Here is a 139693-nt window from a genome sequence, read left to right as displayed (position 1 = left end):
CACTGCCTGGAGCCTGAATTCGGCCTTCATGTCCCCAGATGCCCACTTCTTTGTACTTTGTTTATTCCCCCTCGACCCTACCTTCTTCCCCTCGCTGTATGCTTAAAAAACCTGGAGTTTCAGACTAATAAACTGAGACCTTGATAGGACCCCATTCTTGGTCTCTGCTTCTCCTTTCTCTCTATCCCATTTTCTCCCAGGTTTGCAGTCCCCCTCGAACCCACGAATAACTAGGTCCTCCTGGGCAGGACAAGTGGTGCCCAATTGTGCAGCTGAGGTTCAGATCGTATTGCCTTCAGTGGAGGTCCCAAAGAAGTTTCTCGTGACTCCAAGAAAAAATAAGTATTGAAGGACCACTTCTGCCGCTCACGGGAGAAAGAAGTCCTTGGTGAGTGATTCATCTCCACTCAGAAAATGGGAAATAAGCTTTCTTAAGAGGCAGCCTTCCTTAAAGGCTTAAAGATGGCTCTCAGGGAGGAGGAGTTAGAGTTAAAAAGAAAGATTTGATAAACTTTTTTATTTTCATAGACCAGGCATGTCCATGGTTTATTATAAATGGAGCAGAGATACACTGTAAAAAATGGTGAAAGGTAGGTAGAGATTTAAATGATAAACTAGCTAATGAGGGACCTGATGAGGTCCCTGCAACCATATTTTCTTATTAGAGAATAACTAACAGAAGCTACCACTGTGCCTCCTCTCCCTTCGCTGGCAGAATTCCCAGAAGAAGGAGATAAAGAATTAGAGTTTGAACATGAGAGAGAGAGAGGGGAGGGAGGGAGGGAGGGAGGGAGGGAGGGAGGGAGGGAGAGAGAGAGAGAGAGAGAGAGAGAGAGAGAGAGAGAGAGAGAGAGAGAGAGAGAGAGAGAGAGAGAGAGAGAATAAGTTTCAGAAAAGCAGTTATCCCTTGTTTGGGGACCTTTTAGCAAAAAAGAGGGAAAATGAAAATAAGTGATTTCAGAGCTTTCCTAGGGACAGAAGGAAAACGGGAGATGTCCTGCTTCTTCTCTGGCTCCCATGGAGACATTCTTAGTTCTGGTTAGGATATCTGGGTCCCTTTGAGACATTAAGTTCTATTCCCTCTCTGTCTATTGTCTGTCCTTTGTGCACCATTTGTCCATATGTCTGTCTATTCATGTTTGCTTTTTTTTGTTGTTGTTTGAATGATTGTTGTTCTGTGTTTCATGTGAAAAAATGGTTAAAACTTTATCTGCTGGCTGTCCAACCTTTGATTTAGTTTAACTTGTTTAAAAGGCAATCTCAATTTGCACAGCAGAAACTGATAAGTTACACTGCACTGTGGCTGGGAGTCAAGTACAGCTGGAAAAGCCCTGCTGGGTGCCTATTGCAAAAGGAGCTCTTAAAGGGGCAGGCAGCCTTTTCTTGTAACAGAAAGGTAGCTTAAAATTGGTAACTCAGGTTTGGAGTCATGAACCCAAGAAAACAGATCTTTAAAGATACTTCAAAATAGGGTTAATCTTTGGGCCAGGACTCTGGCAGAGTGCTCAGATTGAGAAATGTTTGCGTTTGGGTTGACACTGAGCTTGGAGGGGAACAGCCTCAGTGAGGCTTGTGTGGCACTTCTTTTGTTTCACAAACCATGACTAGGGAAATTCCTGGGACTTCAGCTCTCCCTCCCTTCCTTTTAGCTAAAAGAGCCTTGTTGCAGACCTAGCCAGATGTTGTTCTAAATAAAGTTTAAATTCAAAGTTTGTAAAAGGTCAATCAGGCTGTGGAATTTATCAAGACATTGCGATTTGACTTGCCTACCTTATATAAAGTTATAGTGTACAGAGATTGCTTATATGTATATGTATATTGTTTCCTAAGTGAAAAGTATTTTAGTTACTAATGCTTTTTAAGGGGAAATTTACTTTAAATCCTTGCTCTCACACAATGAGCTTTTAAGTTCTGGGGAGTAGCTGCAACTCCAGATAAGATTCAGAGGCAATAACTTTTAATGCTTAGGTTTTTTTTTTCATATTAGAAAATTGTGGTACAGAAAATCTAAGAAGGAAAAAATGATTTGCTTCAAAATTTTATTTTCAAAAGCTTCCAGGAGATGTTAATTGGCTAAGACCTCACTTTGAGGCCTTAAAGCTTCTTCTTCTTTTTTTTTTTTATAATGCTACTATGAATATTAATGCTAGATCTTTAAGCAGATTTATGTTTTTATTTCTTTTTTTTTAATTAGGTATTTTTCTCAATTACATTTCCAATGCTATCCAAAAAGTCCCCAATACACTCCCCCCCCCAGTTCCCCACCCACCCACCCCCACCCCTTGGCCCTGGCATTCCCCTGTACTGGGGCATATAAAGTTGGCAAGTCCAATGGGCCACTCTTTCCAGTGATGGCCGACTAGGCCATCTTTTGATACAAATGCAGCCAGAGTCAAGAGCTCTGGGGTACTGGTTAGTTAATAATAATATTCCACCTATGGGGTTGCAGTTCCCTTTAGCTCCTTGGTACTTTCTCTAGCTCCTCCATTGGGGGCCCTGTGATCCATCCAATAGCTGACTGTGAGCATCCACTTCTGTGTTTGCTAGGCCCTGGCATAGTCTCACAAGAGACAGCTATATCTGGGTCCTTTCAGCAAAATCTTGCTAGTGTATGCAATGGTGTCAGCGTTTGGAAGCTGATTATGGGATGGATCCCTGGATATGGCAGTCTTTAGATGGTCCATCCTTTCTTCACAGCTCCAAACTTTATCTCTGTAACTCTTTCCATGGGTGTTTTGTTCCCAATTCCAAGAAGGGGCACAGTGTCCACACTTTGGTCTTCGTTCTTCTTGAAATTTCATGCGTTTAACAAATTGTATCTTATATCTTGGGTATCCTAAGTTTTTGGGCTAATATCCACTTATCAGTGAGTACATATTGTGTGAGTTCCTTTGTGAATATGTTACCTCACTCAGGATGATGCCCTCCAGATCCATCCAATTGCCTAGGAATTTCATAAATTCATTAATAGCTGAGTAGTATTCCATTGTGTAAATGTACCACATTTTCTGTATCCATTCCTCTGTTGAGGGGCATCTGGGTTTTTTTCCAGCTTCTGGCTATTATAAATAAGGCTGCTATGAACATAGTGGAGCATGTGTCCTTCTTACCGGTTGGAACATCTTCTGGATATATGCCCAGGAGAGGTATTGCTGGATCCTCTGGTAGTATTATGTCCAATTTTCTGAGGAACCGCCAAACTGATTTCCAGAGTGGTTGTACCAGCTTGCAATCCCACCAACAATAAAGGAGTGTTCCTCTTTCTCCACATCCTCGCCAGCATCTGCTGTCACCTGAATTTTTGATCTTAGCCATTCTGACTGGTGTGAGGTGGAATCTCAGGGTTGTTTTGAGTTGCATTTCCCTGATGATTAAGGATGTTGAACATTTTTTCAGGTGCTTCTCTGCCATTCGGTATTCCTCAGGTGAGAATTCTTTGTTCAGTTCTGAGCCCCATTTTTTAACGGGGTTATTTTATTTTCTGGAGTCCACCTTCTTGAGTTCTTTATATATATTGGATATTAGTCCCCTATCTGATTTAGGATAGGTAAAGATCCTTTCCCAATCTGTTGGTGGTCTTTTTGTCTTATTGACGGTGTCTTTTGCCTTGCAGAAGCTTTGCAACTTTATGAGGCCACATTTATCGATTCTCAATCTTACAGCACAAGCCTTTGCTGTTCTATTCAGAAAATTTTCCCCTATACCCATATCTTCGAGGCTTTTCCCTACTTTCTCCTCTATAAGTTTCATTGTCTCTGGTTTTATGTGGAGTTCCTTAATCCACTTAGATTTGACCTTGGTACAAGGAGATAGGAATGGATCAATTCGCATTCTTCTATATGATAACCGCCAGTTGTGCCAGCACCATTTGTTGAAAATGCTGTCTTTTTTCCACTGGATGGTTTTTGCTCCCTTGTCAAAGATCAAGTGACCATAGGTATGTGGGTTGATCTCAGGGTCTTCAATTCTGTTCCATTGGTCTACTTGTCTGTTGTTATACCAGTACCATGCAGTTTTTATCACAATTGCTCTGTAGTACAGCTTTAGGTCAGGTATGGTGATTCCACCAGACATTCTTTTATCCTTGAGAAGATTTTTTGCTAGGTTTTTTGTTGTTCCAGATGAATTTGCAGATTGCCCTTTCTAATTCGTTGAAGAATTGAGTTGGAATTTTGATGGGGATTGCATTGAATCTGTAGATTGCTTTTGGTAAGATAGCCATTTTTACAATGTTGATCCTGCCAATCCATGAGCATGGGAGGTCTTTCCATCTTCTGAGATCATCTTTAATTTCTTTCTTCAGGGACTTGAAGTTCTTGTCATACAGATCTTTCACTTCCTTAGTTAGAGTCACGCTGAAGTATTTTATATTGTTTGTGACTATTGAGAAGGGTGTTGTTTCCCTAATTTCCTTCTCAGCCTGTTTATCCTTTGTGTACAGAAAGGCCATTGACTTGCTTGAGTTAATTTTATATCCAGCTACTTCACCGAAGCTGTTTATCAGGCTTAGGAGTTCTCTGGTGGAATTTTTAGGGTCACTTATGTATACTATCATATCATCTGCAAAAAGCGATATTTTGACTTCTTCTTTTCCGATTTGTATCCCCTTGATCTCCTTTTGTTGTCTAATTGCTCTGGCTAGGACTTCAAGTACAATGTTGAATAGGTAGGGAGAGAGTGGGCAGCCTTGTCTAGTCCCTGATTTTAGTGGGATTGCTTCCAGCTTCTCACCATTTACTTTGATATTGGCTTCTGGTTTGCTGTAGATTGTTTTTATCATGTTTAGGTATGGGCCTTGAATTCCTGATCTTTCCAAGACTTTTATCATGAATGGGTGTTGGATCTTGTCAAATGCTTTTTCAGCATCTAATGAGATGATCATGTGGTTTTTGTCTTTGAGCTTGTTTATATAATGGATTACATTGATGGATTTTCGTATATTGAACCATCCTTGCATCCCTGGGATGAGACCTACTTGGTCAGGATGGATGATTGTTTTGATGTGTTCTTGAATTCGGTTAAGGAGAACTTTATTGAGGATTGTTGCATCAATATTCATAAGGGAAATTGGTCTGAAGTTCTCTATCTTTGTTGGGTCTTTATGTGGTTTAGGTATCAGAGTAATTGTGGCTTCATAGAATGAGTTGGGTAGAGTACCTTCTGATTCTATTTTGTGGAATAGTTTGTGAAGAACTGGGATTAGATCTTCTTTGAAGGTTTGATAGAACTCTGCACTAAACCCATCTGGTCCTGGGCTTTTCTTGATTGGGACACTATTAATGACTGCTTCTATTTCTTTAGGGGATATTGGACTGTTTAGATCATTAACCTGATCTTGATTTAACTTTGGTACCTGGTATATGTCTAGAATCATGTCCATTTTATCCAGGTTCTCCAGTTTTGTTGAGTATAGCCTTTTGTAGAAGGATCTAATGGTGTTTTGGATTTCTTCAGGGTCTGTTGTTATGTCTCCCTTTTCATTTCTGATTTTGTTAATTAGAATACTTTCCCTATGCCCTCTAGTGGGTCTGGCTAAGGGTTTATCTATCTTGTTGATTTTCTCAAAGAACCAGCTCCTCGATTGGTTGATTCTTTGAATTGTTCTTCTTGTTTCCACTTGGTTGATTTCACCCCTGAGTTTGATTATTTCTTGCCGTCTACTCCTCTTGGGTGAATTTGCTTCCTTTCGTTCTAGAGCTTTTAGGTGTGTTGTCAAGCTGCTAATGTGTGCTCTCTCTAGTTTCTTTTTGGAGGCACTCAGAGCTATGAGTTTTCCTCTTAGAAATGCTTTCAATGTGTCCCATAAGTTTGGGTATGTTGTGGCTTCATTTTCATTAAACTCCAGAAAGTCCTTAATTTCTTTCTTTATTCCTTCCTTGACCAAGGTATCATTGAGAAGAGTGTTGCTTAGTTTCCACGTGTGTGTTGGCTTTCTATTATTTATTTTGTTATTGAAGATCAGTTTTAGTCCATGGTGATCTGATAGGATGCATGGGAATATTTCAATATTTTTGTATATGTTGAGGCTTGTTTTGTGACCAATTATGTGGTCAATTTTGGAGAAGGTACTGTGAGGTGCTGAGAAGAAGGTATATCCTTTTGTTTTAGGATAAAATGTTCTGTAGATATCTGTCAGATCCATTTGTTTCATAACCTCTGTTAGTTTCACTGTGTCCCTGTTTAGTTTCTGCTTCCATGATCTGTCCATTGGTGAAAGTGGTGTGTTGAAGTCTCCCACTATTATTGTGTGACGTGCAATGTGTGCTTTGAGGTTTACTAAAGTATCTTTAATGAATGTGGCTGCCCTTGTATTTGGAACCTAGATATTCAGAATTGATAGTTCCTCTTGGAGGATTTTACCTTTGATGAGAATGAAGTGCCCTTCCTTGTCTTTTTTGATGACTTTGGGTTGGAAGTCAATCTTATCAGATATTATAATGGCTACTCCAGCTTGTTTCTTCCTACCATTTGCTTGGAATATTGTTTTCTAGCCTTTCATTCTGAGGTAGTGTCTATCTTTTTCTCTGAGATGAGTTTCCTGTAAGCAGCAAAATGTTGGGTCCTGTTTCTGTAGCCAGCCTGTTAGTCTATGTCTTTTTATTGGGGTGTTGAGTCCATTGATATTAAGAGATATTAGGGAGAAGTAATTGTTGCTTCCTTTTATTTTTGTTGTTAGAGTTTGTGTTCTGTTCTTGTGGCTGTCTTCTTTTAGGTTTGTTGAGGGATTACATTCTTGCTTTTTCTAGGACGTGGTTTCCGTCCTTGTATTGGTTTTTTTTTTCTGTTATTATCCTTTGAAAGGCTGGATTCGTGGAAAGATAATGTGTGAATTTGGTTTTGTCGTGGAATACTTTGGTTTCTCCATCTATGGTAATTGAGAGTTTGGCTGGGTATAGTAGCCTGGGCTGGAAATTGTGTTCTCTTAGTTTCTGTATAACATCTTTCCAGGCCCTTCTGGCTTTCATAGTCTCCTGTGAAAAATCCGGTGTAATTCTGATAGGTTTGCCTTTATATGTTACTTGACCTTTTTCCCTTACTGCTTTTATTATTCTATCTTTATTTAGTGCATTTGTTGTTCTGATTATTATGTGTTGGAAGGAATTTCTTTTCTGGTCCAGTCTATTTGGTCTTCTGTAAGCTTCTTGTATGTTCATGGGCATCTCTTTCCTTAGGTTTGGGAAGTTTTCTTCTATAATTTTGTTGAAGATATTTGCTGGTCCTTTGAGTTGAAAATCTTCATTCTCATCTACTCCTATTATCCGTAGGTTTGATCTTCTCATTTTGTCCTGGATTTCCTGGATGTTTTGAGTTAGGATCTTTTTGGATTTTTTATTTTCTCTGATTGTCGTGCCGATGTTCTCTATGGAGTCTTCTGCACCTGAGATTCTCTCTTCCATCTCGTGTATTCTGTTGCTGATGCTCGCATCTATGGTTCCAGATTTCTTTCCTAGGGTTTCTATCTCCAGTGTTGCCTCAATTTGGGTTTTCTTCATTGTCTCTACTTCCCCTTTTAGGTCTTGGATGGTTTTATTCAATTCCATCACCTGTTTGGTCTAGTTTTCCTGCAATTCTTTAAGGGATTTTTGTGCTTCCTCTTTAATGTCTTCTACCTGTTTAGCAGTGTTCTCCTGCAATTCTTTAAGGGATTTTTGTGCTTCCTCTTTAATGTCTTCTACCTGTTTAGCAGTGTTCTCCTGTATTTCTTTAAGTGTGTTATTAAAGTCCTTCTTGATGTCCTCTACCATCATCATGAGATATGCTTTTAGATCCAGGTCTAGCTTCTCCGGTGTGTTGGGGTGCCCTGGACTGGGCGAAGTGGGAGTGCTGGGTTCTGATGATGGTGAGTGGTCTTGGTTTCTGTTAGTAAGATTATTACGTTTATCTTTCGCCATCTGGTAATCTCTGGAGTTAGTTGTTATCGTTGTCACTGTTTAAAGATTGGAGCAGACGCTGTGTTCCACTCACCAGAAGTCTTAAGATCCTGTGGCGGGTGTTTTGGGTAGCTGGCGAGTGTCAGCCGACCCTGAGCCCTAGCTACCTCGGTGCTGGTCTGACCGGAAGAGGCTTGTGGCCCTACTCAGGCCGGTTTTCTGCCTCCCCAACCAAAGCAGTCTCAGGTCCCGCGCGATTGGACTGGAGCAGAAGCTGTGTTCCACTCACCAGAAGTCTCAAAATCCTGTGGCGGGTGTCATGGGTAGCTGGCGGGTGTCAGCCGACCCTGGGCCCTAGCTACCCCGGGGCTGGTCAGACTGGAAGAGCGCCTTAAAGCTTCTTAAACCTTTGTTAGGTGCTATCTAGTGAGATTCAAAATTACTGGTGAGAAACAAAAAGGTTTCACAAAAAGCAGAGGAAACTTCTCTGATCAATTGTTATCAATTATAATCAATGGTAATTAAATATTACCTGCTCCTTTTATTTATGTGCCCACAACAAATCTTTGGCAAGATAAAATATTGTAAAATCATCCTTCTTCACCTCAAAGTAAAGTTTTAACACCCTATAAAGCCACTGTGGTGCTAATAAAGAATTGTAAGATAAATTCATATATTTTAGAAAAACTATAACAAAAATTGTGTCTTAAGAACTTAAGTGTCTGTTCCTTGTTTGGAACAGCCATTAATTTGGTTATTATAGAATACTGATGTTTGATCTATTGCATACCATAATTTTAAATAAAGTTGATAATCCTTATCCTAAGATAGGTAAAAGATTGTTTTTATGCATGCTTCTATATCTTCTATAAATTCATGCATGCATGCATCCCACTTACTGTGTTTAAAAATATCCCTTCTATGGGAGAAAAGTATATGTGAATTGGATCACACACTTATTCTTTTGAGTTTTCTCCTGTTTTAGCAAAGATAATTAAATTGTGTGCTGTAGATGGTGTTTTAAAATGTTGAACAATCAAACTTTAAGTTGTATATTAATAGTCAATATTATATCCTAGAGCTTACAATGCTTAAAATTATTCATCCCTCAGATGCTATTAATTCTCAAGCTTGCAATTGCTTATGCAACTTATAAGAAAAAATACTGTTCCTTTAAGAAGTCTGTTTTTGGTTAGTTAAGAAATTGTCCTGGGTTGCCTGGAAAAGACTCCCAGGATTTGCTTTTTTGTTATAGAGGTTTACATAAAGCTTTAACTGATAAGGATTACAGATATCTCCTGAAAAGATACAAACTCAGGATCCTTATAACTATTTGGGTTTTAGACTAACTAATCAAGTTGCTTTTCCCTAGAAGATAGTTATTCGCAGAGACAACTTAAGGACTTTGAATGATTTTCAAAAATTGTTAGGTGATATCAATTGGTTTTGCCCCTATTTAAAACGTACTACAAGGGAGTTAAAACCCTTGTTTGATAGTCTTAAAGGGAGTTCTGATCCAACCTCCCCTAGATCTTTAACCTCAGAAGGATTTCTGGCCTTAGAACAAGTGGAAAAAAGCTATTGAAGAACAAATTTTCACTTATATAGATTACTCTATGCCTTTACACTTGTTAATTTTTAATATGAGTCATATGCCTACAGGGTTGTTATGGCAAAAGTCTCCTCTAATGTGGATACATTTGAGGATTTCTCCTAAACATAATATCTTGCCATATTATGAATCAGTAGCTCAGACGGTTATCCTTGGAAAGAAGCAGGCACTAACTTATTTTGGCAAAGAGCCAGATATTGTAAAACAATGACCTAAATGTATTACATTATCTCCAGTGCCACATTTAGGAGGTAATCCACAAGGTCTCATGCCTAATCATATTTGGCAAATGGATGTAACTCTATGCAGAATCTGGAAAATTGGAGTATATACATGTTTGTATTGACACTTGTTCAGGTTTTCCTTTTGATTCTCTGCATACTGAAGTGGCCTCTAAAAATGTAATTGATCATTGCCTACAAGCCTTTAATGCCATGGGATTTCCTAAACTTATTAAAACAGATAACGGGGCATCCTATTCTAGCAAGAATTTTACTTCATTTTGTAAAGAATTTGGCATCAAACATAAAACTGGAATTCCTTATAACCCCATGAGACAAGGAATAGTTGAACATGCTCATTGTACTTAAAAATTGGCTATATAATCTCGTTCTTTATATATTCAAAATAGTAATGGTTCAAGATAATATTTTGGTAATTTTAGAGAATGTACATGTCAAATTGTAAAAAAACATTGCTCTGGTGTCCTCAGTTCCTACCTGTTTCCGCATAATGGTATTAATTATTGAGAACCTATACTTAATTGCTGCAAATCAATGCTTTTATTTCTGCTTAATAAATAAATAAATAACACAAATGTGACTATAATAGCTTTTCAAGCATTCTAGTTATAACTGCTCTTCAAGAGAAACAATTGAAAGTGTAATTAGTCACTGCCCATGTTATATTAAAACTGACTATAACAGTCAAGTATTTGAGATGTTTTGTCAACAATTTAATAATTCTCAAAGATAAGGTATTGTGGAACTTTAAAAACTCTATCTTCTTAAAAACAAAAAAAGGAGAGAAATTACACCCCTGTGCACATTATTTAAATCATACTTTTATTTTTAAGAATTTGAAATTTGGATGTCTAAGAACTTAATAAATGCCTTATAGTATCTTAAAACTAGACATAACCATGTCTAGGTGAGATGAAAAGGATCCACTTATAGGCACATGGCACTATCCTGAACAGAAAGTTAATATGGGGAAAACGGGGTGGTGTTTCTGTTTTTTTCCACAGAATGCTACAGAAGCATGCTAGCTTCCAGAATGACTCGTGTGACAGACTACCTGTGAGTTCATGAGTGCCCTGGCAGTGATGACAAGAAAACTGTGTTGAGTGCACAGAGAAAGAGGAATCAGGGAGAGCAGCCACTTGCAAACAATATGAAGAAACTTCCTATCTCTGCCATGGGCAAGGAGAGCCGACCTGGTGTCAATTTGAGGACAACTATAAATGATGACCCGTGAGGCAGAGGGACTGCTATAGTGTATTTAACAAGATTTCATCAGAGACACTGTTTTTGGCCATTCAGGCCAATTCCCCTATATCTGTGAAAGCTTTTGTACCTTACCTATAGGCTATATTGTTAGATAATTTTAAGAGTTAAGATCACCAATCTTGACAAGTCTTTTCATATTCATTGTAGTTGTCAATTAACTAATTGTGTAGATCCTAATTTAGATAAGGAATCTGCTGTTATGATTTTATTAAAGAGACCTGCTTATGTTTTGCTGCCTGTTAGAGTTAGGAAATGATCCTTGGTTTAAACATCTGGGAATACAAACTTGGAAAAGGCAAATGAGCAATTTTAAGATTTACTGCTTTAATTGCAATTTTAACTTCAATATCTGCCACTGCTTTAGATCAACAGCTACATACTTCTTGTTTTGTTAATGATATGCATAAGAATATTAGCAACTTATGGTAGATAAAACATTGGAGGCAAAGGTTAATGTCCTAGAAGTAATGGTCTCAACAATAAGTCAGGATATAACAAATATTAAGGCTACAAAGATAGAAATTTCAGATATTAGAAGTTGAAGATAGCATAGACAACGTTAGAACTATTTAGAAGAGAGAAAGTGTAACAGAGAGAAATAAGAATATTGGTATCAAAATTGGTGTTCTACATCTCCTTGGCTCACTACTTTACTTCCCAGCCTTTTGGGACCTTTCGTGGGTATTTTACTGTTTTTGTCTTTAGTCATTGGGTCCTTAATAAATTAACCAGTTTTGTTAAGTCACAGATTGAAGCTGCTTTAAGCAAGCCGGTTGCAGTTCACTACCATCAACTGGATATCCGAGACTCAGACAAAGAAGATCTCACTTCCACCGATGCAGAAAGAGCAGCTGCTGGTCTCCAGGTTTCCACCCTTGCTGCAAATGCAGGGTCCCCTTGGTTCCTCAGGCCGTGGAGAAAATAGGGATGAGGAAGGATGACCTTCAGCTCCTAATATAGTCTAGAGCCACAAATTGTGGTGTTATGATTGGCATAATTCCTGTAGAGGCCTTGCTGAATCTGAGGTTGACAATTCTCCTCTAGGAGCCACACAGGACTCAGATCTGTGCATACTGGTTCATGATAATAAAAATCCAGTATGGGCACCAGTGTGGGTACAAGGCTAAGCACTGCAGGGGAAGGTCCAACTAGACCGTTTCTGAGTTCCCTGAGAGACACACCCAGTTTGCACGGAGGTTGGTTTATCTAGTTCCAGTTACAACCAAAGAATCTTTCTAAGGCTCTGCCTCCCCTCCCCAAAAGATATGAAGAGCCACGAGTGTGGGTCGTGACATCACCCACAGGAGGAATTGGGTCAATCCTCCCCCAGTCATGGTTAATGCCCACTCATCCAAGGATGAGAAGATCATTTGATCACCTCAGTCAAGTGTGGCCTTATTAAATTTAATTCAAAAGGGGAGATGTTGGAGACCATGAGAAAGCAAGCCTTTCACAGTTTCCCAACCTAACAAGCCAAATGGTTTTGTGCTAAGGAGCCGGTCATCACCCCTTCCTCCCTGTTCCCTTCCTGGCACCTGAGGCTGTAAAAGCTGAATTATAGTCCCCCCTTCCTTATCTCTTCCTGACTCCCAAGACTTCCAAGGACATGAGTTACGTGCTGAGCCCAGCCTGACACCCAAAGCTGTTAAGAAGTATCTACATTCTGGAGATAAGGTGCAGAGTGCCTGCCACCTGGAGCCTGAATTCGACCTTCATGTCCCCAGATGCCCACTTCTTTGTTCTTTGTTAATTCCCCTTCAACCCCTCCCTCTTCCCCTTGCTGTATGCTTAAAAACCTGGCATTTCAGCCTAATAAACTGAGACTTTGATAGGACCCCCTTCTTGGCCTCTGCTTCTCCTTTCTCTCCGTCCCCTTTTTCCCCCAGGTTTGTAGTCCCCCTCGCACCCACGAATAACTAGTTCCTGGTGGACAGGACAGTGAGGGTTCCAGGAAAGGGAAGCAAGTGCAGGCAGGAAGATGAAATCTCTGCCGTCCCTTCCAGGTTCCTCGGTAACTTTGAGCCACTCTGAACTGAGTCAAGTCGGGCTGGACCGACAAAAAGCCGACAATCCTTGTGTACTTTCTCTAGCTCTTCCATTGGGGCTCTGTGTTCCATCCAATAGATGACTGTGAGCATTCACTTCTGTCTCTAGCAGTACATGTAGTAGAAGATGGCCTAGTCGGCCATCATTGGGAAGAGAGGCCCCTTGGTCTTGCAAGTTTTATATGCCCCAGTACAGGGGAACGCCAGGGCCAAGAAATGGGAGTGGGTGGATAGGGGAGCAGGATGGGGGGGATGGTACAGGGAACTTTCAGGATAGCATTTGAAATGTAAATAAAGAAAATATCTAATAAAAAGCAGACAATCTAGTGAGGACCTCGGGTGGCTCTTTGGGAAAGAAGATCTTTTCCCAAGTGTTACATACATACAAAAAAAAAAGTGTTACATACAAAAGAATAAGATGAAGGAATAGTTCTCATATCCCGTTAATTCCCTGGATGGATTTATATACAGTTATGGGGGTGATTCAGGTTTTGACAGCAGGTACCTCTCATTGGATTGGACTGAGAGTTTTGGGGAAACATTAATTGCATGGGGGAAGGCTTGGTGCTGTTGTTACATGGTGGATAGCCACACACATCTCCTGTGGGGACTTTGGGGGTCAGTAACTTCGACAGGAGCCAGGGGTCCAGGAGACAGGATCAAATGCCTTCTGTCCCATGTAGGTGGAAATTACAACCAATGGGGTCCCACTGGGGTTCAAGTCCTCAGCTTGACTGGAGACCAGGCTGTCTGTACATAGCCCATTGCCCCATAGTGGGCAGCAGGTAGGCAGGCATGGTGCGGGATCAGTGACTGAAAGCTTACATCTGATCTATAAGCAGACATCAGAGAGGGAGAGAGGATGTTGAGTCTAGCATGGGCCTCTGAGACCTCAAAGTTTACTCCAATTGACACCCTTGCTCCAACAAGGACACACCTCTTAATCCTTCCCAAAACCATTTCACCAACTGGGGACCAAGTCATTCAACTATATGAGCCTATGGGGGCCATCATCACTCAAACTCAGCTAACTGAACTCTACAAAAATAGCTGTATAGTGGGGTAGAGCTGCTCTCCATGCTGGAGGAGCAGGAGGTCATAGAGCTAAAAATTGAGGATAGTGAGGAGGTCTGGGGTGGGCTGCCTGGCAAGGTAGGAAGGGGTTTCAGTGATGGGTTCCAGCAGGGTATTCTCCAGAGCTTTGGCCTGAAACCAGGGCTGGACTGCAGTCAGGTAAGATATCCCACTGAGAGGAGAGGACCAGGGGTCTTCTGGCATGAAAAGGCCTTTTGTGAGCATCAAGGCCATCTTGAGGAAGCCCACCCGATCCTAGGCTGTCTCCACTAAAAGTCTGTCTCCTTCTGCCTTCAGATTGCGCAACACCAGAGCCCCCAGAGCACAGTGCCTCTGGGAGGCAGGAGACTTTGGCTCTGAGGCAGAGCCACAGGGAGACGAGCAACTCCAAGAGGACACTGAACTAGTGAAAAGAGAAGTTCTGGATCCCTTTGAGCCAAAAGCCGCAATAGAGCGCTTTCCAACTTTAGATCAAGCTCTGCCCACATCAGCTGATACACACTCACCTGTAGATGTGGCTGCAGATGTTACTGCAGATGTTTCACCTGCCAGGCAGTATTTGTATCTTACACTGTGCAGTTAGTTACACCTGATTTCGTTTACCCTCTGCTTGAGGTTGACATATAGTTAGGAGAATGATCTGCAGAGTTCTACCCAGATGAGGTTCCCTACCTAAGCTTATCTCATGTCTTTATAGCACATATCTAATTGTTTTGTTGGATTCTTTGTTTTTTTCATATTGTTGTTTTCATTGTTGGGTTTTTATTTATGTTTGGATATTAATAAAATTGAATTATTTACTCTTCTTAAAAGATATCGTTCTTTTCCCCAGTGGTACAATCTACTTATGTTTTACCCGTGGACTGCATCTTTGAGCCAAACAGATTGATCACAGAAATGGGACCCTCAAGTCTACCCTGGAAGCAGGGAAAGCAGCAGCTGGTGTGGCAGAAAGTGGGCAAATACCAGCAGCGGTGAACAATATAAACTATGTGACTAAACTGTGTGACTGTGGCGTGGCTGTCCTGGGCTCAGCAGTGCCCCTAACAATTAGGGACACAGAGCCCCATATTGGGGCTCATGGACAGAGTTCTCTACTTTCTGGGCTTCTTCTCTGTCAAACTGGACAGGGGAAGCATGCATACAAGGGTAAATTCAGCTATTTGTAATGGTGCTCACCATTCTTGCCATCCCCGAATCCAAAGCTGTTCATACCCACTGCACCATGGTTAAATGGGTGGTCATCATAAAGAATTGCCAGGCTTCCCCACAATTCTAGGCGTGATCAACAAATTACAAGGCTGAGCCCATTGGAATTTTACACATTCCCTATGTGGAGAATGGGTGTATGTATTCTTACTGTTCAGTAGGTATAGAGAAACCTCTATAGGACAAAAAAGCCAGGAATCATAACCAAAAATGGCTCACTCAGTCCTCATCCTGGACACGTGCGGTGCCAGAGACTGTTTAGAGGACACTGAGTGGTATATGTGGCCCTTCCGTGGAGTAGGGCTGCTCACGTGGGCTCTGATGATGGAAGGACCTACACACACCACATCATTGGCCCCCTCGGCATTTGGCTTGGGTAAAGTTTATATACACCAGGCTAGTCCCTGCCTCAGCAAGAATCTAGTTGTACACTTCATCTAGTCCCTGAACTGGTATTTCTAGTGGCACTGAGAACTGGAGACCCAGGGCTGCAAGTTGGAGACAGGCTTCCTGGGTGAACAATGGATGCCTGTCTAGAACACAGAGCAGAGAAGGAGCTGTAGCTAGAAGTGATGGTGGCAGGTGGTCTATCTGTCATTGTCCCATGAGGAAAGTTGACTTAGTCCATTAACAATGTGTGTAGAGAATCTAGAGGAACATTATTAGAACTAGTAAGCAAATCCAACAACACCACAAAGGAAACACTCTTGTATGTGAACTGAAATGAACTTGTCACACAGCTGCACAGTGGCCATTTGCAGGGAGGATGGAAGAGGAGAGTCTTGACTGGAAGGGGCATGGATACCACTCAGTGTCTATCTGGTGTTTAGAAAGTGTGTTGTACCACAACACCCAGAGGAAGCTCCACTCCCTGGTGCTCTAACACACCCAGGATCATAGGATCATAGGTGAGGAAGACAAAACATCTGCCCCACCACCAGAAGTAACTGGTACCAGCAGGACCCAGGCACACAAGAACTCCCCCTGACTATTGGCACAGGTTCCTTTTGGTCTGTGCTGGTGCCCTGAGCAGACCTTGGATGCGAACTCAGCAACCAGTACCACAACACCCAGAGGAAGCTCCACTCCCAGGTGCTGTAACACAGCCAGGACCACAGGATCCCAGGATCCCAGGAGCTTGGTCACACCAGGATCTCAGGGACCCCGAGGCAGCTTGACTCCCAGGAACCCTGACACACCCAGAATCTCAGGATCACAGGATCCCAGAATCATGGGATCACAAAAACAACTGAACTCTGAGAAGTTCTGACATAACCAGGATCACAGGAAGGGTAGGCTTCTATCAATTATATTGAGGGCAGGTAGCACTAGAGATAATCAGATTGTGGGAGGTAAGCATAAGAACATAAGCAAAAGAAACCAAAGTTACTTGGCATCATTAGAACCCAATTCTCCCACCATAGCAAGCCCTGGATATACTATCACAACGGAAAAGCAAGATTCAGATCTAAAAATCACTTATGATGGTGATAGAGGACTTTAAGAAGGACATAAATAAGTCCCTTAAAGAATTACAGGAAAACACAACTAAACAGGTGAAGGAAAGGAACAAAACCATCCAAGACCTAAAAATGGAAATGGAAACAATAAAGAAATCACAAAGATAGCTGGGAGTGGTGGTGCATGCCTTTAATCCCAGCACATGGGAGGCAGAGGCAGGTGGATTTCTGAGTTTGAGGCCAGCCTGGTCCACAAAGTGAGTTCCAGGACAGCCAGGGCTATACAGAGAAACCCTGTCTTGAAAAAAAAATCACAAAGGAAGACAATCCAGGAGTTAGAAAACCTAGGAAAGAGATAAGAAACCATAGATACAAGCATCAGCAACAGAATACAAGAGATAGAAGAGAGAATCTCATGGGCAGAAGATACCATATAAAACATTGACACAAAAGTACACAGATATATAATGCATTTTAAATACTCTTTCACTATGTCAGGTGGTATCATATAAGGACTTTTAAATGTATTTCTCAATGATTCATTTTTAATATTTTATGCCCTTTTTACTATGCTTAATTTCCAAAGAATATTTTGTATGTTTTGAAACAATTTAGTATTCAACATTAGATAGGATCCTCTGTTATGGGTAGTATTAAATATTCATTAATGATATTTTTAAGGTATGAAAGGATATGAATATAAACATTAAACACATTTTTATGTATTATTTGATTCTCAAAATGCTCAATATTTTTAACATGTTTGATGTTTAAAATGCATTTAAATAATTTAAAAAATTAAGAAAAAGAGAAAGAAAGAAAGTGTGATATTGTGGCCATCACTCACACTCATGATAGTAAAAGATCTCTCCAACATAATCAAAGGACATGTTAGCTGTGTTTGACCATATTGGCTACTCTTTTTTATAACTAACATTTTAAATTATGTATATGTGGATGTTGTGGGTTCTGATACGTGCATGTTTGTGCAGTTTCCTGAGGAATCCAGAGGTGTCAGATCCCCTAGTTCCAAAATTACAGACAGTTATGAGCCTCTCCAATGTGGGTGCTGGAAACCAACCTCAAATGTTCTGCAAGGGCAGGATATGCTTTTAGCCACTGAGCCATCTCCCCAACCTCTACGAAAGTTATTTCTAATCCTTTCTGCCTCTCAGCTATTTGTTAGAGAATTCCAGACTGGACTTCACATAGGGCTGTTTATTCAAGAACTTTCACAACCTCAGCAGTTGGCCATCAACTTTGAACTCCCTTGCTTTGACTTGTTTGGGTTCATAAAGTCAATGAAAGATCAGTCAGTGTTATCAGAACATCCAAAGGTTACTGACTGTGGTCTCCCTTCCCCCAGCCTGGAACCTGCTTGCTCAAGGGTGGAGTTTCCTGCTCATTCGTTCTGCCACGCCCACTGCTGGACCCTGTCGCTTTGCTGCTTGGAGCCACACACGTGTTCATCCTGCTACTGGACCCCGAGTTACTTGGTGGGAAATCGGGTTCCCTCCCCCCTTCCTTTATAACTGAATGTCGAAACTAGTAAAGGGGGGCTTTGAACATGAAATCGTCTTAGCCTCATTCTTTCTCCCACCCCGTCTAGCTTCCTCTCTTTCCAGCTCGAGCTGCCATCTTCAGTTGAACCGTTCACGTTGCGGACTGCTGGTCGGGCCGCAACAACTGATCACCACTCAGGTCTCCAGCCTTTCTGCATCTAAGACTCTAGGGTTACTGGTTACTAGCCTGAGTTGGTCAGTATCTCGACAGTAAAATCAACTCATTCATAGTGTGCTCACTTGTCTCCTTTCCTCAATTGGGAGAGATCATAAACATCTACTGTCATGATTTGCTCCTGTCATCGTGTAAAGTAGTCTCTGGGAAACACCAGGTAGATTGAAAGCTGTGCCTTTCATATCTAATAAGATGTGCATATGCTCATCCCTGCATTGATACAGGGCCAAGGAATCAAAGGTTTTCTCTGTGACTCTATCAGACACTTCCTCCTTGTATATGGTTCTCCTTCCCAAGAGTTGACTTGAGTCACATTTGAAACACATAACTAGGCTCAGAATGAGGTTTACCTGTGGAATATCAGAAATAATGGAACACTGTTGAGATTTAACTCAGGGAACAAACAATACATGATAATGTCTACAAAAGAAAAACATAGGAATTGAAGGAACCCAAGAAATGAAGGATTGGAAACCCAGGAAATTTTAAACAAATTTCTGACCCCTTTCCTTGACATTTACAGTTCAAGAGATCAATGATAGCATCCATGACTTATAGAGAAAGAAACATGACTTGTGACAGCAATTAACTCCCCAAACCACTGTCTCACAACATAATATGGAGTATTGACCCTGCTAGCTTCAACTGTCAACCTGTCACAGCTACAGTCATCTGATGGAATAGCTTAGACTAAAGAATTGGTCTCGATCAGATTGGCCTGTGGGCATGTCTTTGGGGGACTCTCTCAGTTAACTGATATAGGAGGGCTCAACCCACTGTGGGAAGTCCCACCCCTAGGCAGGTGGTCCTGAACTATAAAAGAAAACTAGTTGGGTATAAGTCAGCTTGCAAGCCAGCTGGCAAGCAGCATTCTCTACAACCCTAGCAGTAATGATGTGAAATGAGTTTCTCTGATGGAATTAATGTTCGGTTGAGCAGTGACCAGAGGCACCTTCAGACTCCTGCCTTGACTTCCGTTAGTGATGAACTGTGACCAGTAATCCTAAGATGTATACACCCTTGCCTCCCTTAGGATTGTTTGGTCAGAGGTTTTGCTTTTTCTTTTTACTCACAACAACAAAAGTGTAAGTAGAAAATGTACAAAGCCAATATAAAAGCAGATGAAATCCCTCTGATGCTCTAGTACACCAGGATTTGGCACCTGCTATTCAAAAGCAAGTGTCACACAGAGCAACATTCAGACCCAAAGCAGTTTTTGTTGAGACTCTGGCTGTCACCATAGTTACTCTCTCAGCAGATACCTAACAGGACTTACAGAACCAAGTATCCCTCAAATCTCAGGAGAGATAAACAGATTCAAGCCATAAAGATGCTAAGGTATCAGAGAGAGTTCCCAACCAGAGCCACACACAGCATGCACTCAAACAAGGAAACAGGAGAGGAGGCTCCTTGCCTGACTCTGTTCTTCAGTTTGAAACATATCATCATCATTACCACCACCACCACCACCACCACCACCACCACCACCACCACCATCAATGCATATGGGTGCTTTGCCTACATGTGTATCTGTGCACCACATGTATGATTTGTGCCCCAGCAAGCCAGAAGGCACCACTACATCCCCTAGGACTGTAGTTACAGATAGTTGTGAGCCACCATGTGGATGCTGGGAATGAAACCCAAGTCCTCTGTTAGAACAGTCAATACTTTTGACTGCTGAGCCATCTCTCTATCTTCTCCCCTAATGTTTTGTTTGTTGGATTTGTTTTTTCAGAGACAGGATTTCTCTGCATATCAGGCTGGTCTCAAGCCCAGTGATTTGCTTGTCTCTGCCTCCTGGGTGCTAGAGTTGAAATCATGCACCACCACACCCAGCTTCTTCTCTACTAACTTTTGGTAGCATGCTTCATTTACCTGAAATTTGAAACCAACCCAGTTCCATTTGGACATCAAGCTCTATAGATTTCTTAGGGATCAGGAGACACAGGTCCTATTCAAAATAGCTTTAAAAAAGCAACACCTAGCTAAAGAGGCACAAGATCTCTATAGTGGAAAAAGAATAAGATACTAGAAAATGAGAAAATCTCTCATGCTTATGGATTGACAGGACTAAAAGGTGAAAAGGTCTGTATTGACAGATTGTATAGATTCTAGGCAATCCTGACAAAAATTCCAATCATGTCCTCATAGATCAAGACAAAAATACATTTCAGATGGAAACCCCAAAGTCTCCGAATAACCAAAATAATCCTAAGCAGGAAAAGGCAATGCTGGGGTCAGATAAATATTTGGTTTCAAGATTTCAAGGTGACAAAACACAGCATGGAACAGTTACTAGACAGGGGAAAGTTGGTCAATTGGATAGATGAGACTAAGAGACAAACCCACCCAGCTACAGCCATCTTGCTCTCTAAAAAGATATTTGTATTTAATTTATATGTATGTCCTTGGAGGCCAGAAGATGGCTTTGGATTCCTTGGAGCTGGAGCCACAGGTGTTTGTGAGTTTCCAGAGTAGATGCCAGCAATGAAAGCTGGGTTCTCTGTGAAAGCAGCAGGATGTTTTATCCACCAAGCCATCCTCCAACCCCCACCTTACTTTTGACAAAGTTGCCAAAAACATACATTGGGGAAAATAAGATTTTTAGAAAATAAATAGATCTGGATAGTCACATGTAGAGGATGAAATTAGATTCTCATCTCTCCTCCAACAGAAAGAGCAGTTCAGACTAGACAAAGACCCTAAGCTGCGACATGACACCACAGAAAAGGCCAGAGAAAACACCTTAAGATATGGGTGTAGGCACAAACATTCTGAAAATAAATCAAATAAACAATACAATATGAACAATCAACAAACAAAATACATGAAAGGGAGGTCTCTCTGTCAGAAAGAAAGCCATCATAGAGACAGACTGGCAACTACATCAGTCAGCAGATTAATATCAAGGATCTGGGAACTCTAAAGATTAAACATCCCCAAATCATCCAATCAATAAATGGATAATGACTTGAACAGATCCTTATATAAATTGCAAAAACTCATTAAACATTTGGGGAAAAAGTGGTTCAATACCACACCTTTGAGGAAATTCAAATTCAAATTGTGTGGTGATACTATCTTATTCTAGTGATAATTATTATATTAAGAAAACTAGAGCTGCCAGGAGGATGTGGGGGAGGGCTCTTCTACCCTGCTGGGTAGAGTGTAAATGGCTGCAGTTGCCATGGAGACCACTATGGCATGTGTTGGTGACTGCTCTCATTGCTATGACAGAATACTTGTGCAAAACAAACTTGATAGAAGACAGATGTATCCGGTGGGTAGGGAATAGGGACAGGTGTCTGAAATGTTGGTCACATTGTCTCTTCAATTGGTTACAAAGAGAAAGGTGGAACCTGGTATTTTGCCGCCACTTTACTCTGTAACCAGTCAGGAACTCTAGCTCATGGGATGGTACTGTTCAGATTCAGGGTGGGTCTCCCTTCCTCCATTAAACCTCTCCGGAAACAGCCTCTGGGTGTGGCTTCTAGAGGATTCCAGAAGCAGTCAGTCTGTAGGGAGGAGAGTCAACTGTCATAGGAGGTTGCAGAAAACAAAACAAAACAAAACAAAACAAAACAACAAAACACCCCATAAAAGCAAAAATAACCACAGGCAAAACAAACAAAGCCACTGAAAGCAGAACAGCCATACAGTCCAGTTCTGCCCCTCCGGGGTTTATATGAAGTGAATCTAAGTCACATTATCCAATACATATGTTCACATCTACGTATAACTACAGTCACCATAGTTCTTTTCATTGTTCTTAAAAATCATTGATAAAAACATTTGCTCTAATCAGAGCCTGAATGTAATTGATGGAGTCAAGTGGCAGAGAAGATGAATCTCTCTGGATCAGTCACAAACTTAATGATTTCCTTTATGTTACCTGCTTGATAGAACTCTGTTCAGACACTGAGTCTGTTCAGTGAACGTAATAAATTCTCAACCATTCACCAGGGAAGGTGGGTTAAGCCCACCTTCATTTGGATTTCATTCAAAGGTAGATTCAAATCTAGGGCAGAAACACAGATGAAGTCATGGTGGAAATTCACACTGCAGTTTATGATGTCATCTCCATTCACAACCTTTAGGACAATGGGGTTTTTCTGGTTGAAGCAGGCCTCTCCACAAACACCACGGGAACCTTGAACAGACACAGTGAAAGGGACTGAGAGACCCACACCCAGCTCCAGGAGAAAATAGATAGGTTCATTAAAGACAAAGATGCTTCACAAACACTTCAAGACCACCTGACCCGTCATAGAATTCAAACTCTAAGACATGTTTTCTAAGCTGTGGCACAGCTGGTAGCACAGTGAAAGGAATCTACCAAACATTTAGTAAAATATTTAGTGACAACATGTTGCTTATAGGGCTTGAAGAAAACGCCACATTGGTTCTGTTCTTTATGTTCTTAACTGATTGAAATTCCAAGCAAAAGGCAATACACTGTGTTATAGCTGGAATAAACTTTAGATTACTGTTTTTTTTTTTAATTTACTCAACCAGCTGCTCTGCTATCAATGATGCTAGTTGTCAATGGATGAGTAATAGTTCTCCTAGTAATTGGTTTATTTTTCCTCAATAAAGTTGCATAAACCATTAAGAAAAGAGTTACCAACTTCACAGAGAATGGTGATACTGCTGAGAACGACCGCAAGGGAGAGGACTGAAGGGGCCTACAGCCTCTCTGTCCTTAGTGGGGATGTTTCAGTCATCAGAGAGAAACTCTTCCATGTTGCACCCACCTTGGCCAGCAAGGAAGACACAACACGGTCAGATTCTTCTCAACAGCCTTTATTGCAGGAATGCCTCGATGCTGCTACGGGGACCCCGGGAACCCAGGGAGGTCTGCTTATATGCACCCCAGCACAGTGAAAGGCTTTGTGTCCTCCTGGGATAGGCTGAACCGAGGTCACCTAATTAGCATGTACCCGCTGGGGAGGGGTTGGCGCCAGACTCAGGCTTATGCCTGCGCAGTGGTGTTGTTTATGACAACGGCACACTGGTGCCATTTTAAAGTTGGCTTCCTACACTTCTACACTATGTCTGTGTTGTTACTGCACCCTGGAGGAACTGAGAGGAAAAGTCTAATCAAAAGGAGGAATGACATTCTTCTTACAGCCAGTGATAAACTTACAGTATTGAAGGGAAAGATAGGAAAAAAATTGAAACATAGAATCAGGTAGTTAGTAGTTATAAGTACATACATGTAATTATGTGTCTAAAATGAAATACTAAATTAACTTTGTTGTAAGTCCTCAGAACTTCAAACTATGGCTGAAACTTAATTCTGTACTACATTTAAGAATTATGTATATACATTCAGGCTGGGCTGAGCCAGTGGATAAGAGTATTTGCTGTTCTTTAAGAGGGACATAGTTCAATTCCCAGTACCTACATCTGGACACTCACAGCAACCTGTGACTCTAGGAGATCCTGTGTCCTCTATGGATTCTGAGGGCAACTACACACCAACATATGTAACTACAAATAAATCTAGGAAAATATGTGTGTGTGCACATAAATATAACTATGTCTATAAGGCCTAACATCACTTTACGAATGAGGATGATTATTATGTATTGAAAATGTCAATCGCCATTTATCACTTTTCTACGTTAAATTTTGTGAAGATTCCAGAACAATTATCACTTGATAGTTAAAAAAAATCACCAAGTCAAAAATACACATACACAAATGAATTCAAAGCCCATATCTGACATCTGCAGTGACAGACTGTTCCACATGCTTACACCAGCCCAGTTCAGGGCTGGGGGTCCCTTCTGGGGTGTCTTGCGTTCCTTACGTCTGCAGCTCTGGCCAGTACTGTGGGTCTCAATGGAGAGCAAAGGTTGGGACTGTCACTTTTGTTCCTTTGGGAATAAACACTTGAAAGCCTTCCTTACAGACACTCTCAAGCCTGTTACCAATTGGATATAATCTGAGGATTTAAGTGACAACCATGTCCAGATATTCAATCTCTACCAGGTACCATGGGTGACAGGTAACTAGGAAGAAAGAAACAGACTCTGGTAAGTTGAGATTTGGGAACAATTTTCAAATCAGTCTATGCAGTTCACTTTAGGGAAGCTGTGAAGTTGAACTTATATTGATAAAAGATATTAGCATGTTCAGAGCATTTTAAGAACACTCATTACTTTTACCTACTCAATGGATTACAGGAGGCACGGTATGGTAATAGTATGGGAATGATTGATGTGATCTCCTATCAGGTTTCTTTGTAACATGAGGTGTGATTCATAGATCTTGACAGTCACATTCAAGAGAAATATGCTAAAGTCACTTCTTTTTGCACCAGAGAGATATGTCTTAGATTTTCCTTCTGTTGCTGTGATAAAACTCTGACCAGAGCAAATCAGAAGAGGGCAGGGTTATTTGGTGTCCTGGTTAGTTGAGACTGCTGGTCATCCTAGGAGGTTGTTTTCACACACACACACACACACACACACACACACACACACACACACACACACTTCTCAAGAAAGACTTTACTGACATGCTTGGCTACTAGATTCCATTCCTTTTAAAATTCCTTTATCCTTTAGGTTTATGTGTTTTTGTGTATGAATGCTTCACCTGCATGTATACATGCCTAGAGGACACAGTAGTCTTAATAGGGAGTAGGATCTCCTGGAATTAAGGATGGTCATGAGCTGCCGTGTGGGTGCTGGGAACTGAACTCAGATCCTGTATAAGAGCAATAAACACTATTAACTGCTGAGCTATGCCTCCAGGCCCTCATGTTACTTTTTAAATCAGTATTTTAATTTTTTTCACTGGCTTATATTCATTGTACATGACACTGGATCACATAAACACATTTTCATACACGTGTAAAATAAAACATGCTTTGGGAGTATTTCCTTGTCTTCTCTCTTCTTCTCTCTCATTTCCTCTCTTCTTTCTCCCTCCTCTTCATCCCTCTTTACCCTGGTCCCTAGACAGTTCCTGTTCAGTTTTCATGTTATATATACATGTAGTATTTTATGTATCTGAATAAATCTAGGAATTTTAAAGGAGGAAACATTATGTTTGTCTTAGCACCTTAGTCGGATCTTTTTTATCAGTGAAGTGATTGGTGATGACTAAATTTTGTCTGCCTTCTTGTTGAATGTCTTTCTCCACACCAGAGTGTGACTCCTTAAGTACATGTTAGGGATGTGTTCCCCTCTGCTTACCTCCATGTTGTCCACGATGAATCCTTTCTGTGTCACCATAGGTGTTAGAGAGATTTGTGATAAATAAATCAAAGTCTGGGTTGAGGCAGAACACCTGTGTCATGCTGTGGATGGTTCCAAAGACTATTTGGAGAATTTGTTGCTTTTGAGGACTGACCCTCAGAGCATGGGGAAATTTCTCCCTTCATCCTAATTGTGGGGTTTGAATATGCTTGGCCAAGGAAGTGGCACTGTTAGGATATATGGCCTTGTTGGAGTAGGTGTGGCCTTGTTGGAGGAAATGTGTCACTGTTTGAGTGGGCTTTGAGACTTTCCTCCTAGTTACCTGGAAGACAGTCTTCTGTTTGCCTTCACAACAGGATGGAGAACTCTCATCTTCTATTGTACCATGCCTGCCTGGACACTGCCCTGATTCCTGTTATGATAATGGACTGAACCTCTCAACTTGCAAGCCAGCCCCAATTAAATGTTGTTATTTATAAGAGTTGCCTTGGTCATGGTGTCTCTTCACAGCAATGGAAACCTAACTAAGGCACCAAATGACTGCCCTATTGGCTGTTTCACACACTTTATAGAAAGGTAACAATTCTATGGGGATTTCACCGCAGCCCTCCTGTAGTAGTGTACCATAACATGTGGAGGAAAGTTTGAAACATCTAATGTGACATTACTTCCTCTGAACTGAAGCATTTCTTTCTAGAGGGAGGAAGGAGGCTCCTGGGAGTCAGGAAGTAAACACTGTGATGCAGAAACTAAGGTCTGTGAGGCTCCTTGCCAAGTCACAGAAGCAATAAATACTTGCTGAGGAGAGACCTCTGGAACCAGATACTGCCTCAGGAGAGGCTGGTCTGTCCACTACCTGCAAGCCATACACTGTCCCAGGGATGTGGCATGTGTGAATCGTCATCTCCCCTGGGGCGGGCTTTTGGATGATGTAACTACCTTTGAGTGGTTCCTGCTCCTAGAAGTCACCCCTTACCCATATTCCTGTAAGTGACTCCAAGAAGCTCACTTGGTCATCAAGTCGCACGGTGGAGAAATCTTTCTGCCATCTGTCCAAGGGAAGTCTTACACAACAGCATCCAAAACCAGACTCGCTACATCCACAATTGGTATCCATCTCTTCTGTGAAAAGCCATTCCATCAGCACTTTCCAGGGAGCACAGCTTCAGGAATAAGTCAGTAGAGCATAATAGTCCTCAGGGGGAATTCATGCCTCAAGAAGGAACCATTTCACATGCTTTGCTCTTTATGCCACTGAATCATAAATAACCCTATTAGTTGTTATTATTTAGAATTTTCATTTTTTTTTCAGATGTCAAAAGTAAATCCTAATGATGCAGAGGATTAGAATGATTTGAAATTTCCTATTGTGCTTGTCGCTGTAAGAATGTGCTGCACCCCCATGATTCTGTAATCTCTGTTACTTTAAGCTTCTGCTCAAACACCCCACTCTCTTGCTTATCTTAACAAACATTTATAAAACAAGGGTTTTAACTCTAACTCATTCGCCTTAACATGGGGAGACTATTTTACTCCTGATTGCTCTGTGGTCCTCAGAGCTACCAGGTCTTGGTTCCCACATTCTTTGATACTGTGACCTATGTTCAAACTGTCCAAGGTTTCAGACTGGGGAACCTGGACGGGAAGAAGTTGGTGCTGGTAATTAAAACCAACAGCCAAACCAGAACATGTTGCAACTCACATAACGTCAATGGCAGCCCCTATCTGATATTGCTCTACAATGCTAGCTCACTGTCATAAACTTCATTGAATATTAAATAAAACTCAACTGATCATGTAAGCTTAATGTAATCACAGTACTCCAGGTGAATTGAGAAAGGGAATTCAGCTCACTCCAGGAACTCATGCCAAGGAAAGGTTTTCGGTCTGGACACTTAATACTTTTCCTCCAGGAACTAGAGATTAAAATAGAGTCTTAATAGGTAGTTGCTTTGTGTTCGCTCAGCCACTGCTGGTCATGGTCCAGTCTGAGATGTGGTTAATATACCCAAGGAGACTCTATCAGAGAAAACTGAGTTTTCCTTTGCCAAGGCATATCAATTGCAGATAACTTCTTTGTTAGTGGTTAGAATCCATGTCACCTTGTTCCTCACAGTGCTGGGACACCATCTGTCTGGAACCTGTCCCACCACTGTTCTGTTATTGCCTGTGTGCGGCATAAGTTTTATATTAACTTGGCACAAGGTAAAGTCCTCTGAGAAGAGTGAACATCAGATAAAATGCCTCCATAATATCCAGCTGCAGGGCATTTTCTTAATTAATTATTGCTACAGGAGGGCTCAGATCATTGTAGGTGGGTCCCTTCCCTGAGCTGGTAGTCCTGGGTTCTATAAAAAAGCAGGCTGAGCAAGTCATGTAGAAAAGCCAGTAAGCATCATCCCTCCAGGGCTGCATCAGCTCCTGCCTCCATGTTCCTGCTCTGTTTGAGTTTCTCTCCTGACTTTCTCCAATTGTGAACAGTGATATGAAAGTTTAAGCCAAAGAAAACCTTTCCTCCACAACTTATTATTTGGTCCTGGTGTTTCATCGAAGCACTAGAAACCTACCTAAGACAGTCTGGCTTTTTGGTTGTTTGTTTAAGAGAGGTGAGAGAGAAAATTGAAGTAGGGGTGTGTGGTAGTTTGAATAGGTTTGTCCCCTATAGACTCATGTGTTTGAATGCTTGACCCATGTGGAATGGCACTATTAGGAGGTGTGGCCTTGTTGGAGTAGGCAAGACCTTGTTAGAAGAAGTGAGTTACTCTGAGGATGGGCTTTGAGGTCTCCTTTGCTCATGCTCTGACCAGTATGGAATTAGTCTCCCTTTTTACTGCCTTTGACTCAAGATGTAGAACTTTCAGCTCTTTCTCCTGCACCATGTTGGCCTGGATGCTGCCATGCTTCCTGCCATGATGATAATGGACTAAACCTCTGAAACTGCAGGCCAGCCTCAATTAAATGTTTTTCTTTACAAGAATTGTCAAGTTCAGGATATCTCTTTGCAGCAAAGAAACCCTAAGCCAGGTGGGTAAGAAGGTGGGGAGGAATTGGGTGAGAGGAAAACACAATAAAAATATATTGTAAGAAAAGAATTAATAAAGAATTCTTAGGAAAAAAGTAGATGTTTGAGTGTCAAACAACAACCACAAAACACAAAACAAATTAAAAAGGCCACATACCTCCTGTCTCTTATAGTGGTGGATTGCACATATATACTCTGTTAAATAGGAAAATATGACCTCAGCACACAGAAGCCTTCGTTAGTTTGGACTTGAATCAGCCTATATCAGGCAGGTAGTGATACTGAAATGGACTCTTCTCAAGTACAGACTGGGAGTGAGAACTCTTTTAGCATAAAAGGCAAGTTAATGGCATATTCATAAATTATATGTGTCAAAGAGATGTCCTCTGGGATTGTAAGGGCTGGAGGATGAGGAGGGAGGAATACTGTAAAATGCTGTTTATTAGATAATCCAGGGCCATTGCAATCACAGGCACTCAGCAGAGATGGCTACCGGCACAAGAGCTGCATGTAGAGAAGAACTGGGTTGTGAGAAATGCTGGTCTAGAAGAATCTGAGGGTTAAAAGGATGACTCTGTTGTTAAGAATGCTGGCTGCTGGAGTCCACCTTCTTGAGTTATTTATATATATTGGATATTAGTCCCTTATCTGATTTACGATATGTAAAGATCCTTTCCCAATCTGTTGGTGGTCTTTTTGTCTTATTGACGGTGTCTTTTGCCTTGCAGAAGCTTTGCAGTTTCATGAGGTCCCATTTGTCAATTCTCGATCTTACAGCACAAGCCATTGCTGTTCTATTCAGGAATCTTTTCCCTGTGCCCATATCTTCAAGGCTTTTCCCCACTTTCTCCTCTATAAGTTTCAGTGTCTCTGGTTTTATGTGAAGTTCCTTAATCTACTTAGATTTGACCTTAGTACAAGGAGATAGGAATGGATCGATTCTCATTCTTCTACATGATAACAACCAGTTGTGCCAGCACCATTTGTTGAAAATGCTGTCTTTCTTCCACTGGATGGTTTTAGCTCCCTTGTCGAAGATCAAGTGACCATAGGTGTGTGGGTTCATTTCTGGGTCTTCAATTCTATTCCATTGGTCAACTTGTCTGTCACTATACCAGTACCATGCAGTTTTTTTTAATCACAATTGCTCTGTAGTAAAGCTTTAGGTCAGGCATGGTGATTCCACCAGAGGTTCATTTAAATCAAATAACCCTATTAAAAAATGGGGCTCAGAACTGAACAAAGAATTCTCACCTGAGGAATACAGAATGGCAGGGAAGCACCTGAAAAAATGTTCAACATCCTTAATCATCAGGGAAATGCAAATCAAAACAACCCTGAGATTCCACCTCACACCAGTCAGAATGGCTAAGATCAAAAATTCAGGTGACAGCAGATGCTGGCGAGGATGTGGAGAAAGAGGAATACTCCTACATTGTTGGTGGGATTGCAAGCTTGTACAACCACTCTGGAAATCAGTCTGGTGGTTTCTCAGAAAATTGGACATAGTACTACTGGAGGATCCAGCAATACCTCTCCTGGGCATATATCCAGAAGATGTCCCAACCGGTAAGAAGGACACATGCTCCACTATGTTCGTAGCAGCCTTATTTATAATAGCCAGAAGCTGGAAAGAACCCAGATGCCCCTCAACAGAGGAATGGATACAGAAAATGTGGTACATTTACACAATGGAGTACTACTCAGCTATTAAAAGGAACGAATTTATGACATTCCTAGGCAAATGGATGGACCTGGAGGGCATCATCCTGAGCGAGGTAACACAATCACAAAGGAACTCACACAATATGTACTCACTGATAAGTGGATATTAGCCCAAAACTTAGGATACCCAAGATATAAGATACAGTTTGCTAAACACATGAAACTCAAGAAGAATGAAGACTGAAGTGTGGACACTATGCCCCTCCTTAGAATTGGGAACAGAACACCCATGGAAGGAGTTACAGAGACAAAGTTTGGAGCTGTGACAAAAGGATGGACCATCTAGAGACTGCCATATCCAGAGATCTATCCCATGATCAGCATCCAAACGCTGACACCATTGCATTCACTAGCAAGATTTTGCTGAAAGGACCCAGATATAGATGTCTCTTGTGAGACTATGCCGGGGCCTGGCAAACACAGAAGTGGATGCTCACAGTCAGCTAGTGAATGGATCACAGGGCCCCCAATGGAGGAGCTGGAGAAAGTACGGAAGGAGCTGAAGGGATCCGCAACCTTATGGGTGGAACAACATTATGAACTAACCAGTACCCCGGAGCTCTTGACTCTAGCTGCAGATGTATCAAAAGATGGCCTAGTTGGCCATCACTGGAGAGAGAGGCCCACTGGACATGCAAACTTTATATGCTCCAGTACAGGGGAACTCCAGGGCCAAAAAAATGGGAATGGATGGGTAGGGAAGTAGGGGAGAGAGTATGGGGGGACTTTTGGGATAGCATTGGAAATGTAATTGAGGAAAAGATGTAAAAAAAAAAAAACTTAAAAAAAAAAGAATGCTGGCTTCTCTAGCAGAAGTTCAATTCTCAGCATTGACATGGCAGTTTACAACCCTCTGTAATCTAGCTCCAGGGGATCTAAAGCTCTTCTCTGGCCTCTGTGGGCACTGCATATATGTGGTGCACAGATATTCATCCAGGCAAGCAGTCATACACATAATATTAAAATAAATCTTTCTTATAAATGAAGTCAGTGGGGGGTGAGAAAGGAAGTAAATGGGGGAAAGGAAGGATGATGGGGAGGGTGAAGAGGTGAGGGTGATCATCAAACATTTAAAAGGAATGAATAGAGATACCAAAGAAACTTGAAAGAAAGGGAGGAGAGAAGGAAGAAGGAAGATGGAAGAATTATGAACATCCTAAGTATTCAAGATTGAGATCTTTGTTTAATCATCAACAAAGACAAGTCATGAGGCACTGCCACATGATAGCATTGGGTCCATGTTATCATTAGTGGCTGCTCAACAGCTGCCTTTAGATTCCATTTTAATGTACATTACCCAAGAGAGTCTGTGATAGAGATCTTGACTTTCCAATGCCCACATTGGTGTTGTCCCTAAGTGCGTAGTTTGGGTAGAGACACAGAGTGAGGACAAACTGAAATTCATGAAGTTCATGTGGTCAGTCGAGTTCTCTGTTTAATATTTAACAAGGGCTATCGAAGGCTGATGGCTCTGTAACAAAACAAAAAATCCTTGTCATTGTTCAGATTGCAACATGTTCTATATGGCAGAAAGCTTCAGTCACCTGTTATAGTGCCTTGAATAAAAATGGCCTTCATAGGCTCAGGTATTTGAAAACTTGGTCCCCAGTTGTAGTGGTATGAATATGCTTATCCTATGAGAAGTAACACTATTTGGAGCTATGGCCTTATTAGAAGAGATGTGTGGCCTTGTTAAAGGAAGTGTGTCACCATGGAGGAGGGGCTATGATGTCTCATATATATGCTCAAGTCAGTCCAGTGTGACACAGCCACACTACAGAAGACAGTCTCCTCCTTGCTGCCTTTGGATCAAGATGTAGAAATATTTACTCTTCCAGCATCAAAGTTGCCTGAAAAGTGCCATGCTTCCCACTGTGATGAAGGTGGACTAAACCTCTGAAACAATTAAACATTTGCCTTTATAAGAGTTGCCTTAGAGGCAGGCTGGTGGACCAGTGACATCCAGAAATTAAGAGTTTTTTGAGACCCGGGAGGTCTCGGACTGCTGCTCTGTGGCTGTCATCATGCCACAAGATGAATATATTGAATTGCACCGCAAACGATATGGATATCGTTTAGACTACTATGAGAAAAAGAGAAAGAAAGAAGGTCGGGAGACCCATGAATGTTCAAAGAAGGCAAAAAAAAAAAAAAAAAAAAATTGGCCTGAAGGCTAGTAAAGAGTGACATAAACAGTGCCGTGCTGAGAAAATACAAATGAAAAAGACTATTAAGATGCATGAGAAGAGAAACACCAAGCAGAAGGATGATGAGAAGACTCCGCAGGGAGCAGTCCCCAACAATCTGCTGGACAGAGAGGGGCAGGTGAGAGCAAAAGTACTTTCCAACATGATTAAGCAGAAACGGAAAGAAAAGGCGGGAAAATGGGAGGTCCCTCTACCCAAAGTTCGTGCCCAAGGAGAAACAGAAGTATTGAAAGTTATTTGAACAGGAAAAAGGAAAAAGAAGGCATGGAAGAGAATGATTACTAAAGTCTGTTTTGTTGGTGATGGCTTTACAAGAAAACCACCTAAGTATGGGTCTACGATTCAAAAAAGCCCATGCCACACACCCTGAGCTGAAAGCTACCTTTTGCCTGCCTATTCTCGGTGTGAAAAAGAATCCATCATCCCCATTATATACAACCCTGGGGGTGATCACCAAAGGTACAGTTATTGAAATGAATGTGAGCGAGTTGGGCCTTGTGACACAAGGAGGCAAGGTTATTTGGGGAAAGTGTGCCCAAGTTACCAACAATCCTGAGAATGATGGGTGCATAAATGCGGTCTTACTGGTCTGACAGTGACGTCACTCATACACATCATTCCACTCAATACTGAAGACTACACACTGTCAGGAAAACACCGTCACTGGGGTCTTTCTGAACCACTGAGCAGCCTCACTCCATGTGCAGTCACCAAGTACTTACTAAGTTGTAAAGGAAAATAAAACTGCCCAGTTTGACAGTTGGTCTTTAGTTTGGGGTGTAACGGTTTACATGTTAATAAAATTTAGTGACCGAGTAGCAAGTTAAAAAAAAAAGACACTTAGTCATAGTGTCTCTTTACAGCAATAAAGGCAAAAATAAGACACCAGTTCATTCATGCAAGTATTTGGGAAAGATTAGAAAATATGGCCTTTTTAGAGAGTGAGCTTTGAGATTTCTTTTCTTTTCTTTTCTCTTATTTTCTTTTTTCATTTATTTTTCAAGACTATATAACCCTGGCTGTCTGGAAACTCCCCCTGTTGACCAGGATGGCCTTGAAATCACAGAGATCTGAGTGCCTCTGCCTCTTGAGTGCTGGCCTAAAGGCATGATCCACCACCTCCCAGCTCTGGCTTTGAGATTTCAGAAGCCATCCCATTCCCAGTTGGCTTTCTCCTTGCTCCATGGCTGTTCTCTCACTATGTAAGCTCTCTGTTGAAGTCTTTCATCTATAGGTTGCCTGGGTCATAGCATCTCTTCATAGCAATAGAAAATTAACTGAAATGTGGTGGCAGGCACACAGAAGACATCTAGAGGGCCACCTGTCAGTAGGTGCCACTACAATGAACAAATACGTGAGAGGGAATGAAAGAGAAATGGAACCATTTGTGCACTGTGAAGAGAGGAGGAACTGGAGATGTGATGGCGATGAGGAACAACCTGATGTGATTAACCTATGATGCCACCTGAGACCATGGTGATGTCCCTACCCATGCTGCAACTGAGGACCATGTCTGTGTCTATGACTCTGCAGCAGCTGGGGTCTATGCCACTATTTATGGTTCATTTTACCACTCAAGGCCATGCAGGTACCTTTGGTCTGGGTTGCTTCCTGGGGCCATGTTGCTATCTGAGATCTGTGCAGAACTGGGCCTGACCCTCACCAGCTATGGCATTCAGAAAAGCTGGCCCCACCCTTCATTTCCTGTGCAGGGGCACAGTGTAGGAGATATGCCTCTCCCTAGCTCCTCACTGCCTGTGGCAGACAGGCAAGCTAGCCCAAAGTCCTATTTGAGCATTGTGGGTGGAGCTGGCACCATACCTTGCTGGCTGTAGCACTTTAGAAAGCAGCCCCACACCTTGCCTGAGTAGAACAGTAGTACTGGCCCTGGTAGTATGGGCACTCGATGGTCCACCAAAGTGTGTGAGAGCAGAACTGGCTCCACCCGACATGCAGCAATATTGGAGAGCTGATCCTGGTGGTGTGGACCTGGGAGAGCTGGTATGTCCCTTGCTGGCTGCTGCAGTCAGGAGAGCTGGCCCTACCTGGGCAAAATGGAAGAGCTGGCCCTTAGGGTGCAGGAGAAGGAGAGTCAGCAGGGCAACTAACTCAGCTACCACCCTAGTCCACATTCAAGCTTTGAATTGACTCCTCCTCATCTATGAACTCCTGTGGCCTGTGAAGGGACAGGTCCTGCAGATCGAAGGCTGCAGAATCTTCATGACACAAGATAACAACAGGATATCAAGGAGGAGTCCCAGTGTGTGGGAACTAAAAGGAGGCCTGGGGAAAGAGGGGGGAGGGAGGACCCACTTCCCGCCAGAGATCCACCTATGCTCTGGACAGGCAGACGTGGGAGGGCTGCCAGATGCTTTCCACTCAGCCGCAGGTGGGCATCCAAGCCCACCTCTGACACACTCCATGGGGTGTGGACAAGGGGCAGCCCTGACCTGGGAGAGAGGGAAGAGGGAAGAGAGGTTCCCATACATTCCAGAGTGAGTGCTGATGAGTAGAGACTGTCTATGGTTTTAGAGCTTTATTGTTGAAAGGCAGGGGGAAAGAAAGAAGGTAGAAAGAGAGGGAGAGGTTGGCCATGTCCAAGAGGAGAGAAAAAGGGAAAAGGAGAGAGAGAGAGAGAGAGAGAGAGAGAGAGAGAGAGAGAGAGAGAGAGAGAGAGAGAGAGAGAGAGAGAGAGAGATTGAGAGAGAGGAAAGGCTAGAGAGAAAGAGAGAGTAAGAGGGAGAAAGTGAGAGGAGAGGAGAGTAAGAGAAAGAGAACAAAGGAGAGAGAGAGCAAGGAGGGGTCAAACAGCCCCCTTTAAAATGAGCTGCAATCTTTTCTGTTGCTAGGCAACTGGGGAGGAGTTTAGCCTGAAGGTCAGAAGCTTGGGACATTGCCTAGTGACTTCTAGCCGTGCTTCTCGTGTGGTTGCTGTGGGAGGCAGTAACTTGGGCAGAAGCCAGAGTTCCAGGAACATGGGAGCACTCCTTCCATCCCATGTAGGTAAATTACCACCGGGTCCTGGGGTTCAGCATCTCAGCTTGACTGGAGACCAGCCTGTCTGTGGATAGCCCAATGCCCCATACCAGAGTGGATTCAGTATTGATAGTGCAGCAGAAGTCAAAGTGCTAGAACCAGACCATTTGCAAAGAAAGTTGTTTGAATAAAAGGGTGCACTGTGGGCTATACCATGACACACTACAGCTTCCACAGTGAGAGTTTTCTTTCTTTTCAGGGGGAAGTTGCAAGGGCAGAGGGTGGGTATGGAATGGTGGGAGATGAATAGAATTGGGTGCATGATGTGAAATTCACAAAGAATCAGAAAAAAGGAGGGTGGGGAGTAAACAACACAGCTACCCCAGTGACCTCAAAGTCCATATCCTTGGCGGTTTTGAACTTAGCTCATAGAATTCTAGTACTTGGGAATTAAGAACAAGCAATTCCTGATGCAAAAGATGGGAACAAAGAATAGAAATGTCTTCCCAAGGTGAAGTGAGTGATTGGCAGGTGTAGAGTGCTTCATGGGGCTCAGAACTCCCTGTGAAGTGGTGACTTCCTTTCAACAGCACTTTTAGGCGATCCCTTCCTTTCATTCTAAACTGCATGTGTGATCTGACTTCCTGTTTAAAATCTCAGTCTGTGCCACTACTCAAGCTCAGAGGTATGTCTTCACACTCCAGCATAGAAATACCTGCGCAACACATCCAGTTATCAATTTCTGCCCCATTCATTATGATATTAAGTAGCCAAGGTTGTTTTTCTAATGTTTTTTATTTTATTTAGAGTTGTGTGTGTGTGTGTGTGTGTGTAAGGAGGTGTAACCCTGTTGGTGGAAGAGGTGTATCATTCGGGTTGGGTTATAAGATTTCAAATGTCCAAGCCATTTTGTTAGCTCTTTCTGCCTGGTGCTTGTGCATCAAGAGATGTGATCTCTTAGCTGTTTATGTAACTATAGCTTTGCTCCACCATTGTCTGAATTAGGGTCTTATTGCTGTGAAAAACACCATGACTATGGCAACTCTTCTGAAAGACAGAATTTAATTAGGGCTTGCTTATAGTTTCAGAGGTTTAGTCCATTATTTTCAAGGCAAGAAGCATGGCAGCATGCAGGCAGATATAGTGCTGGAGAAGGAGATGAGAGTTCTACATGTTGATCCACAGGCAACCAGAAGGGGACTGAGTCTTTTGCACTGAGCAGAACATGAGCACTAGGAGACCTCAAAGTCTGCCTACACAGGGACACACTTTCTTCAACAAGGCCACACCTCATAATAGTAGCACTTCTCATGGGCCAAACATATTCAAAACACCACAGCCATCATGGACTCTAACCTTACAAAACTATAAGTCCAATTTAACACTTTCTTTAACAAGTTGCTTTGGTCATGGTGTTTTGTCACAGCAATGAAAAAATAACTAAGATAGCCCCATATCCCACTACCCTCTCCATCTTTTCCCTGTCCCTATGAACTCACTGCAGCTGTGGTTGCCTACACAAGGCTTGCAAATGACTGTGCCCATTGTCCTTTATCATCCATGGGTGAAAGGTTTGTGGGCCCCACACTCCACAAAGAGACTACAAGTAGTTCATGGTATCTGAGTCAAGCATATTTTCTTCAATGATGTAACCACTGATATGTTGTCCATGGTCTAGTAAATGATTGCCAACCCATCCTCATGAAAGCAGTCACAATTAAACCCAGTGGGTTACAGAGAAAGGGAGAGGAGAGAGAGAGAGAGAGAGAGAGAGAGAGAGAGAGAGAGAGAGAGAGAGAGAGAGAGAGAGAGAGAGAGAGAGGGAGGGAGAGAGAGAGAGAGAGAGAGAGAGAGAGAGAGAGAGAGAGAGAGAGAGAGAGAGAGAAGAAACATGGTAGAGGGATTTGTTGAGGAAAAGGATTTCTGTGGAAGAGAGAATATGAAAGTTAAAATGACCAAAGCTTCATTATGTGAGAATGAAGTTATCAGAGAATGTTAAAAATTAGACCCTTGATGCTGAGGTGAACCTTTGAAACATCATAGTAGAGACTGGAGACGCAGAGCATTAGCTGCTCCTCTGAAGGACCTCGGTTCACTTCCCAGCACCCACATGATGGGTGTCTATCACCTTTAACTCTAGTTCCAGAGAAAATGCCACCTTATTCTGGCCTCCACTGACACCAGGCAAACACATGGTAGATATACATACATACATACATACAGGCAAAGCACACATACACAGAGAAAAAAACACTCCATACTGTTAAAGACACCAGACATGAAGTTCCATGTGGTGTTTAATCCTAATTATTTGAAGAGAACAAGTAAGCACACAGAGACAGTCACACAGTGTGGATCAGTGATGGGAGATGGGAGATTCTGGCTGTGCACAGGATTTTTGGGAAGCTGTGGTTGGAATGGGGCAGAGACCACGGCTGCCCTAAAGCAGGTGTGCTAAATGCAATAGCTCCACATACTTGAAAATGGTTAATTTTCTGTTGTGCTAATATTAATTCCTTTTTAAAAAATCTCAGAAGTATGTGGTAATACCCGGAAGACCCCACTCTGGGGCATGGTAAGGCCAGAAACACACCAAGGGCTCTGCTCAGCCTGAAGCTTATTGATGACTGGTCCAGGATGGAGCCTTAAAACAGCACACAATCTTCAGAGCTGGTTGTATAAACTGATGGCTTATTAGGAGGAATGAAGATGAAGATGCTAATGCCTAGGGAGGTGGCTAGGTGTCCAAAGTGATTCCCACACAAGCCCAAGAACAAAAGTTCAAATCCTCCAAAATGCCATGTGGGCATGGCGACATGTCTGTAATTCCAGCTAGAACAGAGAAGACAGGGGATCCTCCCAACAAGCCGCCTAGTAAGACTAACTATATTTGTTTTGTTCTGGGTTTTACTGAGAGACCCTGCCTCAATGGATAAGATAGAAGAGTTGGTGGAGATGATGTTATCCTCAGGCCACCCATACACAGGAATGCACACATCCATGTGCGCACACACACACATATGCGTGCACTCAAAAATAGGAGAAACATTAATTAATTAAAAAAATTTAGACACAGCACCTCACAATCAAGAATTTTTATACATTCAGTAATGATAATTGCAATGGTTTAAATGTGTACCCCACTTGTGTGGTTAAAAACGAATCTTAAATATATTGTGTCTAGCCAATGGAACCTCCCAGTGGTGCTTATCTACTGTAAGTCTCTGCTCATGAATAGATTGGTCCCATTTTTGTAGTCACAGCTCAAGGATATAGCACTGTATTCTTGAGGAGATGATTGATGACCCTTCACTTCTTTCTCATTCTTTGTTGTCTTCCTACCTTCAGGGATAGAGTGGTAAAGAAAGATGCACTCAGCCCACATGTCTACCCCTAGACTTTGGACTTCCTAAGCTAGGTAATGAGGAAATCATTCTACAATAGCAGCAGAGAATGAAGAAAGATGTGAATTTGATGTTTAACCCTGGACATTCCCAGTTTGTGGGTTTTTGAAATTTGCCAACATCGTTTGATTTCTCCTCTAACCCTTGCTTTCAAATGCTTTCTCCTTTCCTGGTGCTTCTGCATGCCCTGGTTGGATTATGTCAGAACTCTCTAGAACAATGGTTCTTAACCTGGGGGTCATGACCTCTTTAGGAGTCAAATAGACCTTTCACAGGAGTCACCCACAACTAACTATCAGAAAACACAGATATTTACATTATCATTCATAACAGTAGCAAAATTAGTTATGAAGTAGCAACGAAAATGATTTTATGGTTGGGGTGACCACAGCATGAGGAAGGCTGACAACCACTGCTCTAGAGCATCTTCCTTTCTGCTCAGATGATTGGCTCAGGAACTCACAATTTAATAATGGCTACTAAGATGTTTGTGGTTCTTCTTCTTTTGTTAATGAAGCCATTTGTAAAATGTGTGTGTGTTTAATGTTTTCTTGTTGCAAATGGTAACCAGTTCTCTTAACTCTTGCCTGCCCTCCTCTCAGTTTCCAGCCCAGCCTCTTCAAATGTTTCTCCCAACTTTTTCTCCCTCAGATTCCCAATGGTCTGCTTAAACGTTTCCTTCCCAGTTATCCCAATACTAGCAAACCCCAAGCCATAACAACTGTTCTAGACTATCTGCTCAGCTCAGTTCCTCCTGGCCCAACTGTCTTCTAACAATGTCTTCACTGATTGCCTTCTCTTCTCACTCTGCTAGCCCCCAACCCCAGTCTCAACTGGCCTTCTTATATACTATCCTATTCCCAGAAATCCAAGAGGCAACCAACACTGAAGGTCATAGAGTCAAGCATATTGAATTGCTAAGGATTTTTAAAGGGCCAGTTGACTAGAACTGGGGATCCTTTAAAGGGCTAGGCACAGAAGAGAAACCACAGTACAGTCATTTTGTAACAACTTGTGGCTTTGTTAGGAGTACTTTAGAAGGTGTACAAAGAAATATTTACTCTCTGTAATACCAGGAGGGTACTGTGGAGGCCATTTAAAGACAAGCACACATTACCTACAGAATTCTAATTCATCATAATTCTGCCTGTTTCATGCCTTCCTGGTTCAGTCTTGAACACCTCTTTCACTTCTTTCTGTCTCCTTGTCTTTAGAGTGATCATAAAAACTCCAGCATAGCATATTCAACAGACTGGATAAGGACTGTTAAAAGAGACATATTAATATATATTTTAAAAGAGTGATTTATTGTACATGAGACATTTGTATCAACCTTCCTATCCAAGGCTCAGGAAACCCTGTGGGAAAGATGGGGGAAAGAATGTAAGAGCTAGAGGATGGAGAGGCATGCCATGGAATGTCCAAAATACTACAGAGAAAAACAATTGAGTTGTGTGCCAAGGAAGCAGTACAGAGTGGCAAGTGAAGTTCAGTTGTAGGCTTCACATCTTCCAGAGCCAGCAGGAGCTTTATTGGGAGAAGGTCTTGAATAAGTAAAGATCAGTAGATATAGTTTAATTATGTGGACTTAGTGTGTTTTGGAATTTGAACCACCATAGACACCACTACAAATCAGAAGGAAGTAGTGCCTGCCAATGGATGGATTTGAGCTCCTGAAAGAACAAGTACACACAGAATATAAGCTCAAAGGTCAGAGTAAGGAAATGCATGACCTTTTTTGGCACTTTGACAAATGCCCGGTGGAGAGGCCACACCAGAACTACAAGTTCGGGCAGTGTGCAAGTGGCCCTTGTACTGGCTGTATCCCTGTAACCTCCTCCTTTCCCAGCAAATAAATAGACTGGCCTCACTAGATGCCAGCTAGGCCTAGCAGAGGACCCCTGCAAGACTCTCAGCTGGGAGGGAAACTTGGAGCCCTGAACTCCTGAAGGAAAGCTAAGATGGAGCTCATTGCCAACCTTTCTATAGAAACCTGGGTGCTGCTGGTTACTAGCCTGGTGCTCTTCTACATGTAAGTAGCTGTCCAGGCTCCTCCCCTATCTGCAAGTGGAAATGAATTCTCCTTTCTTTTCCTGTTGAAACATCCAAAGAGATAATGGAGGGGAAGCTGAAATCAACATCAGGTAGTTCCTACCAATATCATTGGCCATCCTAGGAGCTTCCACTCAGAACTCTAACCTTATGGGTTTTGACAAGACTTGCCCATATAATAATACAGGTGGCTCTCAGTCTATACCTAGACTAACCAAAAATTGTGTGGCATTATAAACAATTAACTAGTGTCCTGGCTAATTTCTAACTACCAGTTTCACAGACACAACCTAAAATTACCCAGAAAGTGTTTTGATTGAGAAATTGTCTAGGTCAGGTTGACCCTTAGGCAACCCTGTGGAGGATTGTCTTTATTGGTTGTAGGAAGACCCAGCTCATTGTGGGCAGGAGCATTCTGTATGCAACTATAATACACACACACACACACACACACACACACACACACACACACACACACACACACACACACAGAACTGGATGAAAGCAAACAAGCAGATACCTGTCTATTCTATCTGTGTTCTTCACTGTGACTGGCTCTTTGAGTTTCTGCCTTGACTTCCCAGATACAATGGACTGTTATGTGGAGTTGTCATGAGAATAAACCCTTTCCCCTCTAAGTTGCTTCTCGTGTAACATTTTAGCACAACAACAGAAATAAGACTAGCACATTAGCAACCATGGCCTTTAAAAACTTTAAGAACCCTTTGAACAGTGTGGTTGCTTAGTTTTTTTCTCCCTCCCCTTCTTTCTCTTTTGTCAGCATAAGTGATGAGTGTTTGACTAATTACCTGTGGATGTGGGTGTTTCTTGCTTCCATTTGTCACATCTTCTAATCTGATTTACTCAATCCCCCACATGGTAACTCTTCTTTTTTCTGCATCTGTGATAAACTCCATGACCAAAACCAACTTGAGGAGGAGAGGGTTTTTTCTCACCTTATCTTACAGTCCCTAGAGGCCAGGGCAGGAACCAAGGCATACAGCTTGGAGGAACACTGCTTTCTATCTTGCTCTCTATGGCTCACTTGACCAGCTTTCTTATACCACCCAGCAGCACCTGCCGAGGTGTGAAACTGCCTATAGTGGACTGGGCCTTCCTACATCAACATAATTCAAGAAAATACCTCACAGACTTGTCCACAGGCCAATCTGATAAAGACATTCTCTCATTCTTTCAAGTATGGTTGCCTCTTCCCAGATGACTCTAGCTTGTGTCAAGTTGATTAAAAAAAAAAACCTAATATACACAATACCTTAGCAATTATAGAAATGTTGGAATCCATAACTCTCTTTTCTTTGACCATTATCCAGAACTTTATTATTTTCTAAAATCATGTTTCCACCTTGCAATATTGAAACCACTTAACACTAAAAGTTTTTGTTATTTTCTTTGAATTTTTTTAATTAGGTGTATTCCTCATTTACATTTCCAATATTATAACAAAAGTCCCCCCTACCCTCCCGCCTACTCCCCTACCCACCCACTCCCACTTTTTCGCCCTGGCGTTCCCGTTTATGGGGGCATATAAACTTTGCAAGTCCAATGGGCCTCTCTTTCCAGTGATGGCCAAGTAGGCCATCTTTTGATACATATGCAGCTAGAGTCAAGAGCTCCAGGATACTGGTTAGTTCATAATGTTTTTCCACCTATAGGGTTGCAGTTCCCTTTAGCTCCTTGGGTACTTTCTCTAGCTCCTCCACTGGGGGTCCTGTGTTCCATCCAATAGCTGACTGTGAGCATCCACTTCTGTGTTTGCTAGGCCCCGGAGTAGTCTCACTAGAGACAGCTATATCAGGGTCCTATCAGCACAATTTTGGTAGTGTATGCAATGGTGTCAGCTTTTGGAGGCTGATTATGGGCTGGATCCCTGGAAATGGCAGTCTCTAGATGGTCCATCCTTTTGTCTCAGCTCCAAACTTTATCTCTGTAACTCCTTCCATGGGTGTTTTGTTCACAATTCTAAGAAGGGGAAAAGTGTCTACACTTTGGCCTTTGTTCTTCTTGAGATTCATGTGTTTTGCAAATTGTAACTTATATCTTGGGTATTCTGAGTTTCTAGGCTAATATCCATTTATTAGTGAGTACATATAATTTGAGTTCTTTTGTGATTGGGTTACCTCCCTCAGGAAAATGCCATCCAGGTCCAACCATTTTCCTAGGAATTTCATAAATTCATTCTTTTTAATGCCTGAGTAGTACTCCATTGTGTAAATGTACCACAATTTTTTGTATCCATTCCTCTGTTGAGGGGCATCTGGGTTCTTTCCAGCTTCTGGCTATTATTAATAAGGCTGCTATGAACATAGTGGAGCAAGTTTCTTTCTTACTAGTTGAAACATTTTCTGGATATATACCCAGGAGAGGTATTTCGGGATCCTCCGGTAGTACCATGTCCAATTTTCTGAGAAACCGCCAGACTGATTTCCAGAGTGGTTGTAAAAGCTTGCAATCCCACCAACAGTGGAGAAGTGTTTCTCTTTCTCCACATCCTCGCCAGCATCTGCTGTCACCTGAATTTTTGATCTTAGCCATTCTGACTGCTGTGAGGTATAATCTCTGGGTTGTTTTGATTTGCATTTCCCTGATGATTAAGGATGCTGATCATTTTTTCAGGTGTTTCTCAGCCATTCGGTATTCCTCGGGTGAGAATTCTTTGTTTAACTCTGAGCCCCATTTTTTAATGGGGTTATTTGATTTTCTAGAGTCCACCTTCTTGAGTTCTTTATATAAATTGGATATTAGTCCTCTATCTGATTTAGGATAGGTAACTATCCTTTCCCAATCTGTTGGTGGCCTTTTTTGTCTTATCGACAGTGTCTTTTGCCTTTCAGAAGCTTTGCAGTTTCATGAGGACCCATTTGTCAATTCTTGATCTTACAGCACAAGCCATTGCTGTTCTATTCAGGAATTTTTCCCCTGTGCCCATATCTTCAAGGCTTTACCCCACTTTCTCCTCTATAAGTTTCAGTGTCTCTGGTTTTATGTGGAGTTCCTTGATCCACTTAGATTTGACCTTAGTACAACGAGATGGGAATGGATCGATTCTCATTCTTCTACATGATAACAACCAGTTGAGCCAGCACCATTTGTTGAAAATGCTGTCTTTCTTCCACTGGATGGTTTTAGCTCCCTTGTTGAAGATCAAGTGACCATAGGTGTGTGGGTTCATTTCTGGATCTTCAATTCTATTCCATTGGTCTACTTGTCTGTCACTATACCAGTACCATGCAGTTTTTATCACAATTGCTCTGTAGTAAAGCTTTAGGTCCGGCATGGTGATTCCACCAGAGGTTCTTTTATTTGAGAAGAGTTTTTGCAAACCTAGGTTTTTTGTTACTCCAGATGAATTTGCAGATTGTTCTTTCTAATTCATTGAAGAATTGAGTTGGAATTTTGATGGGGATTGCATTGAATCTGTAGATTGCTTTTGGCAAGATAGCCATTTTTACAATGTTGATGCTGCCAATCCATGAGCATTGGAGATCTTTCCATCTTCTGAGATCTTCCTTAATTTTTTTCTTCAGAGACTTGAAGTTTTTATCATACAGATCTTTCACTTCCTTAGTTAGAGTCAAGCCAAGGTATTTTATATTATTTATGACTATTGAAAAGAGTGTTGTTTTCCTAATTTCTTTCTCAGCATGTTTATCCTTTGTGTAGAGAAAGAACATTAACTTGTTTGAGTTAATTTTATATCCAGCTACTTCACCGAAGCTGTTTCTCTGGTGGAATTTTTAGGGTCACTTATATATACTATCATATCATCTGCAAAAAGTGATATTTTGACTTCTTCTTTTATAATTGGTATTCTCTTCATCTCCTTTTGTTGTTGAATTGCTCTGGCTAGGACTTCAAGTAAATGTTGAATAGGTAGGGAGAAAGTGGGCAGCCTTGTCTAGTCCCTGATTTTAGTGGATTGCTTCTAACTACTCACCATTTACTTTGATGGTGGCTACTGGTTTGCTGTAGATTGCTTCTAGCATGTTTAGATATGGACCTTGAATTCCTGATATTTCCAAGACTTTTATCATGAATGAGTGTTGGATTTTGTCAAATGCTTTGTCCACATCTAACGAGATGATCATGTGGTTTTTGTCTTTGAGTTTGTTTATGTAACGGATTACGTTGATGGATTTCAGTATATTAAACCATCCCTGCATCCCTGGAGTAAAAACTACATGGTCAGGATGGATGATTGTTTTAATGTGTTTTTGGATTCTGATAGCGAGAATTTTATTGAGTATTTTTGCGTCGATATTCATAAGGGAAATTGGTCTGAAGTTCTCTGTCTTTGTTGGATCTTTCTGTGGTTTAGGTATCAGAGTAATTGTGGCTTCATAGATTGAGTTTGGTAGAGTACCTTCTACTTCTATTTTGTGGAATAGTTTGTGCAGAACTGGAATTAGATCTTCTTTGAAGGTCTGATGGAACTCTGCACTAAACCCATCTGGTCCTGGGCTTTTTTGGTTGGGAGACCATTAATGACTGCTTCTATTTCTTTAGGAGATATGGGACTTTTTAGATTATTAAATTGATCCTGGTTTAACTTTGGTACCTGGTATCTGTCTAGAAAGTTGTCTATTTTGTCCAGGTTTTCCAGTTTTGTTGAGTATAAACTTTTGTAGAAGGATCTGATAGTGTTTTGGATTTCTTCACTGTTTGTTGTTATGTTTTCCTTTTCATTTCTGAATTTATTAATTAGGATGCTGTCCCTGGGCCCTCTAGTGAGTCTGGCTAAGGGTTTATCTATCTTGTTGATTTTCTCAAAGAACCAGCTCCTCATTTGGTTGGTTCTTTGAATAGTTCTTTTTTCCACTTGGTTGATTTCGCCCCTGAGTTTGATTATTTCCTGCTGTCTACTCCTTTTGGGTGAATTTTCTTTCTTTTGTTCTAGAGCTTTTAGATGTGTTGTCAAGCTGCTAGAGTGTGCTCTCTTTAGTTTCTTTTTGGAGGCACTCAGAGCTATGAGTTTACCTCTTAGAAATGCTTTCATAGTGTCCCATAAGTTTGGGTATGTTGTGGCTTCATTTTCATTAAACTCTAAAAAGTCTTTAATTTCTTTCTTTATTCCTTCCTTGACCAAGGTATCATTGAGAAGAGTGTTGTTCATTTTCCTGGTGAATGTTGGCTTTCCATTATTTATGTTGTTATTGAAGATCAGCCTTAGTCCATGGTGGTCTGATAGAATGCATGGGACGATTTCAAATATTTTTGTATCTGTTGAGGCCTGTTTTGTGACCAATTATATGGTCAATTTTGGAGAAGGTACCATGAGGTGCTGAGAGGAAGGTATATCCTTTTGTTTTAGGATAAAATGTTCTGTAGATATCTGTTAGATCCATTTGTTTCATAACCTCTGTTAGTTTCACTGTGTTCCTGTTTAGTTTCTGTTTCCACGATCTGTCCATTCATGAAAGTGGTGTGTTGAAGTCTGCAACTATTATTGTGTGAGGTGCAATGTGTGCTTTGAGCTTTACTAAAGTTTTTTAATGAATGTGCCTGCCCTTGCATTTGGAGCATAGATATTCAGAATTGTGAGTTCCTCTTGGAGGATTTTACCTTTGATGAGTATGAAGTGTCCCTGCTTGTCTTTTTTGATAACTTTGGGTTGGAAGTCGATTTTATTCGATATTAGAATGGCTACTCCAGCTTGTTTCTTCAGACCATTTGCTTGGAAAATTGTTTTCCAGCCTTTGACTCTGAGGTAGTGTCTGTCTTTTTCCCTGAGATGGGTTTCCTGTAAGCAGCAGAATGTTGGATCCTGTTTGTGTAGCCAGTCTGTTAGTCTATGTCTTTTTATTGGGGAATTGAGTCCATTGATATTAAGAGATATTAAGGAAAACTAATTGTTACTTTCTATTATTTTTGCTTTTATCGTTGGCATTCTGTTTTTGTGGCTGTCTTCTTTTTGGTTTGTTGAGGGATACTTTCTTTCTTATTTTAGGGCATAGTTTCCGTCCTTGTATTGGTTGTTTTGTTATTATCCTTTGAAGGGCTGGATTCGTGGAAAGATAATGTGTGAATTTGGTTTTGACGTGGAATACTTTGGTTTATCTATGCTAATTGAGAGTTTGGCTGGGTATAGTAGCCTGGGTTGGCATTTGTGTTCTCTTAGGGTCTGTATAACATCTGTCCAGGATCTTCTGGCTTTCATAGTCTCTGGTAAAAGTCGTGTAATTCTGACAGACCTGCCTTTATATGTTACTTGACCTTTTCCCCTTACTCCTTTTAACATTCTCTCTTTATTTAGTGCATTTGTTTTTCTGATTATTATGTGTCGGGAGGAATTTCTTTTCTGGTCCAGTCTATTTGGAGTTCTGTAGGCTTCTTGTATGTTCGTGGGCATCTCTTTCTTTAGGTTTGGGAAGTTTTCTTCTATAATTTTGTTGAAGATATTTGCTGGCCCTTTAAGTTGAAAATCTTCATTCTCATCTACTCCTATTATCCGTAGGTTTGGTCTTCTCATTTTGTCCTGGATTTCCTGGATGTTTTGAGTTAGGATATTTTTGCATTTTGTATTTTCTTTTATTATTGTGCCGATGTTCTCTATGGAATCTTCTGCACCTGAGATTCTCTCTTCCATCTCTTGTATTCTGTTGCTGATGCTTGCATCTATGGTTCCAGATTTCTTTCCTAGGCTTTCTATCTCCAGCGTTGCCTCACTTTGTGTTTTCTTTATAGTGTCTACTTCCCTTTTTAGGTCTTGGATGGTTTTATTCAATTCCATCACCTGTTTGGTCATGTTTTCTTCCAATATTTTAAGGGATTTTTCTGCTTCCCCTTTAAGGTCTTCTACCTGTTTAGCAGTGTTCTCCTGTATTTCTTTAAGTGAGTTATTAAAGTCCTTTTTGATGTCCTCTACCACCATCATGAGATTTGATTTTAAATCCGGGTCTAGTTTTTTGGGTGTGTTGGGGTGCCCAGGACTCGGTTGGGTGGGATGCTGCGTTCTGATGATGGTGAGTGGTCTTGGTTTCTGTTAGTAAGATTCTTACATTTGCCTTTCACCATCTGGTCATCTCTGGAGTTATTTGTTGTAGTCATCTATGGTTAGATCTTGTTCCTCATGTGTTTATGTTAGCCTCCATCAGCAGACCTGGGGGACTAGCTCTCTCCTGAGTTTCACTGTTCAGAGTACTCTCCGCAGTTAGGCTCTCCTCTTGCAGGGAAGGTGCCCAGATATCTGGTGTTTGAACCTGCCTCCTGGCAGAAGTTGTGATCTACTCACAGAGGTAGATCCCGTGGAGGGTCCTGTGTATACCTTACTAGTGTCCTCAGACTCCAAGCCCAAGGTACTCCTGTGCTGGTGTAGCCCGGAAGGGACTTGTGACCCTGATCAGGTGGGGTTTTCTGCTTCCCTAATTAATGCAGTCTCAGGTTCCGTGCGATTGGATTGGAGCAGTTGCTGTGTTCCACTCACCAGAGGTCTTAAGATCCCGTGGCAGGTTTTGTGGGTAGCTTGAGGGTGGCAGCTGACTCTACGCCCTAGCTACCCCGGTGCTGGCGGTACCGGAAGGGACTTGTGACCTTGATAAGGCCGGGTTTTCTGCTTCCCTAATTAATGCAGTCTCAGGTCCAGCACGATTGGATTGGAGCAGATGCTGTGTTCCACTCACCAGAGGTCTTAAGATCCCGTGGTGGGTCTTCTGAATTTTTTTTTTTTTTTACTTCTTTCTTTCTTTTTTTTTTTTTATATTTTTATTACATATTTTCCTCAATTACATTTCCAATACTATCCCAAAAGTCCCCCATAGAGCCCCCCACTTCCCTACCCACCCATTCCCATTCTTTTGGCCCTGGCATTCCCCTATATTGGGGCATATAAAGTTTGCAAGTCCAATGGGCCTCTCTTTCCATTGATGGCCTACTAGGCCATCTTTCGATACATATGCAGCTAGAGACAAGAGCTCCAGGGTTCTGGTTAGTACATCATGTTGTTCCAACAATAGGGTTGCAGATCCCTTTAGCTCCTTGGGTACTTTCTCTAGCTTCTCCATTGGGAGCCCTGTGATACATCCAATAGCTGACTGTGAACATCCACTCCTGTGTTTGCTAGGCCCCGGCATCGTCTCACAAGAGACAGCTATATTTGGGTCCTTTCAGCAAAATCTTGCTAGTGTATGCAATGGTGTCAGCGTTTAGAAGCTGATTATGGGACAGATCCCTGGATACAGCAGTCTCTAAATGGTTCATCCTTTCATCACAGCTACGAACTTTGTCTCTGTAACTCCTTCCCTGGGTGTTTTGTTCCCAATTCTAAGAAGGTGCACAGTGTCCACACTTTGGTCTTCATTCTTCTTGAGTTTCATGCGTTTATCAAATTGTATCTTATATCTTGGGTATCCTAAGTTTGGGGCTAATATCCACTTATCAATGAATACATATTGTGTGAGTTCTTTTGTGATTGTGTTACTTCACTCAAGATGATGCCCTCCAGGTCCATCCATTTGGCTAGGAATTTCATAAATTCATTCTTTTTAATAGCTGAGTAGTACTCCATTGTGTAAATGTACCATAATTTCTGTATCCATTCCTCTGTTGAGGGACATCTGGGTTCTTTCCAGCTTCTGGCTATTATAAATAGGGCTGCTATGAACATAGTGGAGCATGTGTCCTTTTTACCGGTTGGGACATCTTCTGGATATATGCCCAGGAGAGGTATTGCTGGATCCTCCGGTAGTACTATGTCCAATTTTCTGAGGAACCGCCAGACTGATTTCCAGAGTGGTTGTACAAGCTTGCAATCCCACCAACAATGGAGGAGTGTTCCTCTTTCTCCACATCCTCGCCAGCATCTGCTGTCACCTGAATTTTTGATCTTAGCCATTCTGACTGGTGTGAGGTGGAATCTCAGGGTTGTTTTGATTTGCATTTCCCTGATGATTAAGGATGTTGAACATTTTTTCAGGTGCTTCTCTGCCATTCGGTATTCCTCAGGTGAGAATTCTTTGTTCAGTTCTGAGCCCCATTTTTTAATGGGGTTATTTGACTTTCTGGAGTCCACCTTCTTGAGTTCTTTATATATATTGGATATTAGTCCCTTATCTGATTTAGGATAGGTGAAGATCCTTTCCCAATCTGTTGGTGGTTTTTTTGTCTTATTGATGGTGTCTTTAGCCTTGCAGAAGCTTTGTAGTTTCATGAGGTCCCACTTGTCAATTCTCGATCTTACAGCACAAGCCATTACTGTTCTATTCAGGAATTTTTCCCCTGTGCCCATATCTTCAAGGCTTTTCCCCACTTTCTCCTCTATAAGTTTCAGTGTCTCTGGTTTTATGTGAAGTTCCTTGATCCACTTAGACTTGACCTTAGTACAAGGAGATAGGAATGGATCGATTCGCATTCTTCTACATGTTAACAACCAGTTGTGCCAGCACCATTTGTTGAAAATGCTGTCTTTCTTCCACTGGATGTTTTTAGCTCCCTTGTCGAAGATCAAGTGACCATAGGTGTGTGGGTTCATTTCTGGGTCTTCAATTCTATTCCATTGGTCTATTTGTCTGTCACTATACCAGTACCATGCAGTTTTTATCACAATTGCTCTGTAGTAGAGCTTTAGGTCCGGCATGGTGATTCCACCACAGGTTCTTTTATCCTTGAGAAGAGTTTTTGCTATCCTAGGTTTTTTGTTATTCCAGATGAATTTGCAGATTGCACTTTCTAATTCGTTGAAGAATTGATTTAGAATTTTGATGGGGATTGCATTGAATCTGTAGATTGCTTTTGGCAAGATAGCCATTTTTACAATGTTGATCCTGCCAATCCATGAGCATGGGAGATCTTTCCATCTTCTGAGATCTTCTATAATTTCTTTCTTCAGAGACTTGAAGTTTTTATTATACAGATCTTTCACTTCCTTAGTTAGAGTCACGCCAAGATATTTTATATTATTTGTGACTATTGAGAAGGGTGTTGTTTCCCTAATTTCTTTCTCAGCCTGTTTATTCTTTGTGTAGAGAAAGGCCATTGATTTGTTTGAGTTAATTTTATATCCAGCTACTTCACCGAAGCTGTTTATCAGGCTTAGGAGTTCTCTGGTGGAATTTTTAGGGTCACTTATATATACTATCATATCATCTGCAAAAAGTGATATTTTGACTTCATCTTTTCCAATTTGTATCCCTTTGATCTCCTTTTGTTGTCGAATTGCTCTGGCTAGGACTTCAAGTACAATGTTGAATAGGTATGGAGAAAGTGGACAGCCTTGTCTAGTCCCTGATTTTAGAGGGATTGCTTCAAGCTTCTGACCATTTACTTTGATGTTGGCTACTGGTTTGCTGTAGATTGCTTTTATCATGTTTAGGTATGGGCCTTGAATTCCTGATCTTTCCAAGACTTTTATCATGAATGGGTGTTGGATCTTGTCAAATGCTTTTTCCGCATCTAAGGAGATGACCATGTGGTTTTTGTCTTTGAGTTTGTTTATATACTGGATTACGTTGATGGATTTCCGTATATTGAACCATCCCTGCATCCCTGGGATGAAACCTACTTGGTCAGGATGGATGATTGTTTTGATGTGTTCTTGGATTCGGTTAGCAAGAACTTTATTGAGGATTTTTGCATCAATATTCATAAGGGATATTGGTCTGAAGTTTTCTATCTTTGTTGGGTCTTTTTGTGGTTTAGGTATCAGAGTAATTGTGGCTTCATAGAATGAGTTGGGTAGAGTACCTTCTGTTTCTATTTTGTGGAATAGTTTGTGAAGAACTGGGATTAGATCTTCTTTGAAGGTCTGATAGAACTCTGCACTAAACCCATCTGGTCCTGGGCTTTTTTTAGTTGGGAGACTATTAATGACTGCTTCTATTTCTTTGGGGGATATAGGTCTGTTTAGATCATTAACCTGATCTTGATTCAACTTTGGTACCTGGTATCTGTCTAGGAACTTCTCCATTTCATCCAGGTTCTCCAGTTTTGTTGAGTATAGCCTTTGGTAGAAGGATCTGATGGTGTTTTGGATGTCTTCAGGATCTGTTGTTATGTCTCCTTTTTCATTTCTGATTTTGTTAATTAGGATGCTTTCCCTGTGCCCTCTAGTGAGTCTGGCTAAGGGTTTATCTATCTTGTTGATTTTCTCAAAGAACCAGCTCCTTGATTGGTTGATTCTTTGAATAGTTTTTCTTGTTTCCACTTGGTTGATTTCACCCCTGAGTTTGATTATTTCCTGCCGTCTACTCCTCTTGGGTGAATTTGCTTCCTTTTGTTCTAGTGCTTTTAGGTGTGTTGTCAAGCTGCTAATGTGTGCTCTCTCTAGTTTCCTTTTGGAGGCACTCAGAGCTATGAGTTTTCCTCTTAGAAATGCTTTCATTGCGTCCCATAAGTTTGGGTATGTTGTGGCTTCATTTTCATTGAACTCTAAAAAGTCCTTAATTTCTTTCTTTATTCCTTCCTTGACCAAGATATCATTGAGAAGAGTGTTGTTCAGTTTCCACGTGAAGGTTGGCTTTCTATTATTTATTTTGTTATTGAAGATCAGCCTTAGGCCATGGTGATCTGATAGGATGCATGGGACAATTTCAATATTTTTATATCTGTTGAGGCCTGCTTTGTGACCAATTATGTGGTCAATTTTGGAGAAGGTACCATGAGGTGCTGAGAAGAAGGTATATCCTTTTGTTTTAGGATAGAATGTTCTGTAGATATCTGCCAGATCCATTTGATTCATAATTTCTCTTAGTTTCACTGTGTCCCTGTTTAGTTTCTGTTTCCATGATCTGTCCATTGGTGAAAGTGGTGTGTTGAAGTCTCCCACTATTATTGTATGAGGTGCAATGTGTGCTTTGAGATTTACTAAAGTTTCTTTAATGAATGTGGCTGCCTTTGTATTTGGAGCATAGATATTCAGGATTGATAGTTCCTCTTGGAGGATTTTACCTTTGATGAGTATGAAGTGTCCCTCCCTGTCTTTTTTAATGACTTTGGGTTGGAAGTCAATCTTATCAGATATTAGAATGGCTACTCCAGCTTGTTTCTTCATGCCATTTGCTTGGAAAATTGTTTTCCAGCCTTTCATTCTGAGGTAGTGTCTATCCTTTTCTCTGAGATGAGTTTCCTGTAAGCAGCAAAATGTTGGGTCTTGTTTGTGTAGCCAGTTTGTTAGTCTATGTCTTTTTATCGGGGAGTTGAGTCCATTGATATTAAGAGATATTAAGGAAAAGTAATTGTTGTTTCCTGTTATTTTTGTTGTTAAAGTTGGCATTTTGTTCTTGTGGCTGTCTTCTTTTAGGTTTGTTGAGGGATTACCTTCTTGTTGTTTCTAGGGCGTGGTTCCTGTCCTTGTATTGGTTTTTTTTCTGTTATTATCCTTTGAAGGGCTGGATTCGTGGAGAGATAATGTGTGAATTTGGTTTTGTCATGGAATACTTTGGTTTCTCCATCTATGTTAATTGAGAGTTTGGCTGGGTATAGTAGCCTGGGCTGGAATTTGTGTTCTTTTTGTGTCTGTATAACATCCGTCCAGGATCTTCTGGCTTTCATAGTCTCTGGTGAAAAATCTGGTGTAATTCTGATAGGCTTGCCTTTATATGTTACTTGGCCTTTTTCTCTTACTGCTTTTAGTATTCTATCTTTATTTAGAGCATTTGTTGCTCTGATTATTATGTGTCGGGAGGTATTTCTTTTCTGGTCCAGTCTATTTGGAGTTCTGTAGGCTTCTTGTATGTTCATGGGCATCTCTTTCTTTAGATTTGGGAAGTTTTCTTCTATAATTTTGTTGAAGATGTTTGCTGGTCCTTTGAGTTGAAAATCTTCATTCTCATCCACTCCTATTATCCGTAGGTTTGGTCTTCTCATTGCGTCCTGTATTTCTTGGATGTTTTGAGTTAGGATCTTTTTGCATTTTACATTTTCCTTGATTGTTGTGCCGATGTTCTCTATGGAATCTTCTGCACCTGAGATTCTCTCTTCCATCTCTTGTATTCTGTTGCTGATGCTGGTATCTATGGTTCCAGATTTCTTTCCTAGGGTTTCTATCTCCAGTGTTGCCTCATTTTGGGTTTTCTTTATTGTGTCTACTTCCCTTTTTAGGTCTAGTATGGTTTTGTTCATTTCCATCATCTGTTTGGATGTGTTTTCCTGTTTTTCTGTAAGGACTTCTACCTGTTTGATTATGTTATCGTGTTTTTCTTTAAGGATTTGTAACTCTTTAGCAGTGTTCTCCTGCAATTCTTTAAGGGATTTTTGTGCTTTCTCTTTATTGTCTTCTGCCTGTTTAGCAGTGTTCTCCTGCATTTCTTTAAGTGTGTTATTAAAGTCCTTCTTGAAGTTCTCTATCATCATCAGGAGATATGCTTTTAAATCCGTGTCTAGCTTTTCCGGTGTGTTGGGGTGCCCTGGACTGGGCGAAGTGGGGGTGCTGGGTTCTGATGATGGTGAGTGGTCTTGGTTTCTGTTAGTAAGATTATTACGTTTACCTTTCGCCATCTGGTAATCTCTGGGGTTAGTTGTTATCGTTGTCACTGTATAAAGATTGGAGCAGAAGCTGTGTTCCACTCACCAGCAGCCTCTAAATCCTGCGGCGGGGGTCGTGGGTAGCTGATGGTACCCCGGTGCTGGTCCAGCCGGAAGAGGCCTGTGGTCCTACACAGGCCGTTTTTTTGCTTCCCTAACTAATGCAGTCTCTGGTCCCGCGTGCAATTGGATTGGAGCAGAAGCTGTGCTCCACTCACCAGAAGTCTTAAGATCCTGTGGTGGGTGTTGTGGGTAGCTGGCGAGTGTCAGCAGACCCTGCGCCCCAGCTGCCCCGGTGCTTTTCTGACCGGAAGAGGGTTGTGGCCCTATGTAGGCCGGATTTCTCTCTCCCCAACCAGAGCAGTCTCAGGTCCCGCGTGATTGGACTGGAGCAGAAGCTGTGTTCCACTCACCAGCAGTCCCAAAATCCTGCGGCGGGGGTCGTGGGTAGCTGGCGAGTGTCAGTCAACCCTGCGCTCCCGCTACCCCGGCGCTGATCCGGCCGGATGTCGAATTTTTTTTTTTTTAAAGCAAAAAGAAGTGTAGTGTTTTGAGTATTTTTGGTGCAGGCAGTGGCACTATTAGGAAGTTGCTTCTTGTGGAACATTTTAGCACAGTAACATTAGCAACCATAGCCTTTCCAAGCTTTGAGAATCTTGAGAACAGCCTAGGCATTATAGGGGCAAGTGTGTCATTGTGAGTGTGGGTTTTAAGACCCTCATTCTAGCTCCCTGGATGCCAGTCTTCTCCTCACAGCCTTCAGATGAAGATGTAGAACTCTCACCTCCTCCTTCACCTTCCTGCCTGGATGCTGCTATGTTGATAATGCCTTTATGATAATGGACTGAACCTCTGAACCTGTAAGCCAATCCTAATTAAATGTCCTAATAAGATTTTCCTTGGTCATGGTGCCAGAGAATGGTTCACAGCAGTCAAACCCTAAGACAAGCAGAAAGCACAATCTTGCAGGAGGCATCTCAGTTACTAGTCAGGCCTTGTTGAGGTGTTCCTTGGTGATCCTTTAGTACATGTGACTTTATGCAAATTCTTGACTGTATTTGATAATGTTTATGAGTTTCACTTGATTTGTAGCAAATGTTTAGAAACTGCATTGAGTTCAAGTCTCACCACTAACAAAGAGAGAATGGACTAGAGAGATAGCTCCGCAGTTAAAAAAAATTTTTTTTTCAGAAAAATTGGGGTTTAAAGCCAGTTCCCACATGGTGGGTAACTGTTATTCCAATAGCTTCAGGACTCTCTTCTGCCCTCCATGGCCACTGAATATATGTAGTACATAGGCATTAGTGAAGACAAAACACTCATATATGTAAAATAATTAAAATTTAATTTTAAAAAATGAGGGGAAAGAGGTATTAATTTGCATGTCTGAAACATGTATATGTCCATATTTTATGCCATATACTTAATCTGTTATTGATAGGAAGAGCCTGACCTTCTGAAGTTCCTTTGTCTTGCAAATCAAATCATTCTTGGGTCAGATCAACCCTCTATACAAAATAAGCATTTCTGCTATAATTTCTAAGTTTGCTATGATCAGACTTCCCTTGTATGAAAGCTTACAGTAATCTGCAGAATTATATCTCTCAGTCTTGCTTCTTCTCCCACATGTACTATGTGTCAGTCATCCTGGAGTCGGGAAGTCTTTAGCATCATGAGAATTTAGGATGTGCTACATCATCAGTGATAGTAGCTTTGCCCTGCCACAGACCCTCTGGGTCCCGTGCCTGCGTAAAATGGTTCTCTAGAGTAGGTGGGCAAAGCTTAGGATGTTTTGACAAACAGACATACACAGGAGAGGTTGTGCAGAATCTGAATGTAATTTTCTGGTCGAGCTTAGACTAATTATATTACAGCGAATATCATAAATTGTAAATGATATGATACAGATATGGTACATTGAAGTTTTCCAGGTGCAAGAGGAGTGACCACAAAAAGAATTTGCAGGAACCAGATAAATGTTTATGCTAGGGATCAGTATCCCTCCAGATGCAAGAGGAGTGACTTCAAAAGGACTATGTTTACTTTAGAGATTAGCACCTGCTTTGGATTCACACTTTAGTGTTAATTGGGCTAGGGGGGTATAAACTTTTGCCTGGCTTCAGGAATAAAGTAGTTTCATGGACCTTGGAATTCTTAGGCCTTGTTAATTCTTATTTATGTCTGGAGAATTCCCATTATTCAGTATAGTATATTAATTTGCTCTTGGCATGGGATGTAGTCTGTAATAAGAATTTTTATCTCAGTGAGAATTTCAGACTCTTTCTGTAGACAACTGAATTTATGGCTAGTGCTTAATTGTTTTATGGTAGAGCTAAATTAGTTACTGAATAGGTTAAACTCCTTGCTGCTATCTGGAATCTAAGAACACTGGGAAAAGGCTTTAGCTATGTTAGAATACAATCTTAAAAGGCATTTACTATAAGGTAATGCTTAATAGAGTGCACGTGAATCTATACATTAGACTAACATGGTGGAAATTTGATTATTATGGGTTAGGAGAAAACACCACATCCCCGGGAGGGGAATTTCCATGGAACTCTGATCCTCAAGAATAGCTTCCATGCTTTACGCCTGTCAAACTGACCCAAACTGGAGAGCTGAGTTTCGTCAGACTTCCAGGAGGAGAGTCCTAGAAATTCATTTCTCATGAGCAGCTTTTTGGCATTTCTTCCTCACAAGCTGGCTCCATCGGAGTTCTTTGGCATTGCCCCATGGAGCACCTAACTTAGTAGAACTCTGTACACATTGAATTGCCATACACGGGAAATAATCTTCCTCATTTATGACTGTCTTAGTTTGGGTTTCTATTGCTATGTAGGGACACCATCACCATGGCAACTCTTAATAAAACATTTAATTGTAGCTGGCTTGCAGTTTCAGTCAATTATCATCATGGTGCTGGAGAAGTAGTTGAGAGTTCTACATCTGGATCAGCAGGACAAGAGAATGTCACGGGGCCTGGCTTGAGCATCTGAAATTTCAAAGCCCACTCACTCCCAATGACATACTTCTTTCAACAAGGCCACAACTCCTAATAGTGTATTCCCTGTAGGAATGTGTAGGCCTATGGGGCTCATTTTCATTCAGATCACTACATTCCACTCCTTGGCTCCCATAGGTTTGTAGCCATATCATAGTCAAACTTTGAAAGTTTCCATAATCTATTACAGTATCAGCACTGTTTAAAAGTCCAAAGTTCCAAGTTTCTTCTGAGACTCATGCAATCTCTTAACTTTAATCTTCTGTAAAATCAAAATAGAAAAGAAGATTACATATTTACAAAATATAATGGCACAGGATATACATTACCATTCAAAAGGGAAGGGAAGGGAAGGGAAGGGAAGGGAAGGGAAGGGAAGGGAAGGGAAGGGAAGGGAAGGGAAGGGAAGGGAAGGGAAGGGAAGGGAAGGGAAGGGAAGGGAAGGGAAGGGAAGGGAAGGGAAGGGAAGGGAAGGGAAGGGAAGGGAAGGGAAGGGAAGGGAAGGGAAGGGAAGGGAAGGGAAGGGAAGGGAAGGGAAGGGAAGGGAAGGGAAGGGAAGGGAAGGGAAGGGAAGGGAAGGGAAGGGAAGGGAAGGGAAGGGAAGGGAAGGGAAGGGAACATAATGAGGAATTACTGGAAAAAAAACAAGACCAAAAACCAGTTGGGAAAACTCCAAACTCTGCATCTCAATATATGATGTCAAAAGACTATTCAGATCTCCAACTCCTTTCAGCTTTGTTTACTGCAATACATTTTTGTTTCTCGAGCTTATTCCACTCTCTTTTAGCAGCTTTTCTGGGCAGATGTTCCATAGCTGTGGCATCTCCAACATCCTAGGGTCTCTAGGCAGTCCAGGCTTTACCAAACATCGCAGCTCCATACAGTGGTCTCTCTAGGCCTCTAAGCAGGGATACCTCTAACAGATGCCTGACCTCAGCAGCTTCCCTTTGTCATAGAGAGATGTGGGGAATTGCAGGCTGGTCTCCAGTTGAGCTGAGGCCTGAACCCTGATGGTTATAATTCACCTACATGACATGGTAGGTATTCCCTCATTCTCCTGGAACTCCGGCCTCTGCCTAAGTTACCATCCACCACAGCTCCCACAATAGAAGCATGGTCAATAATCACATAAGCAATGCCCCAAGCTTCTGACCTCCAGGCTAAACTCCTCCCCAGTTACCTAGCAACAGTGAAGACCACAAAAAGGGGTGCTTAGCCCCCACCATGCTCTCTTACTCTTACTCCTTTGTCCCCTCACCTCTCAGTTCTCTCTCCTCTTCCCTTTCTCTTTGTCTTCTCCTTCACCCTTCTCTACCTTCTCTCTTTCCCTCCTGCATTTCTATAATAAAGCTCTTAAACCATAGACAGTCTCTGCTCCTTCAAGACCAGCTGCACACTCTGGTTAGTGTTGGGAAATCCTTCCCTCATCCCTCTCTCCTGCAACCATGGGGCTTTAGCAAGGTAGCTCCGGGGAGGTCCCCAGTCAGGGGGCTGCCCCTTTCTCTACCTACCACTGCGTGGGTCAGGCATGCTCACCTGGGGCCCTGTGGAAAAGTGCCTGGCAGTCTCCTGGCATCTGCCTGCCCAGAGTACAGGAACTCTGGCTGGACATGGCATATTTTTCCTCCCCACTTTTTCCCAGCTCCCCCCCCCTTTTTGTGTTCCCAACAGCTGGTAACACTTTTCTTCTGTCCTTGACACTAAAGCCAGAAGAATGTGGCCGAAGCTGCCAAGTTTAGCTGCTTACTGGAGTTGGAACATGCCTTCTTTCTAATTATATTACATGTTCAACAGCTTTCTGTACTCTGTGGGTTGCTTCACTGCTGGAACTCTCTCTGTAGAACATGCAGCTGCATGCTGCCTGTATCCCACCCCCCCAAAAAATTATCCAAGGCTAAATCCAAGAGATGGATTAACAGAATATGAGGTAGGCCTCATACTCAGAGATCCACCTGCTTCTGCCTCCTGAGTTCTGTATTTAGAGATGTTTTCTTTAATTCCTTCTCACAAGATGGAAGCCTAGCTGGGTGAGGTCTTGCACTGAAGTCACCACTCCCTTTATTCCACTTAGCATCAGGGTCTTTATTAATCTGTTTATACTTGCTCATGCCCTTTCTCCTTAAATTGTTCATTTGTAGTCTCCCTTGCTCACTCTGTTCCTTTTCATAAATCTGCAAAAGTGTGGCTACAACCAACCAAACAACTTTCAATACTATGATGTCTGGAAATCTCTGCCAATGCTGTTAATCCATCTCTTGGATTTAGCCTTGGATAATTTTTTAGGGGGGGGGGGATACAGGCAGCATGCAGCTACATTCCTTGCTAAACTATTACAAAAACAGCCTCTAGGCCACATATTAACATTCTTCTCCTTAGAAACATGTTGAGTCAGACCTTCACAATTCAAATTACCCCAGTACCACTGTCTTCCATGTTCCTACTAGGATGGCCCATTAAGGTCCACTTAAAGCATTCAGCTGTTTCTTACCCCCAGCGTCCTAAAGTCAACATTCAAGAGCTGGTTTGCACTATTATAGCAATATCCCAGTCTTTGGTACCAATTTATGCCATAGTTGGTGTTTCTATTGCTGTGAAGGAACATCATGGCCCTGGAAACTTCTAATAAGGAAAACATTTACTTTGGACTGGCTTACAATTTCAGGGGTTTTAGTCCATTATCTTCTTTGTGGGAAGCATAGGCAGACATGATGCTGGAGAAGGAGCTGAGAGTTCTACATGTGGATAAACAGGCAGAAGGAAGACATTGTGTAGCTAGTCTTGGCTTGAGCAGTTAAAACTCAAATGCTGCCTAGAGTGACATACTTCTTCCAACATGGCCACACATCTAATAGTAACACTTCATATGGGCCTATGACATGCTATTTTCATTCAAACCACCACCCTGACCATCATGATAAATAAAATTCTATCTGACACCATGGTTCTCAGATGATTATCACCAATTTGAGGTCCAGATTGACCCATGAGATGAATGGTCTTTAAACAATGCCTTGGCCACTAAGGGAACATACTGGAAATAGCCTTCTCTATAGCTTAACTCAACCAGATTCCAAGTCAGAGAATCTTGGGAGTCTCTGAAATTTCTCTGAAGCCAGTGTCAGTCATGAACTCAATTGTCATTATATGGACATAAGAACTCCATGACTGATTCCAGGTCTTTCTAAAAAGGCAATTTTCAGAACTGTGAGAGTCTCTAACAAACTTCTGGCTTAGAGAAAAGCAAACATTTAAGTCTCTGACCAGTCTGGAAGAACAATACCATAAGGTCTCCATGACTCTGTGGCACTACGTACATTCAGTGATGCAAATAAAAAACCCCCGTTTTATCTAATGAGGGTCATTGCTTCAGGAAATTTTCTAAATGGACAAGAGCAAATGGAACACCCTGGGAAGCTTTGAGCCTGAATCCCTGAGACTCTAACATCCAAATCTGGGGCTTTTCATCAATGATATTCTGGTGGACTGGAAGTACAGCAGCTTCCACTATCTCTATCCCATCATTTTGACAGTGTAGGACAATGGAGAGGAGAGTAATTGGGACTGTAGCTGTTTGGGTTTTTACTCCTATTTGCCATTTAGATGTTACATTTTGGGTTTGATTCTTGCAGTTCCTGAGTCATGACTGACACATGTCTATATGTATAAACTTGTATTTCTCTGTTACATTACAGATACGGGACCTATTCTCATGGCTTGTTTAAGAAACTAGGAATTCCTGGACCAAAACCTCTACCTTTATTTGGCACCATTTTCAACTACTCTGATGTGCGTAGTGTTTAAGCTCATTCATTTCTATCTGTATTGATTGATTTTTTTGAGATTGTGTTTCTCTGTATATCTGTAGCTGTCTTGGAACTCACTCTAGAGACCAGGCTGCCCTGGAACTCAGAGATCCACCTGCTTCTGCTTCCCAAGTGCTGGAATTAAAGGCAGGTGCTATCACTACCTGCCTGTTCTTTTATTTCCTATAGTTGCAATTTCTTTTACAATTAGATTTATCTGTTTTTATTTATGGTTATGAGTATTGGTCTGCACTTATGTCTATGCACCACATGTGAGCCTGGTGCCTGTAGAGGTCAGAAGATGATGTCAGATCCCTGGAACTAGAGTTACAGATAGTTGTAGATTGCCATGTTGGAGTTGAGAACTGGACTTGTTTCTTCTGTTATTGCAGACACTACACTTAATTCCATAACTGTCTCTCCAGCCTCAAAGTTTTGAGTGGGACTTATGGGCGTGTGACAGTGTCTCAACATATAGCCATCTTGATTTGGACTGTACATGTAGGTCAGACTGGCTTTAAACTCTTAAAAAATCTTTCTCCTTCTGCCTCCCGAGTGCTGGGATTAAAACATGTACCTCCTAGGGCACTGGGATGTTGGCAGATGCCTTAATTCCAGTTCTCTGGAGGCAGAGGCATGCAGATCTCTGTGAGTTAGAGGCCAACCTGATCTACTGAATGAGTTCAGGACAGCCAGGGCTACACAGAGAAACAAAAACAGAAACAACAACAACAAAAAATCAGGGGGAGGTTCTGTGATGTCAGAAGTCAGAAACAGTGTGTTCAACTAGGAGAATGCTTTAGATGTCTTTAGATATCTCTAATAAGAACTTGCCTTTGCTCCACCTAACAGCTGACTCAGACAAATACAGACACTCATAGCCAAACAGTGGATGGAGCTTGGGAACTCTTATGAAAGAATAGGAGGAAGGATTGTGGGCCCTGAAGGAGATAGGAACTCCACAGGAAGACCAACAGAGTCAACTAACCTTGGGGACCCTTAGGGCTTCCAGAGTCTGAACCACCAACCAAGGAACATACACAGGCTGGACATAGGCCTCCCCACATATATGTAGCAGATGTGCAGCTTGGTCTTTATGTGGATTGGAAACAACTGAAACAGGAGGGCTATCTCAAAATTGTTGCCTGTATGTGGGGTATTTTCTTCTACTTGGGCTTCCTTGTATAATCTCACTGGGAGAGGAAGCCCCCAGCCTAATAGATACTTGAATTGCCAAGATGGGGGGATACTCAGTGATACCCCCACACACTCAGAGGGAAGGAGAGAGTGAGGGGAGAAGGATTGTAGGAGGAGGTTACTGGCAGGGGATCAGTGAGTGGGATGTAATGTAAATTAAATTTTTAAAAATGAAAATAACATAAAATAAAGAACTTGCCAGTGTTTGCCAGTGAAACAGGAAGCCCAGTTTTGTGAGCAGTCAGTAATTTGGCCCAGGTTAGGAAGCAGTCATCATGTAACAGAACAACAACCAGTTTCATTTTTTTTTTTTTTGTCTTCTCAGGGTATGTGGAAATTTGATCAAGATTGCTATAAAAAGTATGGAAAAATGTGGGGGTAAGTCTTCTGGAGTTTTCCATTCCACATACTAATTAGGATAATGTACTTCCCTGCATGAGGACAGTGTGAGCACACTGTTCATGTGGTGAAGCCTTTTGATGTGGTGCACATCACAGGCAGCAAGTTGAACAGTATGAGTTCAGTTGACAGTGTTGTCTGCCATGACACCCTCTGAGATTTGGTAGCCCCCAAACCCAAGGCTTACCACCTCTCGCTTTTAATAAATTAAGACTATGTTCACAACCTCAGAAACATGGAAAGTCCTTACAATTCTGTGCACGCAGTCATAATTGATGTGAGTTCAAATGTGGTACTGCACTGCTGTATCCAAAAAACAGTTTCTCTGGAGTCATCTGTTGCCTCTGGCTCTTACAGTCATTCCACCCTATCTGGATCATCTTCCAGATTGATCCCTGAGTCTTGGAAGTGGGAGGGGTGCTGGATAGTTTTATGTCAACTGGACACAAGCTGAAGTCATCTGAGAGGAGGAGGCCTCAATTGAGAAAATGCCTCCATAAGACTGTGCTGCAGCGAAGCATGCAGGATATTTTCTTAATTAGTGATTGGTGAGAATGGCCCAGTTCATGGTGGGTGGTGGCAACCCAGGACTGGTACTTCTGAGTTCTATAAAAAAGTAGGCTGGGAAAGCCTGTAAGTAGCACTCTTCCATGGCCTCTGCATCAGCTCCTACCTCCAGGTTCCTGTCCTGTTTGAGTTCCTGTCCTGACTTCCTTCAATAATGAACACAGATATGGAAGTGGAATAGGAATACACATTTTCCTCCCCCAACTTGCTTTTTGGTCCTGGTGTTTCATTACAGCAATAGTAACTGTGAGTAAAACAGGGTAGGACAGCAATATTCCATATAAGATGAACACTCCACAATCTCTTACTCTCTGCATGTTGAACAGTTGTGGATCTCTGTGCTAGTCACCATGTTCTGTTAAAACAGCACTTCTCAACCTGCATGTCATGGCCATCACAAAACACATATTTTCTGATGATCTTAGGAACCCCCAACCATAAATTTACTTTTGGTATTAGTTCAAAAATGTAAGTTTGCTACTGAAGGGTATCAAAGTTCATAAGACCATCAGAAATATGTGTTCTCTGATGGTTGCAATCCACAAGTTGAGAACTGCTGTGCCAAAAGAAGCTTCTCTGTTGAGAACTGAGAGCTGTGCTGATCATCTTGTTAGGTCCATGTAGTGTTACATTCTCCTTCAGTGTCTATGATCTCCCTAGCTACACAAGATCAAGTCATACAAAATTCCAGCATGGAGTGGGGATATGGTCAGAAAGTCCCACGCCTAGCTGAGAAGTTGGCAAATCACAGATTGATAGGAGGATAAAACTTCTTCAGGTATGGGTCCCCCATACAGCTATCTCATGCTGCACTAGATGGCCCTACATGCACAAACATACTGGCAGAAGTAAGTAGGGTTTATAAAAAGAGCGAGAACAAATGAAATTGGAGGGAAAAGGTGATGGTGGGGACTGGAGGGGAGGAAATGGGAGTAGCCTTCATTAGTCACCAATGGATCCTCAGCAAAGGATGGGACTTTGTGCCCACTTCCTTCTACATGCTGGGATTTTTGTCTATCTTGAGCTTGTGAAGGTATTGTGCATGCTGTGACAACCAGGGTGGATCCATTTGTACAACTGCCCCATTGTGTCCAGACCAGTTTTCTGGGCATCCTCTGCCTCAAGCTCTTAGAATCTTTCTCCCCAATTCTCCAAGGATCAGAGTGTTGGGAGGAGAATCTGCTACTATCATTCTGCTAAATGGACATAGTATTGAAAGGGCTCCAAACTTGTTATTAGACCCATGGAGTAGCTCACCTCTTGGTCTCATCAGCAAAGCTCCTTTCTTCAGTAGATCATGATTATGATGGAGATCTTCAACTGGCTAATGTATAGGCCCTAAGAGATTGTAGATAGTTCAGTCCTGAATGAGACATCTGTGTAAGAATTTTTCTTTTTGTCCACTAATTAAATCCAAGATAAGAACTTTGCTAGAAGTATATATGGGTATTTCCTGACCATCTAATTCTGCTGACACTGAAGAAGAAATTCAGGGAATTATTCAGCCGTGGTTTACTTCCCCAAGGTTAAGTCTTCAGTGGTTTTGTGGAGTGGCTGAGTCAAGGGTGTAATCCTTTACTGTCAGTACAGATGATGGTTTGGAGACTTGTAGGAGGTGTCCCCCATTATATTGTGAGACACAAGAAAGTGGGAGAAGGATCTGTCTCTTCATCACTACTCATCCATCTTTAGAAACCACAGGCCTGTATACAGGGATTGATGAGTTGAAACAGTCCATAGAGACATTGTGACCAATGCCAGGCATGTGTTGTTGCCCTCTAGTGTACCCTAAGTAAATGCTTCTGCAACATCATTACAGACACTGAATAGCTTGTCTCTAACTTTCCTCTGATACATACTGTTTTGACCTTTGAGTCATTTTGTAATTTTCTCTATTTTTTTTTTTTTAATCTCTGGAGGTCAAGCCAGTGCCACACACTTGATAGAAAAGGGCTCTACCTCCACACCTCCAATCCAGATACTGAAATATTTAAACACTCAAGAATGGTATTGGCAATAACCAGGATGTCTTTAAAGGGCTGTTTTGTCCTAATTGCCTTTTTCCTTCTTCAGCCACATTAGACTTCCTTTCATGAGACTCTAATGGCTTCTATGGTCAGAACTTGAACTAACAGTTCATGTTATGGTGCTTTATACAACTGAGGATATGTACTGTGCATCAGGGCTTGAGACTGAAATACTGTGTGTGACTCCAGCTGTAGAACCTGACTTCTGAGGTTCAGTTCATTCTGTTTTTCCCCTAGGTTTTATGAGGGCCAACAGCCTATATTGGCTATCATGGATCCAGAGATCATCAAAATTGTGCTGGTGAAAGAATGTTACTCAGTCTTCACAAACCGTAAGGTAGGCATCCCCTTTTAAGAAATATAAATCTTTACTATTGTCTTAGTCAGTGTTTTATTGCTGTGAAGAGATACCATGATCACATCAGGACTGGCTTATAGTTTCAGAGGTTAAACCCTTATCATCATGGAAAGCATAGTGACATGCAAGCAAACATAGTGCTGAAGAGGTAGCTGAGGGTTCTACATCAAGATCAGCAGGCAGCAGGAAGAGAGAAACACTGGATTTGACTTGGGCTTCATCCCTCAGTGACACACTTCCTCTAACAAGGCCACATTTACTAATCCCTGTCAAGTAGTAACACACCCTAATGACCATGCATCAAAAATATGAGCCTGTGTGGGCCTTTTCTATTCAAACCAGTACAACATTCTATGAAATTTAAAATTTTAATATATATATATATATATATATATATATATATATATATTCTCTGGGATAAAAACCTCTGGGAGTTAGAGAGATGGCTCAGTGGTTAAGAACACTGAGCATTTTTCCAGAGTTCCAGAGTTCTCTTCCTAGCAACTGCATGGTGGCTCACAACCATTTGTAATGGGATTCAATGTCCTCTCCTGGTGTCTCTGAAGACAGCCACAGTATATTCATATTCATAAAATAAATAAAAATTCTTAAAAGAAAGAAAGAAAGAACACTGACTAAAAGCAATTTAGCAGAGGAAAGGTTTCGGTGACCGAAAATTCCAAGTCACACTTTATTACTGAATGAAGTCAAGGCAGGAGCTTAAACAGGAGCGTGAAGGAAAAAAAATTCATGAAGAACAGCTGCCTACTGGTTTGTTCAGACTCATGCCTACCTTGCTTCCTTATAAAGCACAGGAGCTAGGGGTAGTACTGCTCTACGTAGACTGGGTCTTCCTGCACAGTTAGTAATCAAGATAATCCCCAAGACATGCCCACAGTCCAATCTGAGGTGGGCAATTCCTTATTCAAGGCTCTCCTCTTAGATGACTGACTCCAGGATGCGTCAAGTTGACGAAGTTAACTAGGGCACAACTGATAACCAAAGGGGTTGACATTGATACTGTCCACAGTATCATTAACATTTCTCTGTTTTGTGTTTGCATATGTGAATCTCTCTGCTGATTGGCACATTTTCTAAAGATAAATGTGACATCTATGCAGTCAATGCACAGGACTATCCCTTCATCACCATGAGCTTTCTCTTGCACATATGTTCTAGTGGCCATGTGTAGCCTGTTTTTGTTCCTCACAGGGTCTGATCATTTTTCTTTTTATGCATGTGCTTTTGGGGTCAAGTCTGATTATATTTTGTTCAGTACTCTTCTTTTAATAAGGTTTCATGTGACCCTGCCTCAACCTTCAACTTCTCACATGCTGGGGTTCCCTGTATGTGCCACCCCACCTGATTTATGCAGTGCCGAGGAACAAGCCAAATGCTTCATGTATGCCAGACAAGCACTCTGCCAACTGAGCTACATCCTCAGCCATGCCTAACACTCTTCTCTTTTTTAAACAAAATATGCACATAGTTTTATACTTTACATTAACATCTATGATATATTTGTACTTCAGGCTATAAAGTATGAAATTCAGGTGTAGTCTCATGCTGCACCATCTGTATCCAGTTCTTTGTGTATCATTTAGGGAAAACTGTTCCCTCCATAGAATTCTTGTAGCATTATCAAAGCCTATTTAGAGGCTGAAGAGATAGCTCAGTGGCTAAGAGCACTGGATTTTCTTCCTAAGGACCCAAGTTCATTCCCAGAAACCACACGACAATTTACAACTATCTGCACCCCCAGATCCAGGGATCGAATGCCTTCTGGTCTCTGAGAGCACTATAAACATGTGGTACATAAACACACATATAGGAAAACACATACACAAAGTAGATAAATCTAATTGTTTTTGCTTATTGACCTATTGGAACCTTCTCACCCAAAGTAAACCAGCACAAACTGGACGCTCATTCTTTATTTTCTTCTATTGATCACAATTTCTTTTTGTCCTCTAGGATCACATCTTACTTATAACTGTTTCTGTACAACAAGTGAATTCATTCTACCGACTTTTTACTAGAGTTAATTGAAATATTCTTGACCCTTTATCTTTCTAGCAAAAATCAGAACAAGCTGGTCTAAATTGGTAATGATCTCCGTTCGATGAAAATTTGAAACTGGCCCATGAATAAAACCATTTTCTGTGTTGGATCATCTAAACCCACAACTATTGTGTGATCTACATGTTATATATTTGACTGCCACGTGGAAATATTATAGGTCTCATCTGAAAACACTGTACATGTCTTTTTAAGATTATATCTTAACATATAACATATAACATTTCTGGACATGTTTGAATATTGTGTAATATTCTTGAAATTTTTCTAATATAATTGATATTAAATACAAACATTTGATTTTGAATTGCTGTTGTATCATGGAACAATTGCCAAACTCACTTATTATTCCTATAAATTCTTTCACTGTGTTATTTGATTTGTTATGCACAAATATTATATGGCCTGGAAATGAGAATATTTTTGATTATTGATTTCTAATCTGTATGCATTGTATTTTGTTTTCATGTCTTATTGCACTAGCTTGCAGTTCTAGAATGAGACTGAATGAAAGTGGGAAGAGCAGGCTTTTAAAATTGCCACAAATCAGCGAATGAGACAGTCAGACTTTCACCACTAATTATGAAGTTGACTGAAGGATATTGTATGTACATATATACATATATATGTAAATAGATAGATAGAAAGATGTAGACATTCCATTGATACAAAGTTCATTGATATACATGAAGGGAAAAAGTTACTAGCAGAGAAAGAGAATTATCTTTCCTTTTCCTTGTGTCCATGTTTGGAAAATTAAGATAAAATGATTGCATTATATCTTGAAATATCAAGTAATTATTTTATAGCATCTACAGTGTTTTAAAAACTCCATCTCAAAGCATCATCCCTATTCTTCAATTCCTCATACTGTTTACACTAGTAATAGTTTGCCAAGACCAGTTGCTGTCTGTTACTAATCCATTCTTTTTTGTCTGCACATACTTGAAAGACACTGTAGGGCTGGCCTATTCTCATGGATTCTGCAAGGGTGATTTTACATTTAAAGTGAGATGGTCATAGAAAGATATGAAGCTGTGCCAGATGTATAGATATCACCTTCATTTATAGGGATTACAGAAAATTTCAGTAGAAGATTGTTGAACATCTAGTAAGACTCAGACAAATATAGTAATATTTGTTAAATAAATGATGCTTGTTTAATATACTTTCTAAAATTGTGAGGATTATCATAATTTTAATATGATAACCTTTCTTTCCATTTGAACCCTAGTTTTTTGGGCCAGTGGGATTTATGAAAAAGGCCATCACCATATCTGAGGATGAAGAATGGAAGAGACTTCGAACACTCCTGTCTCCAACCTTCAGCAGTGGCAAACTCAAGGAGGTGACTATGGAGAGGGTGTTCACTTAAGGAACAAATCCAAAGATAGGTAGAAAACAAACCCAGAGTCCCTTTCCAAGGGTCGATCCTATGAGGTAATGATGGAGAGGGTGTTTCCTTGAGGAACAAACTGAGACAGGTAGAAAACAAGCCTATTGTCCCTTTCCAAGGATTGATCCTCTGAGTTACAATTCTTATAAGATGGTCTTTTGTTTTCATACCAAGAGGACTTGTCATAAACACAAGTGCAACTCATTGCCTCATGACTGGGATGATTTGTCTTTCTGGGACCCAAGTTTCTACATTTAGCTAAAGAATAGAGGAATTTTCATCCAGTAACATGTCTGCTCTGGCAAGGGATCACATCCAAAGACCATCTAGGTCTATGTGATCTAGTTTCAGTGCAGACATGCTTTGAATTGCTATATGATCTGTCTGAATTGCTATATCTATCTGAATATAGATATAGCCTTTGTACACACCTTTCATCCCTAACAATGGAGGTAAGGTTAGTTTGTAGAAGGAATCTGCCATGTTTGAAAGTGACCTCTAATTGAGGGACAGGGGCAGACAAAGTGATGAACAGAGAATGATTTAACAGAATGAGTCAGAGATAGGAGACACCCAACTCTCACAAGAACAGACAGGAAAGAAAGTTGTGGTAATCCTCCAACCCCAATAAACACATGCAAAGAAAACACAACTCAGTTATAATATTTATAAACTGCATGCCTGTATTGGGCAGATATACCACTACACTACTCCCATCTATGAAATACTTTGCTACTTGCCATTCCTCTAGGCCATTTGCTTTCATCTTCCTTCCACCTCCTCTTCCTCTGTCTTCCTCTCTCTCCCTTTTCTCCTCATTGGCCTTCCTTCTTTCTCTCTCTCCCTGTCCAAAACCTTCAGTCCCATCTTTTCCTTCTTCTGCCCAATCACATGCTCTTGCCTTTATTTGACCTGTTAAGGTTGGGAGGTTCACATGAAATCACCTGAGTTTGTGATCCACTCCTTGTCTGAGAAAGTGGAATTGGCATCAAAGCACAAAAAACACCAGAGCAATATACAAGAGAGGCTACTTAAGAGCAGCATGGGGAAAGAGAACAGAGTAGACACAGGTGGTGGTGGTGGTGGTGGTGGTGGTGGTGGTGGTGGTGGTGTGTGTGTGTGTGTGTGTGTGTGTATTAGTTTTACAGAGACATTTAGCAGACAAACCAAGCTAGACACAGTTGAGGACAGAACTACACAGAGAATGAGAAAGATCCAGAAGATTAGGATGTATTGCCAAAGTTAGTATAAGGACAACCAGAGCAATTTAGGCAGAACCCAAGAGAAGCTGGGTTGAATCAGTCAGCTGGGAGGATTAGTTTGTACAGATGGTAGAAGCATCCATGACTAGGCCTAGAGATAGATAGTTAAAACAGAGAAGGGAACACTCTGACTTCAGCCCAAGCCATGTCTTTGTACATCTTGGATATAGCTTTCATCTCCTCCCTTCATCTGAGGAAATAAAACTGACATTTACACTACAGGTGTTGTGTTCTGTTCTTAGATGTTCCCCATCATGAGACAGTATGGAGATACATTGGTGAGAAACTTGAGAAGAGAAGAAGAGAAAGGGGAGCCCATCAACATGAAAGAGTAAGTAAGTGGTGGTGCAGTTGAAGGGACTGTAAGGACCTCAGTATCCCCTCAACCCTGGGAATACAACATCTGCAAACTGACACCAGGTAAATGCCAAAGTGTGAGTGTGTGATAGGAGCCTGGACACCACTGATGATCTTGTGATTCTGACTCTGTGGCTCTCTGCCTGGGTAGATGGGAAATATGAGCTGTCTCAGATGCAAATGTTGATTCCCATGTCTCTCTCCACTCAGCATCTTTGGAGCTTATAGCATGGATGTGATCACTGGCACATCATTTGGCGTGAACGTCGATTCCCTCAATAATCCACAGGATCCCTTTGTGCAGAAAGCCAAGAAGATTTTAAAATTTAAAATTTTTGATCCATTTCTTCTGTCTATAAGTATGTATACTATTTCACCTCTATTTATATCCTTACCCTCTACATGCTAGTAAAAATAACATCATAATTAAGATATAGTTCACATGTAAAACTAAGTATATAAACTGCACAAGTCAATTGTTGTTTACCAAAGGTCCATATACATTCATCATCATTGCCCACCAGAAAATGTGTTCTCCAAAAACACCATTTCATTCTCATCTCCCATTCTTCCTCACCATAAGAAAATGCCTAGCTCCCTATCTGCTCCTGTAGATTTGCCTATTTTGGGCATAGCATCAAATACAATATAAATATTTTATAGAATATATGAAATTTGGCAATAAGTTTCTTTCATTTACAATCATATATTCAACAGAAACATTTGCTAAAGTTCCTATGTTCTGTAGACAGATCATATTCCATCCCATCTGATGGTCATTCAATTTATTTCCAGGTTTGGGGTGTTGTGAATAACGCTGTCATGGACACTGGAGTCTAAGATTAGGACTCAACATTTGTTTTTGTGTTTTCTGGGAGGGCAATTGGTGTGGAATTAGTGATTTTTTAATAAAAGTATGCTGTGTTTGATATGTTGGACAACTGAAAAGTTGCTCCCACAACAGCTGCAGCATTCAATTATACTGCCAGTAGTTCTCAAGGACTCCATTTTCTCTATATCCCATTTGAACCTTCATTTTTCTTCATTACTGTTTAAATTATTGCCACCTTAGAGGACATTTTTGAGTCCAACATTGTGGGGAATTATTTATATTTTTATTTTTTAAAAATGTTATACATGGGTTCTATATTTGCATTATTTCCATCCCTCCTGTTCTCCTCTAACTTGTTTCTTGTCCTTAACTCTTTCTCAAAATCATGACTCTTTTCCTTTAAGTATAATTGCTGCATATATGTGTGTGCATATATGTATGTATATGTGCATGTATGTGTGTATGTTTATACACATGTATATGCATATATATGTATGTATGTATGTACATACACACATATATATATTGTACTGAGCCCATTTAGTATTGCTCTATGTACATATGTTTATGGTGAAGCCCTTGGGATTGAATAGCTTACTAGCCTTATCCTCGGAGAAAACTGATGATTTCTCTCAATAGCCACTAATTTCCTGTGGCTTTTAATGTAGAGGTAAGAGTCTGTGAAAATTCCCCTTCCACAATGGCATGTCAGACTGTTTTATCATCACACTGGTCTTTTCTGGACAACAATATCTTTGAGATTTCATGGATTTAGTTTTCCTGTCATGTCTAGAAGATACAATCTCATGGCAGGGTTTCTCCTTTTCTTGCCTTGACAACCTTTCTACCCCACATCTATGATTTTTTCCTAAGCCTTGGGTTTAGGGCTTGAATTGTAGACATATCAGTTGATGCTGGGAAATCCATTGTCACTCATTCTCTGCATTTATTTTTTTTCCTCTGTAGTTCTGTTTCCGTTTCTCACTCCAATATATGAGATGTTAAATCTTTCCATTTTTCCAAGAGACTCAATGAACTTTTTCAAAAAATTTGTGAAAAGGATGAAGAACGAACGCCTTGCTTCAAACCAGAAGGTAAATGGGACATTACTCACATGATGCTCAGGGCTTGGCCATGATGCTCAGGGTTTGGTCATGATGTTTAGGGTTTGGTCATGATTCTTAGGGTTTGGTCATGACACTCAGGGTCTGATCATGATGCTCAGGGTTTTTTCTCGATACTCAGGGTATGGTTATGTATCAGGCTCTCAATGTGTGATCTATGTATTTTCTTTGCGTTCTCATAAAAAGTAATTAGAGAAAACTATGATTAGAGCAAGATGGTGTTTACATCTTAGGAAGATAAGTGCTGAGTGAATCAATATGAAAAAGAATTATAGGAACAGTGTCACCTTTGCCAAAAGAGGGATAGTTGTTATCATACACTGAGATAAGTACCGGTCAAGTAACATTGCCACCACCCTTCACTGAAAAAGTGTCAAAAATAGAATTTGCACCAAGAAATTATATCTACTATTATTCTGTCTCTAAACTTACTATCTTCAAAAATGATTTCTATCTTAAACCTTTTATTTTGACATAGTCTCCAACAGAAATATCATCATAACTGGTGAAGGTTGGCCCATGTTAAATTTGAGTATGTCTTGCTTTTTGTGTGGGTGTTTTCTTGGCAGTGAGGCCCTAAGCCACTAACTCACCCAATAGGTGAATATCTTCTCTGGACAAATAGTTTGCTAGCTGCTAGCCTACATTTGCTATTTGTAGCATGGAAATTACAAAAAGTCTGTGAGCAGATCGGGGAGGAAGGCCCCTGTGATTCCAGTTAGAATTTTGTAGTATCTGGAGTGTGGATCACTAAGGGATGCTCGCACAAAACTTGGCAGTGAGCACTACAGATAGAATTAATCAAGGAGGCTGTTGGTTAAGCATTGTGGGGAGAGAACAGAGAATAGAAGCTTAGGTTCTTTCCTGAGAAAGTGCTATGAGAGGAGTCAGCAGCTCTCTGTCAAGGAGTCTGCTCATGAGCCAGAGACACAGATCAGATGAACAAAGACCAGAAGCTGCATTTCTCTCAGGGCAGTGTCCTGCTCCCCAAGGCTTGCTGGTAGATGCTTTAATTTTAAGTGTATGGGTGCTTTGTTCTACCTGCATGCCTATGCACCATGTATGTGCAATGGCTGCAGAGACCAGAAGGGGACATTGGATCCTCTGGAACTGAAGTTATAAGTAGTTGTGAGTCACCATGTATGTTCTGGGAACTGAACTCAGGTCCTCTGCAAGAGCATTTAGTGATCTTAAACAGTGAGCAATTTTTCAAGCCCCATAGATGATTGTATATTCATTGATAACTCAAGCCTCACTTGTAAACTCCTGGAGACCATATTCTTAGAAGGGATATGAACCCTTGTTTCAAGTCTGACTCTGAACTAAACATCCCTCATTGAAATTTCTCTTGCTGCTTCCAGAACCGAGTGGATTTTCTACAACTGATGATGAATACTCAGAACTCCAAAGGCCAAGAGTCCCAGAAAGGTAACTCATGATGCTTCACAGTGTGTTGATCAATAAGCCCAGAGGGAAGAATGTGTTTGAATGTGTGCAGGCCAGGTGTGGAGGGTTAGTGTTACAGGCATGAGAGCATTTCTGTCAAATTTCAGAAAGACACTCACATCACACATATGGATAATATGTATGGTATCCACAGGAACGTTCTAGAAGGACACCAGTGTAAGTGTGACCAGAGCCTGTAGGGCAGCCACAGAGAAGCATTTCATGCCCAGAAGTCCTCCGTGTTTGGTTTTCTATGACAAAGCAAATACTGATTATCAAATTATCCCATCCCACTCATTTTGGATTTCTGCCTAGGAATTTGTATCCAGGCCCGCTCAGGAAGCACACTGTCTAGTGGTAGGGATGGCCTCTGGGAATGCCACAGTACAATGGTAGAATTGTGTTCACCAGCTTCATCTGCAGTTTATTTTTACTTTTCTGTATAAAGAGCATCTAGGGGACTATATTCCCTGCTCTTCTTCCTCCTTTTCCCTCTGGTTTGATATCATCTGTGGATGCTTTGAGATGGAAATTGTTATTATACATTATAGCTACAGTATGATGACCTCCCAGCTCTATCATCTATTCTGTTCTCACCAGTCATCATTCAGCATACAGGAATGTTGTGTTCTTTACTATTTAAAAATTTTAAATTCTATTCTTAACTATTTAAAAAACTTGCTTCTATCAGTATGACCTCCTGCATTCCCTGCTATGCTCCTTTGACTACGAGTTATCATATATTCAGCTGTCTTATGCATGTGCACTCAGAGCTCTTTGTGTGATGATGTTGTTTGTCCTTACCATTTCTTTTATTTTAGTCTTATTTATTTATTTACTTATGTGTGTGATGTTTGTGTGTGTGTGTGTTGTTTAGTGTGGTGTGTGTATGTATATGTGTAGTATAGTGTATGTGATGTGTATGTGGTGTGTATGTGATATGTGTGTGTGTTAGTATGTAGTATGTATATGTGTGCATATTTGCATGTGGTATCTATGGTGCGTAGTGTGTGTATGTGTAGTTTGTATGTGTGTGGTGTGTGTATGGGATGTGTGTGGTGTGCTCACAAAGACCAAAGGAGAATGTTTGTATTCTGTCCTCTTGCTGTCTTAATCTTTTGAAGCAGGGTCTGTAAATGAATCTGGATCTAGTTTGATAGCCACAAAGCCACAGTGACCTTTCTATCTCCATTCCCACTTTGATGAAATTATGAGAATGTGTGACTGTATCTATTTATGTGAGTTCTTTGATTTGAACTCAGGTCCTATCCACTTGTACAAAAGGAGCTCTTACTCTCGGAGCCATCTCTCTAGCCCCTTTAATTTAAGTTTTCTTAAACAGATAATCAGCAGCAGCAGCGGCAGCAACATAATTTGTGTGTGTGGTGTGGAGCGGTGCATCTGCTGTGCGCAAATCACAACATAACTTTGTAGAGTCAGGTCTCTTTGTATACCTTTACATGGGTTCAGGAATCAAACTTAGCCTCATCAACAAGGACCTTTATCCACTGATCCATCTTACCAACTCTTATATAATTTTGATTCCTAAAACAGACCTTAATTTTTAAGGCAATTTCTGGTCATAGAAGAACTGAGAAGAAAGTGTAGAGATCTCCAATATACTACTACCCATACCCATGTAACACCCACACCACCATCCAACAACCCTGCCCTGCAGAGTGGTGCATGTGTTATAAGATGGACCTACACTGAGATCACTTATGTAAGGTTGAGTCCTGCTTTTGGTATTCTATGTGTTTTAGCCAGTGCATAGTAGTGCCTATCATGGTCCAACATTGTAGCAGGAGTCATGGCATCAGGAGCTCAAGAAAGCTGCTCACACTTCACCCACAACCAGGAAGCATGAGTGCTGGTACTCAGTTTGCTTTCTCCTTTTTATTCTGTCCAGGAAGCTAGCTCATGGGATGGTGCCACAATTAAGATAGGTCATCCAGGACTGGAGCAGTGGCTCAGCAGTTATGAACACCTGCTGCTCTTCCAGAGCTCACAGCCACCTGTAACTCCAGTTTCAGGGAATCTGACACACACACACACACACACACACACAGACACACACACACACACACAAGGGTACACACATTCACATGCACACTCACACTCCCAGGCACACTCATGCACAAATGAAAGTAAATATTTGGAAACAAGATCAATAAACTTACTCAAGACAAACCATAATAAGCATATCCAGAAAGTAAGTAAAACTAGGTAATACTGTAACAGCATTCCAGGACGCTTGTCTCCTAGGTGACTCCAGGTCCTGTCATATCAACAATCACCACAATCACTGTCAATTATGGCAATACTTTTATTTATTCCACACTATGATAACAGTATAGGTTGGATAGAATCCTGTCTCTTGAAATTTCCCTACTGTGATGATATAACTTTTACCTAACACAGGTGGTATACGGTAATACATATCTTAGACCATTAATTCTGGATTAAAATAATTTGATCTTGGGACTGAAGAGATGGCTTAGCACTTAAGAGTACTTACTGCTCTTCTAGAGGACCTGGATTCCATTCACAACACATTCCATTCACATGGTAGCTTATAGGCATTTGTAATTCTAATCACATGGGATATGATGTCACAGGCCCACTATTGTCCTTTCTGAATACCAGGTATATATGTGGTACACAGATATACATGCAGATAAAACACCCATAGACATAAAATATATTTAAAGTATAATAATAATTTGACCTTTTACTGGTGTTTCAAACAGACACCAGAATGGAACTCAGTCCCAGTTACTGTGAACAGCCTTTTTCTGATCTCTAAACAGCTAGGAATAACACATGAATTTCTTCTGATCTCAACTATGATGTTCTGCTTTGACCTTCCTTATCTGAAATGTTTTTTCCCCCTTTTAGCTCTTTCTGATCTAGAAATGGCAGCACAGGCTGTTATTTTTATTTTCGGGGGCTATGATGCCACAAGCACTTCCATTTCCCTCATAATGTATGAACTGGCCACTCACCCTGATGTGCAAAAGAAAATTCAGGATGAGATTGACAGAGCTCTGCCCAATAAGGTGAGTGGATGGTACTCAGAGAGGGAAGGCAGAGGTAAAGGACTAACAAGAACATGTCCCACTTGCAACGAGATTTTTTTACAGAGAGCTATACAATGGTTCTTCCACCCAGCACGAGACTAAAAGAGAAATAAAGGGAGGGACATAAGAAATTAATGTGACTCATAAGTACACAATCTTTAGTAGAGAGTAGGTTCAGGTGTATTTGTTATCTCTAATGACAACAAAGCCAGGTAGGAGAAACCCAGGAAATCTGTATGACTCTTAAGAATAAGCACCAATCTCCACGTGTCTGGACAGTTATCTCTGATGATACCTGTGGGGTGCTGCCCTGTCTATCTAAGGTCTGCTAGCCTGGCCTTCAGTGATCTCAGCAGGCTGAGTAGTCATTACTCTCAATGGATCTGCTGTCCAGTCCAATAAATAGCATGGCATTTATGTGTGTTATGTACCTGAGTTGAGATAAGAAGTTTTTTCTTTCCTAGGATTGGTAATGACATTAATGATGTATCAGACTACTTACTGTTTGAAGCTTTGGATGCTAGCTAACATCATTTTAATAGTTTCGTTGAGTATCGGCACCCTCTACTGACATTAGCCTTTTTTTTACAGTCAGTGTGCCAGACAGGTTCTCTCATCCTCTTGGGGGTCTCCAGATCAAACACTTAGAATTGGAAAATGTTTTAACCCTAGCTGTATGGGAATGCACTCATTGATATAGCTAGAGTTGAAGAAGCCAAGGGATGAGCCAATGTCTCTAGCTCCCAAGCCTACTAGTTATTATTGTTGTTATTGTTTTATTTACTTTGTGTGTATGTGCATAGGTGTCCATGCCACAGCACATGTGTGGAGGTCAGAGAATAACTTGAAGCAGTCAGGTCTCTCTTTCTACAATTTTGTTGCTAGACACTGATTTCAGGCCAATACCTTGAATCCCTGAACTATCTCATAAGCCTTCTAAACCAAACTCTAAATCTCTACAGGATAGTCTTTTGAATGTCAAGCAAGGTAACAGACATAATAATACCCATACTGTCTCCATCTCCTTGCTCGACTGGGAGATTTGGAATTGTGAAGTTACTTGGGATTCATGTGGCTGCTCAGGCAGAATGGAGCGAAATGCATCTCCTCAAGAATTCATCATCAGGCCTGGAAGCAGCAATTGTTACACTTGCCCAGCTACCAAGGACGGTGTTGAGCGTGGCTTCTGGTCCCAGTAGCAAATGACTTTAAACATTTTTAAATTTATAGTCTGTTAAAAGTTAGCACTCAAAGCAATGTGAGTCTCTGGGCCATTCTCATATGCATGGCGTTAAAGCTGACTCAGGTTCATTCCACTCCCACTTTTCCCTCCAGGATCCTCCCTGACCACTCTTACCAGGATTCTCCTTTCCCCTAAATTATATGTGGATCTGTTTTCCTTTCAAATCTCTCTCTCTCTCTCTCTCTCTCTCTCTCTCTCTCTCTCTCTCTCTCTCTCTCTCTCTCTCTCTCTCTCTCCATCCCCCCTTCCCTCCATCCTTCCCTCCCTCCCAAATGAGAACAGGGGATCTGGGCAGGGGAGTATCCTAATAGCTCCAATATTTATATTTATATCTCATAACCAATCATTATAGGTGTAGATAATTTACTAAGACTAAGCTTTCCCACCAATTGAGTTAGACCTTAGAGCTTCTGAGGATTAAATCCAAGCCTCATCTGGAAACATCTGTGTCCTTTTCCTAGGCACCTGTCACCTATGATGCCCTGATGGACATGGAGTACCTGGACATGGTGGTGAATGAAAGTCTAAGATTGTACCCAATTGCTATCAGGCTAGAAAGAGTTTCAAAAAAAGATGTGGAAATCAATGGAGTGTTCATTCCCAAAGGGACTGTAGTTATGATACCAATCTATCCTCTTCACCGAAACCCTGAGTACTGGCCAGAGCCTCAGGAATTCTGCCCTGAAAGGTACAGAGATATTGGAAATGGATTTCCACCATGAACCAGTCAGGTTAAATGTATAACATCTGTTTTATTTGTTGTTCCATGCTGTAAAGAGATACAGTCATGGTTTGAATAGATTTGGTCCCCATAGAAACAAGTATTTGAATGCTTGGCCTACTGGGAGTGGCACTCTTATGAGGGATGTGCTTTTAGAAAAGGTGTGGCCTTGGAGAAAATGTGTTACTGTGGGGGTGGACTTTGAGGTCTTATGTTCAAGATTCACCTAGTATGGGAGAGATCCTCCTGCTGACTGCCTGCAGAAGTGAGATACCTTCTGGCTGCCTTCAGATCAAGATATAGAACTCTTGACTCTTCTATCACCAAGTCTGCCTGTGTAAGATCATGTTTCCCATGACGATGATGATAATGAACTGACCCTCTGAAACTGTAAACCAGCACCAATAAAGTCTTTTCCTTTATAAGAGTAGCCATGGTCATGGTGTCTATTCACAGCAATAAAAATACTAAGACAGATGCCATGACCAAGGCAACTATTCTGAAAGAAAACATTTATTAGAGGCTTGCTTACAGTTTTAGGGGTTTAGTCCACATCATCATGGTAGGGAACATGGTGGCATGCAGGCAGTAGCTGTGTCAGTAACTAAGGAGTACATCTTATCCTGATCCATAGGGAGGGGATAGAGAGAGAAGAAAGGGAGAGAGAGAGAGAGAGAGAGAGAGAGAGAGAGAGAGAGAGAGAGAGAGAGAGAGAGAGGAGAGAGGAGAGAGGAGGAGAGGAGAGAGGAGAGAGGAGGAGAAGAGGAGAGAGGAGGAGAAGAGGGGAGGGGAGGGGAGGGGAGGGGAGGGGAGGGGAGGGGAGGGGAGGGGAGGGGAGGGGAGGGGAGAGGAGAGAAGAGAGAAGAGAAGAGAAGAGAAGAGAAGAGAAGAGAAGAGAAGAGAAGAGAAGAGAAGAGAAGAGAAGAGAAGAGAAGAGAAAGAAGAGAAGAGAGTACAATCAAAGCTAGAAGACATCAGATATTCTAGAACTCGAGTTGCAAGAGACTGTGAACTGCCTAGTGCGGGTTATGAGGATCAAACTCAGTTTTTGTTTTTTTGTTTGTTTGTTTGTTTGTTTTTTTGCAAGAGCAGTGAACTCTATTGATCACTGAGCACTCTCCCCAGACCTTGCAATTTGAACTTTTAAAAATTCAAAATGATAATTATTGTTGAAATTGCACACATATACCATTCAGAGTGCTAGAGTATTAACCTCATTAATAAGGTGATACCTATCCTTATAGGTGCACATCTTTTGGTGCACACACACTGTTAGAAAAGCTGATGTAGCATCATTTCAGCTATATTTGAGTTACTGTTTACTTAAAGTAAATCACAAGCAATCTGCAATTTCATAGTATGTATGTCTTCTTGCTATACTTCTGCTGAAATTTCATGAAGCACTATCTAACTTTAGAAATAAGCATTTTTTTTCTTTCAAGCACCCTTATCTCCATTAATTTATCACTAACTTTAGAGGATACTAGATTTGTGTAAAGAAGGGGTGTGCATGCCTCAGCATGTGTGGAGGTCAGAGGTCATCTTTGGGGAATTGTTTTACTCTTCTACCATGTGGGTCCTGAGGATGGGACTCACATCATCAGGCTTGGCAGCAAGCTCCTTTATCCACTGAGCCATCTCATCGGCCCCATCATCAGCTCTAGAAAACAGTTCCCTCATCCATTTGTTTACAAACCTCCTCCTGGGTCCTCCAGTGTAGATATAACAGCACAAATAGAGGTCTGGAATGTGGAGACAATAGAAACCATACAGACTCCAATCCTGTCTTGATCTGCCTTCCTGGTCTAGTTTCTGCCCAGTCTCCATGAAAGCCTGAATCACTCCTGAGTCTGAGATATTCCTCGTTGGAACTGGCTTGAACATCCTTGTTAGAGCCAAGGTCAGGAATCAGGCATGTTTTCAGTTTAAAAATGGTTTGTGTTGCCCTACTGTGTTAGAAAGCAAAACCAAGAATACAATTTAAGACAGTAGCTTGAGGAAGAGTGAGTCTGGCACCCAGACTTTATAGGCTCATTCATTGTGCCTTATGGCTGGGACCTTGTCATGTTGGCAGTGGTGGCCCTAGTGTTGTGATTAGTTCTGAACAATGAACATATGGAAGGGATCTATCAGAGTTGATTGATTTCTCTGATCCCTTGGCCATTAAATCTATGGTTTTTCCAGTCTCACTACTTTGGCTCTTGTAGCTCACAGCCTGTAACTTTACTTTTCTTTGACTAATACAACCATCAAACAGAACATGCAGATGATTACCAGGACTGAGTCGGTCAGTGAAAAACCTAAATAAGTGTATAGAACATTTGACTATTTGACCTGTATTTCAGTATACTCTAGGTTATGAGACCATATGATATTTTTGTGTAAGAGGGGGTCCATGTATGTGTACAGGTTGCTGTAGGGGTACACCCCACACACACGCGTTTGTGTGTGTGTGTGCATGTGTGTGTTGGAGGAGCATATATATGTAGGTGTATGTGCACAATTGGATGAATTTGAACATTGTTATATCTGAGGTCTGCAGCAAACCTCAGATGCCACCCTCCAAGTGCCCTCCACCTTATGTTTGTGACAGGATCTCTCATTGTCTTAGGATTTCACTAATTGGAGTAGTGTAGTTGGATAGTGCACTCCAGGGTTGTAATCATCCCCACCTCCCAGTTAACCACTGTGAGGCACACAACACCATGATCAACGTTCTGTGGATGTTCTTGGGATCAAACCCAGGTATTTACACTTGCCATACAAGTATTTTCCTGCATGAGAATTCTCCCAATTCCCATATAATTAATATAACAAACTTCTTGTGTCCACTGTGTGAACTCCCTCTTGTGTTCACAACCCAATTTGTTCACACTCCCATGTTATTTTATAGCATATCATATGCAAATATTTCATTTTCTCCTCAAAATATGAAAACAGATTTAAAATATCAATTTGTTCTATTCTTCTCACTTTGCAGAACTATTTTCATTTATATATTCAAATAATAAAAAAATCAAATTTGAATAAATTCAGCTTTAAGTGTTCAGTAGATTTTCTTTAGCTTTGTAGAGAAGGTAGACATGAAAATCATACATGAAGCTACAATAGAGACTTGTCCTGTGCCCCAGAAAATTATTTGGCTTTAGCTATTCTATGGAGGAGGAGGGAGAAAGAAAAAAAAACAATTCTGAGAAAGAAGAGAGAGAGAGAGAGAGAAGAAGAAGGAATCAAGGAAAATACAGATGAGCAGAAGTACAAAGAAAGGGAAGAAAGGAGAGGGAAGGTTAGCAGTGGGAGTGAGGGGAAATTAGCATCCCCTATCGTAATAGAGTTTCTTCACATTCCACCTAAGTGTGAGGCAGGAACCTACTTTGCCTTCATTTGTCTAATCCCAATATGACTTTCAGAGCAGAACATATCACCATTCTGGATGGAATTTTTGTTTGTTTGTTTGTTTGTTTAAGGCATTTACTTCAATTTGTCTCAAAAATACAGTGTGCTTATGTTTTGGTGTGAGTGGGAAGGACCTGTAGCTTAGAGGTTTTTAGTCAGGCACCTGCAGCAAGGATTCAGCTACAAGTCCACAAATATATGCTGTGCCACCTTGCTTGAGGTGAATTCCAAACATGCATCTCTTGGGGTCTCTAGGTTCCATTACCTCATTTCTATCTCTTCTGTGGTTCCAGGTTCAGCAAGGAGAACAAGGGCAACATTGATCCATATATATACATGCCCTTTGGAAATGGACCCAGGAACTGCCTAGGCATGAGGTTTGCTCTCATCAGCATGAAACTTGCTGTCATAGGAGTCCTGCAGAACTTCACTGTCCAGCCTTGTGAAGAGACACAGGTAAGGCAAGAAATGTTCTCAACAAATGATATTTCAACTTTTTATATTAAAAAAGTCTTAAAGCTTTACATGTGGAAACTAAAATGCTTGTCTTAGCTCTCTTCTATTGCTGTGATAAAAAACCATGACTAATACAACTTATTTTTTTAAAGTGTTTATTTGAGCTTATGGTTACAGAACATTAAAGTCCATGGTGATATGGTGAAGACATGGTGGCAGGAACATCAGAGGAGAAAGAGAGAGAGAGAGAGAGAGAGAGAGAGAGAGAGAGAGAGAGAGAGAGAGAGAGAGAGAGAGAGAGAGAGTTACGGAATGAATGGTACCAGCCTTTTGAAATTTTAAAGCCCACCCCCAGTGATACATCTCCTCCATCGAGGTCTCCCTCTCCTTCTAATCCTTCCAAAACAGTTCCATCAACTGGGACCCAAGTATCCAAACATAAAAGTGTGCGGACCATTCTCATTGAAACCACCACGATGCTCATTAACCTTGTAATATTGTACGTAAAAAAGAATGTATGTGTAGTCTGATATGAAGTTTAAGATCCTGAGCTTATCTTAAATCTGAGATCAGGATTCCTCCCTGAGCTGTGTCTGAAATAAAGATCAAATAAAGAATGCATTTAGAGTCAGTTCAGATTAGTGGGACAAGGCTATACGAAATCTTGAAGTTAATTCCAAATTAACTGGAGTTAATGGGGAGTGATTGTGCACATAGCATAATTAATCATCTTACTATGGTTGTGAGTGGAGGACATAACTAGGACTTAAGAGAACTTTCTAGGTGTCAGGGGCCCCCAATCACTGGCTGTGCTTTAGAACTACTGAACAGCCTTAAACCTTCACAATGTCTGGTCAAATCAGATCCGCTGAAATAATTCACCACAAGTGTGGCTTTAAAACGCACACCTTACTTCTCCTGCACAGCCTAAGTTGAGAAGCACTGATATTGTTACAAGATTGTCACAAGATATCAAGCACTTCAGGTATTCAAGCCATCCTGGTCATTTGATCCTACATTTCATGAGTTCTGCTCCAGAAAAAGCAACATCCTTTTTATACTTTAATAATAAATCTCTGTTTCTTATTTCATCTTCCTCTTTACTCTTGTAATTCCAGCTCAAATCAATACCTAAAAGACTCAAAGAAACATTCCCAATTGTAATCAGGGCTCATTTATTCTGTGTCTGTTACTGGTTATTGCCAAACTGTCTCACACTCAACAGAAGCCCAATTAACTGCATGGAGACCTTTTTATTAATTATGAAAGCTTAGATTTAACTTAGGCTTGTTCCCAACAAACTCTTATACTCAAATTAACCAGCTTATATTAATCTACATTCTACCTCTTGGGCCATTACCTCCTGAGTACCTGGCACCAGTTCCTTCCTCCTCATCTGGCTGGCGAATCCTTTTGTCTGATTCTTTCCCAGCATTCTTATCTCTGCCCAGGAGTCCCACCTATCCTTTCCTGGCTTGATATAGGACATCAACTCTTTACTAAACCAATCAGAAGATGTTGGAGGGAGTGTTTACAAAATATTATTTTGCATTAAAAATAACAATATAAAAGTTTAGCCTGTAATCAGATCTCTGCTGGGACAGAGATAGCATTGGAATAATTTGAAGACAACCTTTATAAAGTGCACAAAATGAACAGCCCAACAATTGGTTACCACAGATTCTTCATCAGTTAAGTAAATACTTTTTCTCTAAACCATCCAATTTAATTCTCTGTATCTTCTTTGGATTGAAGAATACACCATCCCTTATATTAAGTATTTGTGGTGGTTTGCTGGGGAATGTATACATTGAAATCCTTCAGTATACTTTAGAGAGTGGTTGCCAGTTTTCATTATTAGATATTTTCTTCATTTGCATTTCAAATGACAGTTTTTAAGGGTTCTTATTTCTTTTTTAGATTTATTTATTGATATGTAAGTACACTGTAACTGTCTTCAGACACACCAGAAGAGGGCATCTGATCTCATTAAAGATGGTTGTGACCCATTATGTGGTTGCTGGGATTTGAACTCGGGACTTCTGGAAGAGCAGTCAGTGCTCTTAACTGCTGAATCATCTCTCCAGCACTTCTTAAGGATTCTTAAAACTTTATTTCATTTTAAAATTTCTAACTATAATCTTTATGTGTGACTTTAGAGAACATGCACAGAACCTATGTAACTATTCTAGCAAAACGTTAGAATAATAAGATAGGACATGTAGAGTATTGACGCATCTTTCTGAAGAACGTAGAGACAAATATCTCATTTCAAAAATATGTATTGTCTTTATTCTCATTAATGGGTGTGGTGGTTTGAATATGAATGGGCCTCATAGGCTCATCTCTTTGAATGCTTACTCATCAGGGTGAGGCATTATTTTAGAAGACATAGGTGTGGCTTTGTTGGCAGAACTGTATCATTAGGTATGGACTTTGAGGTTTCAAAACTCCAAAATAGGCCCAGTGTTGTTGCTTTCCCTGTTTGTGGATCAAAATGCAGCTCTCAGGTTATTTTCTAGCACCATACCTGCCTGGTTATTGCCATGTTCATCCTCACCATGATGAGAATGTACCAAGCCTCTGAAATTTTAAGCAAGTCTCCAGTCAGAGTTGCCATGGTCATGGTGTCTCTTCACAGGAGTAGAACAGTGACTAAGACAATGGGAATACTATGTATATCAATGCCTGATATCAGTGCTTTCCTGTTCTATTGCCTTTTTTCAAGAAAGATCAGGAGGACTTTAGTGGCCTGTGGCTGCAGTGTGACTGTATTATAAGACAGTGCAGCAGTTTTTTTAGATGGGCACATGGACAAAGCATTTAGTTTTGAAAATAAGCAGGACTTGTGGACACCTGACAATCTCTACACACCCACAGTCTGACACCCCTCCCCATGACAATTTTCTTTCTTTCTTTTTCTTGTACTGAGATCAAATTGCTACAGTGGATGGCTTTCCCCTCCAGACTGAAGCAACTGAGGCAAAATGATTATGAAAACATTGAATTATTCAGAAGTTCATCTTTCACATAACTTGGAAGCTAAAATAACAAGGGCCAAAGCTTCCTGAAGTCCTTGTCTATGACTGAACTGAGTGGGAACATTTGATGCCCATGCACTTTGATAGCTGAGCCCCTCCATAGAGGTGAAATTGTGATACCTGCTCAGGATTACCTTATTCTTCAACAAACATAAAATTAACTTTATATTGACTTCAAATCCATTTTCCATATGCTTAAGATATGATCTAAAATTTTAACACATCCATTTTACTTAAAATTTAAGTCACTAAAGAACCCAAACCAACATAACTTTCCCTGGCTCTGTAAACACAATAGGTGTTTAACTAATACTTTCCTGTATAAAAAATAGATAAGGGATTTTACTATCCAGTCTCAGTGAATATAAAGGCATAAAGAACTCAGAAAATATGGCTGCTATAGATGACTGATATCATTTTATCACACATGGTGATATACATTGTATTTGTATGTATGTATCATAGTCCTTGATGTATCTGTTCTTGATTCTGCCCTTGCTGATGATCCACTCACTGCTTCTCATTATGATTGTTCAACTATTGCAGATCCCCCTGAAGATCAGCAGGGAACCAATTTTCCAACCAGAAAAACCCATCATCCTAAAGGTTGTGTCAAGAGATAAACCCAGAACTGGATCATGAAATTCTCTTAGAAACCATGTTATATTCCTCAAGGAGACTGTGTCACAGAACATCAGAGAATTTAATTAACCTTAGGACAACATAATATGGGCATAAACAACTTTCCTTGATGATTGAATATTCAGAAATTCACTGAACATGCTCAGTGGCTCTGCAGTGTATCATCTATTTTGTGATTCAAAGGAAATTATTAACTCAATGGTAGTTGTGGATGTTCATCCTCTGATTCTTGTGGGAATGTGTACACTAATTCAAGTTAGTTCCATCCATTCTGAATTCTAACTGCAGCAACTATTTCTCTATAGTTCTATTAATAGAAACTGTTGTAATGATGGTTAGTAAATGTGTATCAAGTTTTCTCTTTGTTAAAATGTACGGTATTAAGTGTATAAATACATATATCTTATAAAATGTGTGGTGTACTTTTGTCACTATACACAGCAATGGCAAAACCACTGGATCAAGAAAACAAGATAGTAATCCTTTCCAATCACACTTGTGTAAGCCAGTTTGGGATGCCCACTTGATTCTAAAAGTTTGGTGATATTGATCCAATTGATTTGACACATTTCTTGAGAAATATATCCATAGTTTATTTCTGCCACATTTGAAGTGTAGACTCCCCCAGCCTTGAAGCAGGCTGATTCAGACTTTGCTGCCACTGAATATGAGATCACCTGGGGAGTAGCCTTCTGACTTAGATGGCTATATTGTTATGTCAACTACTGATGCTCTTCTCCCAAATTCTGCTACCTGATGAGAGACCCTTGAGACATTCTGGAGACACATACTATCCTGCAGCCTACAGGCTGGCTCCAGTCACCAAGAATGGACTGGCAGGGAGGATGGGCCTTCCCCCTTATAAGCACAGTCTCTTAGTAAACTCATGGGCCTTGATCAGAGAAAAAAAATGTCTTGGCTTCATTATTTTCTCTCACAGTCTAAGTCTCTTTCAGCCCCAGCCTGCCTTCCAGAAATACCTGGTTCATGTAGGCCACGGGCTGGCTTACTACATTGAAAGATTTATAAAATCTTTTTCTTAGGATTGACCTAGAATCATCTTCCTCTCTTCCCACATCTCTGAAAGTACATGTTTTCTTAGACTTCTTTGGAGTCTATGGCTGTTAGTGTTGTCAGCTTCAGAGAATCTAGAATTACCTTGGAGGGATATGGGTCTCCAGGCATGACTGTGGAGAATTTTTTTGATTGAGGTGAATAAGGTGTGAGGTCCAATCTACTGTGGGTGGGTAGCATATAGGATCTAGGACTGTATAAGTAGAGAAAGGAAGCTGAACATCAGCAAGCATCCATTGCTCTGTCTCCTGATTGAGGATTCTACACGATCAATTTTCAGGCTCCTGAAATCCTGACTTCTCCTTCAAGATGAACTCTTTCCAACAACTGTGAGGCAGTCACCTCTTTCTTCCCTAAGTTGCTTTGGTCACAGTATTTATCATAGTAACAGGACCAGAAATGAAGAATGAATCCATCATGTGCTCCTCACTGTCCTACAACACGGTCAATAAAATAAAAATGGCTGGCTCGACCAAGGCCACCGCTGCCTCTCAGTGTAGTACAGCAGAAGACACCTCTCCACTTCAAACCCCCTTCTATCCCAGCATCCAATGCCCACCTCTCCACTTCAAACCCCCTTCTATCCCAGCATCCAATGATACTGAAGAAAAGATGATAAATAGGACAAGGAGATATAGACCTGTTTAGAAGTAGTTCTTTGAGGCAACTCCAATCTCCGTCTGTCTGAATACCAGCACAGTATTCAGTAGTGTTAGTATACCAAGCACAAATCAGCAGCAGTTGCATGATCCAACAGAAACTGCCAGGCATCCACCAAATTGACATGAGTCCATGGGAATGACCAGTATCAGCAGGGACACCATGAGAAGTTCTTTACCATGCCTCTCTCAAAAAAAGTGAAGATCAGCAAAGACAAAGTTGCAAGACCAATGAATATTTTCTCCAAACATCATATTTCCTCCAATGGGTCTTGCCCCAGCAAATTACCAGATGATTCTGTCTTACCATGTGAGTTTGCAATGTCTGACATATCCAGAAACTTCCACTTCACCAGTGGTTTACAAGTTTCACTTAAAAAAATATTTGCAGGTAGGATAAATGGCTCAGAGTGATCACGTGACAACTAGAACCCAATCAACCTTATAAAAAGCCAGAAAAGTTGGTGTATACTTGTAATCTTAGTGGTATAGAGGCAAAGGTAGGGCCATCCCAGGAACTTTCTGGATAGATAATCTGCCAATCAGTAAGTTTACTGAGAGGCTCTGTCTCAAACATTAAAGTTGAGATCCAGGAAGATGGCTCAGTGAGTCAGTTGCCAGCTGCCAAATCTTACAACTCCGTGTTTAGTTCCAGGGCCCATATGGTAAAAGGAGAGAACTAACCATAAGTTTGCTTATGACTTCTACACAGGCTCCGAGATGTATGTACATTTCTGCACATGCTACACCCAAATGTAATTTTAAATAATAATTATAAAGTAGAGAGACACAGACGAATACACATTGACATCAACCTCTGACATCCATACATATGCACACACATGTGAACATGTAAATACCTATACAAGCATACAACACACACATTCACATCATGGCAGAATGAATGGAAATATTTCAAAGTAACAGGAAAATCAAAGAAGCCTAGCTCTCACCTGAACTAACAATTAGGAATGGATCTAACCAGAATCACCCAATCATTGACTATGAAGGACAGAAATGTTTAGTTTCTTGGTATCTTGTGGACATGATATAATTATACCCATGAAGTTGCAGAAGCCCTAGTTACCTGAACAAGACACACCAAAGAGCAACTCAGTCAACATCCCGGCAGAGTTTGCCAGGGAATATGAACTGAGGAGCTTGTGATAACTGATGACTGCTAGGGAAGGGAGAGCCAGTTTTTCTCCAGCACTGCAGCCGCAGGTAGTTGCCTCTGCTCCAATGGATGACCCAAAACTATGCATATAGTGATAACACTAATTAGACTTAGTGGGCTATAAACAGAAAAGAAGACATGATGCTGGGTGGAGGATTTGGAAGTGAATTCAAAAGAATTTGAGAGGAGAAATACGTGATGTATAAAACTACATTGTGTACACAAGAAATTCTCAAAGAATAAAATTCTTTATATTGTTTTAATATGTTATGTTTCAGATGCTCCTTCATTTAGATGTCCATATTCTCTATTACTATTTCTAAAGATCTCAGATCACTGGGTCATGTTCACAGGACTGGAATGTGCTATACACAATACAGGATGAGAAAAGAAATCAACTCTCTTCACCAAGCTGTGAACTATGTGAGCTACAATAATGACCTTCCTGAAAGACATGTCCACTGGAGGTACTGTGGCACAGATGTAATCAGAGTAACCAACCATTTTTTCAGTTAGATTTCAGGCCAACTCCATGAGATGGAACAAATAACAGATACTGTCTATGAGGCCACAAACCTGAGACTAGATATGTCATGAGTCCTAGGAAAAAACCTACTACTATTAGCCTATTAACTGAATGTAGCAATGAAAAATTCCTCAATCTGCTATATTCATAGAATAGTGCATTGCTCAACCCTCATTACAGAATTTTCTTCATGCAATATTCAGTAGTTAACAAGAAGATCTACAATTTGTCAACATGAAGCAACTTTGAAATGCTCAGGTCTAACTAGGTAGAATGTCTGGATCATATGTCTCTTCTTAAGTTACAATAGAAGGCAGAAAGATTGTAAGAACTAGAGGTAGAGGACAACATTAAGCAAACAGCATTTCAGACATAACATACATATGAACATTCAGATGGACATATGAACTCACAGAGATGGTGACAATATTCAAATGATCTGCACAAGCTCAAACCAGACAAAAATCCTCGTGGTCAGAAGCTCAAAGTCCTGCTCCAAACCAAGGAGATATTGTCATCTGGGAGCTCCTGGGAGAGGGGAGGTCAGTTTTCTTCAATGGGGAGACACTGAGTACATCAACTACACTCCAGGGCAGGTCTCACACCAGGATTAGCTACCTAACACAAACAGGACTCCATGGCTTTTATTTTGTTTTGAAACAGTGTGAAAGAAAATAATGTTGAGTGGGAAAGAATGGAATCTAGGAAGAGTTGGGGAAATGAATTACTATGACTAAAATACATTCAATGAAACTCTCAAACATATAAAAACAGTTTTAAAATTAAATCCACAGAAAACCAGAGACACTGAAACTTATAGAGGAGAAAGTGGGGAAGAGCCTCAAATATATGGGCACAGTGGATTAAAAATTCCTGAACAGAACAGCAATGGTTGTGCTGTAAAATCAAGAATTGACAAATGGGACCTCATAAAATTGCAAAGCTTCTGTAAGGCAAAGGACACTGTCATTAACTCTCTCTCTACACACACACACACACACACACACACACACACACACACACACACAACTCAAGAAGTTAAACTCCAAATAACCCTATTAAAAATGGGGTACAGAGCTAAACAAAGAATTCTCAGCTGAGGAATATCGAATGTCTGTGAAGCACATTGAAAAAAAAAAGTTCAACATCCTTAGTCATCAGGGAAATGAAAATCAAAACAACCCTGAGATTCCATCTCATACCAATCAGAATGTCTAAAATCAAAAACTCAGTTGACAGCAGATACCAGCGAGGATGTGGAGAAAGAGGAACTCTCCTCTATTGCTGGTGGGATTGCATGCTGGTACAACCAATCTGAAAATCAGTTTGGTGGTTTCTCAGAAAATTTGACATAGTACTACCAGAGGATCCAGCAATACCACTCCTGTTCATATTCCCAGAAGATGCTCCAACATGCTATAAGGACACATGCTCCACTATGTTCACAGCAGTTTCATTTGTAACAGTCAGAAGCTGGAAAGAATCCAGATGTTTCTCAACAGAGGGATGGATACAGAAAATGTGGTACATTTACACAATGGAGTACTACTCAGCTATTAAAAACAATGAATTTATGAAATTCTTAGACAAATGGATGGATCTGGAGGATAGCATCCTGAGTGAGGTAACAAAAGAACACACATGATATGCACTCACTGATACACGGCTATTAGCTCAGAAGTTCAGAATACCCAAGATAAAATTCACAAAACACATGAAACTCAAGAAGAGGGAAGACCAAAGTGTGGATACTTTGTTCCTTCTTAGAAGGGGGAACAAAATACCCATGGAAGGAGTTACAGAGACAAAGTGTGAAGCAGAGAGTGAAGGAATGACCATCCAGAGAGTGCCCCACCTGGGGATCCATCCCACAAACAACCACCAAAACCAGACACTGTTGTGGATGCCAACAAGAGCTTGCTGACAGGAGCTTGATATAGCTGTTTCCTGATAGGCTATGCCAGTGCCTGACAAATATAAAGTGGATGCTCAAAGCCATTCATTGGATGGAGCACAGGGTCCTCAAATGAAGGAGCTAAAAAAAAGTACCCAAGGAGCTGAAGGTGTTTGCAGCCCCATAGGAAGAACAACAATATGGACTAACTAGTAACCCCAGAACTCCCTGGGTTTAAACCATCAACCAAAGAAAACTCATGGTGAGATTCATGGCTCTAGCTGCATATGTATCAGAGTATGGCCTAGTCGGTCATCAATGGGAGGGGAGGTCCTTGGTCATGTGAAGGTTATATGTCCCAGTATAGGGGACTGCCAAGGCCAGGAAGAGGGAGTGTGTGGGTTGGTGAGCAGAGGAGCGGGAAGGGTAGGGGGTTTTCGGAGGGGAAACTAGGAAAGGGGATAACAATTGAAATGTAAATGAAGAAAAATATCTAATAAAAAAGATAATGAAAAAATTATGTATTCATTTTTTTCCACTCCATATTTTATTCTCCCCCACTCCTGTCCACCCACTGTCTCCACATGGATGTCCCCACCCAACCCCACCTGACCTCTAAACTCCCTTGGGCCTCCAGTTTCTTGAGGGGTAGGTGCATCATCTCTGAAGGAACACAGATGTGGCAGTCCTCTATTGTGTGTGTGTTGGGGTATCCATATCAGCTGGTGTATGCTGCCTATTTGGTGGTCCAGTGTTTGAGAGATCTCTTTTGTCTAGATTAATTGAGACTGCTGGTCCTAGGATTGCTCTTCTCCCCAGCTTCTTTCAGTCTTCCCTAATTTAACAACAGGGGCCAGCTGCTTCTATCCATTGATTGGGTGCAAATATCTGCATCTGACTCTTTCAGCTGCTTGTTGGGGCTTCTGGAATGTGGTAATACTAGGTCCCTTTTTGTGAGTGCTCCATAGCCTCAGTAATAGTGTCAGGCCTTGGGACCCGCCCTTGAGCTGGATCTCACTTTGGGCCTGTTGCTGGAACTTCCTTTCCACAGGCTCTTCTCCATTTCCATCCCTGTAATCTTTCAGACCCACAATTATAGGTCAGAGATGTGACTGCGATGCCACCCACCCATCTTTTTATGTCCTGTCTTCCTGAAGTAGGTGGGTTCTGTAAGTTTCCTCTCCCCATTGTCAGGCATTTCATCTAAGGTCACTCCCTTTAAGTCCTGAGTGTCTCTCACCTCCCAGGTGTCTGGTGTATTCTGAAGGGTTCTCCAACTTTCTATCTCCAGATCTTTCTTGTTTCACTTTTTTCTGCTGGCCCTCAGGGCTTCAGTCCTTTACCCTCACCCAATACAGAATCATGTTCCCCTCTTCTCTGCCATCCTCTCCCATGTCTACTCTCCCTTCCAAGTTCTTCCCTCCTTCCCCACTTGTGATTGCTTTCTACTCTCTTCTAAGTAGGCCTGAGGTATCCTTACTTGGGCACTTCAGATTGTTGATCTTTTTAGGTTCTGTGGACTGTATATTGGGTATTCTGTACATTTTTTGTCTAACATCCACTTATTAGTGAGTACATAACATGCATGTACTTTTGAGTCTGAGTTAACTCACTCAAGATGATATTTTCTGGTTCCATCCATTTGCCTGCAAAATTCAGGGTGTCCTCATTCTTAATAGCTGAGTGATATTCCATTGTGTAAATGAACCACAATTTCTGTATCCATTCTTCTGTCATGGGACATCTGGGTTGTTTCTAGCTTCTGGCTATCACATATAAGGCCACTATGAACATAATTCACCTTTTCATCAAAAAGTTATTGATTAAATTGAAGAGACATGGTTACTATCAAAAGAGCTCAAAGAAAATTGATGGAGATAACCAGATGTGGATGGAAATGTTCATATGAGAACGAGTGAGTTTCCTGTTCTATCACTGACTTGGTCATCTCCTTATATTAGATGGTTCTTTGTATAGACACGGAGAAGCTCAGTAGATGTACTGAATCTTTAACCCTGCATCAAGACCAGCAATTAAGCCCCATCATCTTCTAGGTTTTATTCATTAGGGAAATTAGAGAGTCCAATGTTCTCACACACCACCTTTATAGCAGAACTCCTTAAGGTAAAGTCACACTCTTTTTATTGATTGTATCTTGTGATACAACCTTTAGGACAATGGGTTTTGCTGTTTGAAGAAATGGTTATCTTCTTAATTTCAGAGGTATCTGCAAAAAGGGAAGAAAAGTGAGTGAGCTAACATCACCAGAAGAAAGTAGAAAACAAGCATTTGGGATAATAACACTTTGGAGGAATAAACAAACAAACAAACAAACAAAAGGGCTTGATTTAACATTAAACCTTTATTATTCTCTAAGCTGTGACAATTGAATGGTGAAAACAATGATTGATAATTCAGGGCCTGAGAAAATTTTATGTTGGTCTATATTATTTCTGTTACCATGCTGATTTAGAGTAAAAAAGGGCAAGTTTATCTCTTTTAACCTTATTCTTATATTTTTAAGTCACAAAAAGCTTTTTGATTTGCTGAAATTTGTAAGTTAATCTTAAGGTAGGATACATTTAAATTTTATGGAGAGTTTTAGCTACAGTTGAGCCCATTCAGGGCAATTCTTCAGGAGGACAAATACTATGCTTGCTTTTCTAGCATTTATTCTTAGCTTCCAAAGATGGGATGATTGGAACATTCTGAGTCTAGTGGGTTTTCAATAACACTTTAGTCTGATGCTCTCAGTGATGAATGTCGAAATTTGCCACTGGATAAATCTTCTAGGCATAGGAAGGGGAACAAAGTTATCGCGGACACACAGAAGTGTCAAATTTAAGATGATTGGAGCTTGCCAGAGCATCTCCCCAATGCCAGGTGTGCTATGGGGGTCTCAAAACTAGATTCTTGTTTTGTCTGTCTAAATTCCTGTTTATGACTTAAATTCTCTAGTAATAAATGTGTAGGTAAAAATATACAACACCTCTAAGGCACAGACCAAAGAATCATTTCCATCCATTCAATAAAACTCATTGATAAAGAGAATTCATATTCGAAATACACAAGCTCTGTAAATTTTAGCCATCCTTTCACATGAAACAAAAGCAAGTTGTTCAGGAAAATGTGAATGTTTTCTCTGAATATAATATCTTAATCTTTTATGATTTTAAAAATTATATACATGAATTTGATGGTGGCATACAAAAAAGGATTTGCATATAAATAGATACACAAATGGTATCTGTTAATTTTTTTTAAAGATTTATTTATTATATGTAAGTACACTGTAGCTGTCTTCAGACACTCCAGAAGAGGGCGCCAGATCTCGTTACGGATGGTTGTGAGCCACCATGTGGTTGCTGGGATTTGAACTCTGGACCTTCGGAAGAGCACTCGGGTGCTCTTACCCACTGAGCCATCTCACCAGCCCGGTATCTGTTAATTTTTAAGTTAATGCTTTAAGAAAAGAATATTATATATTAAAGCTTTTAAAATATTTATCAAAGGCTTTCAATGCACAAGAACAATTAGAGTTTGTGGAGGGATAATATGATATAGAAATAAGGTGATATATAAGAGAAGACATATTTGTCAATACAGAGAGAACAAACATAATCAAAGTAGAAGTCTTAATGACACATAGATGATGAAAACAGCCTGCAAGAGCCAAAAGCAAAACATGGAGTAAATGAGGACAGAAACCTAAGAGGAAGAGTCATCTAGAGAGTGAATACCAATTTGAACTCTGAAAGCAGAATGAGAAGGGAAATAAAGATATATAGTATATGGACATATGACAACTGCCTGTTTTCTAGAGCAGAGCCCCTGAGAAATAAGCAATAATCATCATAATGTCTCATAGGGTCGAAGTCATCATAACCAGTAACTTTTAAAAGAGTTATAGTTTATGTATAGAATTATTTTGCCAGAACATAATCATATATACCAAACATGTGCAATGCAATCTCAAGAAAAGTCAGAGGGGAGCTAGGGCACAGGATCGGCTGACACTCGCCAGCTACCCACAACACCCGCCACAGGATCTTAAGACTTCTGGTGAGTGGAACACAGCTTCTGCTCCAATCCAATTGCGCGCGGGAACTGAGACTGCATTAGTTAGGGAAGCAGAAAACCGGCCTGAGTAGGACCACAGGCCTCTTCCTGCGTACCGCCAGCTACCCACGACCCCCGCCACAGGATTTTGAGACTGCTGGTGAGTGGAACACAGCTTCTGCTCCAATCTTTAAACAGTGACATCGACAACAACTAACCCCAAAGATTACCAGATGGCAAAAGGTAAACGTAATAATCTTACTAACAGAAACCAAGACCACTCACCATCATCAGAACCCAGCACTCCCACTTCGCCCAGTCCAGGGCACCCCAACACACCGGAAAAGCTAGACACGGATCTAAAAGCATATCTCCTAATGATGGTAGAGGACTTCAAGAAGGACTTTAATAACACACTTAAAGAAATACAAAGGCGCCGGGCGTGGTGGCGCACGCCTTTAATCCCAGCACTTGGGAGGCAGAGGCAGGCGGATTTCTGAGTTCGAGGCCAGCCTGGTCTACAGAGTGAGTTCCAGGACAGCCAGGACTACACAGAGAAACCCTGTCTCGAAAAACCAAAAAAAAAAAAAAAAAAGAAATACAAGGGAACGCTGGTAAACAGGTAGAAGACAGTAAAGAGGAAGCACAAAAATCCCTTAAAGAATTGCAGGAGAACACTGCTAAAGAGTTACAAATCCTTAAAGAAAAACAGGATAACATAATCAAACAGGTAGAAGTCCTTAATGAAAAACAGGAAAACACATCCAAACAGATGATGGAAATGAACAAAACCATACTAGACCTAAAAAGGGAAGTAGACACAATAAAGACAACCCAAAATGAGGCAACACTGGAGATAGAAACCCTAGGAAAGAAATCTGGAACCATAGATACCAGCATCAGCAACAGAATACAAGAGATGGAAGAGAGAATCTCAGGTGCAGAAGATTCCATAGAGAACATCAGCACAACAATCAAGGAAAATGTAAAATGCAAAAAGATCCTAACTCAAAACATCCAAGAAATACAGGACACAATGAGAAGACCAAACCTACGGATAATAGGAGTGGATGAGAATGAAGATTTTCAACTCAAAGGACCAGCAAACATCTTCAATAAAATTATAGAAGAAAACTTCCCAAATCTAAAGAAAGAGATGCCCATGAACATAGAAGAAGCCTACAGAACTCCAAATAGACTGGAGCAGAAAAGAAATACCTCCCGACACATAATAATCAGAACAACAAATGCTCTAAATAAAGATAGAATACTAAAAGCAGTAAGAGAAAAAGGCCAAGTAACATATAAAGGAAAGCCTATCAGAATTACACCAGATTTTTCACCAGAGACTATGAAAGATAGAAGATCCTGGACGGATGTTATACAGACACTAAAAGAACACAAACTCCAGCCCAGGCTACTATACCCAGCCAAACTCTCAATTAACCTAGATGGAGAAACCAAAGTATTCCACGACAAAACCAAATTCACACATTATCTCTCCACGAATCCAGCCCTTCAAAGGATAATAACAGAAAAAAACCAATACAAGGACAGGAACCACGCCCTAGAAACAACAAGAAGGTAATCCCTCAACAAACCTAAAAGAAGACAGCCACATGAACAGAAAGCCAACTTTAACAACAAAAATAACAGGAAACAACAATTACTTTTCCTTAATATCTCTTAATATCAATGGACTCAACTCCCCGATAAAAAGACATAGACTAACAAACTGGCTACACAAACAAGACCCAACATTTTGCTGCTTACAGGAAACTCATCTCAGAGAAAAAGATAGACACTACCTCAGAATGAAAGGCTGGAAAAAATTTTCCAAGCAAATGGTATGAAGAAACAAGCTGGAGTAGCCATTCTAATATCTGATAAGATTGACTTCCAACCCAAAGTCATTAAAAAAGACAGGGAGGGACACTTCATACTCATCAAAGGTAAAATCCTCCAAGAGGAACTATCAATCCTGAATATCTATGCTCCAAATACAAAGGCAGCCACATTCATTAAAGAAACTTTAGTAAATCTCAAAGCACACATTGCACCTCATACAATAATAGTGGGAGACTTCAACACACCACTTTCACCAATGGACAGATCATGGAAACAGAAACTAAACAGGGACACAGAGAAACTAATAGAGGTTATGAATCAAATGGATCTGGCAGATATCTACAGAACATTCTATCCTAAAACAAAAGGATATACCTTCTTCTCAGCACCTCATGGTACCTTCTCCAAAATTGACCACATAATTGGTCACAAAACAGGCCTCAACAGATACAAAAATATTGAAATTGTCCCATGCATCCTATCAGATCACCATGGACTAAGGCTGATCTTCAATAACAAAATAAATAATAGAAAGCCAACATTCACGTGAAAACTGAACAACACTCTTCTCAATGATACCTTGGTCAAGGAAGGAATAAAGAAAGAAATTAAGGACTTTTTAGAATTCAATGAAAATGAAGCCACAACATACCCTAACTTATGGGACGCAATGAAAGCATTTCTAAGAGGAAAACTCATAGCTCTGAGTGCCTCCAAAAGGAAACTAGAGAGAGCACACATTAGCAGCTTGACAACACACCTAAAAGCACTAGAACAAAAGGAAGCAAATTCACCCAAGAGGAGTAGACGGCAGGAAATAATCAAACTCAGGGGCGAAATCAACCAAGTGGAAACAAGAAGAACTATTCAAAGAATCAACCAATCAAGGAGCTGGTTCTTTGAGAAAATCAACAAGATAGATAAACCCTTAGCCAGACTAACTAGAGGGCACAGGGAAAGTATTCTAATTAACAAAATCAGAAATGAAAAAGGAGACATAACAACAGATCCTGAAGACATCCAAAACACCATCAGATCCTTCTACCAAAGGCTATACTCAACAAAACTGGAGAACCTGGATGAAATGGAGAAGTTCCTAGACAGATACCAGGTACCAGGTACCAAAGTTGAATCAAGATCAGGTTAATGATCTAAACAGCCCTATATCCCCCAAAGAAATAGAAGCAGTCATTAATAGTCTCCCAACTAAAAAAAGCCCAGGACCAGATGGGTTTAGTGCAGAGTTCTATCAGACCTTCAAAGAAGATCTAATCCCAGTTCTTCACAAACTATTCCACAAAATAGAAACAGAAGGTACTCTACCCAACTCATTCTATGAAGCCACAATTACTCTGATACCTAAACCACAAAAAGACCCAACAAATATAGAAAACTTCAGACCAATATCCCTTATGAATATTGATGCAAAAATCCTCAATAAAGTTCTTGCTAACCAAATCCAAGAACACATCAAAACAATCATCCATCCTGACCAAGTAGGTTTCATCCCAGGGATGCAGGGATGGTTCAATATACGGAAATCCATCAACGTAATCCAGTATATAAACAAACTCAAAGACAAAAACCACATGGTCATCTCTTTAGATGCAGAAAAAGCATTTGACAAGATCCAACACCCATTCATGATAAAAGTCTTGGAAAGATCAGGAATTCAAGGCCCATACCTAAACATGATAAAAGCAATCTACAGCAAACCAGTAGCCAACATCAAAGTAAATGGTGAGAAGCTTGTAGCAATCCCTCTAAAATCAGGGACTAGACAAGGCTGTCCACTTTCTCCATACCTATTCAACATTGTACTTGAAGTCCTAGCCAGAGCAATTCGACAACAAAAGGAGATCAAAGGGATACAAATTGGAAAAGATGAAGTCAAAATATCACTTTTTGCAGATGATATGATAGTATATATAAGTGACCCTAAAAATTCCACCAGAGAACTCCTAAGCCTGATAAACAGCTTCGGTGAAGTAGCTGGATATAAAATTAACTCAAACAAATCAATGGCCTTTCTCTACACAAAGAATAAACAGGCTGAGAAAGAAATTAGGGAAACAACACCCTTCTCAATAGTCACAAATAATATAAAATATCTTGGCGTGACTCTAACTAAGGAAGTGAAAGATCTGTAAAATAAAAACTTCAAATCTCTGAAGAAAGAAATTATAGAAGATCTCAGAAGATGGAAAGATCTCCCATGCTCATGGATTGGCAGCATCAACATTGTAAAAATGGCTATCTTGCCAAAAGCAATCTACAGATTCAATGCAATCCCCATCAAAATTCCAAATCAATTCTTCAACGAACTAGAAAGTGCAATCTACAAATTCATCTGGAATAACAAAAAACCCAGGATAGCAAAAACTCTTCTCAAGGATAAAAGAACCTCTGGTGGATTCACCATGCCGGACCTAAAGCTCTACTACAGAGCAATTGTGATAAAAACTGCATGGTACTGGTATAGTGACAGACAAATAGACCAATGGAATAGAATTGAAGACCCAGAAATGAACCCACACACCTACGGTCACTTGATCTTCGACAAGGGAGCTAAAACCATCCAGTGGAAGAAAGACAGCATTTTCAACAAATGGTGTTGGCACAACTGGTTGTTAACATGTAGAAGAATGGGAATCGATCCATTCCTATCTCCTTGTAGTAAGGTCAAGTCTAAGTGGATCAAGGAACTTCACATAAAACCAGAGACACTGAAACTTATAGAGGAGAAAGTGGGGAAAAGCCTTGAAGATATGGGCACAGGGGAAAAATTCCTGAATAGAACAGTAATGGCTTGTGCTGTAAGATCGAGAATTGACAAGTGGGACCTCATGAAACTGCAAAGCTTCTGCAAGGCTAAAGACACCATCAATAAGACAAAAAAAAACCACCAACAGATTGGGAAAGGATCTTCACCTATCCTAAATCAGATAAGGGACTAATATCCAATATATATAAAGAACTCAAGAAGGTGGACTCCAGAAAGTCAAATAACCCCATTAAAAAATGGGGCTCAGAACTGAACAAAGAATTCTCACCTGAGGAATACCGAATGGCAGAGAAGCACCTGTAAAAATGTTCAACATCCTTAGTCATCAGGGAAATGCAAATCAAAACAACCCTGAGATTCCACCTCACACCAGTCAGAATGGGTAAGATCAAAAATTCAGGTGACAGCAGATGCTGGCGAGGATGTGGAGAAAGAGGAACACTCCTCCATTGTTGGTGGGATTGCAAGCTTGTACAACCACTCTGCAAATCAGTCTGGTGGTTCCTCAGAAAATTGGACATAGTACTACTGGAGGATCCAGCAATACCTCTCCTGGGCATATATCCAGAAGATGTCCCAACCGGTAAAAAGGACACATGCTCCACTATGTTCATAGCAGCCCTATTTATAATAGCCAGAAGCTGGAAAGAACCCAGATGTCCCTCAACAGAGGAATGGATACAGAAATTATGGTACATTTACACAATGGAGTACTACTCAGCTATTAAAAAGAATGAATTTATGAAATTCCTAGCCAAATGGATGGACCTGGAGGGCATCATCTTGAGTGAAGTAACACAATCACAAAAGAACTCACACAATATGTATTCACTGATAAGTGGATATTAGCCCAAAACTTAGGATACCCAAGATATAAGATACAATTTGCTAAACGCATGAAATTCAAGAAGAATGAAGACCAAAGTGTGGACACTGTGCCCCATCTTAGAATTGGGAACAAAACACCCAGGGAAGGAGTTACAGAGACAAAGTTCGTAGCCGTGATGAAAGGATGGACCATTTAGAGACTGCCGTATCCAGGGATCCATCCCATAATCAGCTTCTAAACGCTGACACCATTGGATACACTAGCAAGATTTTGCTTAAAGGACCCAAATATAGCTGTCTCTTGTGAGATGATGCCGGGGCCTAGCAAACACAGGAGTGGATGTTCACAGTCAGCTGTTGGATGTATCACAGGACTCCCAATGGCGAAGCTAGAGAAAGTACCCAAGGAGCTAAAGGGATCTGCAACCTTATTGTTGGAACAACATGATGTACTAACCAGAACCCCGGAGCTCTTGTCTCTAGCTGCATATGTATCGAAAGATGGCCTAGGCAGGGAGCGCCATCTTGGCTCCGGGACTCTGCCGAACTTAGTCTGTACAGGTCAGAGTGAGGACCACAGTGGCAGACAGCTTCTGGGACAGGCGGGAGACACAGAGCCGCTGAAGCAGCACCCTTTTGGGGCCGCAGACTTCCGGCACCCTCCTAGCCAGAGGACAGTGACCTGCCCTGCAGAGAGCGCCATCTTGGCTCCGGGACTCTGCCGAGCTTACTCTGTACAGGTCAGAGTGGGGACCACGGGGGCAGACGGCTTCTGGGACAGGCGGGAGGCACAGAGCTGCTGAGGCAGCACCCTTTTGGGGCCGCAGACATCCGGCACCCTTCCAGCCGGAGGACAGTGACCTGCCCTGCAGGGAGCGCCATCTTGGCTCCGGGACTCCGCCGAACTTAGTCTGTACAGGTTAGAGTGAGGACCACAGAGGCAGACAGCTTCTGGGACAGGCGGGAGCCACAGAGCCGCTGAGGCAGCACCCTTTTGGGGCCACAGACATCCGGCACCCTCCTAGCTGGAAGACAGTGGTCTGCCCTGCACAGGAGCCCTCTGCCTCAGGAGCAGGGAGCACATCTTGGATCCAGGACTCCACTGAACTTAGGAACTTAGTCTGCACAGCTGAGAGTGTGCACCACAGAAGCCTACAGCTTCTGTGACCTGCCAAAGCAACACAGCATCTGGGAAAGGTCCTGTTTTCCGCCTTCTTCTTCGGCCAGGAGGAGGTCCAAACACCAGATATCTGTACACCTTCCCTTTAAGAGGAAAGCTTGTCAGCAGGGAGTGCTCTAACCACTGAAACTCAGAGGAGAGAGCCTGTCTCCCAGGTCTGCTGACAGAGGATACTCAGAATCACCAGAAGAACAACCTCTGAACAGAGACAACTATAACAACCCCAGAGATTACCAGATGGCGAGAGGTAAAGGTAAGAATCTTACTAACAGAAACCAAGACCACTCACCATCATCAGGACCCAGCACTCCCACTTCGCCCAGTCCAGGGCACCCCAACACACCTGAAAAACTAGACCTGGATTTAAAAGCATATCTCATGATGATGGTAGAGGACATCAAGAAGGACTTTAAAGAACTACAGGAGAACATGGCTAAAGAGTTACAAGTCCTTAAAGAAAAACAGGAAAACACAACCAAACTGGTAGAAGTCCTTAAAGAGAAACAGGAAAACACATCCAATCAGATGATGGAAATGAACAAAACCATACTAGACCTAAAAAGGGAAGTAGACACAATAAAGAAAACCCAAAATGAGGCAACACTGGAGATAGAAACCCTAGGAAAGAAATCTGGAACCATAGATGCAAGCATCAGCAACAGAATACAAGAGATGGAAGAGAGAATCTCAGGTGCAGAAGATTCCATAGAGAACATCGGCACAACAATCAAGGAAAATGTAAAATGCAAAAAGATCCTAACTCAAAACATCCAAGAAATACAGGACACAATGAGAAGACCAAACCTACGGATAATAGGAGTGGATGAAAATGAAGATTTTCAACTCAAAGGACCAGCAAACATCTTCAACAAAATTATAGAAGAAAACTTCCCAAATCTAAAGAAAGAGATGCCCATGAACATACAAGAAGCCTACAGACCTCCGAATAGGCTGGACCAGAAAAGAAATACCTCCCGACACATAATAATCAGAACAACAAATGCACTAAATAAAGATAGAATACTAAAAGCAGTAAGAGAAAAAGGCCAAGTAACATATAAAGGCAAGCCTATCAGAATTACACCAGATTTTTCACCAGAGACTATGAAAGATAGAAGATCCTGGACAGATGTTATACAGACACTAAAAGAACACAAATTCCAGCCCAGGCTACTATACCCAGCCAAACTCTCAATTAACATAGATGGAGAAACCAAAGTATTCCACGACAAAACCAAATTCACACATTATCTCTCCATTAGCCCTTCAAAGGATAATAACAGAAAAAAACCAATACAAGGACAGGAACCACGCCCTAGAAACAACAAGAAGGTAATCCCTCAACAAACTGAAAAGAAGACAGCCACATGAACAGAATGCCAACTTTAACAACAAAAATAACAGGAAACAACAATTACTTTTCCTTAATATCTCTTAATATCAATGGACTCAACTCCCCGATAAAAAGACATAGACTAACAAACTGGCTACACAAACAAGAACCAACATTTTGCTGCTTACAAGAAACTCATCTCAGAGAAAAAGATAGACACTACCTCAGAATGAAAGGCTGGAAAACAATTTTCCAAGAAAATGGTCTGAAGAAACAAGCTGGAGTAGCCATTCTAATATCAGATAAAATTGACTTCCAACCCAAAGTCATCAAAAAAGACAGGGAGGGGCACTTCATACTCATCAAAGGTAAAATCCTCCAAGAGGAACTATCAATCCTGAATATCTATGCTCCAAATACAAAGGCAGCCTCATTCATTAAAGAAACTTTAGTAAATCTCAAAGCACACATTGCACCTCATACAATAATAGTGGGAGACTTCAACACACCACTTTCACCAATGGACAGATCATGGAAACAGAAACTAAACAGGGACACAGTGAAACTAACAAAAGTTATGGATCAAATGGATCTGGCAGATATCTACAGAACATTTTACCCTAAAACAAAAGGATACACCTTCTTCTCAGCACCTCATGGTACCTTCTCCAAAATTGACCACGTAATTGGGCACAAAACAGGACTCAACAGATACAAAAACATTGAAATTGTCCCATGCATCCTATCAGATCACCATGGACTAAGGCTGATCTTCAATAACAAAATAAATAATAGAAAGCCAACATTCACGTGGAAACTGAACAACACTCTTCTCAATGATACCTTGGTCAAGGAAGGAATAAAGAAAGAAATCAAGGACTTTTTAGAGTTCAATGAAAATGAAGCCACAACATACCCTAACTTATGGGACGCAATGAAAGCATTTCTAAGAGGAAAACTCATAGCTCTGAGTGCCTCCAAAAAGAAACTAGAAAGAGCACACATTAGCAGCTTGACAACACACCTAAAAGCACTAGAACAAAAGGAAGCAAATTCACCCAAGAGGAGTAGACGGCAGAAAATAATCAAACTCAGGGGCGAAATCAATCAAGTGGAAACAAGAAGAACTATTCAAAGAATCAACCAATCAAGGAGCTGGTCCTTTGAGAAAATTAACAAGATAGATAAACCCTTAGCCAGACTAACTAGAGGGCACAGGGAAAGTATTCTAATTAACAAAATCAGAAATGAAAAAGGAGACATAACAACAGATCCTGAAGACATCCAAAACACCATCAGATCCTTCTACCAAAGGCTATACTCAACAAAACTGGAGAACCTGGATGAAATGGAGAAGTTCCTAGACAGATACCAGGTACCAAAGTTGAACCAAGATCAGGTTAATGATCTAAACAACCCTATATCCCCCAAAGAAATAGAAGCAGTCATTAATAGTCTCCCAACCAAAAAAAGCCCAGGACCAGATGGGTTTAGTGCAGAGTTCTATCAGACCTTCAAAGAAGATCTAATCCCAGTTCTTCACAAACTATTCCACAAAATAGAAACAGAAGGTACTCTACCCAACTCATTCTATGAAGCCACAATTACTCTGATACCTAAACCACAAAAAGACCCAACAAAGATAGAAAACTTCAGACCAATATCCCTTATGAATATTGATGCAAAAATCCTCAATAAAGTTCTTGCTAACCAAATCCAAGAACACATCAAAACAATCATCCATCCTGACCAAGTAGGTTTCATCCCAGGGATGCAGGGATGGTTCAATATACGGAAATCCATCAACGTAATCCAGTATATAAACAAACTCAAAGACAAAAACCACATGGTCATCTCGTTAGATGCAGAAAAAGCATTTGACAAGATCCAACACCCATTCATGATAAAAGTCTTGGAAAGATCAGGAATTCAAGGCCCATACCTAAACATGATAAAAGCAATCTACAGCAAACCAGTAGCCAACATCAAAGTAAATGGTGAGAAGTTTGAAGCAATCCCTCTAAAATCAGGGACTAGACAAGGCTGTCCACTTTCTCCATACCTATTCAACATTGTACTTGAAGTCCTAGCCAGAGCAATTCGACAACAAAAGGAGATCAAAGGGATACAAATTGGAAAAGATGAAGTCAAAATATCACTCTTTGCAGATGATATGATAGTATATATAAGTGACCCTAAAAATTCCACCAGAGAACTCCTAAGCCTGATAAACAGCTTCGGTGAAGTAGCTGGATATAAAATTAACTCAAACAAATCAATGGCCTTTCTCTACACAAAGAATAAACAGGCTGAGAAAGAAATTAGGGAAACAACACCCTTCTCAATAGTCACAAATAATATAAAATATCTTGGCGTGACTCTAACTAAGGAAGTGAAAGATCTGTATAATAAAAACTTCAAGTCTCTGAAGAAAGAAATTCTAGAAGATCTCAGAAGATGGAAAGATCTCCCATGCTCATGGATTGGCAGCATCAACATTGTAAAAATGGCTATCTTGCCAAAAGCAATCTACAGATTCAATGCAATCCCCATCAAAATTCCAAATCAATTCTTCAACGAATTAGAAAGTGCAATCTGAAAATTCATCTGGAATTACAAAAAACCTAGGATAGCAAAAACTCTTCTCAAGGATAAAAGAACCTCTGGTGGAATCACCATGCCGGACCTAAAGCTCTACTACAGAGCAATTGTGATAAAAACTGCATGGTACTGGTATAGTGACAGACAAATAGACCAATGGAATAGAATTGAAGACCCAGAAATGAACCCACACACCTACGGTCACTTGATCTTCGACAAGGGAGCTAAAACCATCCAGTGGAAGAAAGACAGCATTTTCAACAAATGGTGCTGGCACAACTGGTTGTTAACATGTAGAAGAATGCGAATCGATCCATTCCTATCTCCTTGTACTAAGGTCAAGTCTAAGTGGATCAAGGAACTTCACATAAAACCAGAGACACTGAAACTTATAGAGGAGAAAGTGGGGAAAAGCCTTGAAGATATGGGCACAGGGGAAAAATTCCTGAATAGAACAGTAATGGCTTGTGCTGTAAGATGGAGAATTGACAAATGGGACCTCATGAAACTACAAAGCTTCTGCAAGGCTAAAGACACCATCAATAAGACAAAAAAACCACCAACAGATTGGGAAAGGATCTTCACCTATCCTAAATCAGACAAGGGACTAATATCCAATATATATAAAGAACTCAAGAAGGTGGACTCCAGAAAGTCAAATAACCCCATTAAAAATGGGGCTCAGAACTGAACAAAGAATTCTCACCTGAGGAATACCGAATGGCAGAGAAGCACCTGAAAAAATGTTCAACATCCTTAATCATCAGGGAAATGCAAATCAAAACAACCCTGAGATTCCACCTCACACCAGTCAGAATGGCTAAGATCAAAATTTCAGGTGACAGCAGATGCTGGCGAGGATGTGGAGAAAGAGGAACACTTCTCCATTGTTGGTGGGATTGCAAGCTTGTACAACCACTCTGGAAATCAGTCTGGCGGTTCCTCAGAAAATTGGACATAGTACTACCGGAGGATCCAGCAATACCTCTTCTGGGCATATATCCAGAAGATGTCCCAACCGGTAAGAAGGACACATGCTCCACTATGTTCATAGCAGCCCTATTTATAATAGCCAGAAGCTGGAAAGAACCCAGATGTCCCTCAACAGAGGAATGGATACAGAAATTATGGTACATTTACACAATGGAGTACTACTCAGCTATTAAAAAGAATGAATTTATGAAATTCCTAGCCAAATGGATGGACCTGGAGGGTATCATCTTGAGTGAGGTAACACAATCACAAAGGAACTCACACAATATGTATTCACTGATAAGTGGATATTAGCCCAAAACTTAGGATACCCAAGATATAAGATACAATTTGCTAAACGCATGAAACTCAAGAAGAATGAAGACCAAAATGTGAACACTGTGCCCCTTCTTAGAATTGGGAACAAAACACCCATGGAAGGAGTTACAGAGACAATGTTTGGAGCTGTGATGAAAGGATGGACCATCTAGAGACTGCCGTATCCAGGGATCCATCCCATAATCAGCTTCTAAACGCTGACACCATTGCATACACTAGCAAGATTTTGCTGAAAGGACCCAAAGATAGCTGTCTCTTGTGAGACTATGCAGGGGCCTAGCAAACACAGGAGTGGATGCTCACAGTCAGCTATTGGATGTATCACAGGGCTCCCAATGGAGAAGCTAGAGAAAGTACCCAAGGAGCTAAAGGGATCTGCAACCCTATAGTTGGAACAACATGATGAACTAACCAGTACCCCGGAGCTCTTGTCTCTAGCTGCATATGTATCGAAAGATGGCCTAGTAGGCCATCACTGGAAAGAGAGGCCCATTGGACTTGCAAACTTTATATGCCCCAATATAGGGGAATGCCAGGGCCAAAAGAATGGGAATGGGAGGGTAGGGAAGTGGGGGGCGGTATGGGGGACTTTTGGGATAGCATTGGAAATGTAATTGAGGAAAATATGTAATAAAAAAAAAAACAGTGAAAAAAAAAAAAAAGAAAGAAAGATGGCCTAGTAGGCCATCACTGGAAGGAGAGGCCCATTGGACTTGCAAACTTTGTATGCCCCAATATAGGGGAATGCCAGGGCCAAGGGAATGGGAATGGGTGGGTAGGGAAGTGGGGAGCGCTATGGGGGACTTTTGGGATAGCATTGGAAATGTATTTGAGGAAAATATGTAATAAAAATATTAAAAATTTAAAAAAAAGATCTGAAAAAAAAAGAAAAAATAGAAAAGTCAGAGGGGGACAACAGAGCTCATGGAACTGGAGTTACAAACAGTTATGAACCACCATGTAGTTGATGGAAACTAAATGTAGGTCTTTTGTAAGACAAGCAAGTGCTCTTAGCCACTGAGCCATTTCACAAGACTTCGCAATCGTCTTTTAAAATAGTGACTCTCAACTTGGCATCACATGTGAAATCAGAGATGAGCTTTTATAGCCAAACTCTGGGTGAACTGTTTTAGGATTTCAGAAATGACCAGGCATCATGAGTTTCTGGTACCTTTTTGAGACACACAGTTCATGTAGGCTTCAAATTCTCTAAGTGGCAAAGAATTACTTGAAATTCTGTTCCTCTAGTCTCTAACTCCTGAGTGCAGGAATGATAGGTATGTTTCATTCCAGCTTCTTCATGTAGTTATAGGGATAGGAACCAGAGAGTTGTGCACAATTGGTAAGCATTTTGTCAACTGAGAAACATCCTAGACCACACACTTGAGTTTTAATGCTCTTCTGTAATTCTAATTGTCCATCTACTGGTTAAGAATAATGTGAGAGGAAGGTTTCTGTGATCTCTGGAAGAAGAGAGGAACACTCAAGAAACACTGACAACATGACCACTGCACCTCTTGATGGTACATGACATAGCCAATTTCTAGTAGACAGGGTTAGAATTTCAAATAGAATGCATATAATCATGTCATATTGGCCTAAACTTACTCTTAGTAATGACACAGTTGTATTCTATAGAGACAAACAACAACAGGCCTCTTAGCTAATAAATGGATACAAGTAACTCATTTGTCCAGAAAATAAATTATTAAAACTCAAATATGCACAATCATTTTTATATTCAGAATCTTCAGTTGGAAAAATGACTCCTATAAAACAGTATTTATAACAGTATTTCACTCACTTATGTTTCCTTACAAGGGTGGAAGGAGAAGTTCTGCAGGACTTTAGTGAGATTGAGTTTCATATTCATGAGGGCAAACCTCATGCCAATGCAGATACTGGGTCCATTTCCAAAGGACAGATATACATAAGGATCAATACTGCCATGTTCTCTGTGCTGAACCTGAAGACAACAGTAGATGACAAGTTAGCAAAGGATAAAAGCAGAGCTACATATGCAGTGTTGACTTTTGACATCCAAACAGTGAAGCAGGAACTTCTAGTTCTTTGGAAAGTTAGTCAAATGAGTTTTGCTAAAGCACACAGGTGAAAGGATGTCATGCCAAAGAAAACATTTTTAAGATTGTTTTTCTGAAGCAGACACAGGTGAAAGGATGTTTGGATATAGGAAATATGTGAAAAGACATGGGAAGAAAGAATATAAATATGATACCACAGACAGAGAAAGACAAACTGCTGCCAAAGAAGTTCAAACTCGCCCCCAAAGAACTATTATTGAACAGGTCCACTTCCCCCATATCCTAATAACTTTTCTCTTCCACTATTCCTGCTGGGTGGTGGGATAGAGGAGAGAGTGAACCCTTATTAAATGTAGGTTGCAAAAAAATGTATACCTACAAACCAGTAACATACAGGAAATGTTCATTTGGAAAGTTTAGGGACAGGGTATGTCAGGTAGAAAATTAGGGATGCTAGACGAAACTGAAGGCCTTGTCAGCTTTGATATATAAAATATATAACTCAGTCCTTTGCCCCAAGATCTGAAAACAAACATCCTAGCCTTTTGTTGGTAATAAATAAGTAAGGCCTGATAACTTATTTCTTTGCAAGCAAAATGAGCCAATACAAGCCAGATTAAACTATATATAGGTAGATTTATTGCCATGAGGAGGGAGAATGAGGGGAGGGTGAAGAGAAAGAGAGTAGGGGAGAAAGAGCACACATGTAGAGAGAGGGAAAGAAGGAGGGAGAGAAGGATAAAGATAAGAAGAAAAAAGAAGACCAAAATGCCTGATTATGTAGGGGAGAGCCTCTGGGGGAAGGGCAACCCATCCTCTGAGCTGGAAAGATCAGGGTTGAGAGCAAGGTATGCCAGACAGCAACTGAGGGATGATGGGAGAAACTGGAGGCCAGGTCTGCTTTGATATGCAAAATATGCACCTCAGTCCCTTGCCCCAGAGTCTAAAACTAAACACTGGCCACTGAACTCCAGTACTCTGCTAGAACTTAAGATATTTTGCTTATTCTAATTATGCACATGTCTGTGTTTGTACAGGTGTCCTTGGAAGCCAGAAGATGGCACTGGAGCCCACAGAGCTAGAGTTACAGGCATTTATACATCTTCTGTCATGCATGCTGTGATTCTCTGATTGGTAGATTTTTTTTTCTCCCAATTAATTCAAGTCCTTGCTCCTAAACTGAATCTGGACTATAAACCCACAATCAGTGAGTATCTTTAAAATTAATATCTATTATAGCAAATTGTTAGCAATTAGACTCCTCCACAGACAGCCTAATGGGCCCAGGGACAACAGGATCAGCTGCTGAGAGGAGACACATTCCCAATGTTGCCTCCTGTCCCATACACTCCTCCTGTGCTTATGCTCATCCCTGATAAAAGTCCTCCTCCACACTCCTTTTTCTTTCACATTCACGCAGAGTGCCCCTCTCTATCCTCTCCCCTGCCTTCCCTGAATGAACCTTCAAAGTGAGACCTGTTGCACTGTGTGACTTTATGGATCCCACCACAAGAACCAATATTTGGTGCTGAGACTCAAATAGTATATCCCAGTGCTTGTGAGATTTCCTGTGGGTTGGGGTCACATGTTAGAACCCTATCCTCAGTCTACCTGCTATATGCTTGCTTTCTGACATCTGATCAATGGATTTCTGCATCCAACATCAACTGATGGTGAGTTTCCCCTTCCTGGTCTGTGAAAATGCTTCCCTAGATCTGAGGGAGTAACCATTGAATGTGCAGTACTTCTCCAGTGTACCTGTGAGTGGAGGTACCCCTGGCCACAGTCTCTAGGCTATGGCCAGCCCCTTTCTCTGACCCTCACTATGGACCTTTTTCCTTGGGAAATGTTTCATCCTTCTACTCTCACAGTTCCTACTTTCTCATAAATCCTAGTAATGAGTGAACCATGTTTCCTTGGGCACCTTGCTCTCATCCTAGTACAGCATCATGACTATTTGGCTTGCCAGTTTGTACCTACTTGGTCTAGTTCTACCTGTGTCCTTAGGATGCCTTGGTTTCAGGCCTGTGACTCTTCTCCTCATCCATGGGAAGTGCATCTATATCTCCAAGCTTCTCATTGGGATACCTCTTCGAGAACCTCAGACCTAGCACCTGAGGCTTCTAAGCACATAAACCTTTGCAGACCACAATATCTCTCAGATAATGCATCTAAATGGCCACCTAATGCCACTTTCAACCCCATTATTATATGAGAACTTTACAATTATTTCCAGCAATTCAGTAAATGGAAGAAGATTCCCTTGTAAACCAAAACCAAGACCATTCTTATAAGAAACTTCATTTTGTGTGAGATGAGGGGCTAAACTCCAATTACAGGAAGAAAATTACAAAGTCCACCTGAGCAAATATCCCATGACAACGCCCCTTAGCAACAGCTAGTGAAGCTACAAGAGCTGGATCAGGGTACTTAGTGATAACTGAAGGCATCCTGCAAAGAACAGATAACCTGACCATCCTGTTTGTGAGGTGGATTTGCATCCATGTTCAGTTCCTGCAGATTAAGCCTGAAATGAAGTTTTTAAAATACTAACTTGCTGACCCATATAGAACCCCCCCCCAAGATTACTGTAACCAAAATAAATACCCTGAACCCCTAGACTCTAACATGCTGTGGCAGGGATGATGAGAGAGCTTTAAAGCAAGCTCATAATGGAGATTCCTTATGTAGTTGCATTGGAATTGATCTTTTGTGTTCCTGCAACTTGGGTGCGACACCCTATGTTCTGGCGTTCTCTTACCTTTTCTCTAAACCTTTTCTCTGTTCTTCCTTTTCCTCCTCTCAACTTCTAGCTATGAAATTTCACCCAAATGAAAGACAGGGATCCTATACCTTTAAATCTTACACCTTCATTAAAGAATTTTGTCATTGTACTTTTTTATCACTCAGCCATATAATCTTACATTCCATAATAGATGGGTAGATAGATAGATAGATAGATAGATAGATAGATAGATAGATAGATAGACAGATAGACATCAATGAATTATAATACCCCAGGTGGCAGTTTAGCTGGAGATCAGTTTAAAACATGCTTCCTTGTCAGGTATCACACGTGTCACTGGAGACATGCATTATGGTTACCCTTCATGTTAGGAGCAGTCTTATACCCATGTGATTCTAGAAAATTCCATGGAGATAATAGCTATGGCTGTCATTCAGCAACTCCACAGAGGTAACCCACTACCTAGAAATGCTTCCATGCATATTTTCTGAGCAACCAGCATACTCCCCAAGAGCTTCCTTGTCCATAGACCATGAAGGTCTTGGTTACCGTTATGAGACTCTTTGTCTTTGGGATTATTATGAGCATTTATCATCAGCTGAAGAAAGTCCACTCAGTCCTGGAAGCAGAAAGAGAAGTTGCAAAAATGGAAGGTCAGTGGTAAGATCAGAGGTCTCTCCTTTCTGAGAACTTGGCTCCCTTAATTTCACAAGTGCGGTTCCACTTTTTTTCTTGAGTCATCAAGGAACAAAAGCAGGAATGACTAAACCAGGAAGCATCCAGATTCTACTTCAACTACTGTTTTAGTAAATTACAAAAGATACATATTGGGTTTAGCTTGGTGCTGCTATGTATTCAAATGCTAAATACTGGCCCCAAGATCTCATTGCCCCTATTGAGGAAATCTTTCTATACACCAAGTGATACTATGTAAACCTTGATCCCCAAGTTACCTGGTCAATAAAAGGCTAAAGCCTCTGAAGGGCAGTAAATATGATCAAGTAAAGGGTCACAGGATAAGGAAATGAGGGGGAGAAGAGGAGGAGGCTTTCAGGAGAGGAGAGGTGCCAGGAGAAACAGCAAGTAACAAGGGACATATGCCTGGCATATAAGATAGAATCGCTCAAAAACCTGCCTAGTCTAGGCATACAGCTTCTAAATAAAATACCAGGATTGTGTGTCTTTTCTATGGACTAGCTAGAATCCATAATTAATTTACAGATACAATTTTAAACAATCACTTTCATTCTCTGAAAACTTTTCTGAAGGACAGAAAAATAGTATTCCCCTTTTAAATCATTTGTTATTTGAGAGTTTCATAGATTTACACAACCAGATACAGTCATCTCAAGCCCACTGTTTCCTCCATTCAGTTCCTTCTGTGTGGTCTGTAACATTTCTTCCTCCACATTCTATGCCTTTTTCTTAATTACCAGGAGTCCAACTAGTGATGCTCACATGTGTATGACTTTGGGGCCATCCACTGCAGCATGGGAAACCTACCCATGTCCACACCCTCCTTCCACAGCTATCAACTGCCAATTGTTCCTTGGCAAAGGACATTGCATGGAGAGATCCTCTCCCATTTATGCTGGAGTTCTGACAGTCTTGATCTAGTTCAAGTCTTGTGCCATGCCACTTTTTTTCACTCCTTATTCAGAATATTTTAGTATTCATTCCTATTGCTAAGGGCTAATTCTTGCCTTATTCTCAATCAACTTTTTAAAAGTCCAAATTCTCCTACCCCAGAAAATAAAAATATTCTTTCTCTCTAAATTCAGCCTACTCTATCATTAACACACAACTCACATGATCACAGCCCAACATGTTATCAAACTGTGAACCTCTCATGAGACCCCCACTCATTACCTTCTGATTAGAATCTGGTCGGCTTTCATTCATTCTGTCCACAAATTTTTTGAAAAATGCTATTGAACCCTTTTGGAACACAGATATATTTAACATTTCCTATATTGGGCTGAGGAATGAAAAGAATACTGGAAAAACAAAAAATAAGTTTTATTTGATGTTGGAGACCATACCGTAAAAAGTAGGCCTTTCGAAGTTTCCCATCCTAATAAGCCAAATGGCCTTGTGTTAAAAAGCTGGTCACCCCCTCCTCCTTATTCCCTTTCTGGCACCTGAGGCCCTAAAAAGCTGCATTATAGTCTCCTCTTCCTTATCTCTTCCTGATTCCCAAGACTTCTAAGGACATGAGTTATGTGCTGAGCCCAGCCTGACATTCAGGAATGTTAAGGAGGGATCTACATTCTGGAGATTGAACTCACAGTGCCTCCCACCTGCAGTCTGAATTTGGCCTTCTTGTCCCCAGATGCCCACTTCTTTGTTCTTTGTTAATTCCCCATCAACCCTTCCCTATTTCCCTTTGCTGTGTGCTTACAACCTGGCGTTTCAGCCTAACAAACTGAGACCTTGACAACTCTTTGCTTGGTCTCACTTCTCTTTCTCGCTCATTTCTCTTCCAGGTTTGTTGTCCCCCTCACACCCACGAATAACTGGGTCCTGCTGGATGGGACAAGTGGTGCCTCAACGTGCGTCCAAGGTTCATACCTTTACCTTAGGTGGAGATTACAGAGTTTGTCTCCCCCAGAGAAGTTTTTCGTGACCCCAAGAAAAAATAAGTATTGGAGGACCACTCTCACAGCTCATGGGAGAAAGTAGCCCTCCGTAAGTGATTCATCTCCACTGAGAAATGGGAACTAACTAAAGAGCCACCTTAAAAATGTCTCTCAGGAAAAGAGGAGTTAGAGTTAAAAAGAAAGGGTTGATAAACTTTTTTATTTTTATAGATCAAGCATGGCCTTAGTTTATCATTGACAAGGCAGAGATACACTGTAAAAAATCGCAAAAGGTAGGCAGAGATTTAAATGATGAACTATCTAATGAGGGTTCCCATGCGGTCCCTGCAACCATTTTTTCTTATTGGGGAGTAACTATCAGAAGCTACCACTGTGTCTCCTCTCCCTTCTCTGGCAGAATTCCCAGAAGAAGGAGATAAAGAATTAGAATTTGAACATGAGAGAGAGAGAGAATAAGTATCAGCAAAGCAGTTATCCCTTGTTTGGGACCTTTTAGCAAAAGAGAAAACAAGGAAAAGGAAAATAAGCTATTTCACAGCTCTCCTAGGGACAGAAGGAAATTGGGAGATGTCCTGCTTCCTCTCTGGCTCCTAGGGAGATATTCTTAGTTCTGGTTAGGATATCTGGGTCCTTTTGAGACATTAAGTTCTATTCCCTCTCTGTCTATTGTCTGTCCTTTGTGCACCATTTGTCCATATGTCTGTCTATTTATGTTTGCTTTTTTTGTTGTTGTTTGAATGATTGTTGTTCTGTGTTTCATGTGAAAAAATGGTTAAAACTTTATCTGCTGGCTGTCCAACCTTTGATTTAGTTTTATTTGTTTAAAAGGCAGTCTCAATTTGCACAACAGAAACTGATAAGTTACACTGCACTGTGGCTGGGAGTCAAGTACAGCTGGAAAAGCCCTGCTAGAGGCTGAGTATCTACACAGGAGCTCTTAAAGGGGCAGGAAGCCTTTTGCTTGTAACAGAAAGTTAGCTTAAAATTGGTAACTCAGGGTTGGAGTCATGAACCCAAGAAAACAGGTCTTTAAAGATACTTCAAAATAGGGATAATCTTTGGGCCAGGACTCTGGCAGAGTGCTCAGATTAAGAAATGTTGCAATTGGGTTGATGCTGAGCTCAGAAGGGAGCAGCCTCAGTGAGGCTTGTGTAGTACTTCTTTTGTTTCACAAACCTTGATTAAGGAAATTCCTGGGACTTCAGCTCTCCCTCCCTTCCTTTTAGCTAAAAGAGCCTTGTTGCAGACCTAGCCAGATGTTTTTCTAAATAAAGTTAACTTTAAATCCTTGCTCTCACACAATGAGCTTTTAAGTTCTGGGGAGTAGCTATAACTCCAGATAAGATACAGTGGCAATATCTTTTAATACTTAGGGTTTTTAGTTATATATTAGAAAATAGTGGTACAGAAAATCTAAGAAGGAAAAAATGATTTGGTTCAAAATTTTATTTTCAAAAACTTCCAAGAGATGTTAATTGGCTAAGACCTCACCTTGAGACCTTAAAGCAACTTAAACCTTTGTTAGGTGCTATCTAGTGAGATTCAAAATTACTGGTGAGAAACAAAAATATTTCACAGAAAGCAGAGGAAACTTCTGTGATCTATTGTTATCAATTATAATCAATGGTAACTAAATATTTCCTGCTCATTTTATTTATGTGCCTACAACAAATCTTTGGCAAGAGAAAACATTGTTGTAAAATCATCCTTCTTCACCTCAAAGTAAAGTTTTCTTTTTTCTTTTTTTTTTTTATTACGTATTTTCCTCAATTACATTTCCAAGGCTCTCCCAAATGTCCCCCATACCCTCCCCCCACTTCCCTACCCACCTATTCCCATTTTTGGCCCTGGCGTTCCCCTGTACTGGGGCATATAAAGTTTGTGTGTCCAATGGGCCTCTCTTTTCAGTGATGACTGACTAGGCCATCTTTTGATACATATGCAGCTATAGTCAAGAGCTCCGGGGTACTGGTCAGTTCAGAATATTGTTCCACCTATAGGGTTGCAGATCCCTTTAGCTCCTTGGATACTTTCTCTAGCTCCTTGATTGGGAGCCCTGTGATCCATCCAATAGCTGACTGTGAGCATCCACTTCTGTGTTTGCTAGGCCCCGGGATAGTCTCAAAAGAGACAGCTATATCTGGGACCTTTCAGCAAAACCTTGCTAGTGTATGCAATGGTGTCAGCATTTGGAAGCTGATTATGGGGTGGATCCCTGAATATGGCAGTCTCTAGATGGTCCATTCTTTCGTCACAGCTACGAACTTTGTCTCTGTAACTCCTTCCATGGGTGTTTTGTTCCCAATTCTAAGAAGGGGCATAGTGTCCCTACTTTGGTCTTCATTCTTCATGAGTTTCATGCATTTAGCAAATTGTATCTTATATCTTGGGTATCCTAAGTTTTGGGCTAATATCCACGTATCAGTGAGTACATATTGTGTGAGTTCCTTTGTGATTGTGTTACCTCACTCAGGATGATGCCCTCCAGGTCCATCCATTTGGCTAGGAATTTCATAAATTCATTCTTTTTAATAGCTGAGTAGTACTCCATTGTGTAAATGTACCACATTTTCAGTATCCATTCCTCTGTTGAGGGGCATCTGGGTTCTTTCCAGCTTCTGGTTATTATAAATAAGGCTGCTATGAACATAGTGGAGCATGTGCCCTTCTTACCGGTTGGGACATCTTCTGGATATATGCCCAGGAGATGTATTGCTGGATCCTCTGGTAGTACTATCCAATTTTCTAAGGAACCGCCAGACCGATGTCCAGAGTGGTTGTACAAGCTTGCAATCCCACCAACAATGGAGGAGTGTTCCTCTTTCTCCACATCCTCGCCAGCATCTGCTGTCACCTGAATTTTTGATCTTACCCATTCTGACTGGTGTGAGGTGGAATCTCAGGGTTGTTTTGATTTGCATTTCCCTGATGATTAAGGATGTTGAACATTTTTTCAGGTGCTTCTCTGCCATTCAGTATTCCTCAGGTGAGAATTCTTTGTTCAGTTCTGAGCCCCATTTTTTAATGGGGTTATTTGATTTTCTGGAGTCCACCTTCTTGAGTTCTTTATATATATTAGATATTAGTCCCCTATCTGATTTAGGATAGGTAAAGATCCTTTCCCAATCTGTTGGTGGTCTTTTTGTCTTATTGACGGTGTCTTTTGCCTTGCAGAAGCTTTGTGGTGTCATGAGGTCCCATTTGTCAATTCTCGATCTTAATGCGCAAGCCATTGCTGTTCTATTCAGGAATTTTTCCCCTGTGCCCATATCTTCAAGGCTTTTCCCCACTTTCTCCTCTATAAGTTTCAGTGTCTCTGGTTTTATGTGAAGTTCCTTGATCCACTTAGATTTGACCTTAGTACAAGGAGATAGGAATGGATCAATTCGCAATCTTCTACATGATAACAACCAGTTGTGTCAGCACCATTTGTTGAAAAATGCTTTTTTCCACTGGATGTTTTTAACTCCCTTGTCGAAGATCAAGTGACCGTAGGTGTGTGGGTTCATTTCTGGGTCTTCAATTCTATTCCATTGGTCTACTTGTCACTATACCAGTACCATGCAGTTTTTATCACAATTGCTCTGTAGTACAGCTTTAGGTCAGGCATGGTGATTCCACCAGAGATTCTTTTATCCTTGAGAAGAGTTTTTGCTATCCTAGGTTTTTTGTTATTCTAGATGAATTTGCAGATTGCCCTTTCTAATTCGTTGAAGAATTGATTTGGAATTTTGATGGGGATTGCATTGAATCTGTAGATTGCTTTTGGCAAGATAGCCATTTTTACAATGTTGATGCTGCCAATCCATGAGCATGGGAGATCTTTCCATCTTCTGAGATCTTCTTTAATTTCTTTCTTCAGAGACTTGAAGTTTTTATCATACAGATCTTTCACTTCCTTAGTTAGAGTCACGCCAAGATATTTCATATTATTTGTGAATTTGTGAATTTCTTTTCTGGTCCAGTCTATTTGCAGTTCTGTAGGCTTCTTGTATGTTCATGGGCATCTCTTTCTTTAGGTTTGGGAAGTTTTCTTCTAAAATTTTGTTGAAGATATTAGCTGGCTGGCCCTTTAAGTTGAAAATCTTCATTCTCATCAACTCCTATTATCCGTAGGTTTGGTCTTTTCATTGTGTCCTGTATTTCCTGGATGTTTTGAGTTAGGATCCTTTTGCGTTTTGTATTTTCTTTGATTGTTGTGCCGATGTTCTCTATGGAATCTTCTGCACCTGAGATTCTCTCTTCCATCTCTTGTATTCTGTTGCTGATGCTCGCAGCTATGGTTCCAGATTTCTTTCCTAGGGTTTCTATCTCCAGTGTTGCCTCACTTTGGGTTTTCTTTATTGTGTCTACTTCCCTTTTTAGGTCTAGTATAGTTTTGTTCATTTCCATCACCTGTTTGGATGTGTTTTCCTGTTTTTCTTTGAGGACTTCTACCTGTTTAGTTGTGCTTTCCTGTTGTTCTTTAAGGACTTGTAACTCTTTATCAGTGTTCTCCTGTATTTCTTTAAGTGAGTTATTAAAGTTCTTCTTGATGTCCTCTACTATCATCATGAGATATGCTTTTAAATCCGGGTCTAGCTTTTTGGTTGTGTTGGGGTGCCCAGGACTAGGTGGGGTGGGAGTGCTGCATTCTGATGTTGGTGAGTGGTCTTGATTTCTGTTAGTAGGATTCTTGCGTTTGCCTTTCGCCATCTGGTAATCTCTGGGGCTGTGCAGAATTCACTCGGCGGGGTCCCGGAACCAAGATGTCTGCTGCAGATGCTCAGGCAAAGCGTTCCCTCTCCGCTTGGACCCCTTTCCTCTGGCAGGGATGGTGGCCGGATGTCTGGGGCCTGTGCAGAATGCACTCGATGGGGTCCCAGAACCAGGATGTCTGGTGCCGATGCTCAGGCAAAGTGTTCTCAGGCTGGTCGGATCCCTAACCTCTGGCCCGGAAAGTGGCCAGCTGTCTGGGGCCCGAATAGGGTGCTGCCTTAGAAGCCCTGTGGCTTCCCCCATCCCAGAAGCTATTAGCTTCTGTATTCCGTACTCTCACCTGTGCAGAATACACTCAGCGGGGTCCAGGAACCAAGATGTCTTCTGCAGATGCTCAGGCAAAGCGCTCCCTCTCCGCTCCGACCCCTTTCCTCAAAGTAAAGTTTTAACACCCTATAAAGCCACTGTGGTGCTAATAACGAATTGTAAGATAAATTCATATATTTTAGAAAAACTATAACAAAAATTGTGTCTTAAAAACCTGACTAAGTGTCTGTTCCTTGTTCCAAAAAAGCCATTAATTGGCTTATTATAGAATATTAATGTTTGATTTATTGCATACCATCATATTAAATAAAATTGTTAATCATTATCCCAAAGATAAGTTAAAAATTGTTTTTATACATGCTCCTGTATTGTCTATAAATTCATGCATGGATTCATCCCATTTACTCTGTTTAAAAAAACAGACCTTCTGTGGGAGAAACATATATGTGAATTGGATCACACATTTATTCTTTTGAGTTTTCTCCTGCTTCAGCACAGGTAAATTGTGTGCTGTAGATGGTGTTTAAAATGTTGAACAATCAAACTTTAAGTTGTATAGTAATAGTCAATATTATATCTCAGAGCTTACAATTGCTTAAAATTGTTCATCCCTCAGATGCTATTAATTCTCAAGCTTGCAATTGCTTATGCAACTTATAAGAAAAAATACTGTTCTTTTAAGAAGACTGTTTTTGGACAGTAAAGAAATTGTCCTGGGTTGCCTGGAAAAACTCCCAGGATTTGCTTTTGTGTTATAGAGGTTTACATAAAGCTTTAACTGATAAAGATTACAGATAGCTCCTGAAAGGATACAAACTCAGGTTCCTTATAATTATTTGGGTTTTAGACTTACTAATCAAGCTGTTTTTCCCTAGAAGATCGTTATTTCCAGAGACAACTTAAGGACTTTGAATGATTTTCAAAAATCATTAGGTGATATTAATTGGTTTTGTCCCTATTTAAAGTGTATTACAAGGGAATTGAAACCTTTGTTTGATAGTCTTAAAGGGAGTTATGATCCAATCTCCCCTAGATCTTTAGCCTCAGAAGAATTGCTGGTCTTACAACAAGTGGAAAAAGCTATTGAAGAGCAATTTTCCACTTATATAGATTACTCTTTGCCTTTACATCTGTTAATTTTTAATATGATTCATATGCCTACAGGATTGTTATGGCAAAAGTCTCCTCTAATGTGGATACATTTGAGGATTTCTCCTAAACGTAATATCTTGCCATATTATGAAGCAGTAGCTCAGATGGTTATCCTTGGAAAAAACAGGCACTAACTTATTTTGGCAAAGAACCAGATATTGTAAAACAATGTCCTAAATGTATTACATTATCTCCAATGCCACATTTAGGAGTTAATCCACAAGGTCTTATGCCTAATCATAGTTGGCAAATAGATGTAACTTATTATGGAGAATCTGGAAAATTAAAATATATATATGTTTGTATTGACACTTGTTCAGGATTTCCTTTTGCTTCTCTGCATACTGGAGAGGCCTCTAAAAATGTAATTGATCATTGCCTACAAGCCTTTAATGCCATGGGATTTCCTAAACTTATTAAGACAGATAACAGGGCATCCTATTCTAGCAAGAATTTTACTTCATTTTGTAAAGAATTTGGCATCAAACATAAAACTGGAATTCCTTATAACCCCATGAGACAAGGAATAGTTGAACGTGTTCTTCGAACTTTAAAAATTGACTATATAATCTCATTCTTTATATATTCAAAATAGTAATGGTTTAAGATAATATTTTGATATTTTTAGAGAATGTGCATGTCAAATTGTAAATTTTTTTTCTCCTGGTGTCCTCAGTTCCTACCTGTTTCCACATAATTGTATTAATTCTTGAGGACATATACTTAATCAATTGCTTCAAATGAATGCTCTTATTTCTGATTAGTAAATAAATAAATTATACAGGTGACAATAATAACTTTTCAAGCATTCTAGTTACAATCTCTTTTTAAGAGAAACAATTGAAAGTGTAGTTAGTCACTGCCTATGTTATATTAAAACCGACTATAACAGTCAATTATTTAAGATGTTTTGTCAACAATTTAATAACTCTCAAAGACAAGGTATTGTGGAACTTTAAAAACTCTTTCTTCTTAAAAACAACGAAGGGGAGAAATTATACCCCGTGCACATTATTTGAATCATACTTTTAAGAATTTTGAAATTTGGATGTTAAAGAAGTTAATAAATGCCTTAAAGTATCTTAAAACTAGACATAATCATGTCTAGATGAGATGAAAAGGATCCACTTATTGACAAATGGCATGATCCTGAACAGAAAGTTAATATGGGGAAAAGGGGGCAGTGTTTCTGTTTTATCCACAGAATGCTACAGAAGCATGCTAGCTTCCAGAATGATTCGTGTGACACGCTGACCTGTGAGTTCCTGAGTGCCCTGATAGTGGTTACATGAAAGATGTGTTGAGCACACAGAGAAAGAGGAATCAGGGAGAGCAGCCACTTGCAAACAAGATGAAGAAACTTCCTATCTCCTCCATGGGCTACAACAAGGCGAACCTATTTCTGCAGTGACCTTGGCAGTAATCCTGGGCTTAGGAGCTACAGGTGCAGGAACTGGCATTTTCTCTTTTGTCACCTCCCAACAGCAATACACCCAGCTTAACCTTGATGTGGACAGAAATATTCAAGAACTACAAAAGGGCTTGAAAAATTTAAAAGACTCTCCTGGTCTCTCTCTCTCTGAGGTAGAGACAGACGAGGCCTTGATTTAATGTTCCTACAAGAAGGATGTCTATGTGCAGCTCTCAAAGAAGAATGTTTCTGATAAGACTGGCTTAGTTCAAGATAGCATAGACAAAGTTAGAACTAGTTTAGAAGAGAGAAAACGAAACAGAGAGAAACAAGAATATTGGTATCAAAATTGGTTTTCTACTTCTCCTTGGCTCACTACCCTACTTCCCAGCCTTTTTGGACCTTTTGTGGGTATTTTGTTGCTTTTGTATTTTGGTCCTTGGGCCTTTAACAGATTAACCAGTTTTGTTAAGTCACAGATTGAAGCTGCTTTAAGCAAGTCGGTTGCAGTTCACTACCATCGTCTGGATATCCGAGACTCAGATGAAGATCTCCCTTCCACCGATACAGAAAGAGCAGCTGATGGCTTCCAATTTTCCACCCTTGCTGCAAATGCAGAGTCCCCTTGGTTGCTCAAGCCGTGGAGAAAATAGAGATGAGGATGGTAACTGCCAGCTCCTAATATAACAAAAGAGCCACAAATTGTGGTGTTACGATTGACATAATTCTTGTGGGTACAGCCCACAGAGGCCTTGCTGAATTGGGGGTTGACAATTCTCCTTTAGGAACTGCACAGGACTCAGACTTGTGCATACTGGTTCATGATAATATGAATCCAGTATGGGCACGAGTGTGGGTATGAGGCTAAGCACTGCAGGGGAAGGTCCAACTAGACCTTTTCTGAGTTCCCTGAGAGACACACCTGTTTTGCACAGAGGTTGGTATCTAGTTCCAGTTACAACCAAAGAATCTTTCTAAAGCTCTGCCTCCCCTCCCCAAAAGATTCCAAGAGCCATGAGTGTGCGTCGTGACAGCACCCACAGGAGGGATCAGGTCAATGTTCCCCCAGCCATGGTTAATTCCCACTCATCCAAGGATGAGAAGATCATTTAGTCACCTCAGTTAAGTGTGGCCTTATTAAATTAATTCAACGGGGGAGATGTTGGAGACCATACCATAAGAAAGTAGGCCTTTCACAGTTTCCCACCCTAATAAGCCAAATGGCCTTGTGTTAAAAAGCTGGTCACCCCCTACTCCCTATTCCCTTCTGGCACCTGAGACCCTAAAAAGCTGCATTATAGTCTCCTCTTCCTTATCTCTTCCTGACTCCCAAGACTTCTAAGGACATGAGTTATGTGCTGAGCCGAGCCTGATACCCAGGACTGTTAAGGAAGGATCTACATTCTGGAGATAGGACTCAGAGTGCCTCCCGCCTGCAGTCTGAATTTGGCCTTCATGTCCCCAGATGCCCACTTCTTTGTTCTTTGATAATTCTCTCTCAGCCCATCCCTATTTCCCTTTGCTGTGAGCTTATAACCTGGTGTTTCAGCCTAATAAACTGAGACCTTGACTACTCTTTGCTTGGTCTCGCTTCACTTTCTTGTTCATTTCTCTTCCAGGTTTGTGGTCCCCCTCATACCCACGAATAACTGGGTCCTGATGGATGGGACAGTTATTTATATGCCCCAGTACAGGGGGACACTAGGGCCAAGAAGTGGGAATGGGTGGGTAGCAGAGCAGCATAGGGGGAGGGTATAAGGGACTTTTGAGACAGCATTTGAAATGTAAATGAAGAAAATATCTAATAAAAAATTGAAAAAAACAAACAAATGAGCAAACAAAATAAAATAGAAATATAGTTATGCTGGGTCAAGTTCCATCACTGGGAAAATCAAGAGGGCAGGGACTTGAAACAATTACATTATGTCCCCACTCAATGAATTCTTGCATTCATACTAGCATTCGAATAACTTTCTCTACTCTGATACAGTTCAGAATCCATTCCTAAGAACTGATGACATCCATAATGGGTTGGTCATACAATTTAATTAAGATAATAATACAATCCTTTATAAGTATGACAATAAGCAACCTAATCAACACAAATAAATATACTTCCTCACAGAGATGCCCTTTTCAGTTGGGTGATTCTAAATTGGTTAAGTGGACAATCAAACTAACCATTATAATAAGTATGTACTTACACTTTTCTCTGTATTTTACATTTGCCTACAAATGAACATTATCTTCCTAAATCCCAGCTCTGCTCCTAGATTGTCTTACATTTAACATGTGTTAGATAGTTCTGTGAATATGCTGTTTCAAGAAAATGTATACTAAGTATTAATTTTTTTTAATTACGTATTTTCTTCATTCAAATTTCCAATGCTATCCCAGAAGTCCCCCAAACCCCCTACCCACACACTCCCACTTCTTGGCCCTGGTGTTCCCCTGTATGAGGCATATAAAGTTTGCAAGACTAATGGGCCTCTCTTTCCAATGATGGCCGACTAGGCCAACTTCTGATACATATGCAGCTAGAGACACAAGCTCTAGGGGGTACTGGTTAGTTCATATTGTTGTTCCACCTATAGGGTTGAAGGCCCCTTCAGCTCCTTGGGTACTTTCTCTAGCTCCTCAGTTGGGGGCCCTGTGATCCATCCAATAGCTGACTGTGAGCATCCAATTCTGTGTTTGCTAGGCCACGGCATAGCCTCACAAGAGACAGCTATATCTGGAATCTTTCAGCAAAATCTTGCTAGTGTATGCAATGGTGTCAGAGTTTGGAGGCTGATTATGGGATGGATCCCCAGGTATGGCAGTCTCTAGATGGTTCGTCATTTTGTCTCAGCTCCAAATCATGTTTACTTTCAAAACCCCTGTTTGCTGGTTGCACAAGTGCTCTTAACCACTGAGCCATCTCTCCAGCCCTACTGAGTTAGATTTTGAAGGAAGTAAAAGTCTGAATTAGCAGGACATTCAGTGGGAGGGTATGAAAATCTGTCATGCCATTCAGCATCAGGACAGGGAGTTGGTGAGAGTAAAGAAAGCTCAGCCTTAAGGGCTCATGGAAGTCAAAGGTGTTGAGGTTGTTAACCAAAGGAAAAGAAGAGGGCCCATTGATGGGACATACTAAAAAGCTTGGTATGATTATATAGGCCTCATTCAGGATTGCATGAGCCTGAGGCCAGCCTGGTTTACAGAGTGAGACTCTATCCCTAAAAGCCAAACCACGACCACCACTACCAAGATAAAGGGATGCATTTGGACGCAAAGTCCTAGGGCAACAAGTTCCTTAGGTGGTCACTGATAGAAAGAGAGGAGCTGGTTTTCAGACATGCTCTGCTAGCAGGACCACAGTGTCCCAGTGGGAGAGTGCACCTTTAGGTCTGGGGGGTGGGTGACATTAAAGGAGCCATAGATAGCATGACAGAGCCTGAATACTAGTGAAGTGTAGGTTGTATCATAATCATAGGAGGCTTGAAGGTCCTGAAAGGAGAGATAGCAGCCAATAGGTCTTTCAGATCCCCAGAAAGAAGTCACTTTCTGTTTTGTTTCTGTAGGTTTTGGGGATGGTGGTGGTAAGTTCATACTATGCTTCCTAGCCTAACCAGGCCCACATGGCCCCTGGCATGCAGGAAGCCCTGTGTAAAAATTCATGAGTAGTTTGGCTCTGCCTGCCTACATGCCTGTGGAAGGAGTTAGGCTTGCTCACATCTGCAAGTGGGATAGAGTTGCGGGCTACAAGGTCAGACAGTGCCCTAGAGCTGTAGCCTCCCCCAGCCTGAAGCGGGCTGGTACAGACCTTGTCACCACTGAGGTGGGGCCACCTGCAGTGCAGCTTTCCTACTTGGCTAGCTCCTTTTGAAGTGACAACTGCCCTGCTCTTCTGGTACCTGCTGAGAGGCTGAACCTGTCTTCCTGAGACATTCGTGAATAAGCAACAGCCATGCGACCAAGTGCTGACAGAATGGCTCCAGGCACCAAGAATGGACTGGTGGGGGTGGGGGGGAAGTGCCTTCCCCCTTATAAGTACACTCTCTTAGCAAACTCGCAGGCCTTGATCAGAAAAATTTGTCTTGGCTTCATCATTCTTTTCTCTCAGTCTAAGTCTCTTTCAGCCCAGCCTGTCTTCCAGAAATACCCAGTTCATGTAGGCCATGGGCCGGCTTACTACAGATTGGTGTCTGGAACAGGGACCTGGAAAGGGCGGGAAAACACTGAGGGCTTGCTGCCTTATGTGTGGAGCTCCATGAGAAGGAAAGAATAAGAATATCATATCGGGCACAGTGAGCAACAGGTATTTATGCTAGCGCTGGTTTTAAACTTCATTTTTAAAGTGTTGCTGGAGGTGTGGTAGGATACGGACTAAGTTGGGACAGTGCTGACCCGGCACTGATTCCACTTAGGGTTTGGCAGCGAGGGACTAGAGACTTCAAAACAGGTGGTTGTCCGCAACTTTTAAGAGCTGCTTAAGGCAAGAAGAATAGGGTTTAAAATAATAAAACAGGCGGTTGTCCGCAGTCGAGAACTGTGTCAGGCTAGAGGAATAGGGTTTAAAGTAATAAAATAAAATAAAATAAAATAAAATAAAATAAAATAAAATAAAATAAAATAAAATAAAATAGAGGAAAATGGATTTTGAAACTCTCCCAGAGACAGAGAGATATCAGGGGATGCCCTGTGTTATTCTCTCGCTCCTACGGCAGAATTTCTCTTCCCTCTTTGTGTTGTCTAATGTCTGGTGCACCCATACGTTCACATGTCAATTCATGTGTGTCTTGTTTCGTTGTCTGAATGACTAGGTGTTCTGTGTTTCATGTTGGAAAATAAAAATGGCTAAGGCTTTATCTGCTGGTTCAGCAAAGCCCGAGAGTGGCCCACACTTTAGCCAAGAATCAAACACAGCAGGAGAGCGCCTGCTGGAAAAAAAAAAAAAAACAAACAAACAAACTGTTTTTAAAGAAAAGGAGTCTGCAGCTTCTTAGTTTTAAGGCAAAAAAGTTGATAGGGTTTTTTTTTTTTCCTAGAAAATCCTCTGCAATCATGATTATTGTGTTTAGCAAATGACAAAGTGCTTTTTTTTTAATCTTATAATTATAGCTAGAAAAGGTAAAATTCTTTGATTGGTCTAAATTTATAGGATTCCTGTAGCCACTTAATTTGTTTTTTTACTGGTCTTAAAGGTACAATATGCTCTATGTGTCTTCATCATAGAGTATTAGCTTATAAGTTATTGGGTATGATTTAAAAGGTATAACATTGGTAGCAAGACAGCTTTAAATTGGTAACTCAGGTTTGGAGTGTTTCAAACACGTGGCATACAGCAGGCCAAAAAACTAGGCCTCTAAGGATATTTCTAGTTGAGATAATATTTAATGTGATTCTTATCCTAAAAGGTAGACTTAAAGGTAAGATTTAAAACAATGTCTCTTCAATGAAGCATTAAAATTTGCACTGTCATGCATTCATAGGTGTATATTGGCAGCTAAACTTTGTAACATGATAGTAATGCTTCTAATATTGATTTTAAAGATGATAAGTTATTTTAAAATGGGTTTTGCTTTCCCAAAGTTGTAGTTATAGTCTAATATTGCAAAAGAAACTTAAAAATTCTAAAATCTGTCCTCACAGAAAAAGGAACAAAGCTCAGAGAAGCCTCTTAGGGGCTCATATGACTTTCTTTTATTTTGCAAACAGTGCCTAGAGAAGTTCTTGCCTGCCTTCAGGGGAATTTCTTGTTAGTTAAAAGAACACTGTTGCAGACCTATCCAGATGTTGTTCTAAATAAAGTTCAAATTCAAAGTTTATAAAAAGTCAATCAGACAGTAGAACTTATAAAGACATTACAATCTGGTTTGCCTACTTCATGTAAAGTTATTATGGATTTAAAAGTTTGTTTTTTCTTTGCATGCTGATAATTGTAAAGGGTTTGCTTCTAGTGAACTGGTAATCACTGGAAAATTTTGCCTCTAGGTATGGCTAATATAGCTTTACATTATGTAAGAAAAATTTTTATTGTCTCTGCTTCAATAGAAGAAGCTAAGAGTTTGAATCTTTCAGTGTATACTGTTTCCTAAGTGGAAAACATTTTATTAGTTAATGCCTCTCAAGAGAAGTTTATTTCAAATCTTTGCTCTCACACAATGACCTTTAAAGTTCTGGGGAGTAGTTGTTGCTCCAGAAAAGATTCAGAGGCAATATGTTTTTAATGTTTAGGGTTTTAGTTATACTATAAAATTGTGGTACAGAAAATCTAAGTATGAAAAATTGATTTGCTTCAAAATTTTATTTTCAAAAGTTTCCAGGAGATGTTAATTGGCTAAGGCCTCACTTTAAGGTCTTAAAGTGACTTAAAGCTTTGTTAGATGTTGTCTTGAGAGATACAAATTAACTGGTAAAGAACAAAAGGCTTTGCAGAAAATAAAGAAAGCTTTTATAATTGTTATCAATTATAATAAATGGGTAATCAAATATTAGCTGCTAATTTTAGTTAGGGTTATTAAATGTCCCCACCGCAATTCTTTGGCAAGAGAAAACATTAATGTAAAATTATCGTTCTTCACCTCCCAGCCAACCGTTGGCTTATGCGGAAGGTTGGCCAGCTGCTGGCTGCTGCGGGGTGGGGCCATGGGGTACAGCGGCTTTCCCTGAGTGGTGACAGCATGGGAGGGCTCCAGGAAACGGGCACCTTTGAAGTGGCCTTAGCACCAGTTGTGCGGCTGTGGCCCCCATGGGCATCTGCCTGTCCCCGCTGGGGGTGGCCATATTTTTCCTGCTGGGGCTCAGGGTGCTCCACCACTGCCCAACCTTCCTGGCCGGCTGCTTCAGCCTCTTCGGCCTGGGCAGTGGGCCAGTGGCAGGGTAGGCTGAGGTGGCGTTCACCTCAAAGCAAAGTTTTGACATCCTATTAAGGCTGCTGTGGTGTTAAGAATTGTAAGATGAATTAATATATTTTAGAAAAACTATAACAAAAAATTGTGTCTTAGAAACCCGACAAAGTTTCTGTTCCTTGTTCCAAATGGCAATTAAATTGATTATTGCAGAATATTGATATTTGGCCTATTGCATACCATTATTTTAAATAAAATTGATAATCACTATCCTAAAGATAAGTTAAAAATTGTTTTTATGCATGTTTTTGTACCTTCTATAAATTCATGCATGCATGCATCCCATTTACTGTGTTTAAAAACAGCCCTTCTATGGGAGAAAAGTATATGTGAATTGGATCACATGCTTATTCTTTTGAGTTTCCTCCTGCTTCAGCACAGATAATTAAATTGTGTGCTGTAGATGGTGTTTTAAAATGTTGAATAATCAAACTTTGATTTGTATATTTATCAATATATATCTCAGAGCTTACAATTGCTTAAAATTGTTCATCCCTCAGATACTATAAATTCTCAAATTTGCAATAATTTATGCATATACAACTCATAAGAAAAATTGCTGTTCTTTTTAGAAGACTGTTTTTAGACATTTAAAAAATTGTTCTAGATTGCCTGGACAAGACCCCTTAAGGAAATGTCATGCTAGATTTATATCTCAGGCAGATTACAGGCCTTACATAAGAATAATTTGCCATATAATCTCATTCTTTATATAATCAAAACAGTAATGGCTTAAGATAATACTTTGGTATTTTTAGAGAATGTGCGTGTCAAATTGTAAAAAAGAAAAGTTCTTAGTGTCCTCAGTTCCTACCTGTTTCGCCATAATGGTGTTAATTCTTGAGGACTTATACTTAATCAATTGCTGGCCTTACAACAAGTGGAAAGAGCTATTGAAGAACAATTTGTCACTTATATAGATTACTCTTTGTCTTTATATCTGTTGGTTTTTAATATGATTCATATGCCTACAAGATTGTTGTGGCAAAAGACTCCTATAATGTGGATACATTTGAGGATTTCTCCTAAACATAATATCCTGCCATATTATGAAGCAGTAGCTCAGATGATCATACTTGGAAGGAAGCAGGCACTAACTTATTTTGGCAAAGAGCCAGATATCATTTTTCAGCCTTATAGCACAGACCAAGGCTGAAGCAGCACAGTACGGATTGGTTGCTTGCTCAAATAGGATTTATAGGAACTATAGATAATCATTATCCTCAAGATAGGTTGATAAAAAATTTAAATGTACGTGAGGTGATATTTCCTAAAATGAGTTCCTTACATCCTTTATATAATGCTCTTTTGGTTTTTACTGATTGCTCCTCTAAAGGGCGAGCTGGATATCTTATGAATAATCAACAAAAAGTCATAGAGACTCCTGGCTTCTCAGCTCAGTTAGCAGAACTGACAGCAGTATTGAATGTCTTCGAGTCTGTAAATGATGCTTTTAATATTTTTACTGATAGTGTATATGTTTCACAATCAATTCCCTTATTGGAGACTTGTAGTACATTTAACTTTAATAAGCCAGCAGGATCTCTGTTTTCACAATTGCAAAACATCATTCTTGCCCGAAAACATCCGTTTTATATTGGTCATATACGAGCTCATTCTGGTCTTCCCGGACCTTTAGCTGCAGGCAATGGTTACATCAACAGGGCTCTGATAGGAGAGGCCTTATTTTCAGATCCTGTTGCCTTGGCTAGACGTGATCATGATAATTTTCATCTCTCTAGCCATATCTTAAGGCTGCGACAAAAGATCACTAAAGAACAGGCAAGAATGATTGTAAAACAGTGTTCTAAATGTATTACATTATCTCCAGTGCTGCATTTCAGAGTTAATCCATGAGGTCTTATGCCTAATCTTATTTGGCAAATAGATGTAACTCATTATGTGGAATTTGGAAATTTAAAATATATACATGTTTGTATTGACACTGGTTCAGGATTTCTTTTTGCTTCTCTACATACTGGAGAGGCCTCTAGAAATGTAATTGATCATGTTTACAAGCCTTTAATGCTATGGGATTGCCTAAACTCATTAAGACAGAAAATGGGACATCCTATATTAGCAACAATTTTACTTCATTTTGTAAGGAATTTGGTATCAAACATAAAACTGGAATTCCTTATAACCCCATGGGACAAGGAATTGTTGAACATGCTCATTGCACTCTGAAAAATTGGCTTTTAAAAACTAAACAGGGGCAGTTATACCCCCCAAAGTCACCAAAAGCACATCTTGCTTTTGTTTTCTTCATTTTAAAATTTTTTTGCAAACTGATGTTAAAGGTCAGTCTGGAGCAGATCACCACTAGCATCCAGTTACTTCCAGTTCTTATGCCATGGTTAAATGGTGGGACCCATTAACAAATATGTGGAATGGTCCAGACCCCGTTTTAATCTGGGGAAGAGGTTCTGTCTGTTTTTTTTAAAAGAAGATGGAGCTCGATGGCTGCCTGAAAGACTGGTTTGTCAAGTGGACACAGATCCTGAATCTTCTAGTAAGTATGATTCTAACCTCCTTGATTAGCTAAAAATCCTTTTTTAGACAAAAAGGTTAATTTTTAGCACAGCTTCCACTTTCAGAGAATCTCCGGCTTTTCTTCTAATTCTCAAAGCCAGCTCTCCCACACCAGGAGGTCAGAGTCTGAGCTTGATTGTTGCTAATTTGCAACAGAATAAAGTACCTGGATTTCCACAAAGAAGCTTTTATCATGTTGCTTTTCAACTATCTCAACTTTGTTTTCCAAGCAGGTCAGTTTCTCCTTACAGCCTGATTTCAGCAAGTGTGCAGCCTCGCCTCCAGCAAGTTCCGGTGGCAGAAATTCATCAATATGAAGAAACATATTAAGTATATATTATGGCTTTGGTCTGATTTGGGAATAAGGTGTGCAACCAGTTTTCGGAGCCATATCAATCTAAGACAGAGGTACATGCCAAGAGGCTGTGGTTTGTAAATAATACACCACAGAGCCATGTTTGTGTAAAATAAACACAAACAAGCTGCATGTATGCTCCTTGATGGATAAGAATGGCTCAGGAAAATCTGAGATTTCCTAAGCCAGGCACTGCCGCCAGCCACCATAACTCCCAGGCAGGACTATGGAGCATAAATAAATTTTATGTCTCAGTCCAGCTATTTTTATTATATAATCAGGGGGGAAATTGTAGCCTCCCCCAGCCTGAAGTGGGCTGGTACAGACCTTGTCACCACTGAGGTAGGGCCACCTGCAGTGCAGCTTTCCTACGTGGCTGGTTCCTTTTGAAGTGACAACTGCCCTGCTCTTCTGCTACCTGCCAAGAGACTGAACCTATCTTCCTGAGATATTCCTGAATAAGCAACAGCCAGGCAACCAAGTGCTGACAGAATGGCTGCAGGCACCAAGAATGGATTGGCAGGGGGTTGGGCCTTCCCCCTTATAAGCACACTCTCTTAGTAAACTCGCGGGCCTTCATCAGAAAAATTTGTCATGGCTTCATCATTCTTTTCTTGCAGTCTAAATCTCTTTCAGCCGCAGCCTGCCTTCCAGAAATATCCGGTTTATGTAGGCCAAGGGCCCGCATACTACTTAGAGTGATGGTCCTCTCCTTGTGGGTTTGACCCTTTTGGAGTCGAGAATCAGACATTACAATTTGTAACAGTAGCAAAATTATAGTTATGAAATATCAATGAAATAATTTTGTGGCGAGGGGTCACCACACATTAGAAACTGGATTAAAGGGGCACAGCATTAGGAAGGTTGAGAACCACTGTCCTAGAGCTGGCAGAGAAACAGGTACAGAGATCTGGGTGGTGCCTGGAACATCACCACAGTGTTAACCTCCTTTGTCACACAGGTTCTGGGAGCAAGGAGAAGGAGGCTAAGCCCCAGCAGGAAGACCTGAAGAGAGCATTTGTTGAGTTGATTTCCGATGGCTTGGGAGAAGGCGCTATCCAGATTCCTGGACCTGAGTGCACCTTTGAGCAGGAGCCTGGGAGCTCTGAGTCCAGTCTGCCTGGGGTTCCTGCTCCTCAGCATGGGATCCCCCTGCTTGCTGCCCTAAATGCTACAATTCTTTCCGGAAACCTTTCCAGTGCCCTGAGTGTGGAAAAGTCTTTAGTCGGTGCTCCAACCTTGTTAGGCATCAGCGGACCCATGAAGAAGAGAAATCCTTTGGATGTGTGGAATGTGGGAAAGGTTTCACCCTGAGGGAATACCTCACCAAGCATCAGAGGACCCACCTGGGCAAGAGGCCCTATGTGTGTGGCGAGTGCTGGAAGACCTTCAGCCAGAGTCATCACCTGGAGTTGTACCAGCGCAGCCACACTGGGCAGAAGTCCAAGTGCTCAGACTGCTGGAAGGGCTTCAGATGGAGACAGCATCTGCTGGTGCATCTCAGGACACACTCCGGGAAGAAGCCCTACACCTGCGAGTGTTGCAAAAGCTTCGGCCAGAAAGCCAACCTGGTGTGCTCATACTGGGAGAAGTCCTATGTTTGCCAGGTGTGCGTCAAGCACTTCAGCAAGGGGAAGCGACTGGTGCTACACAATAGGATCCACACCGGTGAGAAGCCCAATCACTGCCCAGCCTGGGGCTGCAGCTTCAACCAGAGGTCCATCCTCAACCATCATCAGAAGACCCAACATCGCCAGGAGTCTCCGGTACAGTGAGCCTACTAAGGGAACAGGTCTGCCATAGGAGCGACTTGTGTTGTATTGAGTGGTCTGGGCAGTGCCCAGTGAGGGACAGCAGAATGTGCTCAAGGAGGAGGAGCCTAGAGTATGTATGGGAAGCTTGCAGAAGGCCCACAGTTTTCTTCACCTCTTACAGGGAAACACTATCCTGAGCTTCAGGTTTTCTTATCCTCCCACAGTGGGGATGGGGACCCACCTCCTGAGCAAGTTTAGAAGAAAGGGCAGAATTTTATTGCCAATAGGCAGCTTGAAGCTCATTTTCTTTTTTCCTTCCTTCCTTCCTTCCTTCCTTGTCCCCTCTTTTCTCCCTTTTTTCTCTTTCCTCTTCTCTTCTCTTCTCTTCTCTTCTCTTCTCTTCTCTTCTCTTCTCTTCTCTTCTCTTCTCTTCTCTTTGCTTCTCTCTCTTTTCTCTTCTCTTTCTTGTCTTCTCTTCCCTTCTCTTCTCTTCTCTTTTCCATTCCCTTCCTCTTTCTTTCTTTCTTTCTTTCTTTCTTTCTTTCTTTCTTTCTTTCTTTCTTTCTTTCTCTCTCTCTCTCTCTCTCTCTCTCTCTCTCTCTCTCTCTCTCTCTCTCTCTCTTTCTTTCTTTTGCTAAGGTCTCATATTATCTATGCTGGTCTCAGACTGTCTGTGTAGCTGAAGATGATCTTGAATGCCTGATTCTCCTGCCTTCACTTTCACATTGCTGTGATTGCAGGAATGTGCCACCATGCCTGGTTTATGTTATGTTGGAGATGAAACTCAGGGTCCAGGGTTTGTGAATGCTAGGTGAGGTACTCTACTGACTGAGGTACTCTACTGCTCAGCCTTGAACTCTTCTTGTCAGAGAGCTCTGTCTTACCTGCAAGATCATTAGCCCATGCTTGCCCTCCCTCCAGCTGTCTTTCATTACAAATATTTATTAAACATCTACTGTGCTCCTGGCTCTCAGAATGCTGTGGGAATAGAACCAATGATACCGTGGAGTGTGTGAGCAAAGCTGGAGCAGTAGCTTAAAATACTAGGTGGATTCTATAAGGAATGACCCCTGAGGCTAACCTCTCGCCCCCCATACACATATGCACATGCATCCCTATACACACAACAAAGAAAAATGTTAATGGCTAACAGTCAACTACTTGATTCACTTTGAAATGTGGCTTTATTTCTTTGGCAGGCGGCCACAGCATTTATTTATTCATTCTTTTATTCATGAATGAATACATGAATTAATGAATAATAGGTTTTCCTCTCTGTAGTTCTGGCTCTTCTAGAACTCACTCTGTAGACCAGGCTGGCCTCAAACTTACAGAGATTTTCCTGCCTCTGCCTCCCAAGTGCTGGGATTAAAGGTGTGCATCCCCATTGCCCAGCTGGCATTCAATTTACAAAATTTTGTGGTGTGTGTGTATGTATAGAACTATTTTTAAACAGATCCACATCCCCCTTTGCCCAATTAACCTTTCTACTACTTTTGTTGAGTGGTGGGTTAGAGATGAGGTTAAATCATTTGAGAACTCCTATTAAAGTAGGTATTGAAAAATCTAAGCCTAGTGGCTACTCTTCCAGAGATCTGGAGTTCAATTCCCAGCAACCATATGGCTGCTTACAATTGTCTGCAACTCAAGTTCCAGGGAATGTGACATCCTCAAACACCAATGCACATTAAATAGATAGATAGAAAGATAGATAGATAGATAGATAGATAGATAGATAGATAGATAGATAGATAGATGATAGATAGATAGATAGATAGATAGATAGATAGATATTTTTTTAAAGGAAAAAATCTAAGCATACATAGGAGCATGATGACTTAAAGGTAGCCTCATCTTTGTTGCCCACTCCAGTCTGGGTGAAGGCTTGTGATGGCTGAACCCTGGAGCTCTCTTCAGGATTTACCAGGCAGCTTGAGAGAATGGAGAATCTCTCCTGTGCCTTCCTTAAACTGATTTGTTATACGTGTGGAGGGAGGGATCTTGTGTATCTGGTACATTTTGGGGACTTCCTGAGACTTGTGAATTGCTTGTTTTAAATTTTTTTGAGTCTGAGCATGTTTCTCTCTGGGATGGCATATTCCAGTTTGGAGGTAATTGCTGTACAACAATATATGCAGGATACACACTCCACAGCAGAGGGCAGAGAACAACTTGCAGGAGTTGGTTCTTTCATTTTACCATGTAGGTCTAATGAATCAGACTGCATGTGTCAGGCTTGATAGCAAGTACCTTTATGTAAAACCCATTTCATCAGCACCATTGAATTTAAATTTTTAACAAATTTTATATATACAAATGTTTAGTTTGTGTGTGTCTATTTACTATCTGTGTACCTGGTACCCTTAGATCTCCTGTCACTAGGGTTATAGATTGTTGTAAGCCACCATGTAGATTTTTGGAATTAAACCTGGGCCATCTGGAAGAACAGCCAGTGTTCTTAACCACTGAAATTCTCTCCAGTTTCCCATCATTATTTCTATTTTTATGTATATGAGTGCTTTGCATGTATGTATGTGCACCACATTTGTGTCTAGTTCCCACAGAGACCAGAAAAGTGTACTGGAACCTCTGGGACTAGTGTTACAGACTACGTAGGTGCTGAGAATTGAACCTAGATCCTCTACAAGAACAGCAAATGCTCTTAACCACAGAAAAGTCTCCCCAGCTGCCATTATTGAAATTTAATTTAGAAAACCACTCTCTTATCTTGTTAGCTGTGTCCACAAGTCCATGATGAAACTAACACATTTATCTGAGATGCCCAGGGTAAGCAATGCTGAAATCTATATTCAAAGTCAGCTTTTTCTGATTCTGATCTCAGACAATGCCTATGGCTCCCTGTCACCCACACCCAATGGCAGGCTTCTGATTAGAGCCTGAATTGGACCTTTGTGTAATCTGTGTATTCCAAAGGTTTTTTTTTCCTGGTTTTTTGGGACAGGGTTTCTCTGTATAGCCCTGGCTGTCTTGGAACTCACTTTGTAGATCAGGCTGGCCTCGAACTAAGAAAGCTGCCTGCCTCTGCCTCCAGAGTGCAGGGATTAAAGGCATGCACCACCATGCCTGGCTTGAGACAAGGGTTTTATATATTAAAAATAATCGTTTGTTCATTTCTGAGTGAATAATAATTTATATACACTCTTCACAATAGTCACAAATAGCATAAAATATCTTGGGGGGTAGCTCTAACCAAGAAAGTGAAAGGCCTACATGGTAAAAATTTCAAGTCTTTGAAGAAGGAAATTGAAGATATCAAAAGATGTAAAGTTATTCCATGCTCATGGATCAGTACAATTATAGTAAAAATGGCCATCCTACCAAAAACAATCCCAGATTTTCCATAATCCTAATCAAGATTCCAACAGAAATTTTTATAGTCCTTGAAAGCACAATACTCATCTTCATATGAAACAACAAAAAACTCAGAATAGCTAAACAGTACTATACAATAAAAGAACTTTCAGAAGCATCCCCATCCCTGATCTCAAGCTGTTCTATAGCATAAAAACAAACATTGATCAATGGAATCCAAAGCCTCAGACATAAATCCACACCTGATTTTTGGTAAAGAAGCCAAAAATCTACAATGGAAACAAAACAAAAGTATCTTCAACAAATGTTGCTGGTCTTATTGGTTGTTGGTATGTAGAAGACCAGACTCATTATCACCCTGCACAAAACTCAAATCCAAGTGGATCAAAGACCTTAACATAAAACTAGATACACTAAACCTGATAGAAGGGAAAGTGGGGAATAACCTTGAATGCATTGGCACAGGAGACAACTTCCTAAAAAAATACCAATAGCCCAGGTACTAGAATTAGCAATTAATAAAATGGGACCTCATGAAACTGAAAAGCTGCAAGAAAAAGGACACCAGCAATAGGACCAAACAGGTAGCCTACTGCTGCAGGAAATATTAAAAAGAACAAACAACATGTTCTCATGCTTGTGCCTTTTTCCCCCAGTGACCTGGTCTGCCATGCACTGTGTGGGGCAATGGGCTACACACAGAGAGCTTGGTTTTCATTCGAGGCTAGATCTTGAACCCCGGTGGAACCCAATGGGTGGTAATTCCCACCTGCATGGGATGGTAGGCGTTCGACCATGTTCCTGGATTCCTGGCTCCTGTCAAAGTTACCACCCCCACAGCCACCACAGGAAAGGCATGGCTATCAGCCATGTAGGAACAGCACCAAGCCTTCCCACATGCAAATAAAGTTTTCCCCTAAACTCTCAGTTCAAGCCAATGAGAGGTACCTGCTGTCAAACTCTGAATCACCCCCAATTCTAGGGTCCACTGTCAGATTTAGTACTCCCTGCCTTGATTGGCTTTCCAATGAAGCCATCTGGGTCCCATGGTGCCCTCTATCATGGGAGAAGTTCAGAGCCCTCACACAGCTGGTAGAAGAACAGCTGTTGTTGCAACACCTCCGACCCTCTCACAGTCCTTGGAATAGCCCTGTTTTTTCTATAAAAAGAGCTCAGGGGGATGAAGATTATTACAATATCTGAGGAAAATTAACAAAACCATGTGAGTCTGGGGCTCCCCACAGAGAGGGCTACCCCACATCTCAGCCATCCCTGCTAAAATTCCATGTTAGCAATAGACATAAATGACTGCTTTTTTTCCATCTCCCTCCACCCCCGAGACTGCGAAAGCTTTGCATTCTCGTACCCCCCAGTAACAACTCTGGCCCAGCCTCACAATATGAATGAACTATTCTCCCACAGGGAATGGTTAACAGTCCAACCATTTGTCAGGAGGCTGTAGCCACTACATTGAAACCCTATTTAGACAAAGGACTCAATATCTATTATTACATGGATGATATTTTAGTTTGGAGAGACCCTTCTTCCTCCCCCTCCCA

At 40.9% G+C, this 139693-nt stretch overlaps 1 protein-coding gene and 2 pseudogenes across 2 annotated transcripts; all 3 read left to right on the top strand.

Moving 5' to 3' along the window:
• The first annotated feature begins 32501 nt into the window (after positions 1-32501).
• LOC110295440 (ribosome biogenesis protein NSA2 homolog pseudogene) lies at positions 32502-33277 on the top strand (annotated as a pseudogene).
• A 1300-nt stretch (positions 33278-34577) lies between these two features.
• LOC110288451 (cytochrome P450 3A25) lies at positions 34578-87927 on the top strand. 2 transcript variants are annotated; one of them, XM_085837428.1, is made up of 13 exons: positions 34578-34685; positions 61283-61376; positions 62916-62968; positions 65821-65920; positions 69255-69368; positions 70921-71009; positions 71246-71394; positions 72834-72961; positions 74353-74419; positions 77336-77496; positions 79222-79448; positions 83171-83333; positions 86921-87927. In XM_085837428.1, exons 3-13 carry the CDS (start codon positions 62919-62921, stop codon positions 87014-87016), a joined length of 1344 nt encoding a protein of 447 aa, XP_085693554.1. In that variant the 5' UTR covers positions 34578-34685; positions 61283-61376; positions 62916-62918; the 3' UTR covers positions 87017-87927. The 2 variants fall into 2 exon arrangements, with proteins under 2 accessions (XP_085693554.1, XP_085693553.1); XM_085837427.1 differs by lacking the exon at positions 34578-34685 and adding an exon at positions 40865-41096.
• A 44958-nt stretch (positions 87928-132885) lies between these two features.
• On the top strand, positions 132886-134822 carry LOC147005405 (uncharacterized; annotated as a pseudogene).
• Positions 134823-139693: the final 4871 nt, after the last annotated feature.

The sequence above is a fragment of the Mus caroli genome, unplaced genomic scaffold (assembly GCF_978045245.1).
Source record: "Mus caroli unplaced genomic scaffold, Mus_caroli_1 scaffold_4, whole genome shotgun sequence".
NCBI classification, from domain to species: domain Eukaryota; kingdom Metazoa; phylum Chordata; class Mammalia; order Rodentia; family Muridae; genus Mus; species Mus caroli.
The sequence above is the reverse complement of the archived record's forward strand: the minus strand, read 5'-3'. Positions and strand labels throughout refer to the sequence as shown.

What these genes read in the sequence shown, in the direction of transcription:
- LOC110288451 (XM_085837427.1), top strand. Translation starts at nt 41,026, where the DNA reads ATGGAGCTCATTGCCAACCTTTCTATAGAAACCTGGGTGCTGCTGGTT. An exon ending in AGCCTGGTGCTCTTCTACAT is followed by an intron (nt 41,097 to 61,282) that starts GTAAGTAGCTGT and finishes GTTACATTACAG; the next exon opens with ATACGGGACCTATTCTCATG. An exon ending in CAGTCTTCACAAACCGTAAG is followed by an intron (nt 65,921 to 69,254) that starts GTAGGCATCCCC and finishes TTTGAACCCTAG; the next exon opens with TTTTTTGGGCCAGTGGGATT.